At 46.0% G+C, this 112,889-nt stretch overlaps 2 protein-coding genes across 2 annotated transcripts; both read right to left on the reverse strand.

The window, feature by feature from the left end:
- Nucleotides 1-16,611: 16,611 nt before the first annotated feature.
- LOC142563203 (N-acetyllactosaminide beta-1,3-N-acetylglucosaminyltransferase 3-like) lies at nt 16,612-17,509 on the reverse strand. The gene is made up of 2 exons (XM_075673753.1): nt 16,721-17,509; nt 16,612-16,644 (listed from the first exon to the last, which is right to left on the reverse strand). Exons 1-2 carry the CDS (start codon nt 17,507-17,509, stop codon nt 16,612-16,614), a joined length of 822 nt encoding a protein of 273 aa, XP_075529868.1.
- Nucleotides 17,510-34,793: 17,284 nt separating this feature from the next.
- On the reverse strand, nt 34,794-106,456 carry Parp1 (Poly-(ADP-ribose) polymerase). Its single transcript, XM_075674283.1, has 25 exons — nt 106,210-106,456; nt 99,001-99,142; nt 95,891-96,000; nt 95,325-95,458; nt 89,313-89,384; nt 88,278-88,377; nt 80,607-80,723; nt 78,228-78,310; nt 75,866-75,988; nt 75,298-75,378; nt 72,964-73,121; nt 71,795-71,940; nt 66,116-66,155; nt 65,025-65,105; nt 60,505-60,637; nt 59,967-60,165; nt 58,459-58,581; nt 55,484-55,567; nt 50,987-51,109; nt 48,382-48,615; nt 45,437-45,589; nt 44,190-44,317; nt 42,172-42,233; nt 39,259-39,379; nt 34,794-37,002 (listed from the first exon to the last, which is right to left on the reverse strand). The coding sequence occupies exons 1-25, from the start codon at nt 106,321-106,323 to the stop codon at nt 36,930-36,932; spliced, it is 2,934 nt and encodes a 977-aa protein (XP_075530398.1). The 5' UTR covers nt 106,324-106,456; the 3' UTR covers nt 34,794-36,929.
- Between the last annotated feature and the right edge of the window lie 6,433 nt (nt 106,457-112,889).

A 112,889-nucleotide genomic window follows, 5' to 3' on the forward strand; every position in this document is an offset into this window, starting at 1 on the left:
TGGCATCCCCTTTCTTATGGATTAGGATTATGTTAGCGTTCTAGATGCCTATGAACAGTGAAAACTTGGGTAAGTTCCCAAAGAATGCTAACGGCCCACACACACACTGGTAATTCGCCAGTGCCCGAAATCTGCGTGGACAATAGTCATTGAAGAGCAACACATACCTAGTGGCATATACCCAGTGACCCCAGTTCGCCTCAAAAAGGACCACTGAAGAGCACCAGATACCGATAAGTACATACCCAGTGGTCCAAGATGTCGTGAAAGAGGTCTATGCGGAGAAGGTCATACCCGGAGGCATATGCCCAGTTTACGTCAAGGAAATTCACCGAAGAGCACCACATATCGAGCGTTACATGCTCAGTGATTCAACTTGATTCGACTGTTAGTCTTCAGCCCTGTCGTCCCAGCCCCGGGGCCCGCTGCTCTAACCACTTGACCACCCAGAGACCCAAGTTGGCGGGAAAGAGGTTAGGCGTGGAAAGAGGCGCTTATAGACACGGCGAAAACTGGGGTAAGTTCCCGAAGAATGCTAACAACAATAAAAACTGATAAAACATCAATATTTTATCGGGTGGTTCAGGTTGGCAGCAACATGACATGTCCGAGGAACCGCAATGTTTTAATTTAGCGGCTCGTGTTTGTGATATGATCCTCTTTTCCCACTCGACATTTAGTTGCGAACGTGGAACACGGTGTTTGCTCTAATGTGAATAATGCTCGAGCAATCGCGAATACTGTCCTTCCTTTCCGGTGCCTCGTCTAATACAATAATCGCGTCGGTATAGGTTGTCTGCGTATATAGGTTGGCGGAGACCTTTATTTCCGAGGAACCGCAATGACAAAAATGGCGGCTCAAGATTGTGATATCATTCCTCTCTTTACAGATTCGGCTCTACGGTTCGAACGTGACACACGGTATTGGCGATCCAAACGCGATCGCAAATAATGTCCTTTCTTTAAGGAGCGTCGTGTCTTTAAAAAATCGCGTCGGTAAAATCTGTCCGCAAGTCGGTCGGAGAAGTTCAATGCACGCCGACCAGAAGCCTGCATCATATGCATCCAGAGCATCAGTCCCCATCGTCCTCTGCGGTCAGTGGAGGTTCCATATGCGGATCGCACGTGCGTGAAGATCACATCTCCTTTGACCATGGATTTAGTGTTGTCTGCGGAATACCAGTGCATGCGTGAACTGATGTCTACGTGTCCAACGTTTGCGAACAAAGCGAGGTGTCCGCTCACGTAGGCATCGTCAACGGCGTAACCCTTGACAATCTTCGATGCCCTGAAAAGCTTCCGCATTGTTTCCATCGTCATGATCATGGACCTACCAGAACAGTACACAGGGTAGACGTCTTGGACGAGGTCGTCTTCCGGGACGCAGTACTTGCTGTTGGGGTGACGGTGTACATCAATGTCCGCCCACACGTAGCAATGTATAGAGTCGTTATTCTTTGGCAGCTCCTCGTCCAGGTATTGCCGAAGCTGGAACGGCTGTACGCCGACGTCATCGTCGATCTTGACGATGGTGCGCACGTTGGGACAGTACTCGGTCACCCATCGCATGCCGCCGACGAACTTGTGGATAATTGTAAAGGTGTCGTTGTAAGGTAGCATCACGACGTCCCCTGTAGCCCCTACCTCGAGCTTCGTCCACATGTTCACCAGGGGGTCTTTGTGTTTCCCAATGAAGAAGATGCCGGTCCAGTTGAAAGCGGTCCGGGCGGCCTCTTCGAATAGAGTGGCACGCAGCTGAGCACGGCGTTTCCAGTTCTTCGGCGCCGTGTGCACGAAGAACAGAGTGTCCAGAGGTTGGCTGCAAAGCTGGCGGACTGCCCAGCCACCACTGTGCCACTCCTGGTCTGGTCCTGGTCCGTCCAGGGAGTCGATTCGGTGCTGGCAGCCCTGCGGTGCCTTGTCTTCTGAAAGCTGTTCAGTAGGTAGTGTCGTACGGCGTTCCTGTTGCTCGACTATTCCATGGACGGGATGCGGCGCCGTTGAGATTTTCGCCTTCCTTATCTGGGCCATGAATATGATGCTCGACAGGGTCGTCACTGCGATCACGAGGAATTTCCTCTTGTTGGAACTCCGAGAAAACGGCTCCATGCCAAATCTCGTCAATGCTCGAGAAGCCAGCCTCTCGTCTTCTTCGCCTTAGCTTCTGGCGCATGTCCGTATTTGTGGATCGGCCAATGGAGAGGTACGCTAGATTTAGATATAAAAAAGAAGTATCTCACTATCTTCTTTTTCCATTTCTCACTGATGAAGTAGAAAAGAAATGAATTATCATTTTTATGCTAAATTTGATTGGCAGTTAGACATTTACTTCGAAATTCACGACTTATTCTGGACCATTGATAATGATGGTGATGATGATGATGACTACGACGACGACGACGAAGCCTCATTTAATGGCACATACCCACTGCGGGGGAAATGCCAGAACCGGGTTGTATCTGCGCCTTTATTGCATACCATGTGGTGAGTGAGTGAGTGAGTGAGTGAGTGAGTGAGTGAGTGAGTGAGTGAGTGAGTGAGTGAGTGAGTGAGTGAGTGAGTGAGTGAGTGAGTGAGTGAGTGAGTGAGTGAGTGAAGAAACTTTATTGCAGGTCCGGCGGGGACGCCAACTCGTCGCGCACCCGGCTAGTCCCGCGTCAGGACCGGCAGGTCTAGCCCACCGGCCCGGTCGCGGGCACGCCGGACGCCGGATTGGCAGTTAGACATTTACTTCGAAATTCACGACTTATTCTGGACCATTGATGATGATGATGATGCCGAAGACGACGACGAAGCGGCTTTAGATACTGCTGTGTCGCAGCCTTCTACCATCTCGAACAGTAATATTGTATCCGCCATTGCCTTTTTACAACACAGCTAAATATTTCTGCGCTTCACATACTACAAAAGCGCGAATGCGTGCTGTTTATTGCTTAAGCACATAAGAACATTCCAAGCCATGTTTCATTAGATCGACGACAATTATCTTATAAGTTATAATACCGCTTACGATTTCTCTGCTTCTTCTCACTCAAGCTCGCGGTCGCCCTGATGCATTCTTGCAAAAATATTGCTACGGCACAATATGTGCGATCACGAAAGGCGAGCAGTGTGAAGACGACGACGACGATTAGAAGCTAGCGCGGGCTGTTGCCTCTTGGCCAAGCGCAGCGTATTGCCTTGTAGCCTTGTAAATATACTTGTAAATAGCTTTTCGTCGGTGTCTTCCTACGTAACATATCTGGTGGAGGTGGACGTTCCCTGTACCTCGTCACGGAGCTTCGCAGTGGACGGTACGTCGAGCCTTCCTTCATGGCTCCCGGCGACGACAACCCGACTTCGCCGGCTCCGACACCTGCTGCCACTTCGACGACCTACATCACTCTCCCCGCTCCCCGTGATCCTGGCGTATTCTCAGGCAAAGATGGGGAAGACGTCGATGACTGGATCAGCCTGTATGAACACGTCAGCCGCAATAACCGGTGGGACCCTACTATTATGCTCGCCAACGTAGTCTTTTACCTCGGTGGCACACCTAGAGTTTGGTGTCGCACGCACGAAGATGAGCTCACCAGTTGGGATTCCCTTAAGACACAGCTTCGAGACTTGTTCGGCAACCCCTACGGTCACCAACTTGCCGCGCAGAAGGCGCTTTCCGGCCGTGTGAAGACGTCCACAGAGCCCTATGTCACGTACATTCAGGACGTCTTGGCTCTGTGCCGCAAAGTTGACCCCCACATGACTGAGTCAGACAAGGTTTCCCACATCCTCAAAGGCATTGCCGATGACGCCTTCAACTTGCTCGTGTGCAACAACGTCGCGACGGTGGATGCTGTTATAAAAGAGTGCCGCCGCCTGGAACTCGCCAAAAGCCGACGTATTGACCAGAAGTTTGCCCGTCTGCCCAACACCCCAGCGACATCTTCCTGTGCCGACGCTCCTCGTCCCAACAACACTGCTGATGTTACCAGGATCGTCCGACGTGAGATCGAGGCCGCCTATCCGGCTGCCTTCGACTCCAGTCCCACTACCACATCTGCAGTCACGGTCTCACTGATCCAGGCAGTTGTCCGCCAGGAGTTCGAAAACATGGGTCTTCACACCATCTGCTCGGCCCATCGCCCTGATACCCGCCCGGCTTCTTCCATTCCGCCCCATCCCGCGTCTTCTTACCCACCCCGTTTCCGCAACCCATCTGAATGGCGCACTGCTGACGACAAGCCCATTTGTTTCTACTGCCATCGAATCGGGCACATTTCTCGGCACTGTCGCAGTCGCTGGAGTTCCCCGATCCGGTCTACTTACACGGCCTACTCTCGCTCCCCAGGTGGCCCTTCTCGTCCCTATGCCGCACGCTCCGATAATGCCGCCACTGATTCTCCTGCAACGAGCCGCCCCTATTCTCGTTCGCCTTCACCCCAACGACGACAATCTCGCTCTCCCCAGCCCCGTCGCTCCTATTCGCCGACTCCCTTCGGACGCCGCTCCCAGCCGGAAAACTAGACGATGCAGCGCCTCGAGGTGACGCTGCATTGCTCCCTACGCCGCCAAATCCTCTCCTGACGTTGCCCACTCATCTGAACCTTCTTGACGTGCAAGTCGACGGTGTTTCTGTGTCTGCACCCATAGACACTGGGGCACATTTGTCCGTAATGAGCGCTGACCTTCGTAACCGGCTCAAGAAACTTATCACGCCCGCCACGACGCCTGTTGTCCGTGTCGCCGATGGCGGAACAGCCCCCGTTATTGGTATGTGTACCGCCCGCGTCTCCTTCGCCGATCGCTCCACAATCGTGCTATTCACAGTCATCGCCCACTGTCCCCACGACAGCATCCTCGGCTTAGACTTCCTCTCCGCGCATTCTGCTCTCATCGATTGTTCCGCCAGTACTCTCCGCCTTACCTGCCTGTTCTCAATCCTGCTGAACCTCAACCCAGTTGCCTCAGTTCCGCCGACTTCGTTCGCTTGCCGCCTTCGGCACTGACCTACGTTGACCTAGTGTCATCCCCACCAGTCCCCGACGGTCACTACATCGCGGCTCCTATGCAAGACGTGCTCCTTACACACGGGATCACAGTACCTCATACAGTTTTATCTGTTACGGAGAATTGCGTCTGCCTGCCAGTGCTCAACTTTGGCTTGACGACACAAGTGCTGCCACGTGGGATGTCTCTGGCCCACCTTTGCTCCTTCGAAGATCACTCAGTAGCATCCATTGCAGTTGACGACACTTCATCCGATACTCCTCTACCATCGCTGTCGGCAAATTGTACCATCGCCGACTTCCAGAAAATGATTGCCCCCGACTTGCCGTCCGAGCACGCTCGTGAACTCTACCGCGTTCTGTTTTCCTACCACGATATTTTTGACTTTAACGATCGTCCTTTGGCCCAAACTACAGCTGTCAAACATCGCATTAATACCGGCGATGCCCCTCCTATTCATCGCCGCCTGTATCGAGTGTCACCAGCTGAGCGTCAAGTTATTCACGCAGAAGTTCGCAAAATCCTTGCCCAGAAAATTATTGAACCATCATATAGTCCATGGGCGTCACCTGTAGTACTGGTCAAAAAGAAGGATGGCTCATGGCGCTTTTGCGTGGATTATCGGCACCTTAATCGGGTTACCAAAAAGGACGTGTATCCCCTACCTCGGATTGATGACGCCCTTGACTGCCTCCACGGTGCTCGCTATTTCTCCTCTATTGACCTTCGCTCCGGCTACTGGCAGATTGCCGTGGACGATCTCGACCGCGAGAAGACTGCTTTTGTCACACCCGACGGTCTTTATCAATTCAAAGTGATGCCGTTCGGTCTGTGTAACGCCCCTGCCACTTTTGAACGCATGATGGACTCCCTTCTTCACGGATTCAAATGGTCCACGTGCCTGTGCTACCTGGACGACGTCATCGTGTTCTCCCCAACGTTCGCTACGCACCTCGAGCGCCTCTCAGCAGTCCTGGACGTTTTTCGTCGAGCCGGTCTGCAACTCAACGCATCCAAGTGCCAATTCGGCCGTCGCCAGATTACCGTCCTTGGACATCTCGTTGACGCGAACGGAGTGCAACCGGACCCAGGCAAGATCCATGCTGTTGCGCACTTCCCTGTTCCGAAGTGTGTCAAGGATGTGCGCAGCTTCATCGGCCTTTGTTCGTACTTCCGCCGTTTCGTGAGAAATTTCGCCGCCATAGCACGACCACTAACCGAGCTTTTGAAAAAGGACGCCCCTTTCCAGTGGGGCGATAACGAGGCCTCTGCATTCTCACATCTAATCGACATTCTCACAACGCCTCCGGTTCTGGCCCATTTCGATCCTTCTGCGCCTACCGAAGTCCGTACTGATGCCAGCGGTCACGGAATTGGCGCGGTACTGGCACAACGCCAGCGTGGCCACGACCGGGTTATCGCTTACGCCAGCAGGCTCCTCTCACCCGCGGAGCGCAACTATTCCATCACTGAGCGTGAGTGTCTGGCCCTAGTTTGGGCGGTTGCGAAATTCCGCCCATACTTATATGGCCGATCCTTTTCCGTTGTCACCGACCATCACGCGCTTTGCTGGTTATGCTCACTGAAAGATCCTACAGGAAGACTTGGTCGCTGGGCCTTACGCCTCCAAGAATATTCGTATACTGTCACCTATAAATCTGGCCGACTACACAAGGACGCTGACTGCCTGTCTCGCTACCCGGTCGACGAGCCTGACGACGCCGACAGTAGTAGCGCCAACGGCATTTTCTCTGTGTCTGCCTTCGCTAACATCGCCGATGAGCAGTACCGAGACCTATCGGTGCGAGCACTTATCGAGCGTCTGCGCTCTACACCTACCGACGCATCCGTTCGCCGATATGTCCTCCAGGGCGGCATTCTGTATCGAAGGAACTTCCTCCCTGACGGCTCTGACCTTCTTCTTGTCGTGCCAAAACAGCTACGACAGGCTGTGCTCTTTGAGATGCATGACGCACCCACTGCAGGACATCTTGGGGTAACCCGCACGTACGACCGCGTCCGCCGCCGCTTCTATTGGCCTGGTCTCGCTCGCTCCGTTCGACGCTATGTTGCTGCCTGTGATCCCTGCCAGCGTCGGAAAACACCTCAGGTGCTACCTGCCGGTCATCTCCAGCCGATCACCGTCCCCGTGGAACCGTTCTTTCGTGTTGGATTAGACCTGCTCGGTCCCTTTCCCACGTCATCCTCTGGGAACAAATGGGTAGCCATCGCGACTGATTACGCCACCCGATACGCTATCACTCGGGCTCTCCCTACCAGTTGCGCCACTGACGTCGCGGACTTTCTCTTGCGTGACATTATCTTGCTTCATGGCGCCCCGCGACAGCTCCTTACTGACCGTGGTCGAAACTTTCTCTCGAAAGTTATCGCTGACATTGTGCGTTCCTGCTCCATTCAACACAAACTGACTACCTCATACCATCCTCAAACCAATGGCCTGACAGAGCGGTTAAACCGTACTCTTACCGATATGCTGGCCAAGTACGTTTCCACGGACCACCACGACTGGGACATTGCCCTTCCTTACGTAACATTTGCGTACAATTCTTCCCGGCACGACACCGCTGGATTTTCTCCCTTTTATCTACTGTACGGTCGCGAACCTACCTTGCCCTTAGACACGGCACTTCCTCCTGCTGCGGTCTCAACAAGCGAGTATGCGCGCGACGCCATCGCCCTCGCCGACCATGCACGCCAGCTTGCCCGTGCTCGACTGACGGCCTCACAAACCACTCAGCAGTGCCAGTACAACGCCCGCCATCGTGACGTACAGTTTTCGCCTGGGGCGCTCGTGCTTCTGTGGTCGCCCACTCGTCACGTCGGACTTTCCGAGAAGCTCCTTTCGCGATACACGGGGCCCTACCGCGTGCTGCGCCAGGTGACGCCTGTGACTTACGAAATTGCTCCTGTGGGTTCAACCTCGTCCTCTCCTCTGGCATCTCGTGATGTCGTACACGTCAGTAGGCTCAAGGCCTACTACACTGCTTCCGAGTCCGATCTTTAGTCGCTCCGGGACGGCGCTTTTGCCGCCGGGGGTAGTGCTACGGCACAATTGGCGGCGAGGAGTTACGGAGTCGCCCTCTATCGGAAGCGCCTCGCTGGCGTAGTATGAGGGATCACGTGGCGCGCTCCTCATAGGTTTTGCTGTCAGCGCTCCCTGAAAACGCCGCGCGCGAGCTCTCCCGGACATTTCTGTAAGTACTTTCGAAAAGAGAGAAGTTTCTTACTGTCTAAATAATAATCTTGGGCAAACTGAAAGCACACAATCGTTTACAGCCGCTATCTCTTTACCGAATACGTACAGTGAACGCCACTGCGCACGGTCGCCGCGATGGAGTCTCCCGAACCGGCTTCTTGCGTGAAAGGTAGGTAAACGCTGAGAGCAAACTATGTGAAATATGTTCTTATAGTGTTTGTATAACTAAATGGAGCGTAATAGAATGAAGCCTCAATGCAGCGATCGCGCAGATTCGCAGCGACCGACTGCGCGTCTGCATGCTTGTCCGCGCACTGTTTCGCTTTCTCCGCGCGCGCGTTTTCGCACCGTGCCATGAGCTTTAGGCCGCAGAATATGAGCATTTGACAGTATACAAGCAACCATTGTTGCGTTGGCGCTATCAGAGCTGTTCAAAAATAATTTCTTTGTAGAGACTTCGACGCCTTCGATGTGCCGTCGCGACGATTCAATCTTTTTTTTCTTCTAGATTCTTTGACCTTTCGATACTATTTCTCGAGTTGCGTCGCACTGTATGTTTATCGGTGTTCTCAGCGTGCAATTTCCCGCTGCTCCTTTTTTGTAATCCAGTGCATTAATTCACAACACAAACATGACCATATGCCACGCTTCTTTTTTTTGATGGGTTTCTTACCGCTCCCTTTCCACTCCAGTGAACTTGCCAGTATCTATAGCATCGACAAGTTTATAGACCAAACCGTCATGACATTAGTCAGGCAGCGGACTCGGGCGAGCGTCTCAGTGCGCGTTTTCAGAACATCGTAGACCGGGCGCCGTAGCAGAAATCTTCCTCGCGTCTGTGCTTGCTGCATACCCGAATTGTAGCCGATGACTGTTTGCCGGTTTTATGTTCCGCGAGCCAAGCTTCACACAGCTTCTTGTCCTGCGGCTACGTGTGAATAAGGCTGACACCGGCCTCCGTTACGTGCGTCCGGCCCTACGGCCCCGAGCAGTAGCCTACCATGTCGCGCGCCTTCAAAGGCAGCCACTACCTATTGTAGTGCTTTTAAGCGTTGTAAAGGAGACACTCGAAGCGGGAAAATTTCGCCACTAAATGAAAACCGCAGCGTACGAGGGAATTTAAACTCGTTTTCAGCTCGCTTCGGCCTCCGTGGCTTCGGCGCGCCCGAAGCAGCCGACGCGGCCGCTATGTCCACGTGATCCCTCCTAGCACGTCACGCCGACGGTGGCGCCAGCTTTTCCAGTGGTGGAGCTCGAGGCCAATATGTGCGATCACGAAAGGCGAGCAGTGTGAAGACGACGACGACGATTAGAGCTAGCGCGGGCTGTTGCCTCTTGGCCAAGCGCAGCGTATTGCCTTGTAGCCTTGTATATATACTTGTAAATAGCTTTTCGTCGGTGTCTTCCTACGTAACAATATATGCCACGTAGTACCTACAATTTCAGAGAGACGCGGTATGAAGTACTGTTCAACCGAACTAACTACGGCTAAGTGAACATTGCACAGAAGCCATTATTGAACGTTTTGCTTTCGCGTACGTCGTGTCTAACAATATCAAATCCATTAAGCAATTTACAACTAATTAAACCACACTTGTAATCTGGCCTGTGATATCATTCATCTCGCATTACGCTAATGATTTAAAATTTGTGCTCTCATTGTTTGTCAATATGGTTATAAAACCCGCCGTGGTTGCTTAGTGAATTTGGTGTTGCGGCGCTAAACACTAGGTCGCGGAATCAAATCCCGGCCACGGCGGTAGCATTTCAATGGGAGCAAAATGCAAAAACACCCGTGTATTTAGAGTTAGCTGCACGGTAAAGAACCCCAGGTGGTCAAAACTAATCCGGAATCCCCCACTACGGCATCCCTCATAATGAGATGGTGGTTTTTGCAAGTAAAACCATGTAATTTAATTTTAGTTATTTAACTATATATTCAAGTCTGAGGCAGCCGCTCCGCACTGCCATGTGTAAAATTTGCATTGTTTATGGTGACTGTATGAGTGTCATGGAGACCCGGAGCCTCGTTAGCCGAAGCTGTCTGTCTTTAGGCCCGGTGCTCTCAGAACATTGTTGCAAACGTTGGAATAAACAGTTTTTTTTACAGCGCAAGCTGCTCTGGGCTCATTCCAATAGCCATTTCGGTTGGAAATGTTGTGTACCGCCGCCGGTGGCCATCGCAGCTATCGCAAAGAGCGAGAAAATAAATACGGAGTTCCCGCCGGTATCGAACCCAGGCTCTCTGCGAGGGAGTCAGCTACCCCACCAATACGCCACGCCAGCGCTTCCTAGAAGCTGCGGGAACATGCCCTTAGCCCATAGATGGGCTTCAAATTGAGACTGGCCAGGGAAGCCTCCCACTTGAACGACGTAACGTCTTCGTCACCCCGTAACCTGGGGCGCCGCCAGAGCATGTGATCTAAGTTGGCAAAGTCTGGGCAAAGCGCGCAAGTGTTCGGCGTTTGAATTTCGGGACAGATCCGGTGTAAGATGGCGGGGATAGGGTATGGCCCGACTTGCAAGAGTCTGAATGTCAATGCCTTAGGTCTGTTCAATTTAATGTGCGCCGGCAAATACTTCCACCTCCGCAGATAAAAACACTTTGTGAGTTCGTTGTACGAGGCAGGTGGATCCCTGTTGTCTGAAACCTCAGCGCCGCGCCACCCTACAGCTACGCGTTCGAGGACTGCTCGCGCAGCTCTGCGGGCCGACTCGTGCAAGTTGGACGGGGCGACCTTGATCTGTCCCATGTGAGCGAGGAACCAGACGATCCTGTGTTGCTTGATTTCCTGGTCACGTGTGTAGATTCTGCAAGACCGATTTAGAGACGGTGCCCTTAGTGAATGCTCGAACCGCCGATCTCGAGTCGCTGCATATCGACGTTCTCCCGTCGTCCAGCAGGGCCAACGCTCTTGCGACCTGTTCCACGACCTCGGCCGCCATCTCTTGACCGTCTAGGAGTTTGTGATTTTCCCTTTTTGATCGACGCTGACTGTGGCGAACGCCTTTGCGTCAGGGTACCGGGCTGCATCGACGAAACAGCAACTCCGGGCGCACGTACGCCGGCCTCTTCCAGGAGGCCTTTAGCGCTAACCTTTCGTCTGCCCACACTATACTCGGGGTGGACATTCCGAGGAATGGGGGCAACGGTAATGCGCTCTCCTGTTCTCGAGGTATGCTGCAGAAACTGGTCTAGATCTCCGTTACGGGAACTTCGAGTTCTCTCAGGATGTTTCTCCCAGCACTCGCGGTAGACAGCCTGGTAAACTGTGCCCTCTCCTGTGACTCCCCTATGTCTTCCAGCCTGTTGTGCATGCCGAGATGGAGCAGTCAACCCGAGCTCGTGTACATTGGAAGCCCGAGGGCTCTTTTGATCGCCTTTCTGATCAACACATTCAGCTTGTCCCGTTCCGACCTTTGCTATTTGTGCATGGCCATGACTTGGGTAAAATGACGCATCAAAAAAGCATGAACCAACCGGACGAGGTTGTCCTAGCTCAGTCCTTGCTGCCAGTTGATAACCCTTGTTATCAACCTGATGGTATTGTTTGTTTTTTTGGCCAGCTTCAGTACTATCTCGTATTGGAGCCGTTCTATTCGATCGTCACACTCAAAATCCGGAGAGAGTCCACCCTGGGGATGAGACAGCCCTCACTTGTTCATAGAGGGATGTCGATGTCCTCTACAGGCCTCCAACCTTTCGGTTTGGGGCCCCTAAGCTTGGGCTTGTATAGTAGTAGGGAGCAAAATTTACTACCATGAAGGAGTCAAATACGTTGAAAAATTGTAAAGTGGGGAAAACAAGTCGATAAGCGAAAGTACTAGTGAAACTACTGAAAAACTAAGAACAGAAACCAAAAGGTATGTGTTACTGAAATTGCCCTACACTTCATGCTATCTTCATTATTTTTCTCAGGAAGTACTTTACAGTGTGTTTGTGATGATGATGATGATGATGATGCTTATTATTATTATTATTATTATTATTATTATTATTATTATTATTATTATTATTATTATTATTATTATTATTATTATTATTATTATTATGATGATGATGATGATGATGAGTGAGGTTTATCGGTTCAAAGGCTAGGACTATCGCTGCAAGGGCTCCGCATTGCCGATATTCACGCGGAAGGTACGTTTGGACAAAAAGCTTTCTAGCATGTTTAACATATTTCCTCAAATGCCCACTCCCGACAAATCTCGCAAGATCTCGTAACACGATGTTGTGTCATGCACATTCTCCATATCGAGGAATATTGATAAAGCTTTATTACAAATGCGTCACGGATTTTTCTATCAATGCGCACAAGATCAGTTGTGGACCGCCATTCTCTGAAGCCACACTGATAGGGATCAAGTATATTGTTCGGATCAAGGAAATGTATCAGTCGACGATTAATAATTTTCTTTTTCAAAAAGCTTACACAGGCTACTTGTGAGAACTATCGGGCGACAACTTGCCGCCAAGGAAGGGTCTTTACCCAGCTTCAAGACAGGAATAACGATAGCTTCCTTCCATTAGGATGGGAGGCAACCGCCAGCCTACATAGAGTTGAAAAGTGCTTGAAGTGTCATCTGTGTGTCGCTGTGTAAGTTTTTAATCATGTCACATGATTCTATCAGCTCCCGGTGCAGAGCTTCTACATGTCCTCAAGGCAGCCTTAAGCTCGGCCATATTAAAAGGATGGCTGTATGGTTCATCCGGACGGCATTTACGATCCAGTGCCTTAAGTTCAGGTAATTGTTTATATTTGAGGAATGATTTTGTGTAATGTGTGGAGCTTGATACATGTTCGAAGTGTTCGCCAAGTGTGTTGGCCTGGTCTTCCAAGGTAGTCCCTGGGTCGTCAACCAAGGGTAATGTGTGGATTTGCTGCCCCTTTAGCTTTCGTAGGCCATTCCATAATTTAGACTCTTGAGTGTAGGATGTGATGCCCGAGAGAAACCTCTCCCAGCTAGCCCTCCTTGCTCGTCTCCGCGTGCGCCTTCCCTGTGATTTTACCCGCTTAAATTTTGAGATTTTCTGCAGTCGAGGAGCGACGCAGCACATCCCACGCTTTGTTTTGTTTCTTTCGCTCCAGTCTGCACTGCTCATCCCACAAGGGGAAAGGTCGTTTACATGAGAGATCTTGCGTTTGTGGAATGAACTTTTCAACTGCGTCAAGTATAAAACAAGTAAAATATGCCACTGCTTCATCCATGCTAAAATCACTGATAAGATGTCGTGAGAAGTAAGTGCATTCCTTAAAATGATTCCATTCGGCGGAGGCTAGTTTCCACTGGGGGGCGTGTGGAGGACATTCGTGTTGACGTATTAAATTTACCATTACAGGGTCACTTTAACATTATAAGTGGTCACTTCCATAGGGATTTTGGTTACATACCATTGCCGGTCATGGGGAAATTGAAGCAGAGCCAATCGACGGGTATTTGAGGAATATGAATTATAATGAATATTATAATACGTTCGCTACTTTTTGCTGAAGAGGCACGTACCGGAGTTAACAAGAAATTTTTCAATAAAAGGACCTCTCGCGTCGCATCGCGAGTCTCCCCACATGGCATTGTGGGCATTAAAATCACCTACGAGTATGTAAGGGTCCGGGAGCGGATGAATTAGGCTATAAATATCGCTTTTTCCTAGATAATAATTTGAGGACGCGCATATACTTAGTGACACATAACCAGTGACCCAAGTCGGTATAGGATAAGTTTATTGAAGAGCGGCCCCATACTCCGAGTAAAAAAAACATGGACCCAGTTGGCGTCAAAGCCAGATTCAGTGAAACCGTGTTCACCTGCGCGCCACTCTGTTTGAACAGGCTTCCCGGACTGCTTTCAACTGGACTGGCATCTTCTTTATTGGGGAACACCATGACCCCCTGGTGAACCTCTCGACGAAGCTCGAGGCAGAGGTTCACTTGAGCATGGACTACCGAGCGACCCAAGACGGTGGGAAAGAGGTTCGACATGTGAATCATCATCATCATCAGCCTGGTTACGCCCACTGCAGAGCAAAGGCCTATCCCATACTTCAACAACCCCTGTCATGTACTGATGGTGGCCACGTTGTCCCTGCAAACTTCTTAATCTCATCCGTCCACCTAACTTTCTGCCGCCCCCTGCTAGGCTTCCCTTCCCTTGGAATCCTGTCCGTAACCCTTCATGACAATCGGTTATCTTCCCTCCTCATTAAATGTCCTGCCCATGCCCATTTCTTTCTCTTGATTTCAGCTCTGATGTCATTTACTCGCGTTTGCTCCCTCACCCGATCTGCTCTTTTCTTATCCTTTAACGTTACACACATCATTCTTTCCATAGCCCATTGCGTCGTCCTCAATTAAAGCAGAACCCTTTTAGTAAACCTCCAGGTTTCTGCCCCGTACGTGAGTACTGGTGAGACACAGCTGTTATACACTTTTCTCTTGGGGGATAATAGTGCCTGTTCATGATCTGAGAATGCCTGCCAAACTCACCCCAGCCCATTCTTATTCTTCTGATTATTTCAGTCTCATGATCCGGATCCGCGTTCACTACCTGTCCTAAGTAGATGTATTCCCTTACCACTTCCAGTGCATCGCTACCTATCGTAAACTGCTGTTCCCTTCCGAGACTGTTAAACATTACCTTAGTTTTCTGCAGATTAATTTTTAGATCCACCCTTCTGCTTTGCCTCTCCAGGTCCGTGAGCATGCATTGCAACTGGTCCCCTGAGTTGCTAAGCAAGGCAATATCATCAGCGAATCGCAAGTTACTAAGGTATTCTCCATTAACTCTTATCCCCAATTCTTCCCACTCCACTCCAGGACTCTGAATACCTCCTGTAAACACGCTGTGAATAGCATTGGAGAGATCGTATCTCCCTGCCTGACGCCTTTCTTTATTGGGATTTTGTTGCTTCCTTTATGGAGGACTACGGTGGCTGTGGAGCCGCTATAGATATCTTTCAGTATTTTTACATATCGCTCGTCTACCCTCGATTCCGTAATGCCTCCATGACTGCTGAGGTTTCGACTGAATCAAACGCTTTTTCGTAATCAATGAAAGCTAAATATAAGGGTTGGTTATATTCCGCACATTTCTCTGTCACCTGATCGATAGTGTGCATATGGTCTATTGTTGAGTAGCCTTTACGGAATCCTGCCTGGTCCTTTGGTTGACAGAAGTCTAAGGTGTTCCTGATTCTATTTGCGATTACATTAGTAAATACTTTGTAGGCAACGCACAGTAAGCTGATCGGTCTATAGTTTTTCAGGTCTTTGGCATCCCCTTTCTTATGGATTAGGATTATGTTAGCGTTCTAGATACCTATGAACAGTGAAAACTTGGGTAAGTTCCCAAAGAATGCTAACGGCCCACACACACACTGGTAATTCGCCAGTGCCCGAAATCTGCGTGGACAATAGTCATTGAAGAGCAACACATACCTAGTGGCATATACCCAGTGACCCCAGTTCGCCTCAAAAAGGACCACTGAAGAGCACCAGATACCGATAAGTACATACCCAGTGGTCCAAGATGTCGTGAAAGAGGTCTATGCGGAGAAGGTCATACCCGGAGGCATATGCCCAGTTTACGTCAAGGAAATTCACCGAAGAGCACCACATATCGAGCGTTACATGCTCAGTGATTCAACTTGATTCGACTGTTAGTCTTCAGCCCTGTCGTCCCAGCCCCGGGGCCCGCTGCTCTAACCACTTGACGACCCAGAGACCCAAGTTGGCGGGAAAGAGGTTAGGCGTGGAAAGAGGCGCTTATAGACACGGCGAAAACTGGAGTAAGTTCCCGAGGAATGCTAACAACAATAAAAACTGATAAAACATCAATATTTTATCGGGTGGTTCAGGTTGGCAGCAACATGACATGTCCGAGGAACCGCAATGTTTTAATTTAGCGGCTCATGTTTGTGATATGATCCTCTTTTCCCACTCGACATTTAGTTGCGAACGTGGAACACGGTGTTTGCTCTAATGTGAATAATGCTCGAGCAATCGCGAATATTGTCCTTCCTTTCCGGTGCCTCGTCTAATACAATAATCGCGTCGGTATAGGTTGTCTGCGTATATAGGTTGGCGGAGACCTTTATTTCCGAGGAACCGCAATGACAAAAATGGCGGCTCAAGATTGTGATATCATTCCTCTCTTTACAGATTCGGCTCTACGGTTCGAACGTGACACACGGTATTGGCGATCCAAACGCGATCGCAAATAATGTCCTTTCTTTAAGGAGCATCGTGTCTTTAAAAAATCGCGTCGGTAAAATCTGTCCGCAAGTCGGTCGGAGAAGTTCAATGCACGCCGACCAGAAGCCTGCATCATATGCATCCAGAGCATCAGTCCCCATTGTCCTCTGCGGTCAGTGGAGGTTCTATATGCGGATCGCACGTGCGTGAAGATCACATCTCCTTTGACCATGGATTTAGTGTTGTCTGCGGAATACCAGTGCATGCGTGAACTGATGTCTACGTGTCCAACGTTTGCGAACAAAGCGAGGTGTCCGCTCACGTAGGCGTCGTCAACGGCGTAACCCTTGACAATCTTCGATGCCCTGAAAAGCTTCCGCATTGTTTCCATCGTCATGATCATGGACCTACCAGAACAGTACACAGGGTAGACGTCTTGGACGAGGTCGTCTTCCGGGACGCAGTACTTGCTGTTGGGGTGACGGTGTACATCACTGTCCGCTAACACGTAGCAATGTATAGAGTCGTTATTCTTTGGCAGCTCCTCGTCCAGGTATTGCCGAAGCTGGAACGGCTGTACGCCGACGTCATCGTCGATCTTGACGATGGTGCGCACGTTGGGACAGTACTCGGTCACCCATCGCATGCCGCCGACGAACTTGTGGATAATTGTAAAGAAGGTGTCGTTGTAAGGTAGCATCACGACGTCCCCTGTAGCCCCTACCTCGAGCTTCGTCCACATGTTCACCAGGGGGTCTTTGTGTTTCCCAATGAAGAAGATGCATGTCCAGTTGAAAGCGGTCCGGGCGGCCTCTTCGAATAGAGTGGCACGCAGCTGAGCACGGCGTTTGCAGTTCTTCGGCGCCGTGTGCAGGAAGAACAGAGTGTCCAGGGGTTGGCTGCAAAGCTGGCGGACTGCCCAGCCACCACTGTGCCACTCCTGGTCTGGTCCTGGTCCGTCCAGAGAGTCGATTCGGTGCTGGCAGCCCTGCGGTGCCTTGTCTTCTGAAAGCTGTTCAGTAGGTAGTGTCGTACGGCGTTCCTGTTGCTCGACTATTCCATGGACGGGATGCGGCGCCGTTGAGATTTTCGCCTTCCTTATCTGGGCCATGAATATGATGCTCGACAGGGTCGTCACTGCGATGACGAGGAATTTCCTCTTGTTGCAACTCCGAGAAAACGGCTCGATGCCAAATCTCGTCAATGCTCGAGAAGCCAGCCTCTCGACTTCTTCGCCGTAGCTTCTGGCGCATGTCCGTATTTGTGGATTGGCCAATGGAGAGGTACGCTTGATTTAGATATGAAAAAGAAGAATGTCACTATCTTCTTTTTCCATTTCTCATTGATGAACTAGAAAAGAAATGAATTATCATTTTATGCTAAATTTGATTGGCAGTTAGACAGTTACTTCGAAATTCACGTCTTATTCTGGACCATTGATGATGATGATTATGATGATGATGATAATGATGATGATGCCGAGGACAGCGACGAAGCGGCTTTACATACTGCTGTGTCGCAGCCTTCTACAATCTCGAACAGTAATATTGTATCCGCCATTGCCTTTTTACAACACAGCTAAATATTTCTGCGCTTCACATACTACAAAAGCGCGAATGCGTGCTGTTTATTGCTTAAGCACATAAGAACATTCCAAGCCATGTTTCATTAGATCGACGACAATTTTCTTATACGTTATAATACTGCTTACGATTTCTCTGCTTGTTCTCACTCAAGCTCGCGGTCGCCCTGATGCATTCTTGCAAAAATATATGACACGTAGTACCTACAATTTCAGGGAGACGCGGTATGAAGTACTGCTCAGCCGAACTAACTACGGCTAAGTGAACATTGCACAAAAGCCATTATTGAACGTTTTGCTTTCGCGTACGTCGTGTCTAACAATATCAAATCTATTAAGCAATTTACAACTAATTAAATCACACTTGTAATCTGGCCTGTGATATCATTCATTCTTCTCGCATTACGCTAATGATTTAAAATTTGTGCTCTCATTGTTTGTCAATATGGTTATAAAACCCGCCGTGTTTGCTTAGTGAATTTGGTGTTGCGCCGCTAAACACTAGGTCGCGGAATCAAATCCCGGCCACGGCGGTAGCATTTCAATGGGAGCAAAGTGCAAAAACACCCGTGTATTTAGAGTTAGCTGCACGGTAAAGAACCCCAGGTGGTCAAAACTAATCCGGAGTCCCCCACTACGGCATTCCTCATAATGAGATGGTGGTTTTGGCAAGTAAAACCCCGTAATTTAATTTTAGTTATTTAACTATATATTCAAGTCTGAGGCAGCCGCTCCGCACTGCCGTGTGTAAAATTTGCATTGTTTATGGTGACTGTATGAGTGTCATGGAGACCCGGAGCCTCGTTAGCCGAAGCTGTCTGTCTTTAGGCCCGGTGCTCAGAACATTGTTGCAAACGTTGGAATAAACAGTTTTTTTTTTACAGCACAAGCTGCTCTGGGCTCATTCCAACAGCCATGTCGGTTGGTAATGTTGTGTAGCGCCGCCGGTGGCCATCGCAGCTATCGCAAAGAGCGGGAAAATAAATACGGAGTTCCCGCCGGTATCGAACCCAGGCTCTCTGCGAGGGAGTCAGCTACCCCACCAATGCGCCACGCCAGCGCTTGCTAGAAGCTGCGGGAACATGCCCTTAGCCCATAGATGGGCTTCAAATTGAGACTGGCCAGGGAAGCCTCCCACTTGAACGACGTAACGTCTTCGTCACCCCGTAACCTGGGGCGCCGCCAGAGCATGTGATCTAAGTTGGCAAAGTCTGGGCAAAGCGCGCAAGTGTTCGGCGTTTGAATTTCGGGACAGATCCGGTGTAAGATGGCGGGGATAGGGTATGGCCCGACTTGCAAGAGTCTGAATGTCAATGCCTTAGGTCTGTTCAATTTAATGTGCGCCGGCAAATACTTCCACCTCCGCAGATAAAAACATTTTGTGAGTTCGTTGTACGAGGCAGGTGGATCCCTGTTGTCTGAAACCTCAGCGCCGCGCCACCCTACAGCTACGCGTTCGAGGACTGCTCGCGCAGCTCTGCGGGCCGACTCGTGCAAGTTGGACGGGGCGCCCTTGATCTGTCCCATGTGAGCGAGGAACCAGACGATCCTGTGTTGCTTGATTTCCTGGTCCCGTGCGTAGATTCTGCAAGACCGATTTAGAGATGGTGCCCTTAGTGAATGCTCGAACCGCCGATCTCGAGTCGCTGCATATCGACGTTCTCCCGTCGTCCAGCAGGGCCAACGCTCTTGCGACCTGTTCCACGACCTCGGCCGCGATCTATTGACCGTCTAGGAGTTTGTGAATTTCCCTTTTTGATCGACGCTGACTGTAGCGAACGCCTTTCCGTCAGGGTACGGGGCTGCATCGACGAAACAGCAACTCCGGGCGCGTGCGCCGGCCTCTTCCAGGAGGGCTTTAGCGCTAGCCTTTCGTCTGCCCACACTGTACTCAGGGTGGACTATCCGAGGAATAAGGGCAACAGTAATGCGATCTCCTGTTCTGGAGGTATGCTGCAGAAACTGGTCTAGATCTCTGTTAGAGGAACTTCAAGTTCTCTCAGAACGTTTCTCCCGGCACTGGCGGTAGACAGTCTGGTAAACTGTGCCCTCTCCTGTGACTCCACTATGTCTTCCAGCGTGTTGTGCATGCCGAGATGGAGCAGTCAACCCGAGCACGTGTACATTGGAAGCCCGAGGGCTCTTTTGATCGCCTTTCTGATCAACACATTCAGCTTGTCCCGTTCCGACCTTTGCTATTTGTGCATGGCCACGACTTAGGTAAAATGACGCATCTAATAAGCATGAACCAACTGGACGAGGTTGTCCGAGCTCAGTCCTTGTTGCCGGTTGATAACCCTTGTTATCAACCTGATGGCATTGTTCGTTTTTTTTTCAGCTACAGTAACACCTCGTATTGGAGCCGTTCTATTCGATTGTCATACTCAAAACCCGGAGAGAGTCCACCCTGGGGATGAGACAGCCCTCACTTGTTCTTAGAGGGATGTCGATGTCCTCTACAGGCCTCCAACTTTTCGGTTTGGGGCCCCTAAGCTTGGGCTTGTATAGTAGTAGGGAGCAAAATTTACTACCATGAAGGAGTCAAACACTTTAAGCAAGGAAAAGATTTGCAAACCTTTGCAGAAGATTTTGCAGACGTAAACACATCTGGCAGATCAGCAGGAGTATCGAACCCTCCGTTGTCTGAAGAATTCCATACCATGGATACGCCGTTCACCTTTCGTGAGATGGATTTGGCGCTTAGCAAATTAAGAAGACGCTGTGCTGTGGGTCCCGATTCGATCAGCAATCAGATGCTCACAAATCTGCCATGTGAACGAAAACGAGCCCTTATGGACATATTTAATCACATATGGAGCACAAGAGAGATCCCAGAAGCGTGGAAGACAGCATGGGTGGTGCCAGTGCTCAGGTCCGGAAGGGATCCTGCAAACCTCACCTCATATCGGCCAGTATCGCAAACATCGTGCGTATCAAAGTTGATGGAAAGACTAATGTGTACGAGGTTAACATGGTATCCTGAGCAAGAAAATAGACTGCCATCATGTATGACCGGATTTCGTCCACGGTTGAGCGCCCAGGACAGTGTCTTGGATCTACTAAGCCATATCGAGCACCATCGCGTAGACGGCCTTTCAACACTCGCCATCTTTATGGACGTTGCCAAGGCATACGACTGTGTGCTTCATACAGGCATCATCAACGGACTCCGAGCCATGGGCGTCTCGGGAAATGCTCTTCGATTCGTCCATGAATTTCTCAGTGATCGATGTGTCCAAGTTAAGCTCGGAAGTATAATGAGTGACAAGCGACGAATTTCCCTCGGCGTCCCACAAGGAAGTGCCCTATCTCCCTTGCTTTTTAACGTTGCCATGGCCAGCCTTCCAGATGCCCTGAAAGTAGGTCGGACGGCAGTTAAAATGTCCATCTACGCAGATGACATCTGAATTTGGATCTCGGGGTACCAACACAAACGTTTGGCCCGGATAGCCCAGGCCGCAATCTCCACTATCGATCGCCACTTATCGACGCTTGGCCTATATTTATCAGCAGAAAAATCTGCCTTCGTGCTTTTCCCGGGAGTGAGACGCAAGTCAACACGTCTGACGCTGAATATCAGAGAGAATGTAATTCTTCGTGCAACTCGTTCCATTCCTGGGCGTCACCATCGACAAGCTACTATGGCGTGGTGCGGTCGAAAGTGTTTTGGCTGCATCAGTGCAAAGAGTCAACGCACTTCGTCGATTGGCAGGTGTACGTTGGGGAAACAATCCTATATCCATGCTTAAACTGAACGCTGCACTGATAACAAGCCGCATCCTCTATCAGCTCCCTCTGATATTACCGTCATCGAGTCAATTCGAGCGCTTGGGGGCAGTTCACAGAAAGGGACTTCGCTTGGCGATGGAAGTTCCAACGCCGGCTTCAAACAAGAAAGTCACTAATGAGGCAGAGTCTCTTCCACTCCGCCTCTTGGCATCTCAGGCCTTGCTGACGCAGCTATTAAGGCTGGGCGAGTCACGCGCAGGCACGGCGCTTCTCCGGCGGCTAAGAGCAAGAACTCGCTCACATTTCCATGCGGCGCTGAACACTTTCCGATTTTTAGGATTGGAATGGCCTAAACGAAGTCGCCTTGACCCGCCATGGTCTTTTTCGGACGTTACCTGCAGCCTCAATGTACTCCACCTACCGAAGCAAAGTTTACTGTGCTGGACCACTTGAGCAGTGTGTTTCAAAGCCATCTACAAGTGTACACAGACGGTTCGGTGTGCGCACAAACAGATAGCTGTGCAGCGGCATTCTGCATACCATCTCTTGATGTGTCATGGTCTGGCCGACTGGATCGCGTAGTTTCCTCTACAACAGTAGACAGCGCCGCTATCACCGCGGCTTTGCGGAAACTAAGGGCCTTTTCTGCACAAGATATCGTGGTGCTGACGGATGCCAAGTCAGGATTACAGAGATTACATCGGGGCCTACCTCTAGAGAAATTTACAAGGCAGTCTCTGGCACTGATTGACGGCCTAACGAGCAAAGGATTTAATATAAGGATTCAGTGCATTCCATCACACGTAGGAATTGATGGAAACGAGGAAGCTGACGCCCTTGCACGCCTAGCGCTGACATGCGTCCCAAAAGTGAAAGCTCCAAAAGCTTTTCAAAACCCTAAGGGTGCAATCCGCCTTCACTTTAGACAGATGCACAAGAATCCACACGAATCTTGCGTGACTGACGGATTTACACGCGAACAAGCGAAGCTTTTATACGGCATCAGGACCGACTCCGCGTACACCTCAGCTTGGTTATTCAAGACTGGGCTTCGCGCTTCCCCACTCTGTGTTTTCTGTGGTGACATTGGTGACATCGAACATTTCATTTGGTTATGCCCGCAGTTTGACAAAGAAAGAAAAGCGATGGTCGACAACCTACAAAGGAGCGGTCTTACGCACAGGACCTTTGAAGACGTTGTTTTCCCAGGAGGGCCCGCGGCATTCAGGAAGAGAGCGCAACGACTGCCGATAGCCTTCCTGCGAGACACGGGGCTCATCGACACGTGGTGACACACGCCTGATTTCAACTCGAAGGAGGATCAGGTGGAACAATTGCCGGCTATGTAGGCCAGGCTAACCCCGCCTGCTTCAACATCCCCACCACCACCACCACCACCACCACCACTAGTGAAACTACAGAAAAACTAAGAACAGAAACCAAAGGTATGTGTTACTGAAATTGTCCTACACCTCTTTATCTTCACTTATATCACTTATATGATGGAACGCTAATTTGGAAACCCACATTAATCAAGTTGCGTCTGAGGCAACACGGGCTGCGATATGGCAGCGCAAACTCAGTAGTCAACGCTCTTAATTGCGTAGAGATAGCATAGTTATGATACAACCTAACGCTTCTATACAATGAAACGCTCTGTATATCGAAGGATCGATTCCGCGTGTTCCAGCCGGATTCCTATCCTTCGTGTGTATCGTGAACGGCTCTACAGAGAAGATGCCTAAAACAAGTTTCCCTGTGTAACGGAGTAAGCTGTCGTCACCGAAAGTAAGCGTCGGTAGAGACCAGAACAAAGAGTGCGCCGAGAGATCTTGAGTCCGTAGAACCTGTATATAGTACCCCAATATTCTATCTCGCCCGCCCCTCTCTCCTCTTCCAAAACAAAACGTTAAAGAATAGAATAGAACACGGCAAACTGAATTAATGACGCGCCACTAGCATGACCATGCCGGTAAAGAATAAAATATAAATGAAAGGATCCACTGACGATTACGGTACTCCCTAGTGCGAAATTTCAGCGCAGTTCTTTATACGTGTTTTCATTTCACGATATATTGACTGGCGCGAAAATATGTCTCGTCCGGCAAGTTGCAAATTCAGCGAAGTGCGGCGCGACTGCCTCGCTAACCTGTAGATTGCGAGAGCCAATGCGTGGATGACGCGTATTGACCGTTTTCACGGCGATCCCGTAGGCGCTGCCATGTTTGATCACGTGGTGACGCGTCCACTGCTTGCCTCAGCTGCCTCCGTGCTCACAATGGATTTACATGAAGCCGGTGCGACTCTGAAAACTTCCGTTTCGGCGGATGTCGTGGTTGTTGACTGGATGGACAACGCGCGAAGCTTTGGCTACATCTCTAAACAACGTGTAAGCGCTTTCGGAGCTCATTACGCTTTGTCGAACCGGCGCGAGCAGCATATACGGTGCTTGTTATATGGTGCTTCGACCGAGACCGGAATGCTTTCCGTTGCGCGAAAAAATCGGGTATTACAAAAAATAGCTGTGCCTTTAAGAAAGTACGTACAGTCTATCTAGGCGATGTGCGAAAACTGCCAACGAGAACAAAGTTCCTGAATTGGGGGAATATTATGGGTTACGTGCATGCGAAGTTGAAGGTGTGTCCAGCCTTTGCTAGAGACCCCTTAAGGTAGTGCTCAAAGGCGTGATAAGGTGGCAACTATTTAAAGTGCGTGGCTTAATTTCAGGCAACTGAAATTCTTAACTGCTGAAAAGAAACAACAAAAGAAAATTGAGTGGCGATTCTGCAAAGTCTCACAAGCACGCCGTCTTTTCTGTGGAGGCGTCTAGCATACTTCTCGCATCGGAACGGAATGCTAAACACATCAACGTTCAACGCGGCGGCACCCGGCCTTGCCGTTTCAGAAAGAATTAGCATCCGCTTCTGAGACGTGTACGTCTTTCACCAGAACTGAATGCAGTTTCGCTGCCCTTAATCTTTACCTTGGCGCCAAGGTCTGACCGGTATTGCAGAGGTCAATGGAATCTTATGACGCAGCTCTTAGGCACCCGTTCCTGCGTTTCACGTTGGCGTCGTCCCTACGCGTGAACGAGCAAATAAGCACAGCCAAGAATTAAAGAGCTAACGCGGAGGGCAGCGGGGATGAAAGCTAGCGATGACAGCGCAAGGAGGGAAGCGGAGGTGGAGGGTGCAGCGCAACCGCGAGGCGGAAGAGGGTACGGCGAAGGCGTAACAAAAGCGTAGTGCCGGGCCAGACGGGCTCTGCGGCAACGACCGCTACAAGATGGCGTCAGAGCACCGCGTCACCGTCTGTTTACCAATGGCGCTCTATCTCAATATGAAAGCACGTACAAAGCTGCGCACGAACTTCGCGTTAGGGAGTATTGTAATCGTCGGTGAATTTTTTTTATTTCTCCAACAGTAGTATGGGGGAGTGGGGAGCGGTTTCAAAACTGCAACTTGACTAAAGTCTCAGATCTTCTGCTGAGTTCTACACCACGAAAGCAGCGGCACACTTTCTGAAACTCTTTGACGCCGACTTGGAGCCCTGGGTATGTGCCATTCGGTCTGTGTCGGTCTTCAATGAAACTCTCCGACGTCAGCTTGAGTGGCTGTGTATGTGCCACTGGGAATGTGTCGCGCTACAAAGACGAAAAATCACAAGTTTCTCCAATGCCGAGCGGAGTCAAACCCGCGTCACAAGGGTTCCTCAAGGTCGGCAACCTGACGCATTAGCAGGCTGCGCCACAAATGCACTGGGTACGTGCCACCGCTTATCAATGAGCACGTTTCACACCAACGCTTCAGTGAGCTGTGCCATGAATGCACTGGGTATATGACACTATTCAATGAAACTCTCGCCAACTTGGGACACTCAGTATGTGCCACGTACTGAGTTGGCGGCAACTGAGGGAATAATTCTCAGCATTCCCAGGCACCGGTGCACCATGCTTCTAGTCGGAGGCCACGCACGGACTTCTCGGTAGTTTCACTAGATGGCGCAGCATGTCAAGAAAAAAGCCCGAGAGCAGCCCAGTTGCCGCATCACATGCTGCTCCACGTTCTCCACACAACGGCACACCACGCATTTCAGAGGCCACACGCAGGCTTCATGGCAGCAGCGCTAGATGGCGCCGTGTTCTTGGGGAAGCATGAAAGTGGAATCCCGTTGCAGTACGCGCCGCGTGCATAAGGTAGTTTCGGCGGTGGCAATATGCTGTATAAAAACTAATTCCCGTCGACAGTCATCGTTAGATGGGTTCCACCGGTTTTTTTAGTCTTAGGATTCACCCACATTAACATACCATTTGGTCACATCGCATAACTGTGTTGTCGTTGCTCTGTTCCTGGAGCACTCAAGACCCCACAAGAACTACAAAGACTATCGATGTCCTTTACAGCAGCGGTGGCATTAGTAGAACGCGTGAAGACTGTCCAATTCGAAGTACCGGCTGGCCAGAAAATCGCGGCACAAATTCCTCATCAGCTCTGTGAATGCATCAGCTTTACTTAATTTCGTTCTACTACGAGTACATCTACTCATTCCTTCTTGGACTACTTCAAAACAGCAGTGACCAATCAAATTGCAGCTTAAGAAAATGTTTGATAAGCACACCATCATGTACAACTTGACAAAGCAAGAACTAGACAATGTCAGATCCTTAAAAACAACATTTCAGATACTCCTCACACAAGCACAAAGATATTTTCTAAGGACATTTGGGCTGCAGGAAATGTAAATTTACGGATGCCGTTATCGAAAGCAAAATTTCGCGCCCTCACGTCTATGGCCAACTGCGTGACAACAACAAAGCACAGCGTTACTACTTCAATGGGCATGAGAAACCCTTCGCATGCATGTTCCACAACTGCGAAATCAGAAAAGAATACATTAAAGGGAAGGGGAGCTGTGGGATTGTCACAGATCTGGGAAACGCAAAAACATAAGAGTCCTGAATGGTGTCAATGGCCCCGCCCCGAAAGCTTGGGTCTGAAATGCTTTATGTACACAAAGAAGGGAAAAAAAATGTGCAGAAAAAGTTATGTAACACAGACAGCTACATGTGCAAATTAACTTAAGACACAGGTTTGGGAAAAGTGAAACACTAGCGAACATGGTTGCTGCACGACTATCCTGCTCGCAGCTACCACAGAAGAGAAACAAATATGTCCCCTGTGTTCTGTGCAGATACAATACGAGACCGATTAATATCGTTTTCTTTAGTATTCACTAAGCGTTTGCATCGACACGTCGAACGAGACCTTCGAAGCCCGGAGGTCGATGGTCCCTTCTGCTGTGGTGGCGGAACGCTGCAGCGCTAGCTGTAACCGCCGAGGGGGCGGATGGCGTCACCGCCGGATCACTGAGTGTGGGCCGGACAGCTGCCAGAAGCCGTTGTCTCGCCGCCATTTGACGCGGCAGGTAGGAAACCCACCTGCGTGCCTCCTTGAATGATATGTTCTCTTTTACTTTGATTGTTACTATTTCTTTTTGTTTTGTTTTTTTTTTCGTGATGGGCAGGACCGTAACTACGCGGCCTGCTCCCCATCACAGTTCAGTGGAGAAGGTTTTCACATTTTTAAGAGAGGTGTTCGTAAGCACTGCATTTCGCACGATTCTGACGGCGTCGTCGGATCTGTGGCCGAATCACTGGCACCTAAAGTACCGCACGGTATGTACGTAAATATGTACGGTCCGACTCGGTTCTTCAGATACCCTGTCTCGATAGTGCGGGTTGTTTGAGCCAAATGTAAGTGTTAGGTGCTTGATACTGATTTCTTTTCGGTCACACCTCATTTTAATTCTTCTGATATTGATCGCATTCTGATCCTTAAGAAGTTCGGCTTCAGTCAATTCCATAAGGCCATCATCGGAGACGACACTTCGGGTTGTGTTCATGGTACGGTGTGGGGTTAAAATTAAATTATGGGGTTGTACGTGCCAAAACCACGATCTGAATATGAGGCATGCCGTAGTGGGGGACTCCGGAAATTTCGACCAACTGGGGTTCTTTAACGTGCACCTAAATCTAAACACAAGGATGTTTTCGCATTTCTCCCCTGTCTAAAGGTAGGGTGTGAGATAGCTGTCACAGGGATATCCCTGAATGAGACTAGCTTAGGCAGATTTTCATGCTGCTTCCTATCACGGAGTTCCAGAAGATCACCGTTCGCCATCTTCGATACTTTATAGGCTGCACCAAAAGTTTCCGTCAAAGATTTCGCACCTACGAAAGGTGAGATAATTCCTAGTGCCTTTTCAGGTTTCTGGAAATGAATTACATGGTATCGCTAAAATATTTATTTCTGTCGTCCAAAAAATAGGAACACTTCATTGGTGCGCCCTCTTTTCTGAGGGCGATCAGATAGTGGAGAGAAGAAACTAGCCATAGGTAAACGAAGTTTTCGGTGGCAAGGCCAGCCACCCACCTTACAATGGGACGCTGCAGGGCCTGTAAAAACAGGTCCTGCAAACGCCAGCTGTACGTTACCACTATAACCAAATATGACATAGCCTAGGTTGGCTACTCACACAAGGTTAACCCTTGCTGCCTGACAACATTGGAAGAGGAAGCCAGGAGAAGACAGGAAAGATGGAAAGCGAGAGAAAGACGAAGGTTTGTGGGAGAGAGAGACAGGAAAAGGCAACTGCCGATTTCCCCCGGTTGGGTCAGCCCGGGGGTGCCGTCGACGTGAAGCCGAGGCCAAAGGGGTGTGTTAACTCCGCCAAGAGTCCTTAAAGGTCCAAACACTTAGCATCTGCTCAACCCCCAGGCCGACACGGCTAAGCCGCGCACGGTTAGACACGGGAGGGTCCAACCCTCGTGTGCTCGGGTACGTGGTGTCGCAACACACCAAACGCCTGCGGACGCAGACGCCCCTGCGGGGTTGTTTAGGGATCTTCGCTGTAGAACCATTCACGATATATATCAAGTATTGGCGGCGAGGAGTTACGGAGTCGCCATCTATCGGAAGCGCCTCGCTGGCATAGTATGAGGGATCACCCGGCGCGCTCCTCATAGGTTTTGCTGTCAGCGCTCACTGAAAACACCACGCACGAGCTCTCCCGGACATTTCTGCAAGTACTTTCGAAACGAGAGAAGTTTATTACTGTCTAAATAACAAACTTGGGCAAACTGAAAGCACAGAATCGTTTACAGACGCTATCTCTTTACCGAATACGTACAGTGAACGCCACTGCGCGCGGTCGCCGCGATGGAGTCTCCCGAACCGGCTTCTTGCGTGGAAGGTAGGCAAACGCGGAGAGCAAACTACGTGAAATATGTTCTTATAGTGTTTGTATAACTAAATGGAGCGTAATAGAACGAAGCCTCAATGCAGCGATCGCACAGTTTCGCAGCGACTGACTGCGCGTCTGCACGCTTGTCCGCGCACTGTTTCGCTTTCGCCGCGTGCGCGTTTTCGCACCGTGCCATGAGCTTTAGGCCGCAGAATATGAGCATTTGACAGAATGCAAGCAACCATTGTTGCGTGGGCGCTATCAGAGCTGTTTAAAAATAATTTCATTGCAGAGACCGGCGCCTACGGGGACTGTGATGTGCCGTCGCGACGATTCAATTTTTTTTCTTCTAAATTCTTGTACGTTTCAATATTATTTCTCAAGTTGCATCGCACTGTATGTTTATCGGTATTCTCAGCGTACGATTTCCGCTGCTTCTTTTTTGTAATCCAGTGCATTAATTCACAACACAAACGTGACCACATGCCATGCTTTCTTTAATGTGCTTCTTACCGCTCCCTTTCCACTCCAGTGAACTTGCCAGTATCTATAGCACGGACAAGTTCATAGACCAAACCGTCATGACATTAGTCGGGCAGCGGACTCGGGCGAGCGTCTCAGTGCGCGTTTTCCGAACATCGCAGACCCGGCGCCGTAGAAATATTCCTCGCGTCTGTGATTGTTTCATACCCGAGTTGTAGACGATGACTGTTTGCCGGTTTTATGTTTCGCGAGCCAAGCTTCACGCAGCTTCTTATACTGCGGCTAGGTGTGAATAAGGCTGACACCGGGCTCCGTTGCGTACGTCCGGCACTGTGGCACCGAGCAGTAGCCTACCATGTTGCGCGCCTTCAAATGCAGCCACTACGTATTGTAGTGCTTTCAAGCGTTGTAAAGGAGACACTCGAAGCGGGAAAATCTCGCCACTAAATGAGGACCGCAGCGTACGAGGGAATTTAAACTCCTGTTTTCAGCTCGCTTCGGCACTCCCGAAGCAGCCGACGCGGCCGCTATGTCCACGTGCTCCCTAATAGCACGTCACGCCGACGGTGGCGCCAACTTTTCCAGTGGTGGAGCTCGAGGCCAATAGAAATCCGACTGGGACACGCGGTATCAATCCTTCGATATACAGGTCGTTTCGGTGTATAGAGGCGTTAAGCTGTATCATAACCATGCGATCTCAACGCAATTAAGAGCGTTGACTGCCGAGTTGCCTCAGACGCAACTTGCTCAGCGTGGGCTTGCAATTTAGCGTTCTGTCACATAAGTGATGCCCAGATATTTGAAAGATTCGACATGGATAATGATCGCATGAAGGCTCCACACTGAAATGTATACAGAATCAGAGGACACACAGGAAGCGCACTTGTCGCGATATTCAACTACAAAATTAGAATCTGTGGTTTTACGTACCAGAACTACGATCTAATTATGGGGCACGTCGTAGTGGGGGACTACGGATAAATTTCGACCACCTGGCGCTCTTTAATGCGCGCTCAATGCCCGGTTTTTGCGCTTCGACCCCATCGAAATGCGGCCGCCTCTATAGGGATTTGATCCGGCGACTTCGTGCTTAGCAGCGCAACACCAAAGCCAGTGAGCAACCACGGCGGGTGACATTCCATGACAGCTTTATCGTCAAAAATAATGCAAAAAATGAACAAGTTCATTTTCAATCGTTTGTTAGTGAAGAGAATGAATATCATTAGTAGACGCGGGAACGCGATGTCGTCTGTATAAGCGTATAATGAACATCCTCGAGGAGAGCAACAGAGCTTAAAAATCGGGTAGGCTACGTATCAGGGACGCAGCTGCAGTGAGATATGTGAGGCATCTTGTACGTGCTGAAACGGTGTAAGGGCACTATGGTACAAAAATGGGCGTGACCAAAAACACAAGTATATTTATTCATGGATTAAGATCTTACACGCCTAACTTATGTTAAAGATGTTCTGGGTCATACGGTCTAATTTTTGCAATCATGCTCGCTCCTTATTCGTAGTGGTCACGCCGTGGCGCGACATGTGGTAGGCACAAAGAGGTATTCGTCTTTCTTACTACACGAGCCTCTTCGCGCAATTTCTGGGCTCTGTTTGTAAAACGCGGGGACGCCGTAACCGAGCAAGCGCTAAATTTCTGCAAACGATTGCGCACTTTCACGTCTTATAACTACCGATAAGCACAGATTCAAGTTTGATAGACTATACCTACTAATGATCAGTCAGCTCTCTCTGATGCGACCGCTCAATCTCGGATCGTCAAAACGCTTGCAGTTTCGACCGAAAGGCGAAGCATCGATTGCGACAGTAAATTAGCAGACAGCTATACGAGGTCAGGATAGCAGTTTTATCGGCCGTACAAAGTTGCAACCATTTGCTTCTTACTAAATTTACAAGCATGATGTCACGCGCGCACAGGTAAACATGAACACATCGCGCTCGATGTTCGCGGAAACTCGCTGTCAAAACGCTGGAATCGGGAAACGCGGCAGCAGAAGCGAGCGAATTGACCTTCGTGTTGCCTCTCGCTTCAACGTGAATTACACATCGAAAGCACAACGCATGCGAAGCTACCGGCACTCGGCGCATGCACTTTATTCACATCGCAGGTCGCTTTGAAGATGAGGCCCACGTGGGCGCGCACTTTGTCGACAGCGCAGGCGGCAATCCGCGGCTTCGCGCGCGGTCGTGTCTCGCGGGAAGCGGCCCGCATACTCCAAATTTCTGACGACGGCGACTCGTCATCGCCCTCGCAACCCCAAAATTCTACGGTCTTCCTCCTCTGGACCCCGGCACACACCGATGTTCCGCTCGCGGGAAACGAGGCGGCCCACGCCACGGCTCGAGGTCTCACACGCCGAGCCGCCGCTGATTATGTGGCCGCCTCCGCCCCCGAGAGCGGGGCATCGGATCTGCCGGATCGGAACACTACAACAGAAACACAGCAACAAGAAACACACTGGGCGTGGGGCGATCGCCTAACCACGTTCACAGACCTCACCCAACACTACAGACTCGAAAGACGCACATTCCCGCCACCGCACGAAAAATTGAACAGGAACGAGGCCGTGACTTTACGCTTGCTCCAGACACACACCTACCCTAGCCCCGCTATCTTACACCAGTGCTATCCGTGTTTGTATCCAATAGACGCGTGTAAAACATGCGGACACAGAGCAACGCTGCGACACATGCTCTGAGAGTGTGCCGGCAACAACGGTAATCAAAGCAGCTCCGTTGGCGACGCGTCCATAATCGCGGCTGTTGCCAGAGTAGGAGAAGGCTCGAGCTCCGTTCTTCCCGACGCCGCCCCGGATGCGGGAGCCGCCGGGGACCTTCTCCGTAGGCGTCGCCGCCGCTGGGAGGCGGCTATCAAAAGTTCAGAGCTGGCAGGCCAGCTCTGGGCCGTCCGGCAAGCCGAAGATGCCGCTCGAGTCCAAGAACTTCGAGCCGTCACCTGAGGCCACCACATCAAGAACTGCCGGACTATTCTTTACTAAAGTTTCTTCTTCTTCTTCACGACACGGCGCCCACGTGGCCGTGCCGTAAGCAGCAGCCGCCGGTGTAGAAGCCCCTCGCGCGCGACAGAAGACGGCGCGCATCGCACTGCCTCCCTCCCCCGCGCGCGCGAGATTGAGCCGCGATCGTCGGCTGATCCTCACAAGCTTGCACTCACACATGCAGCATATGGCGCGAGGCGATATGTTATCGTGTTCGGACTTTATACGAAACATCACGGCGACGACGATGGTAGAAATTCGTTTGGAGTGTCCATATAATGCCTATCTCCATAAGATACTCCCACGCGATGCTTTATAAACGCCAAGTGAGACGCAAAATTTAGATCCAACTGCGTTATGCATGGCGCAAAGATGAAGTCATCTGTGCACGCCAGACCTACTTGATCGAGTTCGCGTACATAACGATACCAAAACTGGACGCGTGGATAGCACAGTTGCAATGATATAAACAATTATGCTACATGTTTTCGTTACATGCGACTTCAGCAACGGCCCCACCTGACCGACTTTAAAGACGTTGCAAATCAAAATATATTGAACAAAAGAGAAGAAAGCACAGCACCGTGTAGTACTCGGCATTTATCAAAAGCAGCATTGCAAGGCTTTCGCACAAGCACTAGATCAAGCAATCACATTTTCGCTCAAGAAATAGGATACCTACACCATCTGGCATCTGACGCTGGACATTTGATAGCATTTCAGCGGCTTCCTGGCCACTGGGGCATTATAGGTAATGAAAAGCCGGATGAGCCAGCCCACAACCACGATCACATAAAACCTGTGTTTTGCACTAAAAGTGAAGCTTCATCTTTGGCGCCGCGATATTTACACAATGAAGGCATGGAAGGTGACCTTCAGGCAATAACAATGTTTTGTTTAACATCGACGCAGAACTCCAATCAAGGCTACCACAATGTCTACCACTGCATCTGGAAACCCTCTATCACCGGTTTTGACTGAACGTTGCATACACGACGTCTTCTTTTTCGCGCTGTACAGTGGCAACTCCTCCAGGAGACATGGTGTCAAATAGGATTCGTTACGGTTCCCCTGTGTGACCCGAGGCACATTACTGTAACTTTCGTTCTCATTCAACAAAATTACTGCTCATTTGTCCTTACAGAAGCACAAATTCCACGAGTATTTCGAGACTATTCAGAATCCTTGAGAATTCCCGGTTTTCCACGTTTGTAGACACCCCGAATATTATGGGTTATGTGCATGCGAGGTTGAATGTGTGTCTAGCCTTTCCTGCAGACCCCTTAAGCAAGGGCTCAAAAGTGTGATAAGGTGACAATGATTTAAAGTGTGTGGCTAAAATTCAAGCAACTAAAATTCTTAATGCAACTGCTGAAAACAGCCAAACTGAGCGGCAATTCTGCAAAGTCGCACAGGCACATTGTCTTTTCTGTGGAGGTCTCTAGCATACTTCTGGCATCAGAATGAAGTGCAAAACGCGTCAACGTTCAACGCGGCGGCTCTCGATCTTGCCACTTTAGGACGAATTAGTGTTCGCTTCTGAAACGTGTGCGCCATTCACAAGAACTGAATGTAGTCTCGCTACCCTTAATGTTACCTTGGCGACAGTCTGACCACTATTTCGGCGGTCACAGGAATTTTATAGCGCAGCTCATAGGCGCCCGTTCCTGCGTTTCACGTCGGCGGCGTCCCTCGGTGCACCGAGCAAACTAGTGCACCAAGGGATGAAAGAGTGAATGCGGAGGGAGCGGGGTATGAAAGACTGCGATAGCGAAGAGAGTGCGAGAAGTAAATCGTAGGAGGGTGCAGCAGAACCACGAAGCGGAAGGCAGAAGGGGGTATGGCGAACGCGTGAGAAGCATAGTGCCGTGCAAGAGGGACTCTGCCCCGATGAGCGCTATGAGATAGCACCAGAGTAGCGAGCTGTCGTCTGTTCACCAATGGCATGCTGCGAGCGCGTCCACCGATAGCACATATGGAAACAAAGCACTGCGTAAGTGGAGGTCTGTCTGCGTCGGCTGCTGCGAATGACACCCACGCGCTGCCTCTCACGATCCCCCGATTAGCGTGGCAGTCACGCCACATTTCGCTCCGTTTGCTTTGTTTCTACAGCACTTAAGACCCCACAAGAACTACAAAGACTATCGATGCCTTTACAACAGTGGTGGCATTAGTAGAACTCGTGAAGACTGTCCGACTCCAAGTACCGGCTGGCCAGGAAATCATGGCACAAATTCGTCATTAGCTTTGTGAATGCATCAGCTCCACTCAATTTCCTTCTACTACTTGTACATCTGCTCGTTCCTTTTTGGACCACTTCGAAACAGCAGTGACCAACCAAAGCACAGCTTAAGAAAATGTTTAATAAGCACACCATCAGTATGTACAACTTGACAAAGCAAGAGCTGGACAATGTCAGTCCTTTAAAAACAACATAACATTTCAGCCACTCCTCACACCAGCACAAACATATCTTCTAAGGGCATTTGGGCTGCTGGAAATGTAAGTGTTACTGATGCCTTGTTACTGAAAGCCAAATTTGGCACCCTCATGTCTATGGCCAACAGCATGACACCAACAGAGCATGGCATTACTAATTCAATGCGTATGAGAAACTTTTAGCATGCATGTTCCACAACTGTGCAATGAGAAAAGGCAGAGGGGAGAGTAGCTGTGGGATCTTCACAGATCTGGCAAACGCAAAAACAGAAAGCAATCCAGAATGATGTCAACGGCATTGCCACGAAAGCTTGAGTCTTAAATGCTTTATGTACAGGAAGATGGCAAAAAATTGTGCAGAGGAAATTATACAACACACAGCTACATGTGCAAACTAAAATAAAACAGAGCCTAGGGAACACTCAAACACTAACAAGTATGGTTGCCTGCATGACTATCCTGCAGCAGCTACCACAGAACCAAAACAAAAAATACGTCTACTGTGCTCTGTGCAGGTACAATACGAGTGATTAATATTGTTTTATTTAGTATTCAGAAAGCAACTGACTTCTTTGGCAAGGAAAAGAAACCAACAACTTGGGACTATCAACAGCAAATGCCGACTTGCACTAGGAGACACATGACAGTTTGGTGCATTCAAACTCACAGAATCTATACTTGCATACCGGACGTTTGAAACAGCAACGTTAAGGACTCAGCTGAATCTTGCAAGCAAAACACGGCTACTTTTTTAACACTACCGGCTAGACGACCACCTACTGGCAGACTCATAAGAAGCCATCACACCCGTCAACGCCTACATCAGAGTGAGCAAATGGGCACAATCAGACACACTGTTACAAGTTGACTGCCTCTCCACATACGGAATGATCAGGATATCCTCAGAAAGTTGTATCTTTATGATTCTCCTGCACTCTTCCATCTGTCTTGCTTTAAATGGCAGCGTCTTATCAGCAGCTTTCATTATGATGTTATCAACATTAAATGCCGCCCTCCTTACCACATTAGATGCGGTCACAGTCCTGTAACATGTAGCTCAGGCACTCTATTCTCACAGTACCCTCAAAATGAGTGTACTCGTGCTCTTAGCTGGTAACAAAATGCATAACACAGACGTGCATCTCCTCAAAGAGCAATTGCAGAGCAAGTGTACTGCACATCACACTTGATGAAGTAGTTTCCAACAAAGCACCGTTACGTAAACAAAAAACAAGGAAACTGACAATCCACACCTCCCACTGAAACAGCCTTGCTTGCTGTGGAAACCACATGTGGTTGTCGCAACATATTCCAACTCTCAGCCACACCTCAGGCATGAACAGTATCCAAAACAGCCTTGCACGTGCAAAATCTTGTGACCGGGCCAATTGAAAGCTTGACAAGAATGTAAACAAATGGACACAGGCTCCCCACTTGAGCATCGTTTTATGCACCCTCATCTTTGCCAATTTAGTGCCCCAAATGGGACAACTTGCCTTTGTCTAAGAATTTAGTTTTCTTCAGCCTTCAATGGAACCACACACTACATGCAGATAGTCTAAGGAGTAAACAGAATGTGGTGCTATGTCCTACTTTTCAATACATAAATGCATACGTGTACATGATCCAAGAAGCCAGGAGCAGCCGTCCACTCTTGTGGATGCCCGACACTCATTTAACCTTAACAATCAAGATCTCCTCAAGGTTTCGTATTATGAGCAGTCAGAGACATAGAATCGTGTTCCACTTACTTCATGCGCTGCCTGTATAAGATTCTACTGCATTAATGCGGACGTACACCTTCTTCACGCACACAGCTTTCCATTTGTTTATGCCCAAAGCAAACCACATCCCAAGAAAATATCACTGCTGAAGTCAGAGCCACACAAAAAAAATGCACAGGGCGTAACATTCTAGTGCAACAGCAAACGCTTCGCCCAATACAAAGCTCACACATTCTTTGCCTTCTAAACTTGCCGACTTCATTTGCATTAGCATGCAGTCCAATGCAAATAACACACAATCTCCGTGGCCTCCCCTTCAAATGCCGTAGTTGAACTTAACCTTCATGAGGTAGCGCATGGTGACCTGAGCAGTGTCGTACACAATGTACCTGGAGGAAGGGGGTGTTAAGGAAGAGCACAAGCACAGAGGCACACTTTGATATAACGAACTTCGATGTAACAAAATTCGCATTGTAACAACCTATTTTTATTTCCCGATCTTAGTTCCATTGAAAACCATGTATTCTTTGTTTGTGATCTAACAAAGTTTTTGGCCTTTTCAAGCATGTACTCGGAGTCCGTATGGCTGGTAAATCTAGCAAAAACTATAAAAATGTTGGTTGAGGCAAAGGTTATTCGCAAGCATCTTTCCACGTGAAAAGCTTGAGCAGCAAGAACGCCGTGATACGGTATGCAGGAAACACCACGCCATTTGTCACGCTGGTGAACAGCTTGCAAAGGCTGCGGGGCGTGCTGCAGCTTGGAGCGCTCGGAAGAAACGCGAGAGCTAATGGTTCCTTCAGTGGAAGCGGGCGGGAACAATTTTTATTTTCTCACAACTAATTTCCATACCTTCTTTACACTTTCTCTTTAATTTGTGGGTGCCATCTGATAGCAGCTGTGGGCACTAAGTGCAATCAGCCATGGCGTCCAATATTTATGGCGCCGTGCGATCAACACTCACAAATCTCGCGACACTGTGAGTCACACTGATGCACTGCACTCAGCGCGATCTTCATCCCACCCGCTGGTGCTCATAACCTCACTATTATGGCTCGGTCTACTTGCGAACTCTTTATGAGTTCTTCCCGATAAGATGCTATCCACAAGGCATGTCCTGGGAACTTGTGAAATAATATTTATTGCTGAAACTTTAGAACCTCAATTTAATTAAATTCACACAAAGTTTTTCATTTGAAGTACAGCTTTGTTATATTGAGCAGATTGCAGATTTAACACGCTGATTTAAAATTCAGATTTAACTCCGAATTCACTGTTAATTCTCCAAATTCGCACAATGGCGCTACATTGGCTGGGGCCGCTCTGTTGGTACAAGGTCCATCTGTGTCGACAGAACAGATCGAAATAATGCGACATGGACAGAGGCAACAGCAACAATAGTAGCGCATATTTTGTAAAATGCAAAAGCATGTGCAAAGATCAGGCCAATTAGCTGCCAAAAGGCACACGAATCATGTTGAACACGTGACGACGAATCTTGCTGCTTCAGCGGCCTTCCATCTAACCCGAATGCGTGAGCTCGGGATCGAACATTGCTGATGGGCCACCCATACAAAAAAATTTGTGGCAAGCATCCCGCAACGGCTTGCAATCTGTTGTCACATCAGACAACTTCGAATTTTCATTTAACTAGACCATTAGGTCCAATCGGCACTTTCATCAGGCACACACGACTAAAGTTACAGTTTGGCGCCGAATCGACTCAAATGTATTCACAGCAGCCGCGCAACACTCAAAAAGCTGACAAACTGCCTCGCAAACAAAAGCTAGCGTGCGAAGGTTGTTCACGGCCGCCATCTTTGCGAAACACCGTATGGGGGCCTCTCATTACCGGTGCCGTTTGTAGCCACACGTCGTCTTGTTGGGGCTTTGGGCAACCCATCTCAAGACCATGACATGGCGCGAAAGCGTCGTGACCCGGTTGCACGCAGTTGCGTGCAACCAAGTCACAAGAACGTCCCGTGGCCCTCTAGATTTCAGAATTTTTGACAGGTGGCAAATTATGGGCCAAACCCGACAACTGCGTGGACGGTGCCTGCTCTTTACCATGGATGCTGCTACACCTGGAGCACATGATCGAGTCACGTGATGCGAGGTCATATTGTCTGTTGTGCAGATTGGCCTTACGATAACCTACCTGCCAGAAAGTTGGGCCAGACCTTCTGTATTTGTGAGAGAATACTGGAAAGCAAAACTTTTTATGCAATAAATAAATGAGTGCCACAAAACACAGGTGCGCTATTAAATTGAGAATCTCACTGGCATTCAGTACAAATTAACATTACTAATTCATTAGTTCCAGAGAAAAAAAGCACGTGATTCTATTCAATTTACATTGTATCAACAAAAAAATTGTTTCGAGACCTTGGTATACGCACTGAGTTGTAATCAGTACTGGCTTACTGATTTCGTGTTTCCTTTAGTAAGAGTGGAACTTACTGTGCATCTTGATTTCTATATACGTAAGTTACTGATACCTTGCTACAGTCTTGTTATGCAATTTCAGGAGACTCCCAAGCCTATTGGATTCAAAATGTACTACTCGGCCATTTGCACACCCCTACTTATAATTTCTCCAAAACAAGGGGTACACTAAAACATCTTATTGCATTTTGAAAGGATACTCGTTGTAGAGCAGGCTACTGGCGCGAGCTTTGGTGTCCTTGAGAGAGGGCCCCATGGGCACCTCAACACCGTCGGGGGTGACGACCTTGTTTTCCGGGTTTGGATAGGTCATGCCCACACCTGGTTTCCAAGAGATCAGCAAATTCCCAATGAGAAACAATGACATCTCCACTCTCGGGCAAATACACTCGCATCCCATAACAGCGGCAGCTAGGATCCTGCACTTCATCTCCATTGTTCGATTCAGCCTGCTCATGTCAGCTCCGATCAAAACATGCAATTTTCATCATCTAGGTATTGTACATGGCCACGCCCATACTTGAATTTCGCAAGATTAGCAACAGCATATGGGAAGCAAGGGCATGCCCATTCACCAGTCCTTCACCAACTTCACCACGTCTGTTTGCCAAATACACCTGTACACCAAAGAGTGGCAGCAGTGGTCATATAGTTTCAGTCTTTGAGAGCTCAACTAAGTGTGCTTATCTCATTTTCTATCAGAATATGTAATGAACAACTTGGATAGGCCATGCCCACGCCTGCATTCCACAATATTAGCAAGGCCCTCACAGAAACATGTCCATACTTGGTTAACTGCTCTTTTGTCTCAAAAGCAGCTAGGATCCAGCAGGCCAAATCAGTACAGTTGAATCTTGTAATAATGAAATCGGCAGGGATTGCGAAAAAATTCGCTTTCAGAGACACTTGCGAAATGGGACAGCAGGGATAGGCAATGTGTCACAGAATGAAACTTTACTGTCGAAATTCGGTTAGGCTACTTTGGGCAGGCTTTGCTCAAGGATATAGAACCGCATTGCCAACAGTACAAAGCGCGCCGCATACATCGATCAGCAGTGGCAACACTGTCGTGGAGCAGTATTCTTGGTCAATTACTTTCGGAGCTTTTGCGAGACTTTGCATAACTTGGCACTGGACGCAGAGCAACAGCCCTCCACGCAAGCAGCAGCATTTCTCCAGTGCACGCTGTCACTCCTAGGTGCCAACACGTCCGGTGTTAAGCACGAAAGTGATCGTATCTCATGCACCCGAAGGCAGTCGATCAAGATTACAGCCCCTGCGCTCAAATCCATGTCCGGCGCCGCATTCAGATGTGCTGCCTGTCGGGTGGCACCAAAACCAGCTTTCTGGAAGCAAGGGATGCGTATTCCCGGACAATCGCTCAATCACACCCCAATTCATGGCACTCCTGCAACTGCCATCTCAAGTGTCATAAACAATTCCACATCATTGGGACGTGGATTTCCTCGTTTTTGCTGCATTTTTCTCACTGAAGTGCACATTATGCACTGCACCTAGTTGTGCAAAAACCGTCATCACATGCCACTAGCAACATGTGCACCGCTTCAAACGGGTACTCAGCAAAAAAGATGGTGGCCATGACATGTTTCCAGCACATGCGATCACTTTCGGCGCTTGGTTGTTTTTGTAAACAAAAATGGCGGTGCCCATGCATGTGTAATGTGGAGGTATTTTACGCAATTTTAGTACAAATCAATCACAGTTGAGCACATTTTGGAATGTGCTGGCCTTGCGCAAGTAGGTAATACGCAGGGTTATGTTCCGGCAAATTTCATTGATGCAGGATCATTGTACAGTGACATTTTGTTGTCAAGAGGTATGAAATGCATTGAATGCTATGAGCGTTCACCATGGATGCGAAAATATTTCATCATCGTGAAAATTTCGCTGTCGGAGGATTTCGTTATGGCGGGTTTCGACTGTACCGCTTGCTTACTCAGCATGTTTATCTAATCGCACTTTCTATCCAAAAATGCAACTTTCGTTTTCTTTAGGCGGCTAAATCTTTTAGCATTAAGTTTTAATAAATGCATGAAAACAATGCAAACATACATGATATCTGAAGTTACCATTTCATATAATGACTTCTTGCTTTTTTTTAGCAACCCACAAAATTACCCGAATGTAGGCATTCAGGTACAGTAGACTTCTGTTAATTCAACTAAGGACTTCTGGTAATTCAACTAAGGTTAATTCAATTTTTCAGTTAATTCAATCCCGATTGAAGGCCCCGGCCGGCACCCATGCAAGTTTATAGGAACATGCATCCATTACTTCAATCCTAAAATTAGTCTTTGCCGGATAATTCGAACTTGACCAGTCAGCACGCGCCTGCCTGAGCAATTGGGTGACCCCAATAGTGACCCCTTTAGTGGCAGCATTTGTCACGGAGGAGCTTAAGGAAAAGCGAATGCACTTGAACACACCCGATATCCCGTCAACCGCCCATTTTCGCCCAGCCCCAAGATTTTCAAGCAATAACTGCAGCTCACAATATCTGATTACGGTATTTACCCAAATCTAACACGTGCCTCATTTCTTTTTGTTTCTTTTTCTTGTTTTTTTTTTTTTTTTCGCAAGGGAACTGGGCCTGAAATTACCTGCACAGTGCAATCGGACACGAAACTAAAATCGCCTTCACAGAGTTCGTATGAATCACTGCATAACACATCTTTAACGCAGCAAAGCTGACTTTAAGAAACCAGTCACCATTGCGCAACACACATTAGACACCTGCCTATTTCTTTTACTAAAATAATCAACTGCTCGTTACATTTCTGTTTTGTTTAGGAGCTTTATTGTATGTTTTAAGTCAGTTTTCTGCTTTCGACACACAGAATGCGAGCATGCATTTCATTCAAAGGTATGTTAGAATCTGGCAAATACTGCCAAATGAAGGAGGAGTGTTGTGTTCTGGCATCTTTCTTTTTTTTTTTCTGCAACTTGATCATTTCGACCTGTCGGACAATTCGGCCAATTTCGTCAGCCCAGTCAGGTTCGAATTAATTGAAGTCAAGTGTAATGTTAAGTTTCGCACATACGAGAACATGCAGCAATTAGTACAGCACATGTAGTGATCTACCCAAACTTACCCTTTGTGGAATGGTAATTTGGAGGCAATTTGGTGATGAATTCGGCATTCTTTCGCTCATACCTAAGAAAAGGAAAAACATTACATTGGTTTATTTTGGACAAAAGTGCACGTTAGAATAGATTAAACACGGTAAGTCGGCAACAGCGCGACAACGCACTGCTTTCATCGCCAAAGCACATCCAAACGTTACTTTACATGTTAATGTAGCAGCCACAGAGTTGCATCAGATGCTTTCAGTGTTCCAAAGACTTGCACGCATCGCAGGGCAAACTGTACAAGTCATTAGTCAAGACCAGTGCTACCACTGCGTTAGCGATTATTGCAGTCATGCAAGGAATACAAAATAACAACACAATTGATTACACAGAGGACAGCATACTGTGGTTCACAGATAACGACATGGAACTATCTGGTAGTGACAACTGCGAGCATTAGGCGAGAATGAATTTACATTCCGTGAGCCTAAATTCTGCAGGCTTTATCTTCATCCGACTGGGAGAATCAAAGCCACATAAATTTTTTTTCTTGATACAGAATACTGCTTGAACATTAGTTTAGAATACACAATATATTCTAGAACTGGCTAAGCAAGGTAGCACTGTACCACACCGCCAAGACTTCGACTGCAAAAATAAACACGAGCCAAACTGAAATGCACCAAACGGTTGATCTCTCCATCCAATTCTCCTAACTGCACAACAAATAACAAAACTGCAGTGAAATGAAATAAAATATGCGACTGTCTTGTCCAACGATATGTCGTATTTATTCGAATTTAGGCAGACAGCTTTTCTTCAAATAATCATACACCAAAATCTAGGGTTGGCTTAGATTTGAGGGTTTTAAGAAATGCGCGAGGTTGTAATTTAAAATGATAAATATGGTGCGTAGCTAGCGGCATCTAGAAAAGTCAGTATCGCAGCTGCTATTAGTCACGCCAGTAGCCAACTGAAGTACACGAGCGACGTCGCTGTTTTGACCTGTGTCCTATTGGCGTGTGGCATGGTCCATAGCATGGCGTTATCGTAATGGCACCAGGCAGGCGATGCCACTGTCGTGCCGCTTTCAAACGAAAAGTTGTGCTAGCCGCAGAGGCATCGTCAAATGTTCAAGCCGGGCGGGACTTCAGCATCAAGGAGAAAAACGTCCGTCTTTGGAGGGGACAATGGGAGATGCTTTTTGTGTGTGCCTCAATCAGGAGAGGACAGCAACAATGAAGATAAGCGCGCAATAACAGAGAGGAGCTATCCACCGAGATTGCGCCACGTTTAGACACGTGAGCCGTGCTGCACTGTCTACAGGGACGCGAGCTTGCGTGTAGTCTGGGATATAGCGACGAGGCTAGCAGCGATGATAACAGAGAGTGAGCTCGGCATGTTCATATTAAATGCTGTTTTCATTTTGTGACCTTTTTTGTTTGGACTAGATTCGAGGCAAGTTTCTTTTAATTGTTTTCTGGTTCCAGACATTCGGGGGTCGGCTTAGTAATATGGCACTGATACAATATGACGATATACTAATAGCAACCTTCAGGTGGTCACTGTGATGCTCCCAATCTGAGTTCACTAGTTTTGAAGGCACTCGAGTTACCAAGTAAGAAATATCATGTGCCAGCCGAACAACCAGCTGCATTTTGGAGCAGTGAGAGGGAAGAGCGAGAGCTGAGGGGAACTTCTGGTAGGGCGGCACATGTGGATGGTATAATCCCTGCCGTCAACGAAGCAAGAGTTCGTCTGATTTCGCGAGCATAGCCATGGGAACAGGCGAGATCACGTGACTGAAAAAAATTCGACCCAATTTCTCGGCTGCTGCGATGGCGATACATTGGGAGCGTCTCTCATTGCTCTCACCAAGAGTCCCTCTATTGGAAAGAATCATCCAAATGTAGCTGAAATGCTCCTTTTGACGGTCCAAACAAGGCCGGCCTTTCAGGAACGCTTTAGAGAACTTGAACAAGGCCATACAAATAAGTCACAACTTCTCCATCTCTCCTGACGAACATTCTATCAAACTCACATGTTTCCCAAAGCAACTTCACAAAGCAGCAGCAGTCCCACCGGATTGCTGGGCGATGTACAGCAGTAGTTGGCACTCTTGGAGACCATGTCGGCAAAATAGATACCCTTGCCAAACATGTAGCCAGTCTGCAAAGAAAAAAGAGCAAAGAAAAAAAAAGAAATGAAAAATTCATAAGGTCTCGTACAAAGTGCATGAACTTGCAAAGCAGTTGCCAAGAACATGCTTCTTACAAACTACTTTCCCACACGTTCAGCTATTGTATTGAATTTTGTTCATCATCTTCAAATGTAGCTTAGAAGGATGGCAGATTATGCTAGTTGGTAATGCATTCTTGTTGCACAGGCGATAGCACAGAGAAGCGAACTGTGCGACAAAAGACAAACATAAGCATTAAAATCACACTAAAGTTCATTGTGATATGTGCAGGATTTTATGCTCCGATATGCACAGAACTTTCTATGGCATTCTTTAAACGAGGAATTGGAAAAATTGAATTTCAATCAGAAAAAAATATATTTCGTTAAATTTGATAGTCGGCAACGACAGATACAGTTTTATGTCAGATCAAAGATATTCTCACATCAGCAGTGCAAAGATTTCGCATCCACTCCGCTACTCACAGCCAATAGTGTCGCCAGAAGGGGACGACACTATCCTAAAGAGCACAGGCAGACAGAAGCAAACGCTTCGCCTGCCTCTTGCTTAACGTGTATCCAAAACTTGAAACATGACCTCCAGCGCTAAACATGTGAGAATGCACATGAAGCCACAGCCATTTCAGCTTGCCCAACCTTACCTCCAACATCAAGCGCATGACCCGCGTGTGCGATCAGGAGACGCGTGCTCACCTGCCTCGCACTCAATTTCAAATTATATATGGGTCTTAACATTGTTCACGTAAAAGGTTTAGCGTAACACAAGGCATCCTTGCCTTCCGCCACCATCAGAATGCAGTTGACGAAGCCATCAATTGAACCTGTGACCCCTTACTAGCTCCTGCATCTGAACGTGGCGATGCATACAACACAACCCTACAACAAGCATCATCTTCAGCTGTCATGAGCACTTAAATTGTAGCCATCATGCAAGGGTCAACTTTGATGGTCACATAGCGGGCACAACAAAAGGTTCATGATGGTAAAAGAGGAGATGACTAGGTCATGACCATCAGAAAGCGTGGCATGCGGCATGCACAAAGATTTGAACAAGCTATCCCTCAAAGAGCAATGACCAAATGAACGTACCGCAGGTGCTTCGGGAGGCGCGATGCGCAGCCCCTGGGAGAGGATGCCCGCAAAGTTTGCAAGCCGCGAGCCGTGCCAGAGCAGCTTGCGGTTGGGAAGCTTCCGGAAGGGCTTGTAGCGCTTCGCCTCGCCGTCCTTCACCACTTTGAACAGCTGAAGAAAGCAAAGCAAACAAGGCAATTAAAAGCAGTTCCTGGAGCTGTTTTAAGCACTACAGCGGCCCCTGGGGCAATTATTTTCATACCTAGATCACCAGAAGAAAACTGGTGCTTTTGTACAGGTAGATATTGGGGAAGTGCAATTGAACAGTTAATCTAGCATGGAAATACAGTGGTCAGGGCACATATTAATTTGAATTTTGTCCTTCTGGCTTCAAATGTTCTTGTAAATTCCTATGTATCAAATTCATTCTACGACAAGGATTAGCGTCACCGGACCTCTAATTGCTACTGTTCTATGGTTGTGCACAACAAATCAACCAAAGTATGGGGTTTCACATCATAAAGCAGCACAAGGGCTATTAGAGACACCGTAGTAGGGGGCCTCCGGATTATTCATACTACCTGGGGTTCTCAAACATGCGCTAAACCTAAGCACACCATCATTTTCACCCTCAGCCCCCATCCGAACGCAGCTGCCACAGCTTGGAATTAGGCCTGCGACCAAAACGCCAAAAACAAAGCAAAACGCAACAAAACACAACAGTCACTAAGCGACTTGAAGGGTAGGTTTTCACAACATTAGAGAAAGGAAAACTGCATTTACACAGGTAGCAGAGCAAAGTCAAGCAAACATTCTTTTCTAGTTATTGGACACTCGTATTATATGGGTCAATTTCTGTAGCCGCTGCAATACTCAAGTATTGCTAAACTGTTATTAATAGTGGCTACTGTATTTTCCCATGTTTAACCTGCGCCAAACATTTTTTTTAATGTAGCAGTAATGTCCCGGGTGTGGGTTATTTGTGCATTTCACCTTGCGGTGTGGCTTCACGGCATAGCGATGCGCACCGCCGTGAAGCCGCACATCAAGACAGCACAGTGTGCGCTGTTGTAAAACCCCAGCTCAAGGCAGCGCGGAATGCGCTGCCGTGAAGCCGCACCTAAAAAATTATGGGGTTTTACGTGCCAAAACCACTTTCTGATTATGAGGCACGCCGTAGTGGAGGTCTCCAGAAATTTCGTTCACCTGGGGTTTTTTAACGTGCACCTAAATCTAAGTACACGGGTGTTCTCGCATTTCACCCCTATCGATATGTGGCCGCCGTGGCCGGGATTCGATCTCGCGACCTCGTGCTCAGCAGTGAAGCCGCACCTCAAGGCAAGATTCTCCACATTCAGTTTAGTCATCTCCTAGGGAACCCCACTCATCCCCAACTCTGTTTGTTGAAGCTCCCTTCTCCCCACCTTCATGGTAGCCCATTCTGCTTCTCTTTACAGGTTGCCATTTAGTGCTACAGGTTGCCATTTAGTGCTAACCATTTAGTGGTTAGCAAAGTGCCTGTGGCAATAGCAATAGTGCATGCAGCGCCGGCAAACTAGAACTTGGATCACGATTAACTGCACTCAACGGCTGTCCTTTACAGCACAGCAGATTATCAGCATTGCCGAAGAGGGGGAGGGGAACAGAGCCACTGGCCAAAGATACAACTTGGACGAGTCATGCATCCGTGAATGGACACTGTTTTTCCAAAGATGTGAGCATTGTTGTACGAAGTTCTTGCGTGGTTTATACACACAGACTTCTTCCTAATTTCTTTTTTCTTTGCAAACTGTTGTAATTGGGGTTGTGGGTTACACACAAGAAGGATTGCTGGCAAGGGTTTTATTTATTAATTTTTTATTTAAATATTTATTTATTTATAATGACACAAGGGCCCCATGACGAACATTACATGAGGGATGGGTACAGTCACAGTGAACAAAATGCATGAGGATGAGAACAGTAGTACACGCAATGCACTCTTATGCATTATCGACAGTAGATAAACAAATCTTCTAGAATCACTTCAGAAAAGGGCTGCTCATCTTATTTTATCAAATTATCAATCAACCCTATGCAATCAACCCTTGAATTGCCAGACCTTTGCCATACATCTTAAGTTTTTGCACTCATGCTCTCTTTCATAAGATTTAGTAAAATAATCTTGTCTGAAAATGAGCTGTTCCTTCGTCCATCCTACATTCCACCTCGCATTGATAATCAAATTAAGGTCAGGGTACCACCACGTGACTCCAACTATTACTTTCCCTCATTCGTACCATGGACTGCCAATGACTGGAGCCAGCTTCCTGCCTCCATCTCTGCCATTTGTGATGCCACTAACTTCAACAAGGTTGCCGACGACCACACAGGTACTCACCGCTACACTCAGTACTGCCTCTGAAGAGTGTGCAAATAAAAAAATTAATAAATAGACTCGATTTCTTCGGTGGCGGATTTGAAGCCAGCAGGGTCAATGATTGCTGCAGCATGGCTGCAAAGATAATTCCAGTCACGCACAGTGCGTATAAAGAAAGGACTGCTGGAACGTTGTCGTATGGACACATGGAGGGACAATGGCATTCGGGTGGGCGTTGTAGGACACATGTAGGACGAGCATGACAGGTTCGTTGCTAGGCAGTAGCGAATGAAAAAGCTTGTTATAAACATTTACTATAGATATTACGCGACAGTTGGCCACAGCAGGAAGATCAAGTTGCGATTTTAGCGCCATGATACTAGAGTTCCAAAGGATGTGCTTCCACGATTAGTGTAAATTTAAACAACCGGAGTGTTGTAGACCAGTTTCTGAAAATGCAGTCGTCCCAAGTGTAAAATTTGAAGTGTGGATTAGGCCACTGTTATAAATGCAGACAAACCTGGAAACACAATGTGTTCCAGTTGTCTTCTTTCTTGCTTGTTCATGCTTGAACTTATGTTGGTAGTACAAGCATGCTTTTTACCTCGAGGATCTCCAGTTTGTAAGAGCGATGCGTCTCGGCGTGTGTCGTCTCGACGTACTTGCTCAGCAACGAAAACTCGTCGTGCGACCGGTCCAGCACCTGGATGTCTGACTTCAGCTGGCTGTAGTGGAAGTCCACGGGGTGCAGCTTGTCCTCCTCGGTGTCACCCTCGTTCTTGAGCAGGTTGACAGCCACCTCGATCTCCAGCAGCGAGCTCAGCATGTTCACCTTTTGCTGAACGTGCGTAGGAGGAAACCAGAGAGACAGCGTCGGCAACCACAGCGACACCCACGAATTATCCCCGTTAACATTATGAGGTTGGCCCCGAAATACATTTGCTTGAAACCTGAGCAGCCCACTAGCAAGAATGCAATGTCTCAAGAAATATCTTCCCGAATAACTTTTCGAAAAGGACCCAATATGAACAAAGATCACATGTATTCTTGTGCAAGGAACACGCCCCTAAATTTTGGCCTAAATATCCCAGAAAAAAAATTACTTGTGTATGGGCTGCATCCCTATATTCCTCATGCGCGCATGCTTCAGCCCCAACCATGCAGAAGTGTTGACACAATCAGAATCCTCACCAGTTGTGATCGCACAAGACAACCTTTTGGCAGGAAGCTCACCGACCTAACTGTTGGCATTGACACAAGATTACTTTCCTGGTGCCTCACAGTTTGCGCCATTGCATTTAAAAACAGTGCCGTCTTTCACAGACAGCTGGACGCCAATATGCGACACTTCGTATGTCACTGCTCCTGCACCGGCCGAAAAGCTCGTGCATGTCTTATAGCAGTTTGTTCACGTCTCGCATAAAAGCTCACATAGTTTTATAGCATGCAACCTCACGTATGGCATGAAATCCAAGCTCGTATCCAAGGACAGCTTTACCTTTGAACAGTGTGATATCAGTGCGACCCATAGACGCATATCAGACTGTTGTTTGCACAGTCATCAATTACCATATTTACTTGCATAATGAACACACTCGCATAAAGAATGCAGCCCCACTTTTCCAATCAAGAAGTGCGTGTGTGTGTGTGTGTGTGTGTGTGTGTGTGTGTGTGTGTGTGTGTTTGTGTTTGTGTGTGTGTGTGTGTGTGTGTGTGTGTGTGTGTGTGTGTGTGTGTGTGTGTGTGCGTTTCTTTTTTATCGCATAATGATCACACCCTGACCTTGCTGCCGAGAAGTAGGAGGCACATGGTACGATTTGGCATTTGGTATGGCGTCCCACAGGTGCGATTGTGTGTGACGCCGTGTCGGAAGCCGGATCGTACTGTGTCTCCTACTTTTATTGCGATAGAAATTGGATGGACGTTCCAAGCACATTTTCACCGCCGCCATCAGCACGCGCTGCATGGTGTAGGTGTGAGTGAAAGTGCACGAGGGAAGCTGACGATCGCGGCTGAATCTCGCGCTCCATTTTTCGTCGCGCAAAAGCGCCCGAGGGGGGAAAGGGCGGTGGCATTGCGCTCTGGCAACTGCGTATTGCACAACCGCGCCCGAGGGACGCCAACGATCGTGGCTCAATCTCCCACATACAAGGGAATAAAGCGGGAAGGAAACACACCGTCTTCCGTCGCGCACATGGCGCTGGGGAGTGGGAAGGCAGGGGAGGGAGGGGGTTTTCCTCTGGCAGCGACTGCGCACTACGCGGCCGCAGTGCGCCTTATCTTCAAAGCGATCTGCGTCGGGGGCTGAGTCGATGGCAGCTCATACCTATGTGTGCGATGCGTTCTCGCCGCACAGTTTGCACTGAAGCGAATGTTTGCAAGTTGATACGGCCAATAAAACTACTGTCCTTACTTCGTGTAGCTGTCTACACATTATCTATCGTAATCGATGGTTCGCATTTCAGGTCAAACTGACTTTTTTAGGGGTGGCTGCAGGAAAAAAGAAAAATCGGTCATAATTTTACCCCACATAAGGAATGCACCCCCCAACTTTGCGCATATTTTTCAGGAAAAAAAGTGCATTCATTATGCGAGTAGATATAGTAAGCAGTGACCAAAATCGTATCCCGGCTCTCCACAGTCTTTCTGACATTATACGTACTGGTTTGTAAAGCATAGGTACATCACTTAGGTTGTCACCCATGGGCTTCGCTCTTGCTACCTACAGTACAAGATCATGCAGTGGGCTTTCGTTGCTTGAAGTATTGTCTGAAATGTATGCAGGCACTGTTAATTGTAACACTGTTTCCATGTTGCGTGAAAACTACGGTAGTTCTTTCATAGTGAAACATCCAAGCACAGAGCCATCTTGTAACAGCGCTCTAGCAGTGAACCAGGCTCCAGCTTCTCTAGCTCCATGGTTACACGGCAGCAAGAACAAATGCAGTAGCAAACGAAGGTAAAACAAAAGCTTCCTAATATCGTCGCACACAACAGCAAACATGTCAGTTTTTGAAAGCAGATGAAAACTGATTTACTCTTCACTCGTGTGTGGTCTGCGCCCTAGAAATTCGCGCCCAAATTTATGGGGCGGGGGCAAACAGTGTGGCCTTGCACAAAAATATGAGTACCCCATACAAAAGCAGGCTGCACAAACCGCGATCATGAGCCCAAAAGAAACAAGATATCAAAAGCTGCGAAGGACAAACCTCAATAAGCTTGTCATCCTTGAGTAACGTTGGTTTGCTCATGCCAAAGTCGTGCGGGATGAGCGTGTAGAAGCGGTTCGAAGCGTCTGTGAACTGGTTGTCTGATCCACCGGACTTGATCAGCTGCATGGAGAACCAAATTAAGAACTCATTGTATTGGGTGGGGAGCTTGAACAATGTCGGTGACTTCGGAAAACAACTACAGATTTTTCGCACATTTTGAGGCAACAGCTGTGTTTCATTCCTTATAACTGCTTCCTACCAGTGTTCTCTGTCAATTCACAAGATATCTTGTCATATATTGAGAACACAAAAGCGCGATGCCCAACCCTATTTTAGGTGATACAGCAATACAGTAAAACCATTTGTAACAAATAGACTTACGAGCTAAACATAGTTTGACATGCCGGGTGATTCAATAATCCAAACTCGCCCATGATGAACTTAAACTTATCGAAACATTTGTGATGCGTTCTTTATACAGTGGCACCTCAATGATAGATTCCTCGCTGCTGTGTTTTTCTGGCTTCTGCCTCATATTATCGTGGTCTCGACATGAAGCTCATTGACTCATGTGTTACGTCCCAATTTATACATTGTCATTCTGTAATGTTCCAGCATCCTACAATGCATATGAACATGGTAACCACATAAACTTAGTTGTATAGAATCAAATTCGCTCTCACATCATGCTTCGAGACAATAAATGTATACTCGCGATTAAGCTTGTGAAGGCAAGCTTGTGGCATTACCTATGAATTCCGGAAGTAAGCAATTGTCAGTCCCGATAAGCACATCTTAGTGCAATTGCACTTTTTACAGGTTTCCAAGTCAGCTTCTCCACAATACAGTTGTGTTATGCAGTGAAGCATATGCAAAATATTGCGGTGAAGCACTTTAAAAGCGTAAAGGGGTTGTTGCCACTGAACATAGTACCGTATGTACATGATTCTCATGCAACCCCAAATCTAACAAGCACCCAATTTTCAAGCGTCAGAAGTAAGAAAAAAAATGCTTCCCATTTTCATGATCAGAAAAATATCGGAAGTAAAATTTACCTTCCCAGAAGGGAAGCTTTTTTCTTCTGTAATGAGTTTTTATAATGAAAGTGGTATGTCATCGTTGCCATTTGCCCTTCACTGGCCACAGGCGCCAAGCCACACAAAGCAGTATTTTGGAGCGAACACTTTTAGAGATCCTACTGACTTTTTCGAGACTTTGCAATCCTCTGCATTAAACTTGTCAAAGTAGACGGCCGGCCAAGAGCGTTCCTGGCCTTATGCACAGACAGCGAGTTTGGCTCAGCACCGGAAATGCCGGCAGCCCTATATGCTGATGCATCCAATGCCAAGACGCACAAAATCTCGCAAAAGTGGCGGTATCTCCAAAAGTGATTGACCAAGAATAACGCTCCAGATCAGAGTCAAGCACAAAATGAGCCTGCAGCAACCTTCATGAAAACATGTTCTATCCATCTTGTGATGGCGATGACGCTGCATCTGATGGCTCTGACAGCAGCCAGTTGCCAACTCCACAAATGAGGTTTTCATTTTGTATCCAACTGCAATATGCAGGCAATTTCCAGACCAATTTTCTCAGAAAGAAGGTGCATGATAGATTTATATATGGTACATGTCCCTTAATTACAGTCAATGCCCGATTTTCCGGACGACTGATTTTCCGGAAGCCCGTTTTGAGATATGCCCGATAATTTGGACGGTTTCGTGGCACCACCACGTACACCACAGAGTCAATGTAGAAGAATGTCTGAAGTTTCGGATGCAAGAACCCTTCCGCATCTGATTTTCTGGACTTTGTGCCGTGACTGCAGGTCTGAAACAGCATTAATCGACCACTGCTGCCATTTTGATTATCTCGTCGCCTCGAACCAGTGCTCTGACACACACATGCACTAGCAGCCATAGCCACCACTGCAGCAACGCTAGGGCTAGCTGCTTCAACATTCGCTATTAAGCTTCTTGCCATTTGGTGCCACAATTATTTATTTTATTTTATTTATTTATTTATTTATTTATTTCAATATTACTGCCAGCCTCTGGTTAGAGGCCTTAAGCAGGAGTGGTTACATACATGACGAACAATACATTAAGTACTAAGGTGTGAAGATAGAGCAAAATGAAATAGCACTGAATCTGAAAATATAAGCAGCGTGTCATTTGCGAAAACATAGCATTTAGCGCTAACAATGTGAAACTATTCCAGAAGAAGAAAATGTAAACTACTTTTAGCGCCAAGTTGACGAACACTTAAGAGACAGCAAAACTAAACTGTAAGAATATATGTATACAACGAATGGCAAACAATTTCAGAACATATATCCTATCAGGCAAACGTAATGTAGTAGTGTGTAAAAATGTGTATCAGTGGCAGAATCATCAGAAAACATGTGAGTTCAATATGTGGAAAGAATTGACGAACATTTAAGAGACAGCAAAACTAAACTGTAAGAATATATGTATACAACGCATGGCAAACGATTTCAGAACATACATCCTATCAGGCAAACGTAATGTAGTAGTGTGTAAAAATGTGTATCACTGGCAGAATCATCAGAAAACATGTGCGTTCAATTATGTGGAAAGAATTCACAGCTGGCAGCAATGACACCAACTCCACCTTTGTAATCCTTGCCATTGGCTTCGAAACTTAGCACGGTGCATTGCATAAATGCCAGTTCCCACCTCAACACAGCAGTGTTACGTGGCGAAGCATATGCAAAGTATTGCGGTGAAGCATAACAAGAGCGGGAAGGGGCAATTGTCACTGGACACAATATGTACTCCTTTATTATGCACGCATGCACCCGCAGTCTCCCGTCGCAGCACGAGCCCTGATATGCCTAATAAGTGTACTGGCAGGCCTTCAGAGCTTTTACGGATGTGCCTGTGGCGATTTGAGCCCTTGGGGGCAGCAAAAGGCACGCATTCGTGTTTTTCGGACTACCCGATGTTTCGGACGTTTTCACTGTTCCTGGGAGTCCAACAAATCGAACATTGACTGTATACACGTTTGTGTTCAATTTCAGAATGCTCGCAAACACTGCATTGGCAATCGAAACTCAGTATTTGTTCTAATTAAGCGGGGAATGTTTTCCCTGGCAATTATGGCATCCCCCAACTTTGCATTAATTTTTCGTAGAAAAAGGTGCTAGTATTATGTGAGTAAATACTGTAATAACTGTACTGGCAGCTATTAAGTGGTGTTTCTGACACTGCTGTGGAAATTTGGAGCTTTCCTCACTGTTACATTATTTCGGCGACTCCTTGAAAAACATAACAAAGTTCTACTTTATATGGATGTGTTATCTCCAATGGAGAAAAGAAACAAGGAAGGAACCCGCATACTGAAAACAAATCAGTGCTTAGTAGGCAACAATTTCTGCCTGTGCCTAGGCGTGAGAACATAAAATAACCCCTGCACGCCACATTTGTTGCATGCAGTGGCTGGCCTGAGTTCGTTATATCGTATGTCCAGTTCGTTACCAGGGAGTTATTTTACATGGATTCAGTCAGTAAGTTTCATGGGTTCCATGCGAAGAATAATTTTATCTGGGTCTGCTAACTCGGCTTCAAGTGTAATGTGACAGATGTGATGGCACATCAATCGTGCATACGAGCTGCATCTCGCAGCTTGAGCTGTTTTTGTATGATGCTTGAAATTAGGCATTATCTCTGAAGTCTCATATCTTTGGCAATGGTGATTCGCCAAGCAGGAACGAACAAAAAGGGAATGTTCATGACATAGTAAGCATGAGCATGGTGCGCAACTTTGAATTCTGTTAGCATAGAAAAAAGAAAAAATACTGCTGGCACAGCAGTGTAGCCTGGTGCAAGGCACAAATAAGCGGGAAGCAAAGCAGAATGTACTGCAGTTCTTTTTCTGGCGTGCATAAACATAAAAGAATCCCTAAGCGGGAAACAAAGCAGAATGTACTGCAGTTCTTTCTCTGGCGTGCATAAACATAAAAGAATCCCTGTAGTTGCCACCTGTTAAGCATGCAGATAATCGTCGCAGCAAGGACAACATAATGCATGGCTGAAAAACAGCACAACTTTACAAGGACGAAGAAAAAATAAGCATACACCAGCGCCAACTTGCAAATCTCACTGAATCAACTTGTGAGTCACTGCCAAGAGTCTCAATTCTTTCTTGGTCCTTGTAAAGTTGCACTCTTTTCCCATCATGCATCTGTGCGAAATCAGCCAAATGTCAGCTCTCACAAAGACAACATGATGATACAAATGCAGAATTTGAGCGAACAGCAGTGGTAGCGTTTAATAAGAGAAAGATCTACACGTGGCAGTACCCTGACAGGGGCTTTGCGCACCATCTCTTTTACTATGTGCAACAAAGAGCTGAAATGCAGTGTAAATGTGTGAATCTGAATAAAGTAAATGTTAATTGTCATGTATCATGCTCCACATTTCTCACGGCAGATGTATCCATGCAGAACATCGGAATGAAACAGCAACTCACCTCTGCCAGCTCCGTCAGCACCGAGTATGCCTTCTGAATCTGCCGCTTTGACAGCTTTCCCAGTGGCATCTTGGTCAAGTCAATCTGCAAAACAGAAGATCTCCATCATAACTACAGTGAAGTCTCGCTGACACGATCTTCATGGGAACCAGAAAATGAAACGCATCATCCAAAAATCATACTATTGAAAGCAAGCTGAAAAAGTACGAAAACAGGCATAATCTGTGAAACTCAACAGCAAAGGTTCATGTGGGGCCGAACAATACTGCTCTGCATAACACGTTATGCAGAGCAGCATCCCTTGACGCCACACGAACTGCAGCCAATGCACTTTTATTTAGCAACATTGAAATAGCTTGTCAGTTTGCGCCGAACTTTTTTCTTTTCGATGTCCGTAAGAAAGTTATTGCAGAAGTTAAAAAAGAAGCTGCCGCTCCCGCACTTAACTGAGCAATGGCACACTGCCAGTCAGTGTGGCCGCACTGCCTCAGCATAGTTTTACCGCCGCCAGCATGCCGCGTGGGTTTTTCCTCCAGTGCGCCTGGGGCTTAACACGTTGTTCGTCGGTCATTCAAAAGCTATTTTAGCTAGTACACCAGAATATGAAGCTATGTGCTTTAGAAGTACCAGTAAAAGCCCACTTCTGCGGCCATATTATCCAATTTGAGGTGAAAACGAGATTGCAATAATCGTATGAAAATACATTGCTCCTAAGGAAACTTGACCGGAAAAAAATAAAGTATCATCATCATCAGTTCATTTCACGTTCACTGAAGGAGGCAGGCTTCACCTGTCTCATATGTCAGGCAACTTTGGCCAAATTTTCTGATCTAATCAATCCATCTAATCCTTCACTGCGTTCAACTACATTTCGTTTCTCTTCACGCTCACTCAGTTATTTGGCAACGCAACTTTGAGACAACAGAGGGTTTCAGTTCAAATTTCGATTCAACAACGGCTACGGGACCTTCAAATTTTTTCATTAAATCAAGAGCTTCATTAAATTGAAACACTTATGCAAATAATACATTTATTTGAGCAATTAAATATAGACGCAAGTTTTGCCTGCGAATGCATTTAACATGCACAGCAGCATAAGTGCATTTTGGGTCACTCCATCGGAGCAACAAGCTTTCCTAACTGGTATATGGTGTTCTTCGCCTGAATTGAAACCCAGCACACTTGTATGTTTCTCTATATTTCACCAAAAAACTTTGTTAAATAACCAAGATGCTAAGTTCACTTCATGCCTTTGAGGTTTCAATGCATTAGGCTCCATCAATATGTGCAAGAGAACCTTTAATAAATTAATAATTTAGTAAAATCACATTACAATAAATCCCTTATTACACTACCTACCCAACTTCTCTTCCTATTAATGTCGACAAGAACTTTGAGTTCAAGAAAGGAAAAAATTTTCATTTACCGGATCTGCCGGATCGGGACACTACAACAGAAATACAGCAACAGGAATAACAGTGGGCATGGTGCGATTGCCTGACCATGTTCGGAGACCTCACCCAACACTACAGACTCAAAAGATGCAAATTCCCGCCACCGCACGATAAACTAAACAGGAATGAGGCCGTAACCTTGCGCTTACTGCAAACACAGACCTAGCTTAGCCCGGCTGTCTTACACCACTTTTACCCAGGATTATACCCACTGATGCTCATAAAGTATGCGGACATAGAGCAACGCTGCGACACATACTCTTTGAATGTGCCGGCAACAATGGTACTGAAACTGCCGCCGTTAGCGAATGTCTATAACTGCAGCCATTACCAGCGTACAGGAAGCCTCAACCTTGCTCTTTCACGAGGACGCCTCGGCTGCGGGGGCCGCTGGGGACCTTTTCTGTCGGTGTCACGAACGCTGGGAGGCGACTCTCAAAAGTTTGAAGCTGGAAAACCAGCTTTGGGCCCACCGGCAAGCCGAAGATACCACCCAAGTCCAAGGACTTCCGAGTCGCCACCTGAGGCCACCACAACCAAAACTGCCGGACCATTCTTTTGAATAAAGTTTACTTTCTTCTTCTTCCACCTGAATTGTAGTACAAAGCTACAAAGGAAGCCCACACGGGTTTCTCAGAAAGTCTAGTAGTAGAAGAAAGTTGTAGCTTTGTGCTACGATTCAGGTGGATGATAATTTTTCTCTCTCATGTACTTTCCTCCACTTTGCGAGTTTCACATAATTGAAGTCGATGCAAAGAGCAAATGCGCAAGCCAAGCGAGCAGCCTTGCTCAGACGGTCGGTGTGTGTTGTACATCTGCAAAATGCCGTCACGTCGCGGCTCCTGATCTCGCCAGTGGTTTAGTATTAGGCACTTCTTTATAGAACAGGTACACTTTCGAGATAATTTTATTCAATTAGCAACTGTTTCATGCCAGAAAATAATTGCAGCCATCTTTTAACACATGTGGACACCTCTACCAAGGTGATCAGAGCGGCGAGAAACCAGCCTGCCAGCGCTACTTGTGTAGATGGGACGTCAGAGAAAGTCGTGCTATCACTGACTGTGGCCAACAAACAACGGTATGGTTGTCGGACCAGTCAGATGACAAAAACGTGCCCAGTTTGTTGCACACTGGGTGCCCGTTCCTGTGCTTACTTAGTAAAGGTGTTGGGTTTGTCACTGCCTGAAATCTACCGAAGACTGTAAACACTCCAGTATATCCGAGCTTGGTACTTATGGACCCTCTACTGTATTCAATGCACGACGCTGTGTGCTGCGCCAGCTGTACTAACACAGAGGTCTGGCTGCAGGTTTTCTTCGAAACCCTGGTCACACAGTCGCTTCAGGGCTGCCGACGCAAGCTGTGTTGCAGCCTGTTGCTTGTTCCCTGGCTTACACTCGATACCAACCACACTAACACATGTTGCCGGCACCACTCAAAAACCGTTGCGGAAATACCCTGTACAGCTTTACTCTAACGCTCTGATACCACGTTGCCGCACTACCCGTGACAACCCACCTCGAACTCGAGCATGGTCTTCTCAAAGTTGTTCATGTCAAAGATCATGCAGATGAGCTCTTGAATGGCCATGTGCAGCTTGGAGTCCTTGCTGGGCTTCAGCTGCTTCTTCTCAACACTTTCCTGTAAAAAGGACAATGCAAGATGTAATCAGTAAAGGTAAAAGCAGTCAATGAAGTGCTAGAGAAGTCTCTGCTTCTGTTCGTGTTTCCGTCTGCTACGTGCACTGAAGCGTGGCAATGAAAAAAATGGGACAGAATGAATACTTAAAGAATGAAAAGCTAATGTTCATTCCTTCAATGAGTTCTACTATGCACTAGTAAAAAAGCAAAGTGAAAAACACGACCACTTCCTCGCGAGCAGCATGCTAACATGCTCCAGCTATTCAGCTACACACTGGCAAACAGGTCAGTAAACACGACACCCACACGACTCTGTAATGATTGCAGCTGACCCTCAAGCATCATGGCTCATGTATCATGGCTCAAGTATCATATCCCACATGGCTCTGTAGTGACTCTGCAGCTGATGCATATGACTCTGGAGCTACTCCCACGTGACTCTCTAGTGAGTGCACTGACCAACATGATTTGAGTTGCTCCCACGACTCTGTAGGCGACCCACATGCCTCAAGCAACTCCCACAAGACTTGATAGTGATGGCAGCTGACCCAGATGTCACTGGAGTTATTCCCACATGACTCTGTAGTGACTCTGCAGCCGAACCACATGACTCTGGTGTGCACACGACTCCCACATGACTGTAGTGACTCTGCAGCTGACCCACAAGACTCTGTAGTTACTCCCATGTGACTCTCTAGCAATTAATGCAGTTGACCCACAAGACTGTGGAGTTACTCCCACATGGCTCTGTAGCAACTCTGCAGCTGACACACATGACTCTGTAGTTACTCCCATATGATTTTGTAGTGAGAGCACTGACTCACATGATTTGAGTTACTCCCACAACTCTGTAGCTGACCAACATGACTCAAGCAACTCCCACAAGACTCCGTAGTGACGGCAGCTAGCCCAGATGACACTGGAGTTACTCCCACATGGCTCTGTAGAGCATCTGTAACTGAACCACATGACTCTGCTGTGCACACGACTCCCAGATGACAGCAGTGACTCTGTAGCTTACCCACTAGACTCTGCAGTCACTCCCACATGGCTCTGTAGTGACTCTGCAGCTGATGCATATGACTCTGGAGTTACTCCCAAGCGACTCTGTAGCAAGTGCACTGACCCACATACTCCGACACTGACTGACCGACACTGACCGACTGTCCGACACTGATCGACTTACTCCGACAACTCTGTAGCTGACACAGATGACTCAAGCGATTCCCACAGGACTGTAGTCCCATGTAACTGGAGTTATTCCCACATGACTCTGTAGTGATTAATGCAGCTGAACCACGCCCATGGAGTGCACAGGATTCCCACACAACCCCACAGCCAGCTGACAAGCAGTTGTCGGCTGAACTGAATTACTGGGAGACTCACCTGGCCATAGTCCAGCTCGAGCGGGTAGAAGCGGTTGGGCTGTTTGACGAAATTCTTGCGATCCTCCCAGAGGTTGCCGGTCTTCTCTTCAAAAAGGGACTTGAAGTGTGTCTTGGCCTCATGCAGCGAGTCCATCTCTTCTACCTTGTTACCGCCTACGCTCGTTCCCACACGACCCCACGCACGAAACACCCAGTACCTGCAAGAGCAGCAATCAAATACCTACAGCTATCACACCCAGCACTTTAAAGGCCAACAACAGTTTCACTTTGGCTAAAGTAGTTATTAATGAGTAGTATATGCTATTAAAACAGTATAGGAAAAGCCGCAAGGCTGGTATTTATCTAATTTTCTTATTAGCAGCCTTCGTATTAGCACCTTAGTAGACAACGCATGTAACTGGTGGCTAGAGAATATGATGCAAATCCCAGCACGTCGACCTGAAGATTTTTAGTACGCCACAGGTACCCATGGTCGGCACCTAATCTCGGCAAGTGGTAATGACAGGTGTGTGTGGTCACAGTCCCTCTCGACGCACCGGTTCTTTTTGTCACTCTCCAACAGCTGCAGCTTGTAGTAGGAGTTGGTGCCTTTGTTCACATCGACGAGACCCAGGACCGAGCTGTAGATTTCGTCACCCTTGGCATAGACATGTGCAACATCGGCCAAGCCTGCAAGAGTCCAGAGTGGCACATGAATGCTTATCACTGCAAAACAGCACGAATGTGGCTCAGAACCGTGCAGAGCCTGCCATAGATCAAAGCCGTAAAAAGTGTGCCTGAGCGGCTTGTGCAAACGGCTCCCCGGAAAATCTACAGGCACGGTGGTCGACCGTGCTGCTCAGCTCAGAACTCCAAAACCAATTTTGAGCCATCCAGCGAGCCATCGAAGCCGCAAGGGAGCAGCAGCTCCCCGTGGCCATCTAGGCGGCCCCAGGCCCGGGCCTCCCAATCGCCGGATTCCAAATAAAGTTATCTAGCTCGAACACAAACGCGCAAATCCTGGCGCCGATCGGATAGCGACAGTCCAATGTGCTATTAGGCAATTTATGTCAAATGGTTAGGGGAGGCTGAAAATTCAGCCGAGTGGTGTGCTGTGATTTGCAGCGACCAACATTTTTAAAACCTTATAATAAATTACACACTTTACGTGGAGCACTTGTATGCATCAATTAATGATCAGAAGGACCTACTCTAACAACTCAGTATGTTTGTACAAAAATCGTCAAAATTGTTTCAGGGTCCCTTTACGGGCGAGCCCATATATTATACATAACAAGCTACCGATATAACGACCACTTTTCGCAGAGCTATCAAGTTCATTATAAATGGGTTCCACTGTACTAAAATTGTTCTGCACTTGCTAGTTGCACTTGCCTGCAACAACTTACTAATGTGAAGTCATAACTCACACTAACACAAAGCTCTACAAAGGGAGCTTCCGATGAAGATGAACATTCCAAAACCATGACTACATCCATTCAGGAACACAAAACTGTATGTCCATTTAGGTATACAAAGTTACAACGCTTACTTTTACATTAAACACCAGTCTATGAGCTTCCACAAGATCTGTCCAGGCTTTTAAAATTTAAATTCAAGTCCGGAGAGGTTGCAGGGACACTAAACAAAAATATAAAGTCAAGCTAGATTGACAGGGTAGGACTTTGTAATAATGAATTCGCCCTTCATAGCAAGAACAGAGCTATTGTAATCGAGAAAAATGACAAAAATAGAAAAACTGAGTGGCTCAGCCTATTTTGGACTATGGTATCTCATGTGAAGCCAGCATTAGCTGATACACAGAGCGGCATAGAGGAAGGTAACGCAGGGATTACATCAACTCATTTGTCTTGGCGTGGGCAATTCAGCAGCAGGGGGCCCTTCAGTGGCAATTTTCTATGCAACAGTCATACATAGTAGTACCTCTTCATACGTTCTCTACGGGATCGCAAGAAAAAGAAAACGTAGTATCCGGGAAATGTATTACACTAAAAGCTCGTTAATCCACTACTTGTTAATTCGAAATTTCGGATAATTCGAAGTAGTCGCCGCGGTCCGTCCAACAATGTATTGAAGCAATGTGTAACACATCCCACTTATTCACGCTGAAATAATTCACACAATGAAATAATTCACACTGATAATTCGAACTCCACATCATCGTGGATGGGGAGAGTGCTTGTGCGCGGGAGCATGCTGACGTCGCCGCGCGGGTCGCGCACTTTGCTTTTTTCGATCAGCGGCAAGGACGGCAACACCGTCGTCGCTGCGCGCCGTGTTCTTTGTGTACGAGCGTGCGAGGGTGAGCCGGCGAATGCGGCTCAATCTCGCGCGCGCAAGAGGGGAAGGTGGGGCGGAGCGCGCCCCCTCTTGTCGCGCGCGAGGCAGGGGGGGGTGAGGCGAGGGAGGGACGGGAGGACGATCTTCGGCGGCTGCTGCTTTACGGCAGCGGCCATGCGGGCGCCACATCTTGAAAGCGATCAGCGATGTGGCCAAAGTGCGCGCCAGCGTGGGCCTCGTCAAGCGATCTGCGATGTTTGCAGATTGCGCGTAGTGCCGGTAGCTTCATATGCGATGTGCTTTCTGCGTTTTGTTTGCGTTGAAGCGAGAGCTGTAAGAACGTCACTTCGCTCGCTTCTACTGCTTCGTGTCCTCACTCCAACGTTCTTCAGCGAGTTTCCCTGGTCATCGAGCGAGATGCGTTCATGCTTACCTGTGCGCACGTGACACAGTGCTTGTTAATTTATTTAGTAAGCGAATGCTTACAAGTTTATACGGCCGATAAAACTATTATCCTTACTTTATATAGCTATCTACTAATTTTCTATCGCAATCAATGCTACGCTTTTCGCGCGAGTCTGCGACATTTTTTTTTTCTCCGCCCCAGTCAGCGCGACAAACGTACGGATGGAGCAAGAGCCATCTCGCTGTCAGGAGCATCGGACTGCGCTGGCCGCGTCCAGTTACGTTGGCTGCGCCAGTGCTTCGAAGTATAGACGTTGTTCACGCCAGCGCGAGGTAGCATGTGCGCGCGTGCTCACGCCACGTCAAGACTATATACGTGCCTTAACCGAGCGATTTTTTTTCTCTGACTTTCATTAGTTCGAATTTTGTATAATTCGAATTTTCATAGCATCCCGACGGAATTCGAATTAATGAGCTTTTACTGTACGTGAACATGCCCTTAAATTTATGCAAATGTGCTGTTAAATATTGTAACATATGAAGTGCCTCCATTGGATGCCACCGTGCCTTCTTTCTATCTGACATAAACAAAGACACAATGCACAGCTAAGCCTAAGGATTTAAGGGGGGACGAAAGGCTTAATAGAAAATAGTGAAAAATACTGATTTCTTAAGAAAGCATTTGTTTAGGTATCTGCAATGCATAATCTACGCTGTGTCAGAACGGTTTAGCTGAAAACACCGTAATTGTTCAGGAAAAAAATTATTTTGTCAGTGCAGACGTCGAGAAGGGATCTCATAATCACACAGGAACACCGGAGTTCACGAAGCCATCTCTCTCCTTTCTTATCACTGAGCACCACCATCTAGGTATTGGTTGACAGCTCAATGTCAGGCGATTCGTTCGTGCGTCTGTCGCCTGTACACAGACAACTCCTCCAGCGCAAACATATTGGCATGCGCAAAAAAAAAGGAGAGAGAGAAAGATAGGTGCACGATTGGCTGCACCAGTAGTGACATCGTTGCTCTGTCACAGCCGAGCGCGCGCGTAGCAGTTTCTCTCTGTCTCCGAAATGGGTAGGCCACGCGTCATACATGCTCCTGAGGAGCAGGCAGCTTTCGATCAGCAACACCACAAGCAGAACCATGAACAAACTCGTCTACGTTATGCTGATACTGCAGCTTAGGCACATGAACAGGCTCGTGCAGCCAAGTGCAAGCAGCAACTGCATACCAACGATCCGGCAGCATACCAAGCCGTAGTTTAATGAACCGTCGGAATGAAACCAGCGATTAACACCAGAGCCGCACATTTAAGCTTCGCTGGTTAACCATCTGTACGGAGTGCTCGGGAATTGTCGTGCTGTTGCTACAGGTAGGTGAAAGTAGAGTCAATGCGTGCACTGAACCTTAATCCCATGGCAACTTAGCAGAAGCCAACAAGGCTGTAGTAGCTAAATAATCACGGGTTTGTTCACAACAGTCATTGTCTGGTGCTTCCCTCACTTAATCACTCACTGCCCTCATCGGTGCATATATAGCAGGTGGAGCTGACGCCACTTGAAATTGCTTGAAGAAGCTGCCAGGACCACGTCACTATTTCAAAAAAAAAAGACACTGCAGCCTTTCAACATGAAGTGGCTTGGCCTGGCTTGCCCGATGGTTTTTATGCATTCGGACACGACTGGATCGACTAGGCTTCACTAGTTTCGGTTTCCAGAAAGCACCAACAGCACGGTTGACGACCATTCCGGCAATGTATTAAATAAAAGATATAGCTGTTTTTGCTTGCTTCTATGGCCGAATTCGCCCGTGGTCGCGCAGGCAGGAGTCCAAATATGTAACGATGCACTGTAACGTGTCCGAAATTACCGCCAAAGCTATGGCCCGTCAAGAGCGCACATGGGCGGTGGTCACAAGTGCGCAGCAAGGGTGTCCAGCGCGGTTCAAGTATTTCTTTTAGATTTTTTTATTTGTATGCAGCACACTCGATACTTCCTGTAATTATATGTTAAAGTTACAGTGTGTAACGCGGGAATGTTGCATGACGACAGTGTATGAAAGGGGATTCTAATACATAAGCGTCTATGAGTCCTTTGCTGGAATTGGGCTTTAGCGACATCATACGCGGGGGAAACATATAAATGAAGAATGTATTAGTGGGGTTCTACTGCACTGGCACACTGAAAATTATGATAAACTTCTAGAAGAGTAAAATATTGATCTAACTGGGCTTCATATTTTCCTTCAATGTCCCTTTAACCAATCTTGCCTTGCGATTTGAGTGTGCATCCACAACACTGAAAAGTAGGATGCCTAATTAAAACCTTAGTGCCTCTGCATCGTTTAACACCAGGAAGCAAGCAAGCACCTGAGTCGGGCTCCACAGCTGCCAAGCCTTTCACAGTTAACTTCATAGTCGAGGGGCCACTCTTGACAAACATCCGGTCCACTGGAAAAAGAAAACAGCTATAAAGGTAAGAATGAAAAAAGTGCTAAAGTGCCAAAAAAGTATTCCAGCAAATAAAATGTAGAGCTGCACAAATAGCGATTCTTTAAGGCAAGTCAAATGCCAATGAACGGGTGGCAGCAATTTTAATACGAATCTAATTATGATTACAGTGAATGGCATACGAGTCAAACAACATGCACCGAATCAAATTGCTCATGCCTGACTATAACACTTTTTTTAAGAAGAAGCAAACATCTCAATTAGTTCTATAATTGCTCTGGTAGGATTCATAATTTCTATTACACTTATTCACAATTTGAGAGAGAAATAATGTCTACATCTCCAATTCACTTGTAAATCATATCAGGTAAGTGTGGCTCACTCAAATATCTCTTTAAAATTTTAAGTGGCAGCTATTCAATTTGATACCCAATCAAATTACAGCTATTTGATTCAAGAATCAAACCTTTTAGCGCTTCCTACTAAATTTACTACAAAAGGAACTCCGCCACTGCTATCGTTCAGCTACCATGGGAATACCGGTTAATATACGGATCCGTCTTATGCTTGCGTCTTGAGTAGTTCCTGTGGCTTTGTTCACTATACTATACCTGCCTTCATTGGCCTAAATCTCCAAGCAATCCAATTTTTCAATACGCAGAAAGCAATTAGTCTCTGCAACACATGCAGAATAACTGCGAATTGTTGCATTTGCAGCACAGCATTTCCTTGAGGACACTCAGTTTGTAAAGTTGCAAAGCCGTTCAAAGCTAGACGAACAAAGTTTAGGCAAACCCATGCACAAACCATCATTCCTGTGTTGGCTGAACCGTCACGCTTGCAACTCCTGTAAACACTAGCACCATAATTCCCTCTACTGGTTTCTGTCGGAAACACTGGACTGAACCCCAACAGAATTATCTTGCCATCTACTTGAAACGTGTTCAACAATCGCACCACTGAAAAACGTAACAAAATTGTAACATGCTGAGACATACAGCAATGCTTACTTTGAGACTTTGACTTGTACTTCTCTATCTTGGAACCAGCCTGAATTGACAAAGGAAAAAAAACATGCAATAAAAGAAAAACATCACTGCAGTGGAATTCTAGAGCATGAGAACAGCTGAGCTCAATGAGGCCACGTCGGAAAATGACAGGCATCACAGTCTTGCTTTAAAAAAGTAGTGGCATGACATTCCTTATTTGCGACATTTCGCAATAAATGAATGCCCACGTCCTCTAATTCCTAGAAAAAAGTGTCACAGCACCCTAAATAATTTACTATTAAAACGTGATTCTACTAACCAGTTAGATGCATTGTGGCGTCACAAATATACTGCATTTTTCCACATAATATAACCTACCCCTGCATATAATCCACACTTCCAAATAAATAGCTCGGAAATAAAAATAAATCCTTCATGTATATAACCTGCGGAAATAAGTGCATAGAACAAAGCTCAAATAGCTTTGCCCAATGCTCCAGAAACTTTTTTTTACTTGGAATGTTGAGTCGTCACCGTCGCCACTGCTACTTCTCGCTTGAAGTGCCATCATGACTATTGTAGACAGCGAGGTCAACGTCGTATATTAGCCAACAACTCTGTTCCACTCCACTCCGGCGACGCCGATAATATTCAGCTTCCGCTGATCTATAAAGGACTGCGGTTGAGCACAGCTCATTGCGATCAGGATTCTGGTTCGTCGGCGCCATTTGCACTATTCGCTAGCTACAGCCTGAAAGCTAGACTGGGTCACACCCACACGTGTACTCCAGTCAAGCCTTGGCAGCGCCAAAATGCAAAATGGCAACTCAAAAAAAGAGAGAAAGAATGGCTGGCCGTGAGAGAGGGGGAGAAGAGGGCCACAACACAGAGGGGTACAGTCTGCTAGCAGATAACAAAACTCTGCGTAGCAAAAGCACAATGGGGCAGCGGGGCAGCCGTGAAGCTGCTTAAAAAGGCAAAGTTTGTGTATAACCCGCGCCCCACCATTACAGTCAAAATTTTAAAAAATTTTGGTGCAGGTTACTGATGCAAAAACACAGCACTGAATCACTCCATTCTGTGGTCACTGCTACTGCCAGATGCAAGCGTGAGAAAATTTTGCTCTGTCATGTCACGGTAATGTTGACAACACAAGGTTTCGCTTTTCGAAAGCAACTTTTGTATCAAATAAGGGCCCAGAAAAGCCCGGAGAGCAACAGGTAATTGCTGTTCAAATTATCAGAGGTAGTTTAGGCGTCCAACAAAGTGTGGAAGTGTCCTATACATTCCCAGTGAAACTACAATTGTTCATTCTGTTTACAAAGCCTGTAACATGGTAAGAACACATTTATTAACAAAGAACTAGCCAAATGCAAGTGCAGCTCTCTCCTCACGAGGAAGAGAAAAAAAGCAAAGTAAACTTGAACAAAAGTTGTCCGTAAGTTTTGCGCAAGACCCACACAATCCAAAATATTCTTCTTCTTAAAATGTGTTTGTTACACTTAAGTAAGCCTACACCAAACACTCGCAGATAACTAAAATGCCAGATTATTAGTCATCACAGATCCTAACACCTAAGAAGACATGAAAAAGGAGAAAACATAGCTGTATTAGTAAATTACCCTTTCTACAATGGCGAAAAATTCAATCCAACCATGAAGAGAGGCTCAGAAAAGGGGTAAGAACTAAAGGAAGATGGCAGCACTGCATTTGAGTTCCCAAATACCCTCACCTTGATATCATGGAATTTGATGGCCGTCTGCCCGGGCCTCGTTATTTTCTATCAGCAAAGATTATGAATACTGTAATCGAAAAAGAGCTAAAGACTGAACTTTGTAAGTTTCAAGAACTAGCAGCCCCAAAAATAATACAAGAAAAAAATGCTGCTTAAATATTAAAAATGCAAATTTGACCTTCATTTGGTCTCCTAATAATGAATCTACTACCGCAAAGCTAACATAAATAGAGTTTTAAAAGAACAATTATCAGTTTAAACTGACTGTCTTTTTTTTTTTCTTAACGTCCCTTCGAAAAGGCATGGCATTCTCACAACCTGCAGGGATCCTCACCTATAATTAGGTGCTTTGAGATGCCATGTGGGAAATTGTAGCAACTGTACCCCCTCTATTATCAGGTGCTTTGGGATGCCACATGGCACAAATGAAGCCCTTCAGAACCCCCCTTTCACTGGGCTTGTTCACGCCCCCGTCGTTTCAGCAAGAGTTTGCATGGTAGAGGCTCCTTCCCCAAGCAGTTCAACCCGAAGAAATCCAAGTCTTCGGTAAGCTGAAGCCTGTAGTAATTTTTACGGCTGAGTAAACAATGAGGCAACAGGCTTCGAAACCATGACCACCCTCAGCCGTGGCGGACACTAGATCACGAGCATGCCCATGTACAGGCACCGACAAAAGTGGTATACTCCATGCAGCGGGAGCCAGAGCAACGGCAAACTGCATCGCGACACCATCTACAGGCAGCATCTGGGATCAAGACAGCCAATGGGTGCCCTTTATTATCTGCAGGCATGTCGCTTGACTCGTGTCAATGTTTCGGGCTTCAGCTCGCCAAAATGCTGAGCGACACCGCTGCAATAGCAATCTGCGTGGAGTATGCCACTTTCGTCGGCGCCTGTACATGCCCTGCACGTACAAATTTCTGTCCTCCTGTGTACGCTCCGTATCTGTACAGGGATTTGTACTAGTGAACCCTGCTCACCAGAAAGCGCTGTACATTTGCTGTCGGACCCTGTTATGACCAAGCCGCCAGTCTTCAAGCGCCTAGCGTATCACAAGGTCCAGAAGAACGTCAAAAACATGCGAAAACCTGAGCACTACAGACTTCATGCAGGTATCGTATTTACTCGATTTTAATGCAGACCTCACTTTCCCAAGAAAATAGGTCCGAAAATTGCCTTTGCAGGGAATACGAAAAACTGCCCTTGTGGTGTCGGAAACCATGTAATGTCAAATCCCAGTGTAATCGTCATTGCAGGATGGTGACAGAGTAAGTCTTTATCTATGATGTTGGCTTAACACATAAGACAACTTATCGTTTGAGTGTGCTTTCGTAATAACACTGAAAGCGGCACATCGTAGTCATGCTATGCAAGAAATCTTTCTTTTTCCATCCATGGTCGCCCTCTTGTGAAAGCAATGGCGATGACTGGCTAGGCTGGCCCTAATAATAGGTTGTTGCGAACGCCATGAACATGGTTTTCGTTTCATGTCGGATTGCCTCGTCCAAGCAATTTGTGGAAGAATTTTCTTGGAAAAAAAGGTCCTTTTAGAATTTGGTAAATGCTGCAATAATTGGTTGTAAGGTACTGTTTTCACTTTCAGATATTCCTGAGGCAGGCCGAAAATAGGCGTTTTTCAACAGAAGACAACATGTGTTTGTCACATTCACTGTGCCCTAAGTGCCACCAAGATGGACGCTGACACTATTGGAGTCACCAGTGTGGTCACTACTCGAGTCGCACGCATGTGTGATGGCAAACATAGCTTAATTTGTCTGGCAAAGGCTAACTTCAAGATCAACATAACTACAGCTTTGTTAAGCTTTATGAGCCGGCGCCATACATAGATATGTGTGGGTGCCGGCAGGGAGATTCAGTCGGGATCAAATGAACTGATAAATCTACTTAACCAGAGTCGAATTAAACAGAAGTCTACTGTGCACAGTGATTGTGGTCACCTACAAAGCCAGCTGCCTGCTGCTCTTGCATGACATTTCTTCTTTACCGATGACAAAGAGAGCGGCATCCCGCATTAGGCCTGCACATGTCACAATTTTTTTTCTTTTATTGTCATCTGAGGAGAAGGCAGAGTTTTCATAGGGAGTATTCCAAGGCGATCACTTTTGGAGATAGTTTCACTTTCGCAAAATTTCCCATGCCTTGGCAACTGAACACGTCCCCGACAAGTGTTTCTGGCGCTCTGCCAAGCTCACTGTCTTCGCACGGTGCCAAGAGTGCTGTTGGCCGTATACTTCGAGGGGTTCGACGCCGAGATGAGCCGAGTCCCGCGAAAACGAAACTAACTCCGAAAGTGATCACGCGAGAATCAAGTCATCTTCTGTGCCACAGAGGTCGTTTCAGATTGAGCACTTCTCAAAAGACCGCACAACCATTTCATTCGGAGAAGGTACAAGGCCACCTACGACATCGACAGATTGAGCCCATTCGACCGGCCTCACAATTATAAACTTGTTGACACTGAGCCACCGAGCTGAGGCGAAATTTCCCAGCTCCTCGGCCATCAAAATTGCTCATCTCTTGAATTGTCATGAATTAACAGGGTCAAAGCGTGAAATGCCGCAGGGTACTGCACACTGTAACCGTAAGACCAGCCACAAGCACCGCAAAAATGGTGTCCATTCAAACGAAAAAACATTTTTTACTTTGGTCAACTCGTCTATGGATTGAATCGAGGTATAGAGGTGCAGGTTGCCAACGTAACACTAAATACCACGGGACTTAAAATATTTGTTTTAAAATGGTCAATTTTGCCGTTACTTGTATGCAACACAAGGGTCGAGTTCAAGCAACGAAAATTATTTTAAAAACTTCCATTACAATAAAGTAAATACAGTACTCTTAACAGCTTTTCTACCACCAGATTCAGTTTAGTTTCCAAGGAAAAGTATGTGTAATGACGTTACACGGAAAGTAGTCCCATAGGAGCAGAACACTATCATTTTGGCACTTGCTTCAGCTCACTGAGTCATCTGCTAAACTGCTTCTGGTTGCATGGCCCAATGTACTGGCACTACATACCGTTGTCCATTATAAAACGCCATCTGACCAGAGCAGCAGACGACATGCGAGAAAGAGCAAAAACAGAAGTTGAACATGCACAAAGGAAGGGGCACGGCTGAGGACACAGCAAGGTGCAACATGCGTGACGACCGTCTTGTGCGCTCCATTTCTGTACAGGGTCTTGCACTACACAAACCCTGCCCCACCTGAGGAAGCCTTGTGTCCTTAGTGTTGGACCTTGCAATAACTGGGTCACAGTCACTCAAGCAGCCCAGCATGTTCTCAGGTCCACATCAGAAATATACGCAGGCAGCAATAGTATTCGGTGCTCGAGAGCTCTTTGTCTCCACGAAATACTACGCTAAGCTTACCCTTCAGCTTCAAAAAAAATAATAATAATACTGTAGTAATAAACTGCTCAATCAATCAATCAATCAATCAATCAATCAATCAATCAATCAATCAATCAATCAATCAATCAATCAAGAGAAGTCTTTAGGTCTTGTTCACCTCTCCAAGTTGTGAAAGCACAAATACTCTAGCTGGTAGCTGCTAAACAAACTTGAATAAAATGTACAAGGAACCCAACTAGCAGCAGCCCCTTATCCAAGCGGCATCCAGCCTGAGCCACATACCATAATTGGACACACTTCTTTTTCCCACGAAAGGAGATCCTGTGTCTTGCACTCAGATATGAAACTGACACCACGTTTATGGTGTTGGCTACAGTGGCCACCATGATAGAATCAGGTAAATACAGCAATTGCCTCGTCCTCAGGCAAACTGCAGACATGTCATATACAGTTAAACCTCGATATAACGAACTCCAACATAACAAAATTCTCGATATAATGAAGTATTTAACTTTTCATAACCTGACACGAATTCATGAAATTCACATCACGAAATTCACATCAATCTGCGCGACTTTCGACAGTACTCACATCGCCGCCCCACGGCGCAAGCTTGAACTGGTCAACGTTAGTGGCAGCACCCCCACTGGCCAGGGAGTCAACGAAGTTCTCAGACACGACATGCACGTTGAACGTCTCCGCTTCCTTGACACGCTTGCTCTTCTTCTTGACTTCCTCTGCGTTGAGTGAAAGGGCACCGAAAGACTGCACTGAGCACCCAACACAACTCAACACAGCTTCTTCATAAAAAGTCTTTCTACAAATAGTTGAACTTAAACTGACCACAAATAAAACAATTTATCGAACATAGCGAAGCAAATTCGGGACATCTGCTATGTTGGCATTGTTAATTTTGACCGCGGCCACGATCGACGCAATCATGGTTGGCAACTACACAGTTCAGAAGGCATGTGGCCAACACGGTGTAATGTGTGGCAACAAATGGAAGAATAAAGGCTACAGTCATCGATGGATTTTTCGGACTCCAAAAATTCGGACATGGTGGACATTCTGAACTTCATAAATGCACCATCATAGAGCTAATGTGACTTCGTGAACAATTTTTCGGATAAATTTGGGCCCCAAAGTTTAATTTCCACACTACGCTGCCCGAATTTCAAGACTGCCGAAATCCATGTCGGATTTTTCGCTGGCTTGGCCCTAAGTGACCCACTCTATAGCCTCCAAGAGTGAGAGACAGGTGCTATCGACAAAGTGTGTGTGCTATCCTCTAGTCTCAGAGGTCATGGTCTCTCTTTCTTGGCTGACACAACACTCCAGGGAACACCACATTTCTTTTTTTTCGATCAGCACTACCAGCCAGTCAGACAATAGACCTTCCTATGCTGTCTCATGGCACCAAGACTGCCAAATTCAAGGTCTTTGCTATGCAGTGAGTGCGAATAATGAAGGGAACCAAAGCACTTTATAGTAGAGCATCATAAGCCTAACATGCATTCAGCTCCCATCTAGGGCAAGTTCTCTTGTCATCCACTTTCATTTCCCTGTGCCTTACTATTTTTTACACTTCACTTATAAAACAGTTTACTTCCCATTTGCTTTCCCTAGCTTTATTGGCTTATAGCTTCCCATGGTTGGGCAAACGGACCCAGGCACTTAAGCCAAACCAGCCTATAAAGCAAAGCCAAACACAAGAATGGGTCGATGAAGAAGGATGGCGCAACACTCCCGAGGCTTACCCGCTGTCGAGATGAGACAGAGGGTCTTCTCAGACACCTTAGCCGCCACCTTGGCACCGAGGGGTGTCAGCTTCTTCTTGAGTTCCTCAACCGGTGTCACTGTCTTGCCAAACACCACCTCCAGGCCATCCAGGGGCCGCTGCTTGCCAACACTGCCGCTGGAACATTATGACGTGAGATGGGCACCCGGAGTAAAAACGTGCACTGCACGGAAATTTCATTAATTTATTCACTGCCAGTCTCCCTTGTAGTACCACCTACAGAACAGTATTCAAAGAAGTGGAGGTGCCCATTTATTTATAGCTAGTGTGAATGTCAGAAAGCGGTCAATTGGTCAGCACATCGGCTCTGGCAAGATATGTGAACTGGTCCCTCAGTCACGTAATAATGCTCTCCTTCTTACTAAAATGCCTGCCTCCTAGGTGGTGCCACAGATTCATTTAAAGATGTATGCTGGTTTATTCTTTTAATAAAAAAGAAACACATTACTAAGGATCTCCTATGGTAAATGTCGCAATTCTGTCGCATCAGCTGGATTACTTGATGTGGCAGACGCTACTCGCAAGGCAAACTGCAGTGATGTTAGCTAATTAACAAAAGTACACTAATTAACTGTGTAATTAGACATTTCAGAGCACATGCCTCAATAGTAGAATTGAAGTCGAGCTGTAATGAAGTAGTATCCATGATACTCTTTGGAGAATACAAATTATTATGGTTTAGCCAGGGAAGACGAACTCCCCAAGCAACATGGCTTAACTAATGTTTTATATCCACTATGGCCACAGGGACAAAACTTATACTTTTTCTCCAATTTTATGTTTGATTGCGCACAGTTGATATGATATATTCAAAAAATATTCGTGTCTACAAATGATGAATGAATGAATTATATTTATTTATTTCTCCTGTTTACAACAGAAAGGAAGCAGAAGCTAAAGGCCATGTGGCCTGACAAAGGCTTCTGTTCCCACAGCAATTCGGCACGCAGGCCGTACGCAGCAACATGTATCATACATACATACATACTGAAATCAACTGGATAGTCGCGAGACAATAGTGTTTTCTTGAAACAAAACATGTATACAAGAAATATGAGAAACCAACAGGATAATCAAAGTACGATGCATTTTGTTTGAGACCAACCACAACCAGAAAACAAAAGAAACAAAAGACTGACAATTTATAGTGCGGTTCTAATCAGACGAACTCAATATTGTTCAGGATGAGAAAATTTTTGAATGATTTATTCGAATATTCTATAATTTCATCTTCAAAATCACATAGGCGATTTAGTAGTGAAGGTGCCTGGTAACTGACTAGTTGTTTTCCGTAATTGATTCTTATTTTGATTTTGATTTTGAATATTTGATTCAAAGACAAAGTCAAATAGCACAACACAGTGGAACCCCATTGATACGTTCCTCGCTGTTTCATTTCCTCAGCTGCTACATCGCGTTTTCATGGTCCCAACCTAAAGCCTATTGGTTCCTATGTATTATGTTCACATTTTATGTCACCATTCGGAAATGTTCTTTCGTGTCATTCAAATGCGGCGGTCACATGAATTCAGCGGTGCAGATGCAAATTTGAAAGTACAAAATACCAGCAGTACTTGATTGTCAGTCCTGTTAAGCATGTCACAGTGCAATTTTAGTATTTGCCGGCTATCTAAAGTCAGCCTCGCAGCAATACCACCGTGTTATGCGGTGAATTAAGAGTGGAAAGGGGCTACTGTCACGAAACATAGTACGAGCCCCTTAATTAGAGTCAAGCGCAAAGCATTTTCAGAGCTGTTTCTGATGTTGCGGTGGCAAATTTGAGGCCTATGTAGGTGTTATGTTTTCCTGGCTGTTACGTTGTTTTCCAATGTCTACTGAAAAACGCATCAATGGGGTTCTACTGTATTCAATGCGTTATCTTATATCTTCGAATATTTACACTCTCTTAGATTAATTAGTAAAGCTAAGATAAGGGCTTTTCACATACAAGGAAATGGGTACAAGAGAGGCGGCATTGTAAGGCACTGTCACAAGTGAGTGTTGCTACTAGAATGTTAGCAGAAAATCACTTTATAGCGCAACTGTTTTCTTTATAGCATCCTACATTCTGGACAGGGAAACTGGTGTTCAGTGGTTTGTAGCACATCTTGAAAACGTTCTGAAGTTGGAAATTACTACACCTATCCGGTGAGTAAAAAAATTCAGTTCGTTAACATGCCATGATAACAAAGGTGAACAGCATATTTCAACTAAGCCTCTCGCTTCAACAGAGCTACTTCTGCAAAGAACACTGAAATTGCATTGTCTGCATGCGTCTGGGGCCACAACTTACTTGGCTGACGTCGATGCCTCTGAAGGCTTTGGAAGGTTCTTTGGGAAGACACGTTTCTTTGTGACACTCTTGTAGTTGTTGCTGAAAAGAGAAAAGTAAGAAAAAAGGTCAGATGTCCCTCTCTCCGCATCCGTTTCACAATAGTGAGGCGAGACGGACAGCTCCCGCAGAACCAAAATTTTGAACACAGCAACCATTTACGCCCGCTGTACGGGTAACCTTCCCTTAATAAAACTGGTGTCACTGGCATAGGCATTTCAATCGCTCAGGTTTAGCAATAAGCCTGTAGAAAAACAGCTGGGACCTACCTAATTCTGTAGAACATTCTTAATTTACCGTGGCACCCTTTTGATGAAGAAGCACCTCTTTTTTTCTAGAGGCCCCCGAAGAAATTCAGTGAGAAGTCTTGGAAATAAACACTACGAGGAAAGTGTGGGTTCCCCTGCAGTGGTTCTCGGTCCTGTGTACTGTGCCATTTTATCCATGGCACAAAAACTAGAACAAGCTTGCATCCACTTAACAGCCGGCCATGCCTTTTCTCTACTGCAGCAGACAACGCACTACTCACAGGAAAGGATAGGTTTCCTTGAACTCTTGCGGAACCTTGAACGGCACTCGGGTGGGCTCGAGCGTCACATAGGTGCACTTGGTCCACCCACTGATGTTGCCAGTGCACGTGTAGCCATGCGTCCTGCGTGTAAGGACGCCAAGGTGAGACGGCTGGAAAATGGGCAAATGGGCCAGGACAATGTCTCAACTGGCACTCCTTATTCTAGTACTACTCCTTTAAGCACTTCGTCCGGCCAGTCGGTGACGTGGCTGTGGGTCACACAGCCGCATCGCCATCAAAACTGGCTGTTCCAGTATGGCTGGTCAAAATGAAGTGAATAGAATCGGCCAAAAAAAAAACTTAACATCAATCACACCACCACCAGAAGGGCCCTTCATTGATGCATAAGGACACAATGGAGTACTTCATCACTGCATTATTGTCCTGCTATTAACACTTTCTCCAACCAAGCGTGTGCAGCCCAAAGCAGGCAGTATCGGCAACTGTAGAATGGCAAGACTGTGGACATTATAGTGTTGAGCTTTTTTAAGGTAATAGCAACGGGAACACGGAAAAAGAGAAAAGTTGTTGGCTCCCAACATCACTCCTTTGTTACAAGCAAATCGCAGCAGCCGCTCCCTTTAGGCGATAGAAGTACACAAAAGAATCGTTTGTGAGCATCCCTTTCGGTACCACTACACTTGAAGCAAGTGAATGAAGAGCTTGGACTGTACGAATACAGATCTTTTATTCTTTCTATAAATAAAGCTTCCAATGAAAAAAAACGAGACATTTTTGGCTTTTGTACATGAGCGAAAATGTGTCGTGGTCGGTGTCCACTCTTCTTTTCCACATTTATTCTTCTCGTTATGCACAAGATGAGTAAATCGAATTTCAATGAAACTTAGCGCTGCAGGAAATCCGAACATACTACTATGTTTCAGGAAACAAAATGTACAAAAATTTATCCGGGAATGGTCCCAACCCGTGGAAAAAAAGGACTATGCAAAAGGTTACCATTATGATAAATAACTGTAAAGTTATGTGAACCAACAGCCCTTATAGAGTGCTGAGCATGGCCTCTGAGACAGGCGGGCATGGAGGCAAACACAGCTTCCGAAACTGGGCGGTGCATCCGCGCATGCAGCGACATCTTGGAGGCCACACGTGAAGACTGACTAGGTTATCAAGTTCATGCAACTATGCCGAGAGCGGTACACTCAGTGCAATAGATGCGAAAATATTATGCGCGTTTAAGAGAGCGAGTCGCTCACACCTGCGGCCCTGTTGCCGACTGTTGATGCACCACGAAGAAACTTGCCTTATCTTTCAGGGCAAGAGTGTCACGGCACTGGATAGTTCAGTACATCCATAAAAGCTCAAGCACGTCCAGCATAAAAATATTATTGCACATGTATTTTGTAAAATTTAGTACAGTCAAAACTTCAGTATATCTGTGTTTACTACAACCGAAACGGATAGACAAAAAAATATTTCACAAATGCGTGCCAATCTGGGCAACTGACACATCAAGGACAGTGAAGATGTAGTATAAGCGAATTCTCAGACCTTCCTTCGAAGGTCATCATCATCATCATCATCATCAGCCTGGTTACGCCCACTGCAGGGCAAAGGCCTCTCCCATACTTCTCCAACAACCCTGGTCATGTACTAATTGTGGCCATGCCGTCCCTGCAAACTTCTTAATCTCATCCGCCCACCTAACTTTCTGCCGCCCCCTGCTACGCTTCCCTTCCCTTGGGATGGGAAGCGTAGCAGGGGGCGTACTAGGGCTCTATTTGCTGGCTGTTCTTAATGTAAGCTCCTATGCAGGTGGAATCGCTGGACCACAACATTTGCTTTCGCTGCCGCAGCTGCACAAACCCCTAGCTGACCTCCAACGACGCTGGTAAAATGTGATGTGATTGATAAAAAAAAAATTACAGTAATGTTTAAAAACAGCGCTAAAATTGTACACCGGACAACAGAATAGAGGATGGCACAAACGTCAACGCTGTGTGTGTTTCATCCTCTATTCTGTTGTCTGGTGTGCGTTTTTAGCTCTGTTTTTAAACATTATGAAAAACCAACAACTCACGCAATCTGCCATTTTTCTTCAGAAAATTACGGATTATTGGCTTAAAAAGAAATGTTCAAATTCCTGTCTACTCGGACAAGGTGGACGCAAGCAACTTTTATTTTATAATCATTGATAATTACATTTCAAAATATTCAAAACCATGGCTGTTCTTTAACATTTCATACCAAGCACACCACCACATGTAGCATCACGAAAACGGCTGCGGAACTTGCTTTAACAGCGTCACTGTAAAATTAATATGAAAATAACGAGACATCAGCTGGATGGTAAACAACCTACTGGAGTTTCAGCTGGCCCTCTTTGCATTCTGGACAGCGTGCCGGAACACCAAAGGCCATGCAGTCCGACAGAAGGTCCAAGATCTGCGAGAGCACAGCAGACGTGGCAAGTCTTCGTAGCTAATCACATCAGCAAACATGGGCTGCCCAACATAACAGCAAACTACATGAGCAGACACATGTACAACCTTAAGAAAAAGTATACACACCACAGGCTCACCGAAAAAACAATTCATAATTCAGACGCAGAAATTGATATAGTGACGAGCGCACTGGAAATTTCGCAAAGATACATTTGGGCTGCAGCCCTCAATTTTTCAAGTTACATTACGGGCAGAGAAGAAAACTAGGCCTTATCCCAGAATCGTTGGTATGTATACTCGTCTTTGGCAGAGTACTTCAGAACTTGTTCTCAGCCCAGCTGGTGGTCATAATCACCGCTAAAGATGCAAACAAAGAACAACCACACTGACAGCCCAATTAAACTTCAGAATATGTGTATCCAAGGCACACGCAGCTCAAAAGCAGCAGGTGTCTTTCCACATGCACTCAGTACTAATGCCTTTATCGTTTGAGTGTCACTGACACACATATATGCGTAGCAGTGATTGTTTCAAGTTTCATGTTGCAATAAAACCAAGTGCACGCTTAAAATAATTCTGCCACTCAAAACTATATGACCTGCAAGACTTCGATGCTACAATCTCAGAGCTGCAATCTGTCGCAACTCACTTAAAACAGGTGTTATTTCAAGAGCATATTTTACACTAAAAATATTAGTGTACAGTCGAACCTGGATATATCAAATCTGAATCATAAAAAATACTATATATAGGTAATTTGATATAGAAAATAAAAATTTTATACAAAAATTTGAAGGAGATTTTACAGCTGTTCAATGGACACAATAATTCCTTACATAAGGGTTCAATATATGCGGGTTCGACTGTAGTAGGCTAGCAGACGTCCAGTGTCTCCTTCGTGTGTTCATGTCGAGAGACTGTGTAAACTACTGTATTCTGAGCTTTCGTGGCAAGTCCGTCTTTTCTAAGACTGGCTTTATAGCGGTTTGTCACTCCGTTGAACCCAATTGGCTGGCTCTTAGAAAGTACCGCTCCTTTAATCGCCTTGCTGCTAAGCTCACGGAGGCCAGGTGAAATTTCATTTTGAAAGATTTGTGCCAGCCAGGTGGAAAGACAAGACCCGCAGAAATAACAGCACCAGTGCTTGTCTCGTCTCTTCTTTGTGGTTTGTCAGGGTCTTTGCGCTGAACCTTCCACCTTATAATACAATGTACCAACTAGCCCCAACCGACGTTTTATTGTAGCAGACAAAAAGGCACAGAAAGCTGCTGCCACGACACATGGGTTCAGAAAACCTGAGACAGCATTGGAAGAGAAACGGGACAGAACTTTTTTTTTTTTTCTATTGTGGAGGCAACTATGCATCAGGCTTTCCGAGTGCATGCTCCACCCAGACAAGCGTTGACCAGCAACGCAGGCATGTCTCTTCCTTCCTTCCCTTCTTGTGCCCTTTTTTCTGTGCACGCCTCTTTCTTTCGCGCTTCTTTCTGCGGCCATACCAGCTGCGCGCAAAGAGAAATGTGACCTAACCTCTGTGCTGATGAGGATGCCACGTGGACAATTTTCCCAACGGTGTCGTTTACATGTGCTCGCACTTTGGGTTAGTTCAGGTGTCTGCCTCAAGCGAGACAGCTGCGGTGCCCATGGCAAGGAAAGTGAAAAACAAACTGACAAGAAGAAGCACTGTACTTTGGGGAGGCGACATGGAGCTTCGTTTTCCTGGCCTCATCAGCACAGCGTTTCTCTAGCGCATGCGTGCTATGCTTGCCATGCAGTGCTTCAGTGGTACGTGGTGCAAACAACAGCGCAAGCCAAGAGCCAGCAGCGATGTTTCCGTGGAAAGCTCGTACGATGACAACTGAAGAGTTCATGGGCAGAATGGTTAATTTTGGGGTTTTCACAATGACCTTTAAGAATAGCAAACAATTTGCTGCAGTCACCTGAAGTTTGCTATATCAAGATTTCACTGCACTAACTGTGGCAGCACAGGACTCAAGTCACTGTCACACGGTTCACAATGCTTCATTCATGATAGCACTTCAGTATGCTACACTGCAAAAACAAAGGCACACAACGCGCTGCCGAGTCCGTGCTTTGCAGCAGAAAATTTTTGGATGCACGATGACTGTTGTTCCTCAGCTACAGCTTGCCATGAAAATGAATGTTATCCAGTCACATGACTACCATCACAACAAGACTGTAGTGATAAGCAAACATCTATGTGTGCCTACAAACAGCATCCCCATACACAGTCTTATTTTCAATGTTGCACAAAAGAACCCCCACTCGACACATACCCTGCTTTCACCAGGAGGGATGTCCAGGCTGTTGAACTCAAGCAGCTCTTGCAGTTCCTTTTTTGAGAGGTTTTTCTGCAGGTCGCCGCGAAGCTTGAAAACACGGTCCGATTGTTTCTGAGGAGAGAAAACGAAAGGCACATTTTTTTATAGTAATAGCTAGGGCTCAATCTCCGACGCTGCCAGTGTCCATCGATAATCCCAAAGTACTTTGCGAGAATATTATAAACAAATAAATTAAAAATGTGATGCAGTGCCCCACAAGCATTCAAACTACAGAGGCACAGATGGCCAGTCAAAGATTCTACCTCTCATACATTCCACCGATGCTATAGCAGAGGGGGTGTTCTTATTCTGGCCAGCATCAGAGGCAGTCTCTGTTGACAGCTAAGAAAGCAGCTTCGAGACCAAGTAACGAAATGCATCGTCTCTGCAACTTGACGCCACCTCATGTTGACAAGAAAAATCCCAGAAAACTACTAAGCAAACGACTAAAAACACATCGTAGCTTTCACCAAGCACACCAGAAGTAAAGGAAGGATTACATTTATCAAACATTCGTCCCATTCTCAAGTACGCTTACAGTGTATGGGACCCACATGCACAGAATGTTGCCGACCGCCTGTACATGGTTCCGAATCAAGCTGCTCGCTTCACGACTAATAATTTTAAGTTTCCTAGCAGTATTACAGATATAAGAAACTCGCTCGGTTGGCCTAATCTGTCAACGTGGCGGAAGCTTGCCTACATTACCTTCCTACGCAACGTCTACCTTAATGGCACAGCCCTAAACAGGGGCATTTATTTAGCATCGCTAGCTTACGCGTCTAGACACTGTGACCACCCATTTAAGATCAAAGAAATAGTCACACAAACATCTCTTTATGAATTGTTCTTCTCTTTTCTAGCTAGCATTGGAATCACCTTCCATTTGATGTCATGGCAGTGATCCGTGAAGAATGTTGCAATGAAGCTGTGAACCAACATGTGTTAAATGGATAGAGCTACATTTGGGCCTACACTGTGCCTTCTGTACATTCTCTGCAGCATGAACATGTCCTATTGTTTGTCACAAGCTCCCTTTTGGACCACACCATTTTGCTATATCAGCACATTTAATCGATCTTGGTGCTACTAATCGCCCCTACTGTAATACCCTCGAGCAAATGTAGATATTGAAATAAATAAAAAATAAGAAAGTGTGACTAGATTTGCTTATGCACAGGCGACCTCCCCATCAAGTTTCCAAGCCTTTGCTCAGCTACCATCCGGATAGGACAGCAAAGTAGTCTGCATTGCTTTTAACTTCACTGCATTGTTTTTCGCCGGCTTCAACAGAATTGGAACGAGACTTAAAATGGCTGCTGTCTGCCTGGCTGTCTGTTAGCCACCTATGGCAAGTACTGGAACAAAGCCAGAGAAGAATACTGCCCTAGGAATACTGCACCTGGTCCCTTGAGTGATTACTAGGATTGGCTGACAACATGCTCTGCAGATTATTCATGAATCAGCACCAAGGTGAAGGAATTTAAACGAAGCGAGAAGTGAAAAACGAGCGACAAGGTAGAAAAGTTTCACATCCACTTTACCACAACAGCGCATCACCTTCACAAAGATGACTGGGACAACAGCTATTACTGAACAAAGTCCTCTTCTTGAAAGCAAACTGCCTGTGTGCACCTGCAAACATTTGCTCCAACCGATACCACACCAAAGAGCGCAAGACCTCATGCACATATTTAGCAAGCTATTGCATCACTCTGTGGCAATACGTGCAAAACACTTCTTTTCCTCACAGTTAGCAACAGACCTGGCCTTCTCTCGGAACATGCATGGAAGTTACAAAGTATGCTCAATTCGAACGAACCAAATTTTTAGATACTTTCTCATCATTGAAATACTGAATTTGTTTCGGCCTATTTTTTGACAGGCCAAGCTAGTCTTCAAGGGCTACCCACAACTGTTCGCTAGGCTTCATCCAGCCACCAAAAATTTGCCGCTGTTAGCAACACTGTGTTGTTCCCTCTCATTGCACTTGCAACTTTTTCTCATAGCTCCCTGCCACAACTCGTAACTGAGAATGTGTTGCTTTCGCAACCTTAGGTGCGGCTCATAGCAAGATGAACAGCTATTCACAGTTGCGCTGCATTTCTGTTCAGGCAGCCATTAAATTATTTTTTTTCCAAAGTGGCCTTGAAAAATATGTCTTCGGTACAGTTACATGCCTTTCTAGTTCAATGGAGTATGAACACATTGTTTACTATAGCCGGTGGCGACAACCCAAGACTTACAAACAAACTCCACCCACAAAACCATAGTACACTTGCTTCTCTCTTCTGGAAGAGAGCTGAGTCAGATGGAGTTCGTTCACAGCTTGACAGCTTTGCTCTGCTAATGTAAACGGTAGACTAATCGGAAAATAAAAGCTCACTATTTCAAACTAAAATATTAGCTTTGGCTGAGCACACTGATATCACTGTCACCCATAAAACTTGCGAAGACGTCCAGGTTTCATCCTAAAACCAGCCACAAACATATCTGTACGGAGGAGACTGCTGGTTCTAGACGCGCAACACTGCTTGAAGTCACAGAAATAAGCAAACCTAATTTGCTGGTGCATATCAAATTGTGCGAGTTTGAAAGTACGCATGCAACTTGTTTATTCTTACATTGTCACAAACTGTACTATATGAGCACATACACACACGTCCCTTAACATCTTTCAGAGTCCCATTACCTTGAAGTTGCCAGTTGGTGCGTTGTCCCAATTGCTTTGGCAACGATGACACAAGATTGGTGCTAACAATATTGAGCACAGAACTCAGTTTTGTGGTGAAAGCAATCTATTAGGTTAACCCTTTGACGGTCAATGACATAAATATACGGCGCCATGAACAAGTCCGAAAATGGTCGATGCCGTATATTTACGGCACCGTCTGTACGTTTAAAAAGCGCGCCAATTTCGTAACTTTTTCTTTTCTGTCATGTGCTGCCACTATGTAGGGATACAGGGAATTTCTTTCGCGCACCTACCTGTCTCGGTTTTCGTTGCATGGTTTGTTTTAGCGCTAGTTTGCTCCCGCACCTCTATATACCACTGCTCGCGCATCGGCACGTGCACGGGCGGGCGGCCGTTTGGATTTTGTTTCGCGGGCGGTTTCGGCTTTTTGCACTTGCGAAACTGATGGCCATCTCATTCCTGATCACTGAAAGGGCGACCGCTTGTTTCTGGCTCGTTTAGTGCTCACAGGGGCGTGCATAGGAAGGATGCCGCCGTGCATGCGTTTCCATTTCTTTTCTTTTCTTTAAGACTGGCGAAAACTAATTGCCTTAGCTGGTTGGCGATAAGATCAAGATTAGCAGAAGTTTGTCAAGATGAAGATTAGCAGAAGTTTGTCACATGTGTTGCTTTTTTTGATGGGCACACAACCAAACAGTTTTCTTGAGTGCGCAGTTCGATTACGCTATGGACATACATATTAGTGCAAGAGCAGGAACATTTGAGGCTTGCGAAATATTCTCGCGTGCGGATTTTCAAAGCCTTGAACTGTGCATAAAAATGCGTAAAATTTTTAATTCTGACAAGTTTATTTCCTTTTTTATTGTTATTCACGAATGAAAAGTGCACATATACCATCTCAAAAGATTTTTTTCTCACTTTACAGTCACCCTACAAAAATTACGGTAAATTTTTTTCGAAATAGGTCCCTAAGAAGAATCGGAATCTGCAATACAAAAAAATCGACCCGGGGCGGTCGCATATGGCGAAAAAAATCTACCTTCAAAGGGTTAAATGGAAGCCTTCTAAGAAAAGTGACCTTCATCAGGGCAGACAGCTGTGCTTATTGAAACATTAGGAAGTGTTGGAATAGGGGCCCCAATAGTTTGGGGCCCCAAAGAGCTTTGCGGGTGTTAGCGTTGGGACACGTAGGAGTGAAGAGTTTTAGAAATAGAGTTTTACGTTAGCAAATAGCGTCTTGCGCTGACAGCGCCACTACGGCATCAAAGAAAAGCTAATAGAAGTAATTAAGTAAAATATACCATTTTATGATAGAAATAGTAATTTTAACTTCCATGTATTCTCGTTTAATTACAATATAAAGGTTATTCTCTTAGCAGCAAATAATTATTTGCGCTAAGTTTTGAGCAAACCGACTTTACGTGCCTTCACCAGCCAAGCTTATAGCCGTGTTAGGCCTACGAGCCATAACATCCACAATTGAATTCAATATCAGCGGCGTCTAATGAGTCAATCTTCATAACACACGCTAGTTGAGAGAAAGTGATAACCGCAGTCACTTCTCCTAGTTTGCGAACTTCATGCTTTACCGCGAATCGAACCCAGTTTGGTGCTAGGTTAGAGCCGTCGCTTCGATGGGTGCCGCCATGTTCGCCGACGCAAAACTTTTGGGGCCGCTATTTGGGCTCCCGCTAAATCGGTGAAATAGCGTTCCCAACGCAAAATCCAAAGGCAGTTTGCATCTTGCGCATGAGCAGTGGCTTCGACGCTATTTCTTTGGGGCCCCAAAACGTTTGGGGCCCCTATTATAAAACTCTCTATTGGCTCCAGGCGCAATCATCCTTTGCTCATCCACTGTTGTCACTGCTAGCCTCTGTCTTCGTGTGAACCCTTTGTCGCACTTGCAGTAACATTTCTTATGCTACCGATGGGGCTTCTGTTGAAGAAACATTTAGACCACCTCCATGCAGACGAGTGGTTCTGCTAGAGAAACAGACTAATTCCATGCAGATACCCAAGGCAGCTACAGAGGCATATATTTAGCTAGTTTTGTGGAGCAGAATAAAGAATACACTGAGAAATTTGATTACTTTCCTAGTCATCCTAAAACATCCTTCTTTTTTATGCCAAGAGATAACTTAGTTCAGAAATACAATCGCAAATGAAGAAGCCGCTATTCAAATGACCCACAATGAAAGGTGGGTGCTACATAGCTGCGCCGGCCATTTCGACAGTCGCGCACCTAACACTCACTACTGCCTGCTTGGAGTCAGAAGACTGCCCGTGGGGAACGCCATAGTACCGCAAGTACAGCCGACACAGTATGCAGTGTGAAGATGCCACATTACTTTTATTGAACCACAGCGTACTCAAGTCTTGTTACAAGCAGTTGGCTCAAATGTATTGATCACAAACATCATGTGCTACATTATGCGTGCATAAATTTCTCATAAAGAAGTCTGCCATACTCGTTGTGTTGAATAGTCAGCCTCGCCAAACCGTTTAAGCTCAACGTAAGACATAAGCCACATACCTCTTGAAGGAAAATTGGTTGGCTTAGGATCCAAAGGAAGCCAACTATAAAATCTCATTGTGATGTAAGAGTTTCAGATTAAAGCTAAGTGCACATTGCTCGTTTGTTGTCGTAATGCCCTAAGGATGTTCTACTAATGTCCTAGGGATGACAGAAGATGGTTCAAACACTCCAACAGCGCTAAGCCTTCGAGTCTTCAGGATAACGAAGACAGTTAGATGCTGCCATCAAATAGGTACGGACACAAAAAGTGAAGCTATGGATCACCTAAATAAGTTAAATACAGCTGTCGAACCTCAACACTCCACGCAAAACAAATATCAGTTCTAAATGCATACCTTTTTCAGCAGCCGTCGGTAACATGCACCCAAAACGTTGCCGCAGATATTGAACATTACCAAAATAAATGCCATCACCTAAACTGAAAACATGCCCCATAACCCAAAGAAAGAGACACAAGACATCTATACCCTGCTGCGACTATTTTATTAAGGTTTACAGAAAAGTCATGCAATAACAGTTGGAGATGAGAGCAGAAACAACACAGACAGGAATGATTCTAAATTGAGGAAAACGAAGAAAAAAAATGGGAACATTCACCAAAAGCAAACAAACAACCCAAGCACGCTGAAACAATTTGAAAGAGGAATAACATGCACATCTCATGAAAGACTTAAGAGCAAAGACAGTGCTAAGAAAGCAGAAAAAAATGAGTATACAACACACAAAAGCAGAGAGGAAAAGACCGAGTTTTACTAAACACAAGAAATCCCCTAAAAGAAAGAAGGAATCCAACAACACTCAGCATAAAGAGCATTCCAATGAAGATAAGACAATTGTAAAACAGTGCAATGAATTAACTGCAAATAAAGTGTCAGGAAGACGGAAGCAGTCAATATGCACAAAATAGATTTGAAAGTGGGAAGACCTGCATGGTTTTCAAAAATAGACTTGCAAGACGAACAGACCATCAACAGATGCAAAGTGTACACTGATACAGTACTGAGACAGAACAAAAAAAAAGAAAGCATGCTTCCGGACACACCAAGGTACCCGTCAAACACACAAGCAGTCACAAAGGGGTCACTGACTGCAGTAACGCCAGGTTGATCACAAAGCAATATGCACTTCAAAAGTGAACAAAAATGCTATAGATGAGGGGATCGCAGATCACGGGCTTCACATTTTACGCTAGCACCACGCCCATTCTCTCTGAAAAGCCGCATGAAATAAAACCAAGCCAGGCTCGATGTCACGAAGCATCGGCAAAATCAACTAGGCTAAAGCCAACTACTAATCCAGCAAGTGCAAGCCTCGGCCAACTCCACACCAGACGCACGGGATATACGTGGAAGACATCTGTTTTGTGAATGCTGAGTTGTTTGATTGGTTGTTACATCACAACAATTCTCATGTCGGAAAAGTCATTTGTTACAAAACTAGCTTTCACTCTTTCATGCTCTCATCACTGAATCAATAAAGACAATAGATTTGTGCTGTCACAAAATTTGTTAACATGCTCACTAGGTTTGTTGCCAAACTAGCTAGTTTAGGGACCCATTTTAGAACTCTCCAAGGGTTATAGAGTCCCGCGCTCATACTAAGCACATTGCAACATAGAGCTTGTGAAACTTGTGTGACGTGATTGGATTGACTGAGTTTAATGTACCAAAGCAAATCTGACTTGAGCAACACACAGAGGTCAGCACACGTCTTCTTTTTCCTGTCCCGCATTTTTTCCAGACTGTTCAAGTCACAGATAAACCCTTGCTACCGACAAGCCCAACTGAATTGTTATCAGTAGGGTTTCCTTGAAGTCTCGGTACATGATCGCTTCTACATTCCACGATCATTCAAGCATATAAGTTGGAATTGAATTCGCCTGTTCAGGCTTAGCAGCTGGACGCTAAAGCATCTGAGCAACCATGACATCTCTTGTCAAAGGCTGACAAATCTACCAATGCTTCTCATGTTTTTGGTGCTTGCGCAGTAAGTTTGTTGACTGGCATTTAAGGCAAGACACAAAACTCATTCAAGGAGAAATGTCTGCCACACTACATCCTAGTTTTAAGAAGTGTGAAGGCTCAATCGGTGCTTGTATCAAATTAACCAGTTCCACACGTTGTCAGAGATGCTAGGGTCAGCGTCATGGCTGCACCAAATGAAACTAACTAATCAGGCTCTAAAGTAGGCGACGCTTTAGGTGGGCTATTAACGCATCTGTTAATTTAAGCACAAGCTGCAAGCACAGTTATAGGGCCCTGAGGGATCACGAAATGACACCTTTCTTTCAAGGCTCAGAACTTGCAATTCACCTAAGGCAAAAAGCTGCAATTTCCATGCTCCTACAGAGAAAGAAAGCAGACGACGAGGTCCACTAAGACGCCTCGTCTTCTACCTTGAGGGCTTTCTCCTCTTCGACATCAACCTCCTTCTTCGGCTGCTTCGCAGACGACGGCCCATCAACTGTGTCCCCAGCTTCCTTCGGCTTCCGCTTCCTAAAATTCAGGACAAAAGTTTCCCAACTATAGCAAGTATGCCGACTGAATGGTTAAGTGACTGGATGACTGGTTAGATTCAACATCCCAAAGTAGCAAAAGGCCTATGAGGAAACAGTGCAGTGGAGGCCTGTGCGCTAACGTTGACCACCTGGGGTTCTTTCACATGCACCTGTACCTCGTTTCATAAATTAGAATTCTCGAGTTTTCTGTGCCAGAACCCCGATCTCATTATGAGGTATGCCTTTGTGGAGGACTTAAGGTTAATGTCGACCAACTGGGGTTCACTAATGCAGACCTAAATCTGAGTGCCCAAGCGTTTTCGTTTTCATATTTCGTTCCCCTATTGAAATGCAGCCACCGCTACCAATATCGAACCCATCACCTCGAACTCAGCAGCAAAACACCATAGCCACTGGGTTACCGCGGTGGGTCTGTATACTACCCCTCACCAACTACGTGCAGTGCTGTGAAAAATAGCAATAGCCAACCAGATAAGAGAAGCCATAACAGGGGCTCCTCCATTCTCCACCTCTGATCTAATCGCCTTCTGCATAACGCCAACTTAAATGCGCCAGAAGATTAGTAGCGAGCATAGTAGGCAAGCCAACTCTATAGTTAGGGGCTGACCCGAGCATTAGCTTTCACTGTACTGCCCCGAGTCAGTGCGAAAGCATTCTTGCCTTCTGCCCTCTTTACAAGGCAGCCACTCTGTAGTCGGGAATCGGAACAACCACATGCTCAGTAGCAGAAGTTTCATTTCATGGCTCATCTTTATGGGCATGCAATGAAATAAGGAAGGCTATTGCCCATAAAAACTACTGTATGCCATTATGGGCAGCTATCAACACAGGTTTTCTAAGGATATGCAGCACTGACAAAATAAGGTAATAAATAAATTAGGCAGAAGGAATGTTGCACAAACAACAACTTACCTGTCCAATTTCTTCAGTTTCTCCTTGAGCTTTTTCTGGTCGTCGACACCAAGCGTCATGAAACCTGGAAGGCTGTGGCATAATAATGCTCTGCATGACTCAGTTCATTACACTTGACTGCATCACATTCAACTTTAGCTTCATTTGGCATTACAACCAACAATTCGTATGCTGCTCAGCTCAAGAAACATACGATTAATATGAACTTTAGTTATTTGTATATAGTCAACGCCTTGAAAACTTCCAAAACAATGAATGGATGCCTTTTACTGCGCCCAAGGACTCAAATCGCTGCAGGCAAGTCTGAAATAGCTCTGAAGGCCTGCCAGAATACTCATAAGGTGAATCGGTGCTTATACAGAAAACAGCAAAAGTATGTCTATAATTAAGGATGCATACTGTGTCGCATGACAGTGGCCCCTTTCGAATCTTGATATGCTTCACCACAACACACTGCACATGCTCGACCGCATAGCACCACTGTATTTTGGTGACGCTCACTTGTGGAAACAAGCTTTATGCAGCACTTGACCAGTGTCGTACTTACTGTGCTTCGAAGCCATCCACAAAGACGACAAAAGCGAAGTCAGTGCCATTGCTAACAGCGGCAAATTCTTTCAATGAAAAGCACGGCACCGAACAACAAGTCTGGTAGCAAACATCGAAGCAGCTAGGCCAAGCATTGCTGCAGTGGTGGCTACCAGTGCCAGTGAATTAGCATGCGAGAGCGCTAGGTCAAGGCTGCGAAATAATGAAAATGATGGCGATGGTAGCTTTGATTAATGCCATTTCAGACCTGCGATCGCAGCAAAAGTTTTGAATCAGACACAGAAAGGTTTACACATCCAGAATTTCAGACATCCTTAAACACTGGCTTTATGAGGTAAATGACAGTGCTGCAAACACATGCGAATTATCAGCCGTCTAAAAAATCGGTTGTTGACTATGTGATTTATTTATTCACTTCCATTAATAAGTTGCTGTTCTCCTTACGGCTATTGCAGGCGAGAGTAACAAATAGTTCAATACTGCCATACAAATAGTACAAAAACAATGTTGACCAGACTAGTCTAATTTGACATAAAGATCTAGAAACAAGCAAATCATAGATAGAGGTTAGGGTATGGACAACCTGCAGTTGCAGAGCTAAAATCATTCAAGTGAGTTTAAAAATTATGGCAGCAACAGCTACCAAATTGAACCAGATACAGTGTCCCTTTGGTTGACAGCATGAGAAATAAGCTGACAGTTTAGTGGGCGTAAATTAAAAGACAGCCTTGATCGAAATTACATTTCAAATTCCTTCCTTTTAAAAACACTTCTTTTGTACTGACACTGAGCTCTGAGTGCAGCTTAATCTAACATTACTAAAGACAAACCTCGCTATAACAAACCTGGATATAATGAAATAATGAATATAACAAAGTAAGTGAAATTCCCCTTGAACTCTCCACGGAGATTTCAGTGTGTCTACCAACTTGACATTTTCAAGTTCCCCGAGTTTTCCAGGTTATCCCCAAGTGCCTTTGCAAAATTCCCTGAGTGACAGAGCTTTGTTTTATGTCAAGACGGGCTGACATCATGTTGCTCGCTGCTGTCAGTCTCTAGTAAGCATGTTAAAAAATTTTAAAAAAGAATGCAGTATGAATAGCAAGGAGTAGTGTTTATTTTATTCAAAATAGAAAACTGAAGGGAGGGGTTAGCAAAATGCACAATGAATAAAATATCTTCAAAAAATAAAAGGTAAAGCAGATTGCAAACCGAGTCTAACATTTCCAGACACGAATAATAAGAGATGCATACAGAACCAAACCTTTTCGAAAATGAGCTATTTCTATCAACTGGTAGAGAGCTCATAGGTATTAGGCCCAAACTTTGTCACAAGTGAGATTCTCTCAGCAGCTGGAATGTCAACCTCAACTGTCCTGACATACTGTCAGCCCATGCACAATGCCTCAGTGTTACGTTTTACTGCTTTAAAGAGTTTATTTTGGTTTAGATGAGGGTCACCTGCATCTCGGCATCAGCCAACACTTGGCTTTTTGGGTTCAAGCTCCTTCAAAGAAGAGGCGGCACAGTTAGTTTCCCGGTAATTTCTCAATGCAATGGTCCCGTCCCGTCACGCGTTCGCCCCCCGGACCATTTGAAGCGTCCTCTTGATCAGTTGTACAGTCAACGTCTGATTTTTCAGACTCTCTAGGAGCCGCGAAAATGTCGGAAAAATCGGGCAGTCCGAAAAACATGAATGCATATCTTTTACTGAGGGCTAAGATAACCACGGGCACGTCCAAAAAAGCTCTTAAAGTCTGCCAGTACACTTATCAGCCATATCGGTGCTCGTACTGTGACAGAAGACTGCAAGTGCACACGTGCATTATTAGGGAATACGTACTGGTTGCAGTGACAATTGTTGCTTCCCTAGCTTGTTAAGCTTCACCACAATACATTATGTATGTTTTACCGTGTAACATTTCTGTGCTGAGGCAAAGCTGCCAATTGGGAACTGGCCTTATGCAACACACTGTGCTAAGCTTCGAAGCCAATCGCGAGGATTACAGAAGCGGAGTCACTGCTGTTGGTGGCAGCAGCAAATTCTTTCAATGAAAAACACGGCACTGAACAGCAAGAAGGTTCATAGCAAATGTCGAAGCAGCTAGGCCTTGCGTTACTGCGGTGGTGGCTACGGCTTCCAGCGGATCTACGTGCATGAGCATCGGTTCAAGGCGGCGAGATAATCAAAACGGTGGTATTGGCTTTGATAATTGCAGTTTCGGACCTGCGGTTGCGGCAAAAAGTCCAGAAAAGCGGACAGCGAAGGGTTCTTGCGCCCGAAATTTCAGACATTCTCATACATCCACTCTATGGTGTACATGGTGGTGCCGTGAAGCCGTCCTCATTATAGGGCATGTCCCAAAAGTCAGGCGTCGGGAAAATCAGTCGTTGACACTACACTGGGAACTCCTCCACTCAATGACAAAGACAATTGATTAAAATTCCTCTCTTCTACTTGAGCAAGCATTAGGGCTACTTTCGTTCCCTTTCAATAAATGGAAAGCTTATTTTCCGATAGAAGTACAAATTCCCTGAGTTTGCCCCGAGTATTTCCAGACTATTCAAGATCCTTGAGAATTCCCAGTTTTCCCGGTTGGTAGACACCCTGGATTGATATTTCAGTACCTGCAATAATGGATATAGCAAAGTAAGTTTGCTTCCCCTTTCAACTTCGTTATACAGTAAAACTTTGTTAATTCGGTACAGTAAACTTCGGTGCCAAGAAGCTGTCTGAATTACCGAGCATGTCCGCATTGTCAGTGTCTGATTTATCGGGCGTCAACTGTACAGGATGTGTTATTGCTCATTAGATATTGTCTATACTACTCTCGAACGAAACATTATCCAATCAACTTCCATTAATTCGATCCTGACGGGACCAACAAAACTGGTCAAATTATATAGCCGGCTGAATTAAATAAATGGCAAAACAAACACGCCTAAACACAATGTTAATTCACTTGACAGTATTTCCTTTGAAGTTGGCTTTGCCGCGATGCAGCCATGTGAAGCGGTAAAACACGCAATGCGGGGAAGGCACTGCTGTTATGGGACATGGCACATGTTCTTTAACCCCTTTTAAGACGAGACATAAATAACCAGAAAAAAATTATTTTCTATCTAAATGCACAAACCACATTGTGAATAAGCACAACCTACAAAAAGTATTTTGTGGAAACTTTTTCATCAATGGGGGGAAACCCCCAGGCATGAAACTGGAAATGGGCTTCAACCCAAGCCCCACCTTAGGCTTCGTTTTCAATTTGTATAGAAAGCTGTCATCACATGTGAACCATAGGTCTACATTTCATTTGCTTCATATCACATGTGCGAGATCACTGCAGCTGAATATCTTTCATCGGCCTGTCTCATCCGACCTTGCTTTAAAAAGACACCGAGTCGCATGCCTGCTCTAAACCAACAAATGACACTTGCTGCCTGTCATTCAGTGCTGGCAGAAGACATTTAGCCAGAAACTTCTTACTCAATATGGAAACACAGCAAGAAAAAAAAATTTCTGGTACGCTGCCTGTAGGCAACACTTGTCGATAAAGGGTTAATTGACACAAGCACATGTGCCGCCTCTGGTCACATTACGAGCACTGAAACTCATTATTAGTTTACTGGCAGGCCTACAGAGTTCTACATAGACCCTCGCTCTTTTGTTCGCTTTAAACGTCCCGACTTTTAGATTTTTTACATCTTACCACCTTCCTTCTCGCTAGCTTTCCCAAAACATAGTTTTCTCTGCTTCTTGGCACAAGGCGCATGCATATAATTAAGGAACACATACTAGGCCCTGTTAACAATCTCGTATATGAGACGCATGGCAGGTGAAACGAAGCCTCAAATCACCACAGCAACATCAGAAGAATCTCCGAATGGCTGCCAGCATGCTTTCTAGGCATCCAGGTGCTCACACTGCAACCTGAGATGGTGCGTGTGCTATTACAATTAAGGAATGCTTACTACATCCCCTGGCAGTGGCCCCTTTCTTTTCTTGGTATACTTCGCCACAATAAATTGCGAGGGCAAGCGCAAGCTCGCGTCCGCACGCCCACGCATGCGCAGATGGTGCGGCATGGCTCGTGCGCGTCGAAACGCGGCGTGATCTTGGGGAACAGCTCCTCTCTATTATAGAGCGCTTGCGTTGCCTCGCGTTGGCATGCCTGGCTGCGCAGCTACGGCATGGAACATTCAACTCTCAGTGAAGCAGATTTATATCATGCAAGAAAGTGCTTCTTCTTTTCTCTTTGTGTTGATCTAACAGCTATAAAAATAAAACACTTATGTTTATAGATATTGAAGCACTTCGAAACACTGTCAATAACAAAGTACGAAGTGGCGTCTGCCAAGGTGTCTTTGAATGAGCCCAGCGCGCGCGCGCTGTCGCGCGTCTTTGTGGATGCAAATTGCCATTCCTCACGAGGCGCGGCAGGCGCTAGACAAGCGAACGTGCGTTTGCGCGGGTCCGCAAGCATACGTGTAGTCTCAGCTTAACACAACTGTATTGCGGCGAAGCTCACCAGAAAAGTTTGACTTATTTGACAATGGCTAATTTTGAGATCGAAATAATGGAGGTCTGGGCCAATAGAAATGTATGGGCGCTGGCTGGGACGTTTGGTCAGGACCGAATTAACCGGACTCAAATTAAAAGCAGTCTACTGCATACATGTTCTAGAAAACAGTGTTTGTAAATGTAGAATTGAAGGACAAATTACAGCTCCTCTCTCCTACACAATAGAAGGTTCTACAATTCCGCATCTGACAACTCTACAGATTATTGTAGATGTAGAATTGCTGTAGAATCTGTCGTACAATTGTTGCAGAACCTCCTGTTCTGTGGAACAAAGAGGTGTTATAAAGTGTACTTTAAATCCCAATGGCCCTGGTCGGCCAAAGTAATAGCCTTCTCACATGCAAATAGCAGCAAGCTATAATAAGGAACACATACTAGGCACCGTCAACGGTCTTGTATACTAGATACGCATGGCAGGCGAAACGCAACCTCGAATCACCCCAAAAACATCAGGAACAACTCTGAATGGCTCTCAGTATGCTTATTAGACGTCTAGGTGCTCATACTGTGACCCAACACAACACATGCGTGCCAGTATAATTAAGGAGCGCATACTAAGTCCCGTTACAGTGGCCACTTTCCATTCTATGTATGCTTCACTGCATAACCCGGTGGTATAGCGGCAGAATTGACTAGTCAAGTTCGAATTATCCGGCGAAGGCCAATTATAAGATCAAAATAACGCATGTTAGGGCTCATAGAAATGTATGGGCGCCTTAAAAAAAATGTAAGCCCTTACAAGGCTTACATCAATATTAACGCTAAACAAAACGAATTCAATTCAGCGACAATCCTTTCTAAAACCCCAGGTTCTTTGAAATGCCCCTGTTGCCCAACTGCTTCACGGCAAACTTCGCCTGCTTATCCATCTAAGTAGTTACCTATCAGCACCCAACGTGTAGTCGAGGTCGTCCCTCTTCTGGACAAAGCAGTCCACATGGAACCACATGGGGATGGCGCCTCGCATCTTGGCGTAGCTGCTGTCGTAATCATTCTTGGAAATCCTGACCTCTCCCTGGTAGAAAGAAAGGACCACGGTAAGAAGGGCAACAGTATCTTGATGTAACGGGCCTCTGCAAGATTCCATAGCCCCGTCAAAGCCCACGTATATCTTCAACCCTGACAAGCTGGCAAGCAACTCTGCAAATTAACAGCCACAGATTTCTGTCCCCAGTGCGCTTCACTAATCTATGAAACATAACGAACTGGATGTCAGTGGGTATCTAGAGCACTGCATCTCCAGTTTATCTAGAGCACTAGAACACCAGCTGATCCAGTCAAGCATGATTATCGGTACGTTGATTCATACCATAGTCTTCCTACCTACTAACCTCATAGTAATATTACACTTTTCAGTTCCAAACATCAGGTGAGGCAATACGTTGTGCTCCCTTCACCTGGTCTACTATAAATACAAGCACAGCCATGACAGTTGGTTTCTACTCACTTTAGCAATCTTCTCATTGCAGCCTTTACAGGTGCTCTTACTGGATTTCGCATATTCGGTGGAAAAGTCCTTCAAGTCTTCTTCAGTTGTTCCAGTTGCGAGTTTGCTCTCTGCAACAAAGCAAGAGCCAGAGTCACAGAAACATCTTTCACAGAGCTTTTTACACAGCTTACTTAAGAGGAACTTAAACTACTCTTGAAGGCAAGCGAGCGATTTCTCTTTCGCCTTTGCTGGTCACATGGTCACTTCGTCAGTGCCGAATCTCACCATTCACGCCCTTCTCTTGCACGCAAACACCATCAACTTCTGCTTATGAAAACTACAAGCTTTTTTGCTACACACAGTTGCCGCCATACATGCTACACAAAACAACATCAGCTGATTGTACACGAAAGGCAAGTGAGATAGCAAAAAAGAGCAGGCATGTGACTGTGTGGCAAAAGCGTGCCAGCAGAGGGATCGGAACTGATGTCCTTCCTATGTGGACTAATTGACAGCTTTTAACCTGTTGGCATGGCGAAGTGTGAAGGGATTGGAAAAACCCAGAGAGGAGCACCTGACTATATATTTTTTTTATTTTCAGAGGTGGTTAGGGGCCCTTTAATAACCCTTTGAGGGTCGATTTTTTCGCCATATGTGACCGCCCAGGGTAGATATTTTTTATTGCAGATTCCAATTCTTCTTAGGAACTTATTTCAAAAAATTCACCGTAATTTTTCTAGGGTGATCGTAAAGTGAAAAAAGAATATTTTGCATTGGTATATATGTACACTTCATTCATGAATAACAACAATAAAAAAGGAAACAAACTTATACGAATTGAAAATTTCATGCATTGTTATAGTTCAAGGCTTTGAAAATGCGCACACGAAAATATTTCACAAGATTCAAATGTTCCTGTTATTACACTAATATGTTCATCCATAGCGTAATCAAACTGTGTAAGTGCACGCACTCAAGAAAACTGCGTAGTTGTCAGCCCATCAAAGAAGCAAAACGTGTGACAAACTTCTGCTAATCTTCATCTTATCGTCAACCAAAGGCAATTAGTTTTCATGAATCTAAAAAAAAAGAAAGCAATGGAAACGCATGCACGGCGGCATCCTTCCTATCTTGCGCACTAAACGAGCGAAAAACCTGCGGTCACCCTTTGAGCGATTGGTAACGAGATAGCCATCAGTTATGCAAGCGCAAGAAGCCGAAACCACCCACGGAACAAAACCCAAACCGCCACCCGCCCGCGCGCACCAATGCGCGAGCGGTACTATATAGACGCGCGGGAGCGAACTAGCGCTAAAACAAACCATGCAACAAAAACCGAGAGGGAGGCAGGCGAAAAAAATCACAGTATTCCCACATGGAAGAAAAGAAAAAGGAAATTGGTGCGCTTTTTAAACATACAGACGGTGCCGTAAATATATGGCATCAACCATTTTGGGCTTCGTTCACAGCGCCGTATATTTATTTACGTCATTGACCCTCAAAGGGTTAAGGACAAATGACTAAACAAGCTCCGAAAAAAAAGTTCAAGCCAATTCACAGGCATCACATAAGGAAAAACAAAAGAAACCAAAGCAAGCTAACCAACAAATGTCTCTATTACTATTACAACATGTACAGCTATATATTAAAAAAACATCACACCCAGTTCATTAAAATTATGTTTTTATACTTTTCAATACACCATGAACAAATTTTTGGGTTTTAGAAGCAGGCTATGGGATGAATCACTCTACTTTTATTAGAACCACAGATTAAGCGCAACATAGCACATATGTAATGCCCAGCTTGAAAACCACTGCTCCAGAAACTAAACATGCAGCAGAGAAATATTGCGGTTCATCCAATATTAAGAGGGAGCAAAGAAATGCACCACATCCACTCTGTGCCATAAAAGAAGAAACACTAAAATTTGCTTTCAAAGATTGAGACATGCAAATATGAATCTAATATGTGATTATGTTAGCATCACCCTCATCATCCACCTATTTTAAGTCCACTGCAGGATGAAGGCCTCTCCCACCGACCTCTAATTCAAATTCTATCTTGCACTAGTCGATGCCCACTTAATGGCGCCCCCAAATTTCTTAATTTCATCACCCCACCTAGTCGTCCTCGACTGCGTCTCCCTTCTCTCGCCGCCCATTCTGTAACCATAATGGTCCAACGGTTATCTAACCTACGCATTACATGCCCTGCCCAGCTCCATTCTCTTAATGTCAATTAGAATATCAGCTATGCCCGTTTGCTCTCTGACCCACACCGCTCTCTCCCTGTCGCTTAACATTACGCCTACCATTCTTCGCTCCATCGCTCTTTGTGCGGTCCTTAACTTGTTTTCGAGCTTCTTTGTCAGTCTCCAAGTTTCTGCCCCATATGTCAGCACCGGTAGAATACACTGCTTGTAAGCCTTTCTTTTTAGTGATAATGGTAAGCTTGCACTAAGGATCCGAGTATGTCAGCGGTATGCGCTCCAACCCAATTTTATCCTTCTGTAAATTTCCATCTCGTAATCAGAGTCCCCTGTGAGTAATTGACCTAGGTAAACATATTCCTTCGCAGACTCTACAGGCTGACTGGCGATCCTGAAATCTTGTTCCCTCGCCAGGCTGTTGATCCTTATCTTTGTTTTCTGCATATTAATCTTCAACCCCCCTCTTGCACTCTCTCTGTTAAGGTCCTCAACCCTTTGTTGTAGCTCGTCCCCAGTGTTGTTGAACAAAACAATGTCACCTGCAAACTGAAGGTTGCCAAGATATTCGCCGTTGATCCTTACTCCTAAACCGTCCCAATTTATTAGCTTGAATACTTCTTCCATGCATGCAATGAATAGCATTGGAGAGATTGTGTTGCCTTGTCTGACCCCTTTCTTTATATGTATCTTCCTACTTTTCTTGTGCGGTATTAGGCTAGCTGTGGAATCTTTGTAGATAGCAAATTTCAAGCTGATAGTAATATAGTTTCTTGGAGCCCTTTTCTGGTCAGCATGAATGCTGAGCTCCTAGAACCTCTTGAATGCAAGTTTCAGTGTCCCTCTTCATAACAATCACGAGGAGGCAACATTGGAAAAGGTCACTTGCTGCTGCTACACACTGCTCTGTGCCACTCACCAATCTTCTCTTGAATGCGCTTCTGGTCTTCATAACGCAACGTGCCAAACTTGTCGATGTCACCAACAGATTTTGGCCGCTGCTTGGCAAAGAAGCACATGAAGTGGTACCAGTTGGGCGTCTTGCCGTCGAACATGGGTGACTGCACAAAGCAAGACCAAAAATTGAGTATGCATGAGCAACGAAAGGACAAGCAGATTTGGAGAGCACCACTGAGGCAGAACTACAGAGCCAACATTAAAGAAGCACTGTAACACTTATTGAACATGGTAAGAAAAACATCACAATCTTGCACAACTGATCCCTTGCTCTCTCTTAACAGCTCTTAACGCCCTCCCCCCTCCCCCTTTTCTTTCACCCACAGATGCCAGCCATTGGGCCATTGTTTACGACCAAGAAATACTTGCAAGCAAAAGCTCACACACAAGCTTTTTCCAATCTTCGCAATTTCTTGGGAAACAAGGAAGCACCGTTTGTCTTGTCCCCACTTCGTGGGTTCTGTATACTTGCCAAAAAATTCGTAACAAGCTCACATACACTAAAGAAATTTCGAGGGGCTTTAGCGTAAAAAAAGAATTAAATTATAGGGTTTTACGTGCCAAAACTACTTTCTGATTATGAGGCACGCCGTAGTGGGGGACTACGGAAATTTTGACCACCTGGGGTTCTTTAACGTGCGCCTAAATCTAAGTGCACGGGTGTTTTCGCATTTCGCCCCCATCGAAATGCGGGGCTTTAGAGAGAGAGAGAGAAGTTTAATGATATGAAATGCTGAGAGGTCGGCCTGAGGTATATTCCTCTAGCCAGCTACTCGGCATTGGGGGAAGGGGAAGAGGGAAAGAAAGAGGGAAGAGGTGCATGATGGGTGACGATGACGATAGAAGGAAGGAGTAGAACATATCGCAAGCAATTTGGCATGCTCAAAGTCTGCAATCCAAGCCCGTTGTTTTTAAAAAGTTCAGTAATGCCTGAATGGCCTTGAAACTCGATTGAGGATCTGGCCAAGGGCCTAAAATAACGTCCTCCGACAACGGTGCGCTGTCGAGACACGTAAGGTCGTTGACCAACCTTTCACGCTCTTCCACGTACTTAGGGCAGTCACAAAGCACATGACCTATAGTCTCAGGCACAGTGCACACCTCACAGTGTGGAGACTCGGTGCGTCGCATGAGGTGCACGTATCCGCGCGTAAACGCTACCCCCAGCCTTAGTCTGTGCAGAAGACTGGCACAGCTTCGTTGAAGTTTCGGTGGTAGCCTAAAAGTCATGGCAGGGTCCAATCTCTGGAGTCGTCTGTGGCAATTATCCGGATTGTCCCAGTGCTGTGCTGTCAATTTTCGGATGACACTGGAGAGGAGACAGTTGGCGTCCGCTCTTGAAAAAGGAATTGAAAGCAGTGACTCTCGTTCTTCGAGCGCTTTCTTCGCTTCGGCGTCGGCCAGTTCGTTGCCCTGTATACCACAGTGACTGGGAAGCCACTGAAATGTGATGTGGTGGCCGTTTTCTTGTGCTAAAGTGTAGAGCTCGGCAGTTTGAAGAGCCAACACTCTGTAAGCGCTTTCTTTCAACACCACTCTAACTAGTTGAAGAGCCGATTTTGCGTCGCTGAAGACTGTCCATATTTGAGGAGGCTGTCGCGAAATATATTGAACGGCCTCTCTGATTGCCACTAGTTCCGTAGATGTTGAAGTCGTCGGGGCTTTAGCGTACACAACGATAATTTACCTCTGGACGCAACAAACAAGCAGCAGCACACTTGGAACAGCAAAGACTGACAAGCAACACATTGTTTTTAGACCACAGTGACTTTTTCACCACCTTTGCTGTTACAGTGGTGGAACAGCCATTGCACCTTTTGGCGCACTTTGTTGTATTCCCTTCACTAAACTTAGCATCTACTTCACCTATCCTTTTTGAACCCCACTGTCTTCCTCCAAGTTCATCTTTCATTGGCATTCTACTTGACTGTAACTTGGAATATCAGGATCATACTGCTCACATAAAAAAATAAAATAGCTAATGGTATACGCAATCTAATTAAAACAAGTTTCCTTTATGCATGCCACATTACACTCACTTTACCGCTCTTTCATTCACTCCGACATTTCTTATGGTATGATATGTCAGGGACACCTATGACACCTGCACTGCGTCTCTCCAGATAGTTTAGAAATGAGCCATAATTATTACATGCGGTTCAACGCTTCAATAATGCCGAACCCCTACAACATCCACAGTGGAACTTACTTCCATATGAATATGGAACACACTACCATTTATAACGAAAAAGCCAAGACCTTTACACCAATTTAAAAGAGAACCAAAAATGCACTTATTATGGAAAGCCTACCAAGAATTTTTGTTGTATCCATTTTTTTTTTTTCAGTTTTCAACTAGTGCTTTGTAGCAATACAAATAACCTCTTTTTTCATATCTATACGCGATTTTTACTGTTATGATGCAATTTGCTTTGCTACCATGATATGCTAAACCTCATAGATTTTTGTAATCAATTCTGTATTTTGTTCTGTTAGCTCTTTTTTTATTTATTTATTGCTATGTACTACTTTATTGCTCTGCTACTGTTGCAATGACTTTTCAACTGTCATAACTGTTTTTGTACAGGAAGTCCCAATACAATCTTTGATTGTGGGACCTCCTTCTGTATACTTAATAGCGGTAATATTACTGAACTCTCAATAATAAATTCAGATTTTGTGGTAACAGTGATATTAGGTTAACAGGAATATGTTTACACTATACTTCTTTATCAAAATTTTTAGTGCTTTACAAGTGTTACAAGCATTAAAGAAGATTTAGACGACCGCCACACAGGTAATGGGACCAACTATGGAGGGTATGTAGGATAGCTAACACTATGGCACGGCCATAACAGGCCCGCACATAATAATAATAATAATAATATTTGGGGTTTTGCGTGCCAAAACCACTTTCTGATTATGAGGCACGCCGTAGTGGAGGACTCCGGAAATTTTGACCACCTAGGGTTCTTTAACGTGCACCTAAATCTAAGCACACGGGTGTTTTCGCATTTCGCCCCCATCGAAATGCGGCCGCCGTGGCCGGGATTCGATCCCGCGACCTCGTGCTCAGCAACAGGCACGCACATAAAAGAACAATTTAAAGAATGCTCCACAACTATCGTGTATTGCTGTAAAATATGTACAAACATCTGTGTATATTAAAGCAGTCTACACAGCGCAAAGAAGCTTGCAGTGACCAATGCTGTTATCATTGTCTAAAGTTTTTTTTATTTTGCTTTAGGCACACAAATCGCATATTTGCAAGTGGTTTGGTGAAAAGGATACATAAGCTAAACTGGTCTGTGCCCCGTGCTTGTGTCAACGTGGCTATTCGCAATGGTGACCCACTTCCAAACACCTACCACCCCAATGTGCAAGTTGTAACTGACAACAGTGTTTTGAATTATTACAATGAAGGCACCAAATAAAACAACGGACCTACGTCCTAAGTGGTTATCTTGCGTCTCCTTCCATCGTCCGTTGTTTTATTTGGCGCCTTCGTTGTAATCATGCATAACCAACTCGCCCACCAGCACATGCTCAGTGTTTTGAATACACATGCATGTTTTTTTGGCACTGTGAAGTTAACACCGGAGAAATTGCAGAGGATGCTTCAAGCACAGTGGCATGTACTTAAACCAGCCTTAAAGCATGCAGACAGGATTTCATTTACCAATAACTCAGTTATTCTTTTCTTATCCTTGCCTGTAACGTTAACCTTTCACATACATGCCGACTTGCTAACTTTAAGTCTCAATATCCCATGGACACAACACCAGATTGGAGGGGGGGGTGTGCTCTGAGCATGTCTTTTCAGGAGTACATATTGCTTTTATTGATTATTTACCTTTAGGCGCGGCACACGAGAAGAAATTAACTTGTCTCAGTATACCGGCACAGCAAAAACTGCCAAGCAACTCATATTTAGATCAGTAACCTTTATGGCAACTTTGGTGTTGGCCATTTCGCCTGCCTCGGGACCTTGTCTGCATAAACTTGTCCAAAGCGAGTACTTCTCTTGCATCCTTTCACCATAGGAACACTTTTACATGGAGATTTAGGAAGTGATCGGTGAAACTTTCTCACAATTTTTTTTTCCGTTAAAATTGAGTTAGCAATCATGCGATTGCAAAACGAGCTTAAATTCATAAAGCTTATAGAAAATTCTGAAGAGTTGGCAGGTATGCTTTTATAATTTTTATGCACCAAGTGCCCATTACAAAAAAAATTACTCTGAGTGCAATGATCCTGTCTACCCTTTTCTCGTGCTACGTACATCATGTCCAGTCCGTATGAATAAGAATAGCGATGTGGGTGTGCTGGTTTAAGTTCATGGTGCGAATTTCTGCTGTGCACTGGTGTGCAGAAAGAAAGGTAAAAAAGGACGAAGGAATGGCAAAAGAAAGACAAACACGAGCGCCGACTACCAACTGAGTTTACTGGTCACAAAACACACAAATATATACACAAGGTGAACTAGCCTTGAACCGTGCCAAGTCAAGAGCCAAGTCAACTCAAGTCAGCACTGGTGAGACACTTATCTGCCAGTGGTACTGTTGCTACTGTATGGACACATTTAACAACTTGTCCACTTTGTTGGAATTAAGGTGATATAATGCAAACAGAAACAGCTGTGTGATGCACAAGCAAGAGAATCTTGAGCATATCTGAGGCCATAGCACATCATGAGAGCACAAACAGCCAGTGGAAAGTGAAAATAAGTAGTCTGCTACAGGGCACAGTAATACAATACTGCATAACCACTGGCCACAAAACTGACGGGTGCAAATCATCAAATGCACTAATGAACGGTACAGTGGCACTCTTGACGAGGCATGCGAAGCCAAAATCAAGTCACACTAAAAGCACCCCTTGTGCCACGAAACTGACATGTTTTCAGCTTCGTAAATGTCATTATGTGTACTTCAGTACTCTGCAACCTAACACTGACATAATGGCACCTGCCATACGCACTCCAAGCGGGCGTCACACCAAAGCTGTCAGAAGCCCAACATACCAGAAAAACAGCAAGATGCTGTGCACAGAATGCTCTCCTAAAAGCATAGCTTCAAACAGGCCATTACCAACATCATACCAGGGTGAATGTTTTTAACATAAGAATGGGCTTGTTGGCCATTCATCACATGTTACCGCATGGAGAAGAGTCACAAACAATAAGAATGCTGACCAGTCTTTACTGAGAAAGAATATTGGGCTTATGCGAGCCTAATTAAATATCCATAAATGGTGGTCAAATTGCCACAACTGACAGACAGAAGACACTGATGGAGTAGCACCCACATAGGAGTCTAAACAAGGTGCCAATATCAATGCCGAAGTATTCTACCTATCATAATTGCAAGAAAGGAAGTAAACTTTCAGTAGCAATTTTATAATCTGTCCAAACGGTTACCTTATATAGTGCAGTTCATTAGGGGAATGACCGACTCGCATTCCTACCAAATCATGAAGCTGCTTTATCAGCATTAAAAGTAATGTTTTCTATCCCCTGTGACAGAATGCCCAAACTTCATGTGAGCAACTTTGTGCGTGATTGCGACAAGCAACAGATTTGAGCGACGAAACAGGCTGTCACGTGACCACATCACTCTTTCTTGTCACTCGATTCTGGAAATCTAGAATTCGTTGCTCATAGTGAAGACCGCCCGTCAGATAGCCAATGGGACACATGCTGGCCATGCGCTTCCCTGTGTTATGACTTCTCCGTGTGTTGCATGAAGCATGTTTTCTCCTTATTAGGCGCTGCTCAGTTTGTTTGGCATGTCCTTCACCACTGCATCTCCATATGAAAGAAGTGTTTCTGTGGGTTCTACCACCACCTAGGTGTTGGTAGTACGCACCGTTGAAAAGTCACCGAAATATTTTCGCTTCGGTGTCTTGGAAAGCGCTGATATGAGAAGACTCCGTATGGTTAGTTGTGCAGGGCGCAGTGTTCTTTTCGACGTAGTACAGCCACTCTATCTCCCAAATCGCGCCATTTCCGAAATGGTCCCGAGAGAGCTAGTGGCACAACTAACTGTCGGCAGTAGGCTCCGAACTCCCGGACAAATTGCAGTCGAAAGTGCGGGCCCGCGCTGATTATCAGCGCCATTTACTAACTGAAGCAGACGACCAAGCGTATGGCCCTGCCTCGTCACGGCGTCGCCTGCACCTGTCGCTCGTATGGAGTTTTACCGGCAAGAGTCAGCAGTGTCCATCGCGTCGCCGACACGCGCAAAACCGCTTGCACGGGGTTACACACGTCTCTCATATCCTGTCGTAAATATCCATGTCACGGCAATCGCCAGCAACCCTGCCATTCAATTTTACTGCGCTTGCCCGCTCGGCGCGTTTCAGGAAGCGATAAGTGGCTGCACCTTGTACAGCTCGACAGCCGAAGAAAGCAAAGACGCATGACTGCGGTTGTTGACCCGAGCGGTCGTGGCGCATAACCACAGTGGGGCCGGTGTTTCTGCTGCTCCTTCTCGTATTAGTCCCTATCTCTTCTGCGCCTCAGCAAACGTTCTGCGTTAGGAACGCGCTACAGCACATAATCGACGCATTTGCAAAGCCCGATGCAATTTTAAACACATTAAACATTTAAACATAAATAATAGCTTAATGTACCGCCGTTTGTGATTTATCTGATTCATCCACACCACACAGGTAAGGAAAAGAAAAGAAAAAAAAAACAGTAGGCGAGAGCTCGCTAATCGCCTCGCGCGAACGCGCTCGCAAGAGCTTGGAAGCGCGTTCGCGTGCGTGCGCGTCACAGGATAAAAATATTGCGGCCGCATTTCTTTCGCCAGCAACTGTCGTGGAATCCGGCTGGTGTCCTTGGAACGGCCACGCCAACGCCGTCGAGATGAGCCTCTAACATAACGGCGGCGAGCAAAGCGCGAGCCGGCCGGCCTCACATGGACAGGCAAATAGAGCCGGCTCGTGGCTATGGATCGAGGCCGACGTTGGTGCGGTGCGCAAAACAGAGGCTCGCCGCCGCACCCGTCTAGGAAGCACTTGTCTAACAAAGGTGCGCGGCTGGCAGCTTACCACACATCTCTCACGGCTTTCTTGAGGAGTGTGAGAAGGATTCGCAGTACTGCCGAAACGTCGCAGTTCATGGTTTCCCATGTGAAAACGCCGCTCAATTTCACGCCAATCTCACCTGCACCATGACAGCAAGGCGAAGCTCGGCGTTGTCGATCTTCGACTTGCAGCCCTTGCAAGACGCGCGGCCGCTTTTGGCGTATTCGGCCATGTACGGAAGGTCTTCAGCCATCTCGTCCTTGCTTTGGGAAGAGCAGTAGAAGGAAATATGCGTGTGCGAAGTCTGAAAAGGCGCGCTACTGATACTTGCCAGCCAGTACGAACAGGCACACGTTGCCGCACAAACACAAACAAACACAAAGCAAAAAGCGCGCGCAACCTCAAAACCAGCTGGCAGCCTCTGAGCGCTTTGAGCAAGGGCTTGCGTTTGCGTAACGCAGTAGCTCAAATGTGTATGACTTTCTCGTAATTTGCTTCGAAAATACAGCAGCGTGGTAAACATCTGGATATTCAAATGTGGTACAGATATTCGAACTTAATTCGCGAAAAATTCGACCGCCAACGAATGCCTGGGACGAGGCTACGAAATTCGGGCGAAGCGCGCGAAAGTTGCCAACCACGTGGTTCGGCGGTTTACTTCAACAAAGGCTTGAACTGCTTCAAACACGCAGCGCGTTCCACAATTTCGATTGTTTCATTTACAAAAACGAGCACATCGATCGACTGTTTTTATTTCCGCTTAAATTAATGCAGTATTCAGCATTTCTGGAACTTAATGGGCCAATCTCTGGTCTAAAGAACTTACGTGCTCCAACTATAACTAAACTTTTTTACACGCCCTGCTGCGTGTCATTGGTATTTCTCGATTTTCGTGAGCAGAAAGATTACGCGAAATCTCGACTTCAATAAAGCTCTGCTGCGGCATGAGATTTGTCTGAACAAAATTTAGAAAAGGATGGGGAAAAATTAAGCATTACATGAACTTTCACTTCGGCGAGACTCATATTGTGTAGAATGTAAAACACTACTTTTTACTGTTTGCTGTGAACCAATGCCGTGTGGTAAGCATGTTCACCTTGCCTTCAAACCAGGAACTGCAACATGAGACACCATAGGCGCCAAATTAAGGGGAGGGAGGGGGGGGGGACAGTGTGTTTCGCTGGTAGCTGGAATACACTGAGGCTACAGGTAACGTCCGGAAAAGACCATGGCGGGTCGAGACAACTCCGTTTAGGGCATTCTAATCCTAAAAATTGAAAGGTATTCAGCAATGCATGGAAATGGGAGTAAGTTCTTGCTCTTAGCCGCCGGAGAAGTGTCGTGTCCGTGGGGGACTCGTCCAGCCTTAATAGCTGTGTCAACAAGGCGCCTGAGGTGCCAAAAAGCGGAGTGGAAGAGACTCCGCTTTCTTAGTAACCTTCTTGTTTGCGGCTGCCCGAGGAACTCCCGTTGCCAAGCAAAGTCCCTTTCTGTGTACTGCCGCCTCCAAGCACTCGAAATGACTCAATGATGGTGATATCAGTGGAAGCTCATGGGAGACTGCGGCTTGTTATCAGTACAGTGTTCAGTTTAAGCATGGCCATAGGACTGTTTGCCCAACATACACTTGCCATGCAATGAAGTGCGTTGACTTAGAACGACAGAAAGCTGAACAGGAACCAAGAGTATAGAAGTGGAAAACACGAACGCCGACTATCAACTGAAGGGAGCACTGAGGCGAAAAAAGAAAGAAGACACAAAACTCATCTGTGCAAGCTCAGGAATGGTATCACCATGTGTCAGTCGGGTACACGTGCGGGTCTACGTGAGAGATAACTGTTAAGGCACTTAATCTCTTCCTTATGTAAAGTAATCGAAGGCTGATTCATGCAGGCACTTCCACCATTATAGACATGCCATGCCTCTACCATAAGACGCGTATCTTCATTCTTATGCCTGTACAATATCGCGCATTCATCTAACCTTCTAATCTTTCCCTACATTGACAAGATTGTAACTGCACGCCAGAGTTAGAGCCCAGTTTTGCAAGCCAATGCACAGTACACGGAGCTGCAGACCACTAGCTGAAAGCACTCAGTACGTATTTTCTACATTGAGGACAATCCATATGCTTCCATGGAGGAGATTTTGCTGTGCAGAAATGCTTTACTGAGGGTCTTTCAAGCAGATATCACTGTTCTGTATACCGCTACCCATCAGTATTATGGGGCACCACCACACTGATTGATAATATGTCCCAAGAAGACACACCAAAGCATGAGTCCCCATAATTTAGCCTGTCGTTTCAATGCGAAGCATTCTCGTCCGAGCCAACTCAGTTTTCGTTGTGCAGCCGGTCAACCTCGGAGGGGCCAATCCGAAAGATAGCGCGGTCTAAAAATATATGTTGCCAGTAAAACGAAAGAAACTGCACTTTGGATCGTAATTGTACATGACTTCTGCTCGAATTCAATGAAAAGCTTTGTGCCCTGAAAAAAAGTATGTAGAACTGCATAATTATAACTGTGACATCATTGCACCTCCTGAAAAGCTGCAATTTGTTCTAGATTTGAAGCCACGCTTGTAATAGCGCAACAATCTGCTCGAGCATCTCTATCTGCTCGGGTTGCTCCCAGGACACTCTAGAGGCACACCACCATAGGCACCTGTAGATATTTAGAGGTATGTATGTGCTGCTGAGTACATGTCTATATATATATATATATGTGTGTATATATATATATATATATATATATATATATATATATATATATATATATATATATATATATATATATATATATATATATATGCACACACACACAGGCATACCCATAAGGCACACACATTGCAAGAGCATGCAATCATTAACTGCAGAAGACTTACACGAGTCGTAAACATTTTCTAGCAAATCAATCATGCTTCACATTACATAGATGTCAGCCGGAGTTGAGTCTATTTATTTTTTTTCACCGCACTGGATAATCTATATATCCAGGCTAGAGAAAAATCCAAAACTGGCACATGATGCAGCAAACACGGTCTTTTATTGAACAATGGGCCTCGGTTTTTAAGAGCTTTTGAAACCTCCACAGTGAAAGAACAAAAACATGAAATGAACAAGACACAGACTGCAGTCATTCTTGTCAGTTTTTGAACTGACAAGTATTGTTAGCACAAAGGAAACATACCTCAATAAAGTATTAGTTACCTTCTTCCAGAGTACCAAGTACTGGTACCTCCAAGAGGAGACTAGATGAAGCGTGATGTGCAATTACAACAGACAAACTAGACAATCTTAGAACTGTTCAAGAAATGGCAGGTAGAAAGCTGGCACACGCTATCAGCCCTGCATACATAATACATACTTACATAAGGGCTGCACTTTTATTCTAGAATCGTGGCTGGGCATGGCTCTTACACAAATCAGGCCGATGACGGCCCGCTAAATGTTCATACTGTTTCCACAACTGTGGCGAAGGGTAAGGAAGGCGCAAAGGACATAGTGCTGCAGTAAACAGCCTCAGATTCTCACCCTTCATCCCTGACCAGCGCTGAGCCAAAAAGGGGTACCTTCTCTACAAGCGAAATGCCTTCGATCTGCTTGAAAACACAACCAACACAGCTGAGACAACGGACCACACAAAGAAATAATGACACGGCGGTTCTGGCCTAAGCGGCTTCGATGGAAAAGCAGCTAGCGTTATTTAATAGCAACAGAACTAACTTCACTTTCCAGCAGGACATTTTCAATTTTTTCCAAAGTTTTGCCCTCCACAATGAGGGTGCGACCCTTACACGAAGGTGGCCCTTACACGAGTATTTATGGTTAACTCTGGAGGTTGTAAAACGCCGTCTAGGGTCGTTTTACGGACAATTTTTGAAATCTAATTATTATTGGATGGGATAGGACAAATTTAATGTCTTGTTACCATATTGCCAGAAGGCAAATGTCACTGCCAATGGAGACACTCTCTTCCTCTGCCTCGAGTAGCATCCGCAAGCGACCTTCCTTCCCTGCCGTGTCTCATACTGGAGCCCAGGATTATGACTCATTCATATGACGAGCCCTGCCTTGCTTTTTAGAGTGAAGCTGCTAGCATCTACTCAGTCTCAATTTTTCATGTCCACTTACGCAACCTTTGCTCCCACAAAAATGTGGGCCGGTCTCGGAGACAGTGCAAAAAAGTGGGAAGCGCACTGAGTGCTGCTTCTCCAAGAAGCATCACATGATGTCATCAGGTGACGAAGATGTCACTGCGTAACGTCACATTGGACGTGATGATGTCATCAAGCGATATCGTCACATGATGATGCCGTTATCAGGTAACCTAATGTATGAATTGATGATGTCATCATCAACCTCTGGTGTGGTGACGTAATCACATTTTGTCAACATGTCAAATGTGACATACATCACCACTTGGTCACATAGGTTTTGGTACCATCGGATGTTAGCGCTGGATTTTTTGCTTCACAGGCCATATAGTGATTTCGCATTTATAAAGAACGCCCCCTCCAGCAGCCATCGTCTTCTTCCTCAGCCACCTTTTAATGGTGCACTCCAGCGCGTCTGGTTTCTCGTGCCGCGAGCTGCGAGGTTAAAAAAAAGACAAGAATGAAAAGAGAGCTTCTGCTCCTGCCATCTGTCTGAATGGTTCTGAGGTCTTTTGCTCGCCGACTCATAGATTGTTGTAGTGGACCTAACCTCAGTCCCTATACCCCCCACAGAATTTGTAGTGGCAGTTTTGCACAGCTCCACTGGACATCCACTTATGCAGGGCCAGCATGGCGCGTCACTTTTTTTTTTTCTTCTCATCCATGTTGGTGCGAAATGCATTTCCAGTGGCAGCAGGCATGTTCCACATTGGATAAGTCGTGTGTCATAGTGAGTGACATTGCTAGCTGTGCATTTTACACAGAGGCATCTGTGCGTGCGACCTTGACTCTCTAGTTGTGGGCAATGCGTCACGAGAGGGAGGGTGCACAGCATTTGATTTAAAATTTCTGCTGTTATCACAGTATGCAGCACTGTAATTCTTTGCAAACACGATTGTCAGAGCGTGAGGAATATGCTGCGCTTGCTTGTCTGTTCAAAATGGCCAAACCTGGTGATGGGAGGCCCTATAACTTTGACAGGTGTTGTCGGTTGAAGGATAAATGGCTCAAAAAGGATTCAACACGTCTGTTACCTGAAACAATTATACATGTTGCGTAACACATCATTTTCTTTCTCGAGAACCTTGGGTACGGCCTGATAACTCGGCGAGGATGAAATTCAGAGGTGGCCGTGATCGTGGTTTACCAGCGTTTACATTTGTCCCACAACGGCACTTCAATAATACGAAGCATTATGGATTACAGTGGCGAGGCATATGGCCACAGTGTCCACAGGACAGTTGAGATTTCATGTGCCCCCGGGCACACCAAGCAGTGCTTGTGACATTAATTTCACGGCCACAACTTTTACGCTGCCATAGCTGGACACACTGCACAAGTTTTCCTTTGTGCATTACACAGGTTATGAACCATTAGCAAATGTACCAATGAAATCACCATATGAACGAAATCGAGGCTTCACAATTTTTGCCCAAAGTTTGTTTCAGTTTCAGTTTATTACCTTAAAGGTCCCCCGTAGGGCCATTACATAAGGGGTGGGTTTTTATAAAAATAGCGAAAACATCGCGAGAAATAATTATTTAACAAAATGGTCGGTTCCAAGTTCTGTGAATGAAGATGGACAGCATTGTCCATCTTCGTTCACATTATTAGTTAAAAAATTTTAATGAAAGAACGGTAGACGGTGGAGAACCAAAATGACGCACTTATGTTCACATCTCAATATACATATTGTGCCATGGCCAGTGGTATCAAAATGTTACCACAAATGGAAACACTTTAAACACATAATTTTCCAAGTAACCCACTGGACATGTTGTGTATAGAATGTGGTGGTCTTATTTCTAGCAGTAATATTTTCACATGTTAACTCCTTGAGAGAGGAGGCGTATGTTTCAGCTAGAGAGCTAATGTAAAACACACACTTCTGCTACAACACAGAGCTTCATATTTACAGTTCATAATTGGCCAGCCTTCATTATTTAGTCACGATAGAAACAATAGTTAGTACATAACCACTATTTTATTATAAACAACTCTGCAAGGCCCCCAAAGCAAGAAAAGGGCTGCATTCTGGAGCTAATTAACTTTAAGCTAATAACTGCCATATGGTGAATTTGTAATAACACACTGACTTCAAGTGTGTGGATACGAGAAGTCACGAGTTTGTGCACAGCCAGGGGAACAAGGTCGTGAAAAATCCACGTACCAGTCTCGCACGGGGTAAAACTGCCATGTTCATAACATTTATCCAGCAACACATTTCCTCCTGACAAGCCTTGCATGAAGCTCAATGCGTTATATGAGCACTGTGTGTGATGGTAGCTCTTCACCTGAGCTGCCATCTACCTCATGCACAACAATGACCAACACTTTATCACTTCGACATAAAATGACAATTTCGAACCTTTGGTAAGATCACATCCTTTGGCAGTAGGAGATGCGTCTTCAACCATCAACAACTATAGCAAGCACAACAACAAGCTTTACCATACAAGTGATGTGCTAGCATGGACATACACCACAATATGGCAAATTAAAGCACAGTTTGCCAAGAGAGAAAACAAATATCAGATTAAAAATTGACGTCTTGAGGCTCGTACGAGACTCTTCTTTACAACAAAATCGATGGGCAATGGCTCCTGCCATATGTAGTGATCAGATATTGCAGTATGCATGTGTTGAAATCGGATGGAAGTA

This window comes from Dermacentor variabilis, chromosome 11 (assembly GCF_050947875.1).
Source record: "Dermacentor variabilis isolate Ectoservices chromosome 11, ASM5094787v1, whole genome shotgun sequence".
Taxonomy (NCBI): domain Eukaryota; kingdom Metazoa; phylum Arthropoda; class Arachnida; order Ixodida; family Ixodidae; genus Dermacentor; species Dermacentor variabilis.

Excerpts from the sequence above, each read along its gene's own strand:
- LOC142563203 (XM_075673753.1), bottom strand. The coding sequence starts at position 17,509 with ATGGCCCAGATAAGGAAGGCGAAAATCTCAACGGCGCCGCATCCCGTC. Across the intron at positions 16,645-16,720 it reads ACGCCGTTGACGACGCCTAC|ACAACACTAAATCCATGGTC; the intron begins GTGAGCGGACAC and ends GGTATTCCGCAG.
- Parp1 (XM_075674283.1), bottom strand. The coding sequence starts at position 106,323 with ATGGCTGAAGACCTTCCGTACATGGCCGAATACGCCAAAAGCGGCCGC. Across the intron at positions 65,106-66,115 it reads GTACAAGTCAAAGTCTCAAA|TGGACCGGATGTTTGTCAAG; the intron begins GTAAGCATTGCT and ends TTCTTTTTCCAG. Across the intron at positions 60,166-60,504 it reads GAGAGTGACAAAAAGAACCG|GTACTGGGTGTTTCGTGCGT; the intron begins GTGCGTCGAGAG and ends CTGCTCTTGCAG.